At 39.0% G+C, this 124,034-nt stretch overlaps 3 protein-coding genes and 1 long non-coding RNA gene across 5 annotated transcripts; 3 read left to right on the forward strand and 1 right to left on the reverse strand.

The window, feature by feature from the left end:
• The first annotated feature begins 12,760 nt into the window (after nt 1-12,760).
• On the forward strand, nt 12,761-71,897 carry LOC111874155 (anaphase-promoting complex subunit 1). Of its 2 annotated transcripts, XM_023869401.2 has the most exons (34): nt 12,761-13,097; nt 13,450-13,587; nt 13,765-14,005; nt 17,579-17,673; nt 19,271-19,454; nt 19,944-20,074; nt 22,708-22,901; nt 25,038-25,283; nt 25,500-25,689; nt 26,403-26,566; nt 27,963-28,173; nt 30,956-31,016; nt 33,365-33,514; nt 34,133-34,443; nt 35,371-35,520; nt 36,774-36,944; nt 37,914-38,094; nt 38,745-39,088; nt 41,229-41,413; nt 41,630-41,867; nt 43,343-43,505; nt 44,592-44,771; nt 46,618-46,800; nt 47,647-47,773; nt 52,261-52,485; nt 53,360-53,561; nt 54,475-54,707; nt 54,842-55,037; nt 56,995-57,062; nt 61,333-61,471; nt 62,950-63,138; nt 65,232-65,409; nt 67,873-68,004; nt 71,034-71,897. In XM_023869401.2, the coding sequence occupies exons 1-34, from the start codon at nt 13,074-13,076 to the stop codon at nt 71,141-71,143; spliced, it is 5,934 nt and encodes a 1,977-aa protein (XP_023725169.1). In that variant the 5' UTR covers nt 12,761-13,073; the 3' UTR covers nt 71,144-71,897. The 2 variants fall into 2 exon arrangements, with proteins under 2 accessions (XP_023725169.1, XP_023725170.1); XM_023869402.1 differs by lacking the exons at nt 12,761-13,097; nt 13,450-13,587; nt 17,579-17,673 and having other exon boundaries at nt 13,826-14,005.
• A 4,498-nt stretch (nt 71,898-76,395) lies between these two features.
• LOC111874140 (protein maelstrom homolog) lies at nt 76,396-96,081 on the forward strand. The gene is made up of 13 exons (XM_023869373.2): nt 76,396-76,542; nt 79,847-80,003; nt 81,275-81,479; nt 82,365-82,511; nt 83,654-83,790; nt 85,004-85,109; nt 86,533-86,708; nt 87,210-87,389; nt 88,828-88,920; nt 92,358-92,457; nt 93,310-93,375; nt 94,864-94,956; nt 95,648-96,081. The coding sequence occupies exons 2-13, from the start codon at nt 79,860-79,862 to the stop codon at nt 95,701-95,703; spliced, it is 1,503 nt and encodes a 500-aa protein (XP_023725141.1). The 5' UTR covers nt 76,396-76,542; nt 79,847-79,859; the 3' UTR covers nt 95,704-96,081.
• On the reverse strand, nt 78,266-105,614 carry LOC117283068. Its single transcript, XR_004514070.1, has 3 exons — nt 105,560-105,614; nt 85,245-85,511; nt 78,266-78,403 (listed from the first exon to the last, which is right to left on the reverse strand). It is a non-coding gene; the product is annotated as an uncharacterized LOC117283068 (long non-coding RNA).
• A 594-nt stretch (nt 105,615-106,208) lies between these two features.
• LOC111874139 (signal recognition particle receptor subunit alpha homolog) lies at nt 106,209-121,465 on the forward strand. The gene is made up of 14 exons (XM_023869372.2): nt 106,209-106,386; nt 106,485-106,637; nt 109,144-109,377; nt 109,629-109,749; nt 110,684-110,737; nt 111,923-112,064; nt 112,774-112,921; nt 113,732-113,883; nt 114,469-114,613; nt 114,875-115,066; nt 117,393-117,564; nt 117,689-117,816; nt 118,165-118,341; nt 119,877-121,465. Exons 2-14 carry the CDS (start codon nt 106,521-106,523, stop codon nt 120,000-120,002), a joined length of 1,908 nt encoding a protein of 635 aa, XP_023725140.1. The 5' UTR covers nt 106,209-106,386; nt 106,485-106,520; the 3' UTR covers nt 120,003-121,465.
• Nucleotides 121,466-124,034: the final 2,569 nt, after the last annotated feature.

Here is a 124,034-nt window from a genome sequence, read left to right on the forward strand (position 1 = left end):
TTTTATGGAACCTCAAGTTCATTACGATGGTCCGTATCCTCAGCCAGATCAATCCAGTCCACATCACCCCATCCTGTCTACGATCCATTTTAATATTATCTACCCACCTACGTCTTGGTCTTCCTAGTGGTCTCTTTCCCTCTGTCTTTTCCACCAATATCCTACATGCATTCCTCTTCTCCTCCTTTCGTGCGACATCCCCTTTCCATCCTGGCTTAGTGAAGAGTACAAATTATGAATCTCCTCATTATGCAGTTTTCTGCAGCCTATTATTTCATCCTTCTTTGGTTCAAATATTCTCCTGAGCACCCTGTTCTCAAATATCCCCAGTCTGTGTTCTTCCCTTAATGTCAAACACCAAATTTGTCACTAATAAAAAACCACAAGCAAAATTATAGTCTTGTATATTTTACTTTTTACATTTTTAGACAGCAGACGAGAAGACAAAAAGGTCTGAACTGAACGGTAGCAAGCATTACCCGAATTCAATCTGCTCTTGATTTCCTAATGAATCGAAGTTTGATCTGTTACTGTCGTTTCCAAATAAAATGATTGACATCGCCTTTGGAGCGAGCATTAGCGTGAAAAAACCGAGAAAACCGTAGAAGACCTAAGGAAAACCAAATGAATAACGCGAATGAAAACCTCAGCAAAACTGCGACCTTCTCAACGTGACGAAAATATCAAGAGGGCGGGGAATGGGGTGAGGCGAGGTTCAGCCTTCATCCCAGTATGTACAGGCTTTCAAGGGAAACCCCAGCCCCTACTGCGTCTTCTTCATTGATTACAGACGCTACGAGACAGCGCTGAATTACCAAGCATAACATAACAAGAGGGCGGTGGCTGATCACGTGTATATATCAGAGAAAGATCTGCTACATTCGGTGGGGGAACTGTAAACAAAGTGGGAACATGAATGAGGAATTGCAGTCTTTGTTTACTCAGAAGTAGGAGGTGGAGGGATTATGAATAGGTCAGTATTTAAATGGGAGTTAGCAATCTTTTTACTTTCACGGTTGTTTTGGGAGGCAGACAGAATCAGAACTATACCTCGTAGTCATGTATGTGGTAGGATGACAGATGAACAGGAAAGGAGGGAGGAAGTGGTCTTGAAGCTAATCAAGGCACTATTATTTTTTTTATTGCTAGTGGGGTGGGACTAAGTCCCTTGTACTGCGGCCACTTCTGGCCTATTGTACCAGCCCCAGACGATAGGTGAGGGTGATTGTGGAGCAACTGGTGGAATGAAGACTGACAGGTGAAACCGAAGTACTCGGAGAAAACCTGTCCCAGCGCCACTTTGTCCACCACAAATCCCACTTGACCAGATCCGGGCTCGAACCCGGGCCGCCGCGGTGGAAAGCCAGCGACTAACCGCTTGAGCAATGGCGCGGCCTAAACAAGGCACTATCTTGGAATTTGCGTGGAGGGACAGAAAATCCAAGAAAATTAGAATAGCCCATGTACCGACCGAGATTTGAGCCGAGCACCTCCCGAATACGATATTAGGTGGTAGCGTACTTGGAGGCACTATGCTATATGCCGGAAGGTCGCGGGTTCGATTCCTGATGAGTTCATTGGATTTTTCAATTGATCTAATCTTTCCAGCCGCACTATGGCCCTGGGGTTGACTCAGCCTCTAACAGAAATGAGCACCAGGAATCTTCCTGGGGGTAAAGGGCGGCTGGCGCGTAAGGCTGACAGCCTCACCGCAATCTGTGAGCCGATTGTCTCACAACCGTATGGGCCTCCGCGGCCTGTTATAGGGATAGTTTTACCTTACCGCTACACCAGCCCCCTCCCATTGTCTTGAGAAGACGTGGAAATGGCGCCGAAGTAATATATATGTTGGATATTTTGCATCGTTTTTGTGAAAAGGCACGTTGTGGAAGCTGGCGCAGGCAGAAAGTCTGAAATCTGTCCTGTTCTGTCTTGTCCGGTAATAGGAATGTAACTGACGGATCAGAGTTACTTTCACACTTTTACCCGATGACTGACCGGGCAGTCTGGTGTGGCGGCAATGCTGTAGACTTGTATCTGGAACTTATTTTACCGTGGTTTCCCTCAGACCATGAGGCAAGTGCCGGGATAGTACCTCGATTAGGCAGCGACCGTTTCCTTCCAAATCCTTTCCAATTCATTAACCATCCTACAGTTAGAGGCTATACGTACAATCTCACGTGGCGATGTCATAAAATAAATAATAATATAGGAGTAGTAACTTCTGGGTTGTAACGCCGTGTAGTTCGGGGGAACCTTTATAAGAACATATCGCCTCCATCTTCAGTGTTGAAGACTATTATTATTTTTATTATTATTGCTAGTGGGATGGGACTAAGTCCCTTGTACTGCGGCCACTTCTGGCCTATTGTACAAGCCCCAGATGATTGGTGAGGGTGATTACGGAGTAATTGGTGGAATGAAGATTGGCAGGGGAAACCGAAGTACTCGGAGAAAACCCGCCCCAGCGCCACTTTGTCCACCACAAATCTCACTTGACCAGACCTGGGATCGAACCCGGGCCGCCGCGATGGGAAGCCAGCGACTAACCGCTTGAGCTATGGCGCTGTTGAAGAGTAAGCCAAGCAAGAAACTAGCAGAAGCAGTCGGCAAACTGAGTCAAACCACGAAAGAATCTGATGACGGAAGCGAAAGCCGTCGTACGGTAATCGATGTACCATCCCAGTATTGTCTGGAAGGAATGATACGATTTTCAATAAATATAGTGATATGTTTTCTCGAATCGATATGCTTTATTAATATTTCTAGTATGATGAATTTAAAAAATATAACCATATTCAAGGAGAATCTGCAGTTGAGAAACTCTTCCGCAAGATTCCGTTTCTGCAGTGAGAAAACAAGAACCGGTCCTGCAGGACTAGACTCGCGGGGCAATGCCTGATGTTTTGTTGGAATGCGGTTCTATTTATAGCACAGAGAAAGTACGTGATGATTCTTTGATTCAGGGGCATCTCGTTGTATAATTCACCGGAAGTGGTGCATATTTAGGTCCGTACAGGGTGTCACATGGCACTATTTGCCACTATGCAGAATAACCACATCATGCGTTCGAAAGCAGAGCATTGGTGGATGAGTGTGGATTCGGGTCACAGGAGCCATACACGATCTCTCACTGAACATGCCATTAACACATGAGACATGTAAATGCCAGTCCTTTATTTTTTTTTCAGCTGAAGCATTTTAGTTCAGAATGTACCAACGAATCCCCAAATCAGCAAAGAAGCAGACGACTAAATGAATTTAAGGGGCCGGACGTTCTTGTACACTTCATGAGAGAGAGAAAAAGAAAATTGCGAATAATGAATTATAAACGGTACAGAAGTGGTAATTTAAGATGCTATCCGGGCATTTGCCTGGGAGGGACTGGCGAAAACGGAAAAGAAAATCGCAGGATTGTGTCGGATTTAAGATTTTCACGAGGTGACTATGGAATGTGATGCCGTGTAGCCTGGTATAAATTTCTTTTTCATGCTCCTATTGGGTACTTTCTGAACTTTTCCAGACCCGTGTCTGAACCGTATTTTCAAAGCGCGGCTCATTCTGTTTGCTTCTTTTCGGTTGCTTGGCTTATTCTTCATTCCTGAAGATGTAGGTAGTATGTTTCTCCGAAACGGCACATCACAGAACATACAGTAATAGTTTTGTTTCAGGATAGCTGGTGCTCTTGTCGAGATGTGAAACTGCGTACCTTTTGAACGCAACGCTGCTGATTTGCATCCTGTTTCTGGTGTTTGCAAATAAAAGCGGACGGTGTTTTCCTGCACAACAAATAGAAGTCAGAAGTCAGAAACGATGCTGCTTCAGATCCACTTTCTCGGTGGATTTAAAATGAACACTTCTGTTCATATTTGACATTACTGGAAACAAAGGTACACAAGGATTTACTCTTAATTAGAACCGACTTTTGGACCTGCAGATTTAATATAGAATTATCCTCTTTAGGCCAGCGTCATGATTTAGGGGTGACTATAGACAGGGTTTGGATTGGTGAATGGATTTATTAACCACTTATACACACCACTCGGAATTACAAGTAATTAACAGCGCAATCGCTAATCTCCACAGCACTTGCTGAACCGTTTCTAGCATGCTGCATCTTCTGTAGCCGTTCCCTGGCAACGGCTCCTAACAGTAGAGGTTCTTCAGCTTCACGCCCTCAGGTTCTATCTTCACAGCCTCCCATGCAGAACTCAACTCTCGAGTGAAAACTACCTAAATCTCGGACTGGCAGTCATTTCACACCAACCTTCTAATCTTCCCTTTACAGGCAGACTTTCAATTACTTACTCTTAACTAACTGTCAACTGACACCTAACTGGATCGCCCCCAGTTGTCTTCAAGATCTTCAAGATAACTCCTCGGCACAGACCACATAGAAAACATCCCCGTTTTCATTGTTGTAGTCCAACTGTTGCAGCTACTTAGCAGCGGGTTGCATAAAACCGTTTCCAATAGTAACTCTCTTGTCGTAGAGGTGTGCTTACTGTGCCGTTGCATAGCAACGGCTGTTGTATCGTTTGTATCGTTGTTTGTTTCGAGGTCTTTGCCTAGCAACGGGTCTGTATGCTACAATATTTTATCCCTGAGAATTTCATAATTCTATAAAGCAGAGTTTGGGAAATAATATTTTAATTTGTATCAAATCGCAAACGTGATCAGAGATGCGTAAGATGGCTTGGGTCACTACAGAATGTTTCCGGTTCAGCCTGGACGCGATTAAACCATCCGTAATATTGGTGGCCAGCTCAGTCCGTCTAGAAACCATATTGGTAGAGGGTGAAGTCAGCGCTGTCCGCCTCGAAACAGCATCGGCCGACGTGTTTGCCGTGCGCGTTGGTGATTTAGTTTGCGAATACTGTTCCACTAGAAGAGGCATGTCCAACTTCATATAGGTTGTGATCGACTTTTTAGTGTCAAAACTGCAGGTGATCTACCACCCCCTCCTATCGTCGTACCTCGCTTTATGCAAAAATATTGGTAAAAATAACACGACACATGATGTTTGTTGTAAAAGCAACTAGTAACTGGGCTGTCTATGATGTCTGTAGGTTCATCCAGTTGGAGGGAGAAAGCAACACAATTGGAAACATCTTTCAACAACTGTTCAGTTATGTTCCCACAATCATTTCTGTTCGCCGCACAATACTGTTTCTTGATAATTAAAGATCTTGAATAGTAGCTATGATCTCTTTCTTATTTTATATTACAAATGAATTTACATGCTTTTCACTAACATTTCCTTATAAGCCTATGAGATCGACCAAAAATCGTCCCACGATCGACGCGTTGGACATGCCTGCACTAGAAAAATATCCCTGGCGGCATTCGCATGCATCGATGTTTGATCTTGAATATGTGACAAGCGCTACATTTCTCGACCCGATTTAGGAGTTTCTATTTCAAATGCAGGCGGGACCAGGGATCACTAGATAGAGGTTTAATTGTAGTAAATTTATTTCGAACATAGATGTAGAAGGATGTATACAAGGCGAGTCTGATAACATTTCTGTATGACGGTAAGTTTTTCACATTAACTTGACAAATATGGACGTAAAATGTTGTGCAAGGGCTTTGACTAATCGCAGTATTTCTAACAACTGAGCTTAACTGGACGATGTAACTGAATCTTGGATTCAGGAAAGTACAGAAACGAGCAGACGTAAGCGTGACACGATTGTTGGAAACAGGACTGGAAGATGCAATGTTCTGGACACATGGAAATTCCAACAGTTGCCAGTGTTAATTCGCAAACAGTCGTACCTTGGACTTGAGAATTAATGCGTTCCGGAAAACTGGTCGTAGGTCGACGTATATGTTGAGTTCATTATAACACGGGAAGTACAGAGTTACATCTTGGGACTCACGGCTCAAACAAAATTGCCAATATTTTAATCCATTTTGAATTGTTTGTGATTTTAATCCATTTTTACGCTTAAATACTCTTGTATTTATTATAAATCAATAAAAGAATATCAAACAGCATTAAATATTTGAACTAAGAATATCAAACAATTTTACCACAGATCGATTAGAGTTACAATTTGAGCCCGTCACAGCATTTACGGACTTTATAAACAATTAACATTTTATGAAATCTGATCTCTCAAACACCTCGTCGAGTTCATATATTTGTTTGGACAGTAACTCCTCCATTTTTATCCGACAGGAGAATTCTGGTTATGGGAGATTCTGGATGGGTCGCTTGTCAAAGGGCACCAGAAAAGTGTCGCTGGGGTCTTGCAATTTCTGAAGAAACCGCCCAAGGTCCGAAATTTAGACTTTTGAGTCATTAAGTTAAAAAAAAATTGGAGCTGAAATCTAATGAGCGTCAATTTAATGAGATCATAAGCAAGGAAATACGTAACTCGGAAATTCTTATGTTGAAATACAACTGTATTTTTCTGCCTTTGTGGATTAGGCTCTCTTGCTCTGTTCAATTTCAGAACTGTCTTCTCAAATATGTCTGAACTTTATACACAGTTGGTAGGTATCCTTGGACGGGGGATCGGCCCAACGCAGGCAAGGCCTCTGCATACAAAGGACAACAGTATATTTTTTCGATTAATTGGGGTACGGTGAGACTTCCGAGTCCGTTCGGTACGTTGGCCAAGATTGAGACTACTGTACCAGCCCCGGATGACTGTGTAGTAGTCCGTGGAACGAATATTGGCAGGGGAAACCTGGGATCGAACCCGGGCCGCCGCGGTGGGAAGCCGGTGACTAACCGCCTAGGCTATGGCACGGCCATGGATAACAGTAGCAGAAAGAACACGTACATCCAAACGCTCAACGAGATTCGAACGCAAGTGTCCAAGATGTCGGAGAGATATACGTTAGGTCGCACGACAACTGGGATCGGCTACCAGTAAAATGCGGAATATAAACTTTCATGCAGTCTGAAGTATCAAATGAATGAGTGGGCAGTTCACAAACTCATCGCAATTTCCCTATTTGCTAACCTCAGGGGGAAGTTGCATGCTATTGCGCAGTCCGGTTAGGTTTCCTACTTTCCCTGTTACAGTGGAATCACGTTACAAAATAAGTGAATGGGACAATTTTGTGTTATGGTTGCCATCTCCGTCCTCGTTTAAACCACGATAGTTGCTAATGCTGGGTCGGTAAGCGGAGTGTAATAAGTACCTATGCTTCAATCGGTATTGCAGTCTGGACCTTTGTCAGACATTGTTACATATCCTGCACGCTCATTGACTTTGCATTTTCAACTTAAATGCAATTCTTATTATTTTTTTTTTATTTCTAGGGTGTCTTCGATGAGCTGAAACTGATTCCCGTCTCTCAGTGTTCAATGCGTGATTTCTTTACTTGTAGTATATTTTGGAATATATTATTTACTTAGCAACGCTTTCAACTGCTAAGATTGTACAGCGTAGAATTGCAGACCTAATGAAACATTTTATATACGATGCAGTCAGTACAGAGTCGATGATAGGAGCATTAATGTGTATCATTTGGTAGAATGAGAACTGGAAGGGGAAACTGGAGTATCGGAAGAAAATCTGCATAAGTACCACTTTGTCCACCACAAATGCCACATCACCTGGGATCGAACCCGGGCCATCGTTGTGGGAAGCCGAGGATGAATTAATAATTACTGCAAAGGAGATGGTAGCTAGCAGCTGTGGCCTATCAAGGTATGATATAGGACATTTGTCTGGAAGGGCACACAAGTCACGACAAACCGAAGGTAGAACAGCCTATATTTTTCAGAGATCTGAACCTGGCACCAACCGGATGCGAAGCTTACTTGAACAGAAATGCCGGTTTATAACCTTACGGCCATGTAACAACTGTAGATATGGGGTAAAAAAAATACATTCATAAAAGTACGGTAAATTCTTTCGAATTTCACCAGCAGCGTCTTCCTAAACCCTCATTCAGACCACGTTGACCGCCTACTTTCGAACATGGCTAAATACAATTAATGCTCATAACTTAAAACATGTCATACTGGAGATGTTAAGGATATTCAAGGATCACATTGTACCAGTTTATCTGAGGCCGTATTTAGGGGCGTGGGTGAGGGTAAAATTAAATTCCACCTTCTTCCAAACACTGGTGTTTATATGTAATTTCTTCTACCATATTTTTTTAGCGTTTAAAAAATTAGACAAATAAGAGTACAAACACTCCAAACAATAATTTAAATAAGGAAATTTAATCCCCCTCACCAGAATATAGCTCCTACATACGGCCTTAATAATTATTGAATAACAACACTGTTTGTAAGTTGTACATTATGATGTATTGTTTTCACTGATATGATGGCCAATTTTATTACTACAAAATTAAATTTAAGAGATACTTTATGATCTAGTAATACATTAACCTGATTTGAAAGCGTCGAACTCTACCAGCTAGCTATACGAGGATCCGTATCCTCTTCAGCCAGGAGCAAGATGAAGCAGTCTCGTTCTGATATTTTCCATTTCCATACACTGTAACTTTTTAATATTATATATAATTGAGAAGCGCTTCTACATCAGAAAAGAAAGACTGATCTTGATACACAACACCATTGATGGAATGTCTCCGCTATGCTTGAAGTCTCTGGCTATTAACAGCAACAAAACCCAAGCAAAATCACAGTCTGGTTTTCAGTTTACTTCTCAATGCCTGAGAAGAACCAACACAAAAACACAGCTGTCCTTATATGCACTGAAAGAATCTAAGTACTTTAAATATATATGTATCTTATGTATAATATATACTGGTATTTATATGATGAATAATTTATCCACGGTTCTTCAGTCTCCCTCAACACAGGCCTGCATCCAGCACTGACACAACGTAAAGTAGTCTTGTAATTATTTATATATCACAGTCTCTATCTTGCTGTTGCAGTCTGGAATAGTGTCAACACTTGCTTCCACCCCACATGAAGCCGGTACCGGGGTAAGACGAAGCGGCACGCTGAGGGATCGCTGCCTCACGGCTCCCGGATCGAGTCCTGGCAGGCACCCCAATCGGAGTCGTGGTCGCCATGGTTACCCGGGAGCTGCTCCGTCTCATAGATGACGGTGGTGGTTGGAGCGACTCAGGGTCCTCTTCCGCGAGTGTGCCTCAGGAGGATGTCCGCGTCGTATCCACGGTCTCGGAACCGTCAGGAATGGCGGGATCTTTGCCTCTCAAAGAACGCTTTAACTTGTCGACCAGGCGGTTGTGGAATTTGTTGAGAGAGGACTGGGACCCCGATTTTGGTGGTGACGAGGAGGTGGACTTACTAGGCGACTGCAGACTGGATTGGGAGGCACGCGAAGACGCCCTGGAATACTGGCGAGATGACATCGCCATGGGGATGGAGCGATGTGCTGGTGACCCCACAATGAAATCACTGCCCGGAGAAGTGGACAGGCTGGGTCCCTCCGACTTCGAGCACTCGGAAACCTTACGACTCCTGCAGGACTGCGGGTTCGAACATTCCGAACTGCGACGCGATCTGTTAGACTTGTAGATGTCCCAATCATTCTTCACTACAGGCATCATAAAAGCCATGGTGCAAAATTACGACCAAAACTACACTTGCCACCAAGAAAACCTTCTGCTCACTGACGAGGCGCGCCTTCCCCGCCGTTATTTTATACATTCAACTGCCTACAACTTCCAGCTAGGTCAAATGGATCAAAACCGAGAATCTCATTGGTCGCCGGCTGAAGCGCGGCCCCCTTACTAGTCAATGACGTCACACGAGAACGTAAAACTCACTACATTCCCCCATGATCCGTTGCGCAATAGGCGACAGGCGTGTACTCTACCGACAACAGCTTACACTAAAATATTTGTAGGTGGATGTTTATAATGCAACAAAACAAACCCATGTGTTGCACATGTTGACGCAGTAATAATACAAATTAATTGAAGTGTTATGTGATTTTAATAGATTCAAGCGGCAGTGACAATATGGATCCTGAATAATACAGACCGTAGTCGTTTTCCCATGTACAGCTGTTACGTTTATACACGTTTATACCATTGCTGATAAACAGAGCAAACAAAAATGTTGATTCATAACACTTGGCGTAACATTACGACATCCTTAACTATTAATAACCAGTTGATAATGTGTTCAGCATTTTACTAGATCACGGCTAGTATAATAATTGCGCAGTGTTAAAAGTATAGACCTAGTAATGAGTGTAACACAGGTCTGGCCCCCAGTTTGCGGACTATAAATGGTTTTATTAGGACATGTCACGATTTCTGTTCGTGTTTGTATATTTATTCCTAAACCAATTTATTTATGGGGCTTTAATAATTGTATGTATTATAGAAAGACCGCCTTATTTTATGTTACGACTTTTATTTGACGCCCGAATATCATGTTTGGTGTTTTGTTGCTAAAGGGATCCGGCAATCGAAAAAGTCGGGAAAAACAAAGTCCTGGAGGATCTTTAATGGAAAGTGTCCTGAAATTGAACTACAGCTAAACATGAACCCAGGATGACTAATTGATTCTAGACGTGAAAATTAATTAAGCATTCGTACTCTAGGCCTATAGAGCAAATACTACTTTTCAGTTCTCTATCAAACTGAGTTTCACACATTAGGCAAGAGGTTATTCAGCCACGTGGCTCGATGTATCAAACATAAAATAATATATACAAATCATCCAGACTTACACATCATGATGTGGTGATTATGAAAAGCTAATTAGCTGTCTCTATTTGAAGAACTAGTCATATGTACTTAGTTCTTTTATCTTCATGTGACTAAGAACCGTCACGAGTCATATAGTATGCAACAGAAAGAGCAGCTTTAAGTAAGTAAATGACTCATTTTCTTTTTTTTCTTTGGTACTACAGCCCAGTGGGCCTAGGCCTACCTCCATGAACTTCTCCGTTCACTTCGGTTTTTCTAGATCTTACACATTCGGTAGGACTCCTTGGGCGGGTGATCAGCTCGTCGCAAGGCCTCTACCTGTACACAAATACAGAAAAACGCACGCACACAAACTAAACATCCATGCCCTGAGTGGGATTCGAACCCACGATCCCGGTTTCCAAGCGAGCGAAGACAGTACATGCCCTCATTTTCTTTGCATAATTACTTTCTGCCTTGTTTGCCGCTATGTGGTCTCGATACTGACAGCGTAATGAAGTAATAAATATTAACTTCAACTTTGTGACTTTATTGGCAAGAAAACTGATGCAGATGTACACATTTAGTGTCTTCGAAATCGAACCTATAATTTTCGGCTGTAGTCAACCTCTCCCATTAAATTGTGATTAGATTCAAGAGCTCATATAGAAGTAAGGGAGTTTCAATGCCGTCAAACTAGAAACAGCATGCTATTTATTCATTCTCGATTTATGTAACGACTCTTTCAGTGACTCTAATTGTATTGCGTCGAATTATACGATGATTAGTAAATAAATAATTGGGAAAGGATGTGGAAAAGTGATAGTTTAAGGTTTACTGCCCATGATGGATATCTTAATTGATGTTTATGTGACACTACATAAACATCAATCGAGATATCCGATTTCTGGGCCGAGATTTGAACCTGGGACTTCCCGGACACAAAGCAAAAATTCTTACCTTGGATCTGAATTAGCATTGGAAATGAGGTAATAACACTCATTTTTATTTGTGTAAGAATCTTTGACGATACTCAAGCCTATTCAGAGTTTTACGTTATTTCTGTAGTGTCTGTGCTGTATGCATAGAGAATGTGATTTTCCTGTTAAATATAAATAGGTCTCATTTTATTCTTTTGAATAATCTAATTAAAGTTACGGAAAGGCGTTTAAATACTGGATACAACTCCTACATAGCTACAAATATACGAATGTGAGCAATGGTGTAGCTCTTTAAGAATATGATAGAACTCTATTTAAGAATTTGCAGAGAATTAAATTGTGTACAGAATTGGCATCTGATTACTAACTATCAAGAAATTGCAGTATTATCAGTATTTTATTTCGCTTATATGCAGCAGAAAGACGATGCACCAAAGAAATACGATTACCGCTTAAAATCATGTACGAAAATTATCACCCGAATTCTGAAAACATGGCCGAACGTTGTATGACCTATTTATTCTTGTGCTTTGTAAGTATAAATACGTGTATATGTGACCAATCATCAATAAAATATAACAGTTCGTAATGAAGCTAGGAGAACAATAAATTATGCGTATGCTTATTATTCAGTTCAGAAGCTGCTATTCATCTGCCTATCAACTAAACGGAAACACAAACACAAGGAAGGAAAAAATTACAGGATCACTGATGTTAGGCTTTCGTAAAGGTTCCCTGCTGGTGTTGATTCAGCTCTTGGATCCTTGCATCATGCGGATGTGGGAATTGTTTCCGAAGTCGAAGCTGATGATGGAAGTAGTATGTACTTCCGAAACGTCGACAACATTGCCCACACCCACGCGGTATAAAAGGTCAACAAGCTGAATAAACATCAATTGAATGGTTTATATGGAAGATAATACGATAACAGCGCCAACAGTGACCGTTTCTGAGAACGAGGTTATGCATTATATCTTTGCCATTCGCCACAAATTGTTTGTCAAGAGGTAACTTGAAATAAATGTCCTATTGCTGAGGGAGGAAAGCTAAATACTAAATATTCCACATAAATGATGATGATGATAGCTCTAAAGAACAAATTTATACATTTTACATTTGTGTGTGTTAGTAGAGTCTGCCACTGCTTAGAGAAATTAGTTCTCATTGGTATGCCTGTTTATCGAGTTTGGTTTGGTATTTCGAATTATTCAACATGCTACTAACTTGTGATCGTTGTGATAGGGACAAAACAGCGGTAAATGCGGTTGTGAGGGTTATGAGTTTCGCGAAACTGTGTTTTGTGGAGTGATGGTTCTTAAGTACTGCGAGGTGTTAGATGATAGTAGATTGTTCGTTAAAAAGAGTTAACCATGTTTTTATTCTGTTGCTGTATGTAACTGTATTGGAAGGTAGACTTCGATGTGCTGTTACGCTGTTGGGTCATGTAAATATTGGGAGTTAGTTTGTTATTGAAAACACAATTTCTCAGCAAATCTGGATGAAAAGAAGGAAGTAATGATCGCTGCCTCCGAACTCCAGGTAATACTAATGGGAAAAATGCCGTATCATGGGTTCACTCTTGTTCCTTCTCGCCTTACCACACACTAAACATAACGTCCGAACTAACTAGGGTGCTGCAGTACAGGTTTATGCATATTTCAACCCACGAAAAAGCGTATTTTGTTTCATCCTTGGATTTTCGTAATGTAACCCATAACAGATTTTGCCAGAATTTGTTTATTGTGAGAATTATCAGGATGTGTGATTTTAATATATTGCCCAGTGTACGATTATACGAGTATTTCACAGTTTATATAGTGTGTAGTTCAAAATAGAATGTATTTGTATAGATGAGCAGATGAGTATAAATAATTTGCTAATAACCATGTAGGAGTTTGTGCCGTGTGGCCGGCAGCAAATAAAACAGCATCCCGGTGAGGTGGTGTTGCCAACTACACAACCACAGCTACATCCAGAATCATTCCTCCTTCATCGTCTAAGTCAAGTGGCCATATCAGACACTTCCAAGGTATACATTATTGAATTCCCGCATATTCTCTATATTATTCTTCACAGTGTGGAAATGAAGTATATTGACATCTCTGATGCCTGTTTTGAATTCTGTAGTTTGTAGTTCTGATTTCCTCCTGATTATAGTTTGCCCAATTATTGATATATGTGATGTTGTAGTGGAGCTTTTTTGCAGGAATCAGAGTGGTGGCATATCTGTGCTAGTAAGAAGGGTGATCTTCAGTGTGAGGAGGAGTTGTATGTAAAGGGGAAGACAGCAGTCTGGAGTCGGGGGGTTGATGGCAGTCGAGTGGTGATCTGTTGCTACACATGTGAGACACCTGTCAGAAATGCTCTATGGTGCACATTCCATACTGCTGCATCAGACAAACCTGTTCTCGAATCTCATGGGTCCATATCCACAGAGGAACCTAAAGGTACCATGGAACCGAATCCAGACAATTTGTTTCCAGAAACATCAGCTTTATTCCTTTGGAGTGCAATGTTGAGTGTCGCTTGCTGTACTAGCAGAACACTGCAGTGTGTGATGTTGAGGCCAACCTTGCTTCAGCTTCAAATTAAAATGGATGACAGTGTAGAACATTGTGTATAAATGACAGAACCAGTCAAAACATGGGTGCTTTTAGAAACTCAACAAAATAAATCTTACTGTAAAATAATTATCATTTTATCACATCTACAACTGTTTACAAGCCCAGAGAACTGTGGCATCCATCTTCAGTGTAGGCCTTTGGATGGGCACTTTGTTCAGAAACGAAGTACACTCAACTCTTGATTATCTGGGATAATGGTGGGGATGGAAATCACGATCAATTGAAAACCCGGTTAAGACAAATTTTATTAAAAGTAGTACTGTAATACTGTGCCTTCATAATACTATAGGCCTACCTGTATTTAAATTTATTCAACCTCATTTTTATGTCATCTCATGGCCTATTTAATACTTTTTTTACATTACACTGAAGTATGAATTAGTTATTTCAATCACAGTGTTCATCAACATCCAACACTTTTTACGAATATTCACACTTAACACTTAAAAAAATTTAATATTGTTGTTTGGTTTTTGTGGCATTTTCCTTTTTACGGATATCTGTATGAAGCCTATGTAATATTAGCTTGTCACTTAATAAACTGTTCTCTTCACTCTCAAGGTAGTATAGTAAGGATTCCAAATGATTAATAGCAGCACCGTGTGATATTTTCTTACTAGCAGCACTGTCCACCTCTTCCTCATTCTCACTTTCTTCCCGCTCTTCTAGCTGCACCCCCACTGAACTTACGATTTCATCACTGCTTAACATTTTGAAGCCCGGCTCACACGAGTTGCAGTCAAACCACTCTCTTATATTTTCCTCATTGACTTCTTCACCACCATGAACTTGGTTAGCCAGTTTTGTCAATTCTATGGCTATCTCATTTTCACTGAATCCAGTGAATCCATGGATTTTGTCATTTTCATTAGTGATGAAAGGCATCAGTTTCTTCCATGAATTTTTTCAATTCAGATGGCTTCACTGTATCCCATGCTGTTGAAATCTCGTATATGGCATCTAACATTGAAAAAGACTTCCAGAAACACGTCAGATCATTGCCTTCATTGATGTACTTTTGTAGCAAATTTGATATGTAGATTCTCTTCATACTTGAGATAACTCCTTGATCCATTGGTTGGATAAGTGCGGTAACATTAGGAGGAGAATATTTCAGAAAAATATTTCCATCATCTGACCTCAGGAGACTTTCATTAGGATGTGAGGATGCATTGTCAATGAGGAGCACAGCTATCTCAGGTAGGCCTTGGGATTTTAGATGGTCACAAACTTGAGGCACAAATTTAAAATCAAACCATTCTTTAAATATCACTCTATTCATCCAAGTTCCTTTCTGATTAAAATAATGGATAGGCAGACTTGAAGCTACTGTTCCTTTAAAAGAGCGTGGTCTTTTCGCTTTGCCGATAACTACTCGTGTTAGTTTGTGTTCCTGTTGCATTAGAACAGCACAAGGCTGTCAATCTCTCCTTACTGGATTTGTGACCTGGAGCCTGTCTTTCATTTTGAAATGCCAAAGTTCTGGTTGGCAAGCATTTCCAACAAAGACCTGTTTCATCGTCATTATAGATTTGTTCTGACAGCAGATTTTTCACTTTTCACGAAACTATCAAAATTGGTGCAAAATTGAACTGAAGATGACAAGTCCCCTGACAAATTCTCACCTTGAATACTAATTTCTCGTATTCCATGACACTGCCTGAAATGTGTTAGCCAACCAGAAGAAGCATCAAAACTTCCTTGTAGTTCAAGTGCTTCGGAAAAAAATTTTTGCTTGTTTAGCAAAAACTGCTCCTGTTATTGTTGTTCCCTGTGCCCTTAGTTGATTGAACCAGATCAGCATTGCTTTGTCGAGATCATCATATGTTGATTTTTTCATGGTTTTTCTCTTTTTCATTCTGCTTGAATTAGAAGACGAAGCAAAGGAAATTAATTGATTCTTTTGTTTTTTCAAATCACAAACAGTTTGTTCTCCAATACCATATCGCATTGCTAATTGTTTAACTACACCTCTTTTCCCCAGCTGATTGATAATTTCAAGTTTCTGTTGAATACTTAACACAACACACTTCCTTTTACACTCTGACATTTTGCTAACGCACTTGGTGTGGTGTATCTGTCCTTGAAACTTTCCACAAATCCTTGCATTTTTTTTTTTGCTAGTGGGGTGGGACTAAGTCCCTTGTACTGCAGCCACTTCTGGCCTATTGTACCAGCCCCAGATGATAGGTGAGGGTGATTGTGGAGCAGTTGGTGGAATGAAGATTGGCAAGGGAAACCAAAGTACTCGGAGAAAACCTGCCCCAGTGCCACTTTGTCCACCACAAAGCCCACTTGCCCAATACCGGGATCGATCCCAGGCCACCACGGTGGGAAGCCAGCAACTAACTGCTTGAGCTATGGCATGGAGCAATCCTTGCATTCTTTCACCCCTACCCTAGTACATTGTGTTAGCATAACGGGACCAAAAAATGCAGAGCTTGGTTCACACTAGTGCGAAAATAGTGTTACAACTCACCATGTGAAACAAAAGTGAATGAATATTAAACAACATATAAGCCCCAAAAAAGCACTGGTAGCCCCGGTTAAGCAGCAAACCGGTTTATACGACCCCAGATAATCAAGAGTTGAGTATTCAAGGGATTAATTCTTACACTGCCAAGCCACCATTTTGGGTCGTCAAAGCTGCTGTCTTTCATCGGCAAATATTGTGTGAAAACCCCTGAAGAAGGCAAGCTGGAAGGAAAAGATTCGCTCCATATGTTTCTTTGTAGTTCAGATAAAAGGTCATCATATTTCATATACTGTCATATATATATACATATATACATATATATATATATATATATATGTATATACTAGTTTTATAAAGGTAAAAATTTTGTACACTTGCAGGGTTAACATACAGGCTTTATATTTGACACACGGGAAACTCTGTCCCATGTGACAGTGAGTGGTCAGTGCCAAAATCAGCTAGAAATTGTGAATGTCTTGAAATATACATACACAATACAAATTTCAGTGCAGCTTCCCAGGTTATTGGTTGAATCACCATTTGGTCCACGCTTTCATCTAAATTCAGTGACATGTTTCAGCCACAGAGGGCCATAGTCATATATATATGATGATTCATGTGAAGTGTTACACTGTATTATATTATTATATAGCCCAAGAGGGCTGTAAACCTAAGAAGTTTTTTGCTTACACCAATTTTTGTGCCTGTTAAAATTTAATATATAAGATGTTTCTAAAAAGCTTTTAAAATGATGTAAAATTGTTTTGCTTTCTGTTTTTTGTAGAGATGTGTATGTATTTCATGGATGCCTGCTTATATGGTTATATGTGTTCTGCTTGTTTCTGTGTATGTCCAAACTTGTATACAATTAATGTAACACATGTGAGAAGACCATTAAGTCTGATACTTGTAATTTTCAGGCACTCCCATGTCATGTGTCTGTATAGTTGACTCACATAATCTGAAAGTATATACCAGTGAGGGTGGAGATTATGTTTCATCTTTGCAGTTCCAGGTAATCAGGGTGTTTTAGTGCTTAATATAAGATAGGAATTTCAATGACAAGACTGAAGTACATACTAAATATATTTCTGTGCAGTGTGAATGATTTTGTTGAATGATCTTTTATATGTTATAAGGGATGGATGGAATGTTATCTATAATTTATAATTGTACAACCAAATAATTGTTCAAATGTTCTCATATTCAACGAAATACAGTACAACTTAAATACTGAGTATCACTATATAGCCTGTGACAATATGTCTAATATAGTAACAGCTTCAATGCTGACTCGTATTCTCAAAACGTGATGAATGGGGTGTTTTCTCAGACAAAATTTAGGCACAAGATGAGAGCATAATTTGTGTCAGCATTATAATATTCTAGGCATTGTGAAGTGATTTGTTAAACTTCCACACATGTATGTGGTATGTCCATCAGTCACCATCTTTTTTTTTATTAATTTATGTTTATTGAAATATTACTTTGTTAAATGTTTTGGACATTTAGACCATCATAAGGCATTTCATAAACAGTAATATGTGCCACTGTTCATTATTGAAATGCTTGCACCATGGATCCATTGCTGCTGGTCTTACCATGTAAAGTACAAAACAGTACATATAAATACATATACATACAAATTATATAGAGTAAAAAGGTCATGGAGGCCCATAGTGTTGTGAGATGTTGAGGGTCCCACATTATCGAGACAGTTGGCCCACAGATGGCGGTAAGGTTGTCAGCCTTATGCACTGGCCGACCTTTACCCCCCAGGAATATTCCTGGTATTCATTTCTGTTAGAGCCTGAGTCGACCCCAGGGTTACAGTGCGGCTGGAAGAATTAGCTCAATTGAAAAAATGCACTTCACCGGGACTTGAACCTGCGACCTTCCAGCTTGTAGCATAGTGCCTTAACCAACTATTCTACCACGTGCTCCCGATACATATAGAGTACAGCGTTTAAATGTATTAAAATTATTTATCAATAATTAGTAAAATTCTTAAAGTACTATTTTTTTTTGTTAAAATTGTTTTGTTTTATATAGAATTTGGGAGGGGGATGGAAAGTATACAATAAGTTTTAAATTTTCTTTTTATTATTGTTATTAACATAGGTGTACCTTGTTGTCATGGTCACTTGTATGTTTCTACTGGATAAGAAAGGCTATTTTGTAGATAGGGGTGTTTTTGCATTGTTATGGATATGTGCCTGTTATCTTGCTGGGCAGTATTATTTTGATATTGTGTGGCTGGTTCTTTGATTATGTTCTTGTTTTGTTGGTTTTTATCATAATGTTGGTTTTTCAGTGTTGTTTATTGATTTCCTTGTTTGGGTCTGATTTTCTCCTTCTCCTGTTGTGTAGTGTTGTTGAGGATGAGTTCATCCTCCAGGCATTTGCTAGGATACTGCCTTAAATTAGTCTGTAACAACTTCCATATCATACCCAATACATTATTCGCTATCATCCAATCATTTTTGACACTCTGTAGTCTGAATTACTGACAGCACTGTTAAATAAACTACAAATAAATGCCTCATAACCCAGGAAATCACAGCATGAAGCATAACATGGTTCATCTGAGGCTTTTAAATATATCTGTGCAGGTGGGCAATGTGTGGAGCACCAAGTTTGGCATCATGTTTGAGCGAGACATGGAAAGAATGCAAAAGGTTACCAGCAGCTCTGTGTCTGAAATGCACAGTACTGTCGGAAATTTCCCACAGCTGCCCACTGTTTTTGCATTACTTCATCCATTGGATGAAGTTTCCCCAGTGCTGGCCAAGCATGGTAAGTGTGGCGTGTGAAACTGATGTTTTCTTCTTATGTGCAGGCAGTTTTCATCATAAGGCATAGAGTTAATTTGTGCCTATAGAGCTGAGTAAGAAAGCCTGGTTTATACAGCTCACCTACGAGTACATCTCAATGATCTTGAAATCAAAGAAATCTGCAGTCCTCTGTTTACCCAGGGGTAAAGCAGCTGGGGCGTGAAGCTAACCACTCCCCTCCAGATAGTGCTGAGGTCAAGACAAAATGGATCTATACATCCACTTCCCCATATGCCTTCATGGCATAGTGCTTAAGTAGTTAAGCACAGAGACAACTTCACCTTTCTTTCCTTTATAATTTTGAGAGAAGCCCATGACATAAGTAAGACACTGATAGTATTCCTACATTCTCACAATGTATCTGTCACTAGGAGATTATAATAAGTCTTGGATGTAATTTATGGTTGTTTACCTTATCACATATTGTTTTTGTTTGAAAATTAAATTTCAGGAGGATTGTCCTACATGTCAGACCCATGCCAAAAGATTGTCTTCACCAGTGAGGAACCTTCTATATGTATGCTGTATGACACCAGAACAGGCCTTCACAGTGTCTGGAAGGTTCGCAAGGCACTACCTGAGGTATGTGCATATCAAGTAACCTAAGAATGAGATTTACTGTTTGTCTTGGCAAAATATTATGACATGAGAGAGAAATAATGTTTTATTAGGCTGCTATGCATCATTATCTTCAAGGAACTAAAAAAGTGTTAATTTTCATGGTTTTTGAGGGTGTTTGAGAACAGGGTGTTGAGGAGAATAGTTAGACTGAAGAGAGATGAAGTGATGGGAGGTTGGAGAAAACTGCATAATGAGGAGCTTCATAACTTGTACATTTCACCAAGTATAATTAGAATGATCAAGTCAAGCAGAATGAGATGGGCATGTAGCATGAATGGAGCAAAGAGGTATGAATCTAGGATATCGGTGGGAAAGCCAGAAGGAAAGAGACCATTAGGAAGACCAAGATATAGGTTGCTGAACAATATTAAAATGGATCTTAGAGAGAAATAGGATGGGATGGGATGGATTGGATTGATCTAGCTCAGGATAGGGACCAGTGGAGGGCTCTTGTAAACACAGTAATTAACCTTCAGGTTCCAGAAAATGCTGGGAAGTTCTTAAGTAGCTGCACAATTGGTGGCTTCTCAAGAAGGACTCATCTTTATGAGTAAGTGAGTGAGTGAGGTTTGTATTTCTACTTTTTTACTTTGTTTGAATCATTATTTTTATTTTTTCAGAATTTTCTATTTGCAGTTCTCTTTCAAATTAGGATTCCATTTCTTTCTTGAATGTTTCCTTGCAACAGCTATATGAAACACAGACTGTTGAAAGACTGTAGATATCAGCCAAGACAGAAAACAGAAGTTGTGGAAGAATTTGCAATATTTTGGACTTGTATATGGCAGAATTTATATGGGAAGTAACTTTAATGACCAGTGCCAGTTAGACCATTTTGGAAGATACTACTAAATGCGGGCTTGTTGAAATTTTATGTCTTGTTTTGATTCTTTCACGTAGAAAATATTCCTCGTTTCATTTCTTGTAAAGAATATTTTTAAGAACCAGAAAATCAGTGGTGACAAGATAAACTTTACTATACTAAATTTCATTATGTCACTTTTTTTAAACTAATGACATATTTTCTAGTAAAGAAACTGAGGTTGAACACAGCTAATATCAGAACCGAGCATTAGGCACAATGCTAAACCAATTCTGGCCTAACTTTCCCACAGCCAGTTTTTTTAAAATCCTAATAAATGTATATCCTCTCATCTCCTTGGTCTTCCAAGTGGTCATTTTCTAAGAGAATCCCCACCAATCTCCAACATTTCTGTAATGGTCAGTTCCTTCATACTTCATAAAATTCTCTACTCTGAATTTTTAATAATGTTCTAGTGAAATTAATACTCTCCTAATATTTAACATACAGAAATTGGGTATCTATAATGCATAGAATACAAATTTTGTTCATTTGTATGCATACTTCAGTGACTGTTACCCAGCTAAACATAAACTCTGGTTATCTCACCCTGGTGACATCAACCAAAGACAACCTGAACACTGGGCTACTGCTTGACCTATGAAGGGCTATTTCTAGAGGTGTCTTACCATTTTGATCAAGAAGGTTAGTGTAGTGGTAACACTGTAGACTTGTATTCAAGGAGGTGCTTGGTTCGAATCTTGACCAAATTTTTCATGGTTTTCTTCAGTCCACCCAGGCAAATGCCAGATTAGTGCCTCTATTAGCCCTCTGCTGCTTCATTCCAAACCCTTTCCAATTCATTAGTCATCTTACCATTCACTGTTATACAGTCTAGGTACTGACACCATTGTGAAATAAGTCATGCAAATTTATGATTTTCCTTTCAGTTGGTTATAACATACCATTCACTTTGTGATTATGTGAGGTATGTTTTTATGGTTTTGGTATGTAATACATGCTGTCGGTGGCACAGTGTCTAAGTGACTGCTGAAACATAAATATGTGGACTTTCTAAAATGTTTATGAAAAATATGTTTTCGTGAATTTAGAAACTAGCACATGTAAATTGGTATTAATATCTATTTTTTAAGACAAGTTTACTTGCCACAAGTACTCAGACAGTTACTGGATCTGTTGTGCAACCCTTGTTAGAGGCTTTTACAAAGAGCCCTGACTGTAACCCCAGAACCATTCTGATTGATGACTTCCTGGCACCCACTGTCTGTAACCACACAGACCTGAAGATCATTATTCTATGCCTAGCTGAAGCTGGGCATTCACGAATTACATCTTAGAAGGATTCCTCCTCCTGCCAACTTTTCCTGCATAGGCTATTTCATTTGGTAAACTAAAGACTGCCTTTCAGTATTACTGTCTTCAGGGGCATGATACCATGCAGTGTTGTGTCTTCAAGGTAGGTCTACTCTGAAGATCAGACTGCAAAGCATTGCATCCCAGAAGACAGTAAACTTCACAGTTGCTTCTGTGAGAATCTCAGATCTCTCCATGATTGGTTTGGATAAAAGTGATAGATTTGAGCCCAATGTAAGGTGTTGATTTGTTGCAGGAAGCTTAAAACTTGGGTCATTTTCAGTTACAAGTGTGCTGAACATATGTACGAATCAAGTGATATTTAATGTTTTTTGTTATGTTTGTCAGTCACGCTCTTTAAAATGCTTTCACCAATTTTGTTTGTAAGTAATTTGAAAATGGATTAATATGTTGACAGGAGTGTCAGGCCATATGTAGCTGTGTGGAGAGTTCATTGAACCATTCATCTGCTTCAATAGTAGCAATTGGCAGTAGCAGTAGCAGCATGAAGACACATTCTGTATTTGCCGGCACAACCACAGATGGCAACAGGAGCAGCTTTACTTCATCACCCCAAATGTCCCGTTCACACAGTCCCATGGCTGCCATCAGGTAGGTGTTTCATGCAGCATGACTGCTGAATAGACAGACATCTGCCTGTGCGTGAATTGTTAACTGGCATGGATTAATTGATAGAAGTCATAGTCTCATTCAATTGTAAATTATATAGTAGGATGAGGAGCTGGAATAGCTCAGTTATCATAGTGACTAGGCTATGGACTGGACAACTGATGAATTGGAATTTGATTCGCAGCAGAGACAAGAGATTTCTCACTTCTCCACAGTGTCCAGACTAGTTCTGGGGCTTTCCAATCTTATCCCTTGGGTGCAAGGGTTTTTTTTTCCTCAAGGTAAATGGCTAGGGAATGAAAGTGGCCACTCTAAACATGTGTCCATGGCAATGAATTAACACATAATAGTAGAGGAAGTGCCTGAAGCTGTCTCTTGTATGTGGTCCATGCTGCGATTTTATAACGAATACCAGTGAGATGAGTGAGTCAACAGCCAGTCTTGAGTCATGGTGTTAGCAGTTGGTCATGGGCACAGAAGCTGAAGACTCTGTTGTTAGATGCTGCTACCTAGCAATGACTAGTTAAGAGATAAACTTTAAAAAGACTGTGTGTTCTGTAGTGATTTGTAGATTGTGTAAATTTATGAAAGTGTTACAATCATTTGTAGTTACAAGTAGTTAGTGTTCAATAAACTGGGACTAACAGAAGACCGCACTTGTGAACGCTGCCTGGAGAAAGATGAATGAGCCACACACATCCTGTGTGATTGTGAGGCTATAGCTTAGTTAAGATTTTTTCACCTGGGCCAGTTTTTTATGGAGCCAAGTGACTATTATGATGTCCCCCATAAAGAAAGTGCTACATTTCATTTTAAGTGTAGGATTGATAAAGGGTTAACCAAAAAAGGGAAGCATAATAGATCATTGAAGGTTACAGTGCAAGGGCTGGATTATTATGGCCCACCCCTAACACATTCATTCATTCAAATGTTGAATAATTCACATTATCAGTACACACCCTATGTCTAGTGACTAACACGTGATAACATGTGTGTGCGAACGTAACTGGTGTAAAACATCCAGAGTTGAGATTGTTTTGGAGACATACATGTATGTGGTAAAAACATTATTAACCTTTATCATCTAGGAATAGGGTTTTAAATATTCTGGCTCTACAGGATTGAGGTCATGTTTTAAGTTAGGGATACCAGTCTGTCATCAAGGAAAAGTGGTTTTTGAATCTCCTGTTCTACATATCTGGTAGCCATATTTTAACTCTGGGTAACTGTGTTAATAGCCTAGGTCTGGTCATATGGGATTTGTGGTGGACAAAGTGGCACTAGGGCAGGTTTTCTTTGAGTACTTTGGTTTCTCCTACCAATCTTCATTCCACCAATTGCTCCAATCACCATCATCTAACATCTACGTCTGGTGCTAGTACAATAGGCCAATAGTGGCCGCAGAACCAAGCGGACTCAGTCTCACCCTACTAAGAATAATAATTTTAAAAAACCATATTAATATTAAAAAATGCAATGCTTAGTCAGCTGGGCTGTGTGATGCACAAGGGCAAATGAAGTTTAAAATACATCTTAGAGAACTGGTATGTTAAGATGTGTACCATCTTGAATTATCTCAGAGCAGAATGTCCTGCATCCTCTAAGAACAATTTCTTAGTGAGCTGCATGTAAGGAAATCCCAATTTAATGTTCCTCAGGTTAAGGTTTTTCCCTGTTTAAAGTTCAGTTTCAGAGATCCCAAGTCATTTTCAGTGTTAAAATTGTCTCCATTTATGAATATCTACAGTTGAGCGCTAAAAGCCATTTCTCACAAAAGAAACATTAAATGAGGGTTACTAGCTGGTTCAGTGACTGTGATTGACCCATTTTGTCGGACCCAACTGAGTACATACTTGAGGATGGAAGCAGATTCAGCTTCCAAAACATTTTCTGGTTTAGAATATTGAATGATGGACAAAGTCCTGAAAGGGAGTAATTCTGAGTGTTGTTGACCATTGTCAGAACCTTCTGAGTTCTCCCATTGGTTGAGGAGGAATGGAAACATACCCACATTCATGTAGTGGTTGGCCGTACTAAGTGATACCAACCCTTACAAAAATGAGGCAACTTTTTTATTTTATTGCATGAAGTTACAATTGTGATTGTTTTATGTTTCAGCCGATGCCAGTCCTCGAGTGCATCTGCTAGCAACTTGACACGCCTCACTCTCACGCCATCTCCTCGTGGCTGGCAGTCATCGCGCCACAATCACATATCCTCATGGTCTCCAGGTTCTGGGACTCCGCCTCCTGATTCAAGGATGATGACAAGTATGACCGTGGTTGATAACGTGGCGGATGCAAAGCCTGTTTTTCCTGAGTTGTGTCTAGAACACATTTGGACTGAGAACCTTGGTGTCCCTCGGTGAGATTGGTACACTTGTATGTTTAAGGCTCCTTTTTTATGTGTTAGTAGAGTTTCTCAACTAGTGAGCCATGATATGAATTAAATGTGCTGTTTCATATCCAAGTAACCTTGCCAAATTTTGAGAAATCTGAGAAGGTTGAGCTGTAAATTGTGCTTCTATGTGTTCATCTGGCACGGAAATATTCTGTGGATGTAAAATTCTTCCTTTTGTAGGGATGTGTCTTATGGACCCAGCAATAGAGTGTTCCTGAGTTCAGATCTAGTGGGACAAACGTACTTATGTTACCTGGTTCCTTCACTTAGCCAGCTGTTCTGCACAAGACTTGAGAAAGTTAACAGTGAGCAGAAACTTGTCTTTGGAGTAGTAAACAACATCACTGCCAAGGATGCAGCCCCCCTTCCAGTTAGTGGTTGTTTTATTTATGTAGCTGTTGATCTGTTTTGACTAACATCATTACTTTCATTAACATGTACAAGTTTTATTTGAAATATTTTTCAGTATGGTGTACATCTAATGAAATACAAGGAAAAAATAATTTATGTGTCTGTGCAGTTTAATATCTGTACTGTTCATTAGCTTTGTTAGAAGTAGAATGTGTGTGCGTGGAATGTGTTATCTGTGCTGTTGATTCATTTTCAGACAGTAGACCTGTACTGTGATTAATGAACATCAATATCAGTAAGGTATGGAAAATTTCAAAGATTTCATGTGTACAATACAGTGGAGCCCATATTTAATATTCCTTGATTTAGGGTTTTCCATCATTTGATGTTCATTTTCAGTGCTCAGTCCACAGTCAACAGTCTCAGTGATAAATTACCTTAATTTAAGATTATCCTCAGTTTAATGCCCAAATCCACTGCTCTTCAAAGGAACCTTAAATATTTTGTTGTATTCTGAAGCAACTAACATTTTTCCTCCGAATTTCACACTCACCAGTAGTTAACAGTTTACAGAATTGTGAGTTTGGAACATTAATGACTCTTGAAGATGACAGACTGCAGAATAATTTTCAGCACTTTCAGAATGATTTTTTTTTAATAATAGATGTCTTTCTTTCATCTCAAAATTGATTTATCTACTCGCAACTTTTTCTCTGTGTTTACACGTTGCAGCAACTGAACATGATCGTGGCAGTGGATTTGACTGGAGGCATTGTGCTGTACTCGGGGATGAATCTGGTTGGCAAAGTTCATGTAGCTGGGATACCATCTGCTCTCACAACATCTTCATATCTGTCGCTCAACCTTGGCTCACAATTTGCTACACCATTTCCCAGGTATGTGAACATGATGACATTGCAGTTATTTTTGGCATTATCCAGTGTTTAAGGCATATTGAATACATGTGGCTTTTCAGGAGTTATCCCTGTTCTTATCATCTGATAAAAAAGGGTAAAGTTGTCCCGGTGAATACTAATTAAGCACTATGACATGATGATGTATGGGGAAGTGGATGTACAAATCCAAATTTTCTTGATCTCGGCACTAGCTGGAGGTGAGTGGTCAGCTTCACGCCCCGGCCGCTTTACCCCCGGGAAAAGAGGGTCTGGACACTCGCAGCTAAGAAGGGAACACACATCACAAGACATGGTTTACACAGAAAATAAGAAAACGACCCCATAGTGAATGAACCACATGCAAGTTTTAATTAAGACACATAAGATGAATAATCTTAACAAGTTTTAGTGAGTGTAAATTTATTATAGTTGACAAATATGCACTTTTTAAATACTTTTTAAATGGTGTTATGAAGACATATGAGGGCAAGCAGTGCAATAGATTAACGTAATTAGGGCACCTGATGATGGCACTATGTTGCCGAAACATGTTGTGAAGTAACAGGTGAAATTGAGTGCACTACAAGACGGCCACTGTGTACATATCATGGATATTTATGGGTATTTTCAAAGTTAAATCAAAATGTAAATCATGATGTGTAGTGTCATATCTCTAAAAAGATGGTGCTAGTCACACGAATGCTACAGCAACCTTGCCAAATGGCAGGACAGTCAAAATGGTGGTGAAATGGCGTGTTTACATTTTTTGGACCCTAACACTTTAGCTGTAAACAGAAATGCATATGAAGGTCTTTATGTTAAACTTACATTATTGTTCTTTGATTTTAACCAAAGTTGATGGTGCTAACAAATGGTAATAGAAGTCCACAATACAAAATTTAATGAAAATTTATTCAGTAGTTCTCGAGTGTTTACATATGGACAGACACAGTGGACAAAAGGGTAGACAAACATGGTGATGTTGATATGATCACATGTGAACATACCAAATGCTAATATCAGTTGACACAACTTTAAATAACTTGTCAGTCACATTCATGGTGGTACCCCCATTTAATATTTTCTTGACTTAAGGTTTTCTTTCATATAATTTTAATTTCAGTAAATGAGATCTAGAAGTTGGTTTGGAAATGGGGACTAGCTCTATCAATACCACCTGAAGACTGAATCCAGTCTCAACCATTATGTGTTTTAAGTAAAAACATGGGAATTGATAATGTCCAGAAACACAAAAATTGTTTAATTTCACTGATCACAAGTCAGTAATCTCAGTGTTAAAATTAGATTTTACCCCCTTTTAAGATTTTTCCCATTTAGTGTTAAATAAATGTGCTCCCCAGAAGAACCTTTGGCACTTTCACTGTACTCTGTTTAGGAGGAGCAGCCTGTTACCCACGAGTCGATCCACTTCAGCCATGGATCCCCGATTTGATGATGAAGTGTGTCTGTTGTCACCTGTTCATGCTGCCCATGGGGCTGTTAACACTATGCTGTCTGTGGATGAAGCAGAAGGTTTTCCACTGTCCATGCCTCGCCAGGGGCAGCTGTCAGGACTCAGAGATGCAGTTGGCAGCCGGGTCACTCTGGTAAGTTCTTATGTCTCCCAACGGTGACACTGAACAACTTTATGTGAGGCAAGGGTGCAGATGTTAGTCATACAGATATACCTCAACTTATGGGATAGTTGCTTTACCAAGACTGGTCGCATAACTTGCGTCACACTGCTTTCAGGTTGCTTCTATAGCAATAATTAAAAATTCGCTTAGGGGGGGGGTGGAGTCCAGCTGGGTCCACTTGCCATGGCAGCCACTGATTTGCCTATTGTACCTGCCCCGGGTGATTATGATGATGGAGAATTTGGTGGAATGAAGATTGGCAGGGGAAACCGAAGTGCCTGGAGAAAACCTGCCCCAGTGCCACTTTGTCCACCACAAATCCCACTTGACCAGACCTGGGATTGAATCTGGGCTGCTGCGGTGGGTAGCCGGTGACTAACCGCTTGAGCTATGGCGCAGCCTTGCTTCTATAGCTTACTTTTTGACCATGAAGGCGGGAGCAGTATGTTTCTCAGAAACGTTTGTGAACTTCTGCCAGACTAAAAGCGTCTCATGTCAGATGATCCCACTTGTTTTTACAGCCTTATTTCCCTGTGAATATAATGCATAAGTTTGCAGTGAATTAAATTGTGTTGTTTAATCATCATTGGTGTAGTGTTTCAAATTTGAGATTGGAAATTTAAGCCGTTACCTAAATGTTCGAGACTTGCGAAAGTGTTTTACAGTCATTACATTAGTATGACAACACCTGGACAGGCAACTAGGTTAAGAATGTTGATGATCAGCATTTATGCGTAATCACATAAGTAAGAAGCTCGCTAATGGGGCCACTGGAGTATCGTAATATTACCGCATAAGCAGCAGAGAGGACCACGGGCCCCACCCCCCAGCCACAGGGAATAGCCAATGAGAATATAACTTTGGGAATTGGGAACAAAAGGGAGGAGTTAACTACCCTCTGTCGTCAACAGCTGAATTAGCAAATCGAAACTATAAATTACGGAATTTAGGAGACATAGGGATCTGATCTTAAACAGAATATTGAGTTGTCAGCCGGAGGCTCTAGGCAATATGGGCCTTACGAGTGGAGGAGGTGGCCCTACGTCTTTTATCTCAAGTAAGTCACGTTTACGCATATCAGCCATGTTGTTTAATAGTATTGTTGATAAAAGTGTTGTTGAGTGATTTCAATATGCAACTCCAGTGTGCCCGGCGAGCCCTTAGGGGAGGATACTAGAATCATGTAACATGTAATTGCCTAGGATGTTAGTCAGGCAATAAGGGTTTTATAGTGTATGTGTCCAGGTTATGGTTAGCGTGTAGTGATAAATATAGTATGTGTGTTTCAATATGTATAACTAAGGGTAGATTATGTTAAGAGTGAAACTTTACGAAGGATAGTGTAATCGTATCTAATGAATAGTAGGGAAACAGGATCACATGGAACGATTAATATTTGCTTATAGTCAGGAGTCGAAGAGAGAGAGAGACTCCAGTTTTACACCCCCGAAGGGGAGGTTCCTAGCGTAGCTGCAAGTCAATTCACTATGTACTCCCGACTGAAAGTCGGCCTTGTAATAATGTAAATATTGTAAATACGGTAAATATCAATGTAAATAGACCAGGGTAGTTAGAGTAGGATGTACCGGGATTGTGATTTACACCTCTATAATCAACTTTCCCACGACCGATCCCGAGCAATCCTGACCAAAGCGAGGGCTGAACTGACACAGGCAGCAGTAGCAGCCGAAGGCAAAGAAAGAAACGGGGACAGAGAAGTCAGCGGTATCACCTGATAGGAGGCTACCTGCAGACTATATGGGGAGTAGTTAAGAGGGAGCTATGACAATATGTCAGGGGGTAGTTCCCACAATAGAGAGGACAAATGGTGGCAGCTTTAAGTAAGGAAGGAAGCCCCGAACAGGAGAATCCTAGCTGAGGGTAAGCTAGGATTATGGTGTTAACTCCTTACGGCATAAGCTGTGGTAGCAAGGAGGGGTACCTGCACGCCCCCCAGCACCACGGCGTTACAAGTGGCGACAGCGGTGAGACAACCAATCCACCCCCGTCGCAGGGACGTTACAAGATGGCGGCAGTGGAGGATACCTCCACGCCCCCCTGCCGCCACGGCGTTACAATTGGTAGTAATCATAGTGCTGAACTTTGACAGCAGTAGTGTGAATCTACAGGAACAGTTAGCATTACAGTGGTCTGTATAGATCAGACTTTTGTTTAATGAAGAACAGGTGTAGAGAGAAGGCTAAGTTGGTATTTCTGTCATTCTGACTGTATTTCTTTCAGTTTGTGAAGCCAGCTTTGTGGCCTTTTGTTTTCTTCCCAATATTTTGGCATGTGGTAGCATTGTTGGTTGAGGCACTATGCTACAATTCTGTATTTCAGCATCCTCTTGCAGATCTTTAATTAAATGTCTATGTATCCACAGTCCATCAGTAATGCAACGATTGACCTAATCCTTCCAGCCACACTATGGTCCCGGGAATGACTCAGCCCCTAACAGAAATGAGTACCAGGTATCTTCCTGGAGAGTAAAGGGCAGCTGGTGCTTAAGGCTGACAACCTTATTGCCAACTGTGTGCTGATTGTAGAGGGAAAATGTGGGAGCCTCGATGTCCCACAACCCTATGGGCCTTCATGGCCTGATAGCTTTTTTACCTTTTTATATCATTTTGGCTCTTTTTACTAGAAAATGTTAAGTTATAGTATTTCTTTATTAGATTTTAATAATGTATTTTTTCCATTTTTAATAGAAACATTATTTCATTTGTGGCTCATGGATTTGATTATCTTGCAGGAGTACAGTGATGGCTCTCTGTTCCGAATGTCACTCCCACAGCTCTGCTCCAGTCCGCTTGGTAAGTTCTAATATTTTTTTGTGTAATAATGTAAATTCGCCCATCACAGTGGCCACATGGTCTAAGGCATGAACTGTCTTCGCTTGTTTGAACCCTGGAATTGTGGGTTCAAATCCTACTCAAGGCATGGATGTCTATTATATGTGTTTGTGTTATTCTGTGTGGAGGTAGAGACCTTGTGACTGGCTGATCTCCCATTCAAGGAGTCCTGCTGACTGTGTATAAGATCAAGAAACTGAAGAAGTGGCCAAAGCCCAACAAAGGGCTGTAGAACAACAACAACAACAACAACAATAATTTAAATTATTTTCTGTGTGGGTTAATTGATGATGCTATCAGTACCCAGACTGTATAGCACTGAATGGAAGGCTGAAAATGAATGATGAATTGGAAAGGATTTTGAAGGAAACAGTTAGGCCCAAGAAAAATTTTGCTTGGCCATGTTGCTTTTTTTTATATTGCACAAAGAAGTTAATATACTCTTTGAAATATCTATTACCATACATAATGCAGGACCTGCATATTAAGTGACACATTCAACTCACAAATTTGCACTTTTACCATGTGGTTGTTATTGATTGCAGAAAATGAAAATGAATTACACTGTGGAAGCCTTCAGTGGCATAATGTTCAGACCAAGTTCCATGAAACCCACTCAACTGGTTGGAGGGAGACACAGACAGCATGATGTTTTAAACCTGCCACATTTTGTAAAAAAGGAAAATAAGCTGAAAACACTGTGATAGAAAGTACTATTCTCTGGTATGTGGTGCCATATAGTGTGGTGGAATTTCACCAGTGTTTTGGAGTAATGTTGTACTGCCTCCGTCTTTAGGGTCAAGTAAGCAGAATGGTTGTGCTTGTTGCTTGCATACATTTTAGCCCTGAAGGTGGAAGCACGTTAGTGAACTGCTTGATGATGTAGCATCATATTCCAGAAGGTAGTATGTAGGGAAGTCAAAAATTATCCGCACTCTTGTTTTTCCGATCCATATATACAAAAGTAGGGGTTGAACAAGTACTTCATTTTTCTACATAGTCTCCTCCCTTTTCGATGCACTGGGTCCAGCGGTGCAAAAGCTTGAGTATTCCCTCCACGAAGAAGGTTTTCAGTTTGTCGCGCAACCATTTATGCACCTCTTCCCCCACTTTTTTGTCCGTAGAAAATCAAAAACCTTGTAAAACATCTTCAAGTGGTCCAAAGAGATGGTAGTCAGAAAGGGCAAGATCTGGGCTGTAGGCAGGGTGTTCCAGCACCTCAAAACACAAATGTTTAATGGTTTCAACGGTCTGGCCATCCTTGTGTGAGTGTTTATTGACATGCAACAACAACACTTTCTTCGACAATAGGCCTCGGCGTTTGGTGCGAATTGCTGGCTTCAAATTGTTGGCCAGCAAATCACTTTATCTTGCACTGTTATCGTACACCCTTTTTCCAGGTAGTCTTCCAGTATAGGCCTTTTTGAGTCCCAAAAAAACCGTTAGCATCACCATTCCCACGAAAGATTGAGTCTTGAATTTCATCTTCGTTTGCGATCCCGGGAGTTTCCACGCCATACTCTGGCTTTTGGATTCTGGCTCATAGTGATGAACCCACATATGAATTTCAGCCCCTGACACACCTTCCAACCAGAGAAATTGGATCACTTTTCTTTATTAATCATTGGTGCACACTGCTAGCAGAGTGGCCATGTTTACACTGTCACAGCATCAAGGAAAATGATGCGATCAAGGTAAAACTTCGATCACGTGACCACAGTAGTACAAACTCTAACAATGCATGTGTAGGAGGCAGTGTGATAAACCTAAAGATGTGTTATGGAGAAAGTGCGGATAATTTCTGACTTACCCTCATACTTTCAACAGTCATCATGATGTGAACCTCAGATGCAGCAGAAAAATGTTATCCCTGTAACAGGCCGTGGAGGCCCATAGGGTTGTGAGAGGCTGAGGCTTCCACATTTTTCTAGACAGTAGGCCCACAGATGGTGGTGAGGTTTTCAGCCTTACGCACCAGCTGCCTTTTACCCCCTGGAAGATTCCTGGTGCTCATTTCTGTTAGAGGCTGAGTCGATCCCAGTGCCATAGTGTGGCTCAAAGGATGAGGTCAATTGAAAAATCCAGTGATGTCATCAGGAGTCGAACGCCCGACCTTCCAGCTTTTAGCATAGTTCTTCAACCAACTACACTACGGCGTACCCCCCNCCCCCCCCAAGATGCAACATGGTATTGAAAGTTTTATGTGGGATATGTTAGACTGGGATGTTGTGTTGCTGAAGCACAGGGAGCTGGATGGTTGCCATTTATTGTATTAGACGTTGGTCATGAAGTTCAGTGTTATGTTGCAGTGTCAGAATGTCTGAGCACTATGAAGCAAGTGCTGCAGCGAGACCTTGCTATGCATGTTCTGATCAAGTGGTATGGTGTGCGCAATGCACCAGGTACCCAGGACATCTCTCCAGCTCAAGAATGGCAGCTCTTCATTGGAGTGCTGCTTGGTAAGATATCCATTAGAAAATACAGTACACAAAAAAAAAAGAAGCTAATTTTAGGTTTCTTTGGAATCACTGAATTTGCACTATAAACTGAGGCCAACATTAAATGGAATAAATATAACAGTTTATTGAATTGGGACCATTGAAATTGAATGTTAAAATAGGGGAAATTTTAAATCGCAGAACGTTAAATGGGGGCTCTACTCTATTTTTTATGGCTGTTAAATTGATTTAATAGCACATGATTTTGGCATGATTCAGTAGAAATGAAAATTGTATTAATATCTGCAAGAGTGTACCAAGTGTGCTCACAAATACTGACACTGTTCTCATGTTTGGTTTCTCTGTAAAATCTAAATTGTGCGTGTATAAATCACCTAAGGATCTTCCCATTTCCCTTACTGTGCAATCCATCATTCCTTCTATAGTTCTCTCACTGAATACGATCATAACTTGAGTATGAGTATGAGGAGTGAGCCATAAAAACCGGCCCTCGCACTGGAACCTTCGATGATCTATTGTGCTTCCCCTTTGGATTAACCCTTTATTAATCCTACACTTTGAATGAAGTGTAGGACTTTATTATCAGAACTTGATACAGTATTATCTATCGATGCCTAGAACTTCTGGGATATGATGTGGACAAGCTGCCTGTGATCCACCAGCAGGAGTCAGATGTCACTGGAATATCAGGTGTTCTAACTAAGAAGAAGCGAGTGTCGGACAGTGGATCTGAGTCAGACTGGGATTACTTGCTGCTGTCAGCCCATCACCGTGCACTGGGCCATGGGCTTGCCTGCTTACTGGGACTGCAACCTGTTGAGGCAGTTGGCCCATCCTTTAGCCCGCCACCTGTCCCACAGATCAATACCAGTGCAATACTGTTTAACAGTATTACCCTTATTCTGTTCTCTCTGCACCTGCTGTATGAGGTATGCACTGTCATCTGACTGAGCCACTAGCAGGTCTAGTGTTGCATTGTTTTCAATGTAAATACCATTATCACCAAGTTAATCGCTTCACTGGGTATTTATTTTCTCTTCATTTTCCTTAAATAATACAAATGTAGAGTAAAAATATGAAGGGGGGAAAAAAAACAAAAATTCATTTTAGTGGACAGTGAATGAAGTCAAATGATGCCGTGATTTCTGCCAGAGGCAAGAGATTCTTCTGTTTATCATCTCATCTGGACTGTTCTGGATCCCCCCCCCCTCAATTCTCCTGTCTAGTGTGTAGTGGGAGCTCTTTCTCTAGAGGGTAAAGCAGCCAGAGTATGAAGCTGATCACTTCTGTCTAGTGCCAGAGTTCCAGGGTTAAGAATATTTTGAGCTGTACATCCACTCCTCCATGTATCTTCATGATGAGGTGCTTAATTAAGCACAGGGCAACTTTACCTTTGCTTGCCCTGACATCTCTCATCTGTCATCAGCTTTTCTTGCTGTCTATGATTCAATACCATGAAATAATGTTTGGTCTTGTAGTGTCTTATAAGTTCACATTTTTATGTGCGTAGGAACTGATGATGGCTTGAATGTCTGATTTTATTTCTTAATATTTTGGCAAAATTTATAATATTTGCATTCAAATCATTTTCTCCTATGTAAGCTGCATTATATCACAGATGAATAAAATTATTGATCTGTTTCATTATCTTATGATCAATGCAAATCTTGTTTCTAATTAGTTCCATTCTTCTAAAAGTTATGATGTTAATGTTTTCAGTATTTATCTCCATAGAAAATCCCACAGCTGTCTGCTGTGCATTATCTCTAATGTAATTAATTCAACAGAATTGAAAACTAGTCATTGGTAAAATGTTGAATGCTGCATTCTCATAAAGGCTACATTCTAATTTGCAGGAACTCAAGCTGAACATGCTGCTAGCAGAGAGCTTGCCACTCCTAGCCCAGCTCCTGCATCAGCTGGCCTCTGATCTTAAAATGCAGGAGTACATTCTTCACTACTGGAAGGACTTCCCGTTCCACTGTCCCCTGGTGAATTCCTCATTGGTGAGACATGTAGCACCATATTGACGCTTTTCTTTGATGTTTGTCATCCAGTTTCCTGCTCTTGCTTACCAATATGTTGTCTTCTGTATCATATCAGTATGAATACGCTTATAATTAAAGCATGTTTTGAATATTCTGATGGTGTGATTATGTTGTTTCATAACTTTTGATGAATGTTTAAACATTTAAATTGAAACTGAAAACAATTATGGGACTTTCTAATTTAGGTGCAATTTCTGAACAATTACATCTCCAAATTGAGTAGAAATATAAATGTGAAACAAAGTGTATTGTATAGGTAAAGAACATTTTTAGATTTGGGGTTACAGAGGTGAATATGAATGCGAAGAGTACCATCCTTTGGGATGTGGTGCCATGTTTGTCTGGTAAAAGATCAGTAGTTGTGTTGAGGAATATATTGCTTCCAATTTACGGGGTTGAAGAATATTCCATGCAAACAATTAGCAATGAGCAGGCAGTTTACTTGTTTGGCTTAGTTTTCAACCCTGAAGATGAAGACATTACATACCCCTGAAATGTCTGTGAACTTCTACCAGATGAACACGGTATTACATCGTGTAAGATAGTGCTCTTCAGCAAATATTTTTCCCAGTGCATTTTCTAGTTTCACAAATGTCCCATCATGTAACACAATATCCCATATGTCTCACCTTGACTGTAGCAACAGTTGCAACGGTTTATTTATAATTCATCATGTGTTTGAGGAAGGGGGAGCCAATACACTAAACCATAGTTGATGTACTCCATGAGAAATATCTGCTGCAGTCAAACTGGTTACCGTGGAAGCCAGACAGCTTGACCATTCCAAGGCCTATGTTGAAGTAGGCCTATGAAAATGTGGGGTGCAATCTAGCTGATAGATTACACCTTCTCGAAACAAATTAGTATCTTAGTGTGCCTGAGGCACTTCGTTACATTAAACCCTAACACACATTCAGTATGCCTGCTTCCTATGAAATCTACCATTTTTATGAATGTTGTCAGTGCTATACACAGCCAAGAGAACTAACCTTGTGAATGGGAAACTTCCATTATCTGCTAATTCAGTGCACTGTGTTTCATAGTGATAGCTGTACTAATATCAGAGGTATGACTGTTTAAAAGTATGATATAATTCAGAAAGACCATGCACTGTTTGCTTCTGTAATATGCATGCTCATCTTTTCTCATTTTCCAGTAACATTAAATTCTATTTCATATTTTAACACACATATATTTTGTAATTTGGACAGCAAGAGAGCCAGATCTCTGATCTCGACATCAAGAAGTTGTCATTGCGAAGCTTCATACCAATGGATCCCCCAAGTATCTTCCAACATGTTTACCAGTTGATACGGGGGCAAGATACAGAGCCTTTTCCTTATATTAGCAATGTCAATAAGAAGACAAAAGACATAGTGCAGGTAAGCCGTCAAGTAACCGCTGTTATAAGAGCCCATTTTTTTTATTGCTAGTGGGGTGGGACTAAGTACCTTGTACTGCGGCCACTTCTGGCCTATTGTACCAGCCCCAGATGATAGGTGAGGGTGATTGTGGAGCAATAAGAGCCTAGCTTATTCTGTTCCATAATATCTGTAACATGTTTCAGTAGAGAGTGCTGTAAAGGATGATGATGCATAAAACCAGATGACCAGGTTTCCAGGATATGCTCACTCACTTGCCATGGATGACTGATCTTTTCAAAGAAAATTAAATTATCCTTGGATATTTGTTTAATTTTGCAGTTACAAAGAGAGTCATCATGATGTTATTTACTGAATGTCCTGCTTTGTGCTTGGGAGGCCTTGCATTCAAATTTTGGCTCAGAGACCTTTTTCGTGATGTTCCTCAGCCCCACCAGAAATGCTGGATTAGTATATCAGGTTATGCCATGACCACTCTTACATATCCTTTCCAATCCATTATTCACTGATCACCTTACCACTGGATACTGTATATTTTAAGCTGTTGAAAATGTCCTTAACTGTTCACATGTCATGAGCCAATAGACCAGTTCAGGGTGCTTGCATTAAAACTGCCACGGCTGTAGAAACTGCTTCATTGTTAATCATTTAGTACAGCATTTCTTTCAGTAAATGACATACCGCTGTTTAGGTAAAGCACATGCTTTCATATGATCAATACCTATGGTCATTTGAAGGTCATTTGAGGAGTTATTGTAGGTTTTGTGCAATTTCATTTACTTTCAAGCAGTCTTGACATTTCTGGCAGGTAGTTCTGGGTCAGGGATTGGCAGTGAAAGAGTTAAATAATTCATAAATATATGAATATAAACAAACAAACAACTACATATTTTTTTTTGTACTCATATTTGAAGCTCAGATCTTCTCATTTTCTGAATTTTTATTTTGATGAAATTTGTTGTGTTTCAGTTGGTAGTGCTGCTGACGCTTGGCTACCAGTTTCCACATTTGCAGTTAGATAACTTTGTGAAACCGGTTGTTCCTGCTGGAAGCAGGGCAGAGCCCCAAGAAGTGCTGTCATCCAGCGGTACTGGAAATAGTTCGAAGTACCCAATGCCATACCGAGCTGTGCTACTCATGGCGGAAATGGGTATGTCACTTATTCTCCTTTCCTCAATAATACTGCATTATAATGAACATTTTTAGTTCCTGCATGTATGACAGTATATGTCACTTTAATGAACAACATCTTGAAGACAGTGTTAATTTTACAAAGGTTTTCAACCATGAAAATGTTGGTGAAGGTTTTAGTATTTTTTGAAATGAACACATCCACTGCCAATCCTGCCACCTTACATTTTAAGTTCATTGTGTCGCTGTTGACATTGTACAATTAAATGTTTATTTTCTCTTACAAATGTCACCCAGATACAAAGAAATTTTAAGTGTAACTGGATTAAGCTTGAAGGAGTTTATGCATTCAGCAGTTGTCAGTCATTATGAAGTTCTGTTCCATTTTGTTCTGAATGTAGTGAGTCAGATATTCAGTTTTCCTGAAAAAATGACTGGACCAGTAGGTAAAATACCACTGTTGGGGAATGAAAATGTATGTGTTAAAGTGGTTAAACCAGTATTTAGCTGCAGTGACTGTCTAGTTTGCACATAACTGAAATAAAACTCTAGATTGAAGAAAATAATAGTAATATCATTATACTCCAAGAGTAACAGCACTTCCCATTATTTGATATTTTGAATAGTGGATGATTGCTTTGTGTGGTTTGTTTGCTATTATGTTTGCAGGCATGACACGGCGAGAGTTGCAGACTTTGCCGGCAGGCATAGCTCTATTGCTGAATGACGCCATCTACAGCTGTCGTAAAGACCCACCTTCTGATTGGCCAGAGTCAGCATACAGACTGATAGTACGACAAGACCTGGCTGCACATTGCTGCCAGTCTAAGACACCTGGGCCTACCAGTGGTAGCAGCAGCAGCAGCAGTGGTAACACTCTGTATTCCCACCTCCCTCAGTCCGGCTCTCCATCTTCGAACGGTAATGATGCCAGCAGGAAAACAGCTGCGGCAGCTGTCACTCGCGTGACAGAATGTGAGCAGGATGATGGCATGGAGACCATGGACCAGGAAGTAAGCATCACTTTGTATTGTATGATTGGCGCTTCTTTACCTTGAGACTGACTGATCATCAGAAAGGATGACTTGGGAAGTTAAGATGAAATCAACAGAGTAGATTGGCAAGTGGTAATGGTTGAGGTACCTAATTTGAATCTTGGTTGAGAACCAGCATCTTAACTGAAGTTTATCATAATTTCAGTCTCTCCAGCAGAATGCTGGGATAGTACCATAAAATAGCTTCCCAATAGAGTAATTCGATCATAGCTGATTGAATGCTCAACAGCTGATAAAGTATCCCAAAATAATGAAATGACAATTCATGTACAGGAGATGGGAAACAGATGATTGTTAATTCTAGGTAGGTCCTTAGTTTGAAGTTTAGTCAGTGACTAGGCTATGAACTGGACAGTCAGAGAATTGGGCTGTGATTCCTGGTGGGGGCAGATATTTTTCTCTTTGTTATTTTGTTGCACACCAGCGTCCTATCAAGTGGGTACGATAGGCTTTTTCTCTGGGAGCAGAGTGGCTGGGGTGTGATGAAGTTAAGGAATACAGGAGCTGTACCTCCACTAGAAAGCCAAGGTTTATAAGGGGATGTAATGCCCATTCTTAACCTTCTTGATGCAGATAAACATATACAGCCATTAATGATTATTCAATATATATGAGAAACTAGTGCACATAGTTTCCTTAATAGTCCTGCTCCAGTAAACAAGATCAGTGATTTATAGATGCTGGAGTCCAAACTGCCATAGCATTGTTTGGTTGCTTGAAACTACACTTTGACAAGGTCTCCCCCCTGGCATTATTTTTGTTTTATATGGGTCAGTGGATGAAAAGTATCCAGTCACTTCTGTCTTCAGGTATTTTTATTTTTTTCACTTTCCAGCTAATTTCTTCTTGAAGTTAATATGGGTTTAGCCAGGATCATGTAGATGAGAGTGAGAACACTGCTGCTTATTATGTGACATTGAATGCTGGTTTAAAATAGGCACGTGTGTGCAAACATCAGGCAACTTACACTGCTCATACCATCTGTTATGAGGTATTATATTTGCCCAAATGTAACATACATTCAGTTTTATCTCTAAATATTCAATAAAAAATGACTTCATTACATTTTTATGAGGTGTATCGGAAAGTTCCTGGACTAGGTCAGGAGAGAAATGCTGGCTTAACTTACATAATTTTGGCTGACATCTCCAAAAAATAGTCTCCTTGGGAACATATACAGTGATCTCATTGTTTTTTTCCAAGGTTCAAAAGCACTGTGGAAGTCATTTTCCTTAATGCTGTTGTGTACTGCTTGCGATGCCCTTTGGATTTCAGACACTGTTTCAAAACATCGTCCTTTCAGTTTTGATTTTCAGTTTGGGAAACAAAGCAAAATCAAAGGTGAGTAGGGAATGATAACCGTGTTGTTGTTAGTCACAAACTCTGTGGTTTTCAGGGATGTGTAGGCGGGCACGCTGTCATGATGAAGGAGTAGTACGGTGCATGTTCAGATTTTCTGTTAAAATCTGGCAAACTCCATAACTGATCCCAATGGTGTCTGTGAGCTCATGGATTGTTCAGCTACAGTCTTTGTGGACAAGTTCTCAAATTTTTTCAACATTTTCTGTTGTTTTGCTGTGCTTGGTTTCCCTGAACATTCGTCATCTTGAACTGACAGTCCCCTGGCCTTGAAACGTGAATGCCATTCGAAAACCGCTGCCTGGCTTAAAGAATGTTCTCCAAAAGCCTCATGAAGCATTTCGAGGGTTTCGGTAGTGGATTTACTGAGCTTCACGCAGAGCTTGTTGCCATCCATCACAGACAAAACGAAACGCAAAGTCAAAAAAACACTCATCTAAAAACAGTGCGTGTTCACACAGTGCTGTGTCACAGCAGACTGATGGAATAGGCTTTCAGAAGTGTGACCGTGGCCTCCCCTCTCGCCTTCTTTCACTGAGGCAGTTGCAATGATAACAATTTGAGAACTTTCCGATACCACCTTGTACACGTTTTTGGTGGTGGTTTCTTCTAAAGTACATAACACAAACATTCATGAATATGAGGTGCAGTAAGTGTTCCAGAAGAAACTAATATCCGCTCCATGTTTGATTGGTCTTGTTATTATCGTTTGTAGTTAGATATAAATATGTTACATCAGATTCTCAAGCTACGGTTCAGCAAAGATCATCGAGTGGCTGAGGTGCGTCGCCTGCTGCAGTCCTCCCACCCCGTGCAGATTTCTATTACGCAGCGGCCTGAGGTATCAGATCACGAGTTCATAGAGGAGCAGGAGAAGCACCTGTATGCCATTTGCACCCGTACAATGGCACTGCCTGTTGGCAGGTATGGCATCAGTATATCGCTAAATGTAACTGGCTTGTGGTGATCCAGGCAGTAAACATAAATGTTCCACTTCTGAACAGTTAAAATCAAAGAACTGAAAAGAAACCCAGCAGCAGTTTTTATATAAGTTCTCTCTTTGGGTGATAGTGCTATGTTAAGTTATCCAGACAGTGCCACTGTGTATATTATGCTGATATTCATATACTTTTGTGCCAGGGGAATGTTCACCCTTCGCACTGCTGCTCCTGTGGTGACTGAGACATTACCAATTCCCCGCCTGTGTCTCACTGGCCGAGCCCCTCCAAGAGGCACCACTGTGGACTTATCACACATTGAAGTAGTTCCTAACATGAACCTATGGCCGCTGTTTCACAATGGAGTTGCTGCTGGCCTCCGGATTGCTCCTAATGCAACTAACATTGATTCAAACTGGATTGTTTTCAATAAACCTAAGGTATAGGAAACATGAGGCCTGTGATATTGTCTGAGATCCTTCTGTCCTCTAATGAGTAGGCAGAGCAGTTACCATGGCCTCCCCACATGTATTGTACAGTCTGTAAACATTGGAATGATTTTAGACAGCTCTTACCATTTTACATTGAAACTGAGCATGTCACTAAATGGACAGCAGAATAACCAGGATCAACCAGATCTGCCCAGTCCTTATGCCTTTTGTTCTCTTCATTATAGAATTTTACAGTTAAATGCTAACATTGCTTTCCTGGTTTTTTTTGTTAGTTTAGAAGAGGCAATAAACAGTGTCTTTGTCTCCAGCATCCGTAGATTGTAGGTAAACTTTTGGATACTGTACTACAGAATGAGAAGTGCAGTGTTTCTTCAGCCTCTTGTCTGAAATAGTGCAACAAAAATTGATTGTATTCAGGTTGATAATGTAAATCAGTTTGTTACTGTGGTTATGGAAATACAGTGAAATCCTAATATAGCTTTCTTGAATTTAATGAAATCCCATATTCACAGAATACTTTTTCTTGCTTATCTGAATCCTAAGATAAGCAATATATTACTTTCCTTTATTTAGAAAAAATTTGATTTTGTAAATAAGCCACATTTTGTGTAAGAATCATGAAACTTCCAGGACTAATAGCTTAACAGCCAAAAGAACAGTTCATATTCATGTGTTTCCTTTGTTTGAAATCATTGCCAGTTAACTTATTATTATGTACAGTGGAACCCCCGTTAATTATCTCTTTGATTTAAGGTTTTATCCCATTTAATACTCAGTTTCATTCATCCAAAGTCAGTAATCTCAGTGTTAAATTTCTTCCATTTAAGGTTTTCCCCAGGTTAGTGTTTAAATCCACTGGTCCCCAAAGTAACCTTTAATCGGGTTTTTACTGAGCTCCACTCAGCTTGCTACCTTCCATTGGTTTCTTGCTTTGCTTAGTCTTCAACCTTGAAGATGGAGGGGCTATGTTTCTCCTAAATTTTGGGTTTTCTGTGAACTGCATGGTGTTTCAGCCCAGAAGACCATACTCTTCAGTTTCTTTTAACCAATTGTGTAAAGAAATCATTTTATCATAATTATTTACAGTAACTCTCGTAAGAAGATAAAAGATTAACAGTTTCTTATGTGATTTTGCATAACCCCCATTTTGTAAAAAACTTGATCTACCTCATCACTCATCATTGGGAGAACTGGGTTTGTATTGTGGAATTTAATCAGGGAGACATGTTTTTAATAATACATCTCATTCATGCAGGTTCATGCCATATTTTGTGGTTCTTCAGAAGAATTTCTAAACTAAAATATTATGCCTTCAGTAGTGATACATTAATATTATAAGTCAAAATGACATGTTAAACATGATGAACATAAATGAATGCATTATGTACCATTATTTGGCTGTATTGAAGGAATGTCAGATTTGTGAAACTGATTATTTGAAGTTTTTTGGAACTCTGTTACAGGGTACAAGTGAGGTACCAACGGAGCATGCTGGCTTACTCATGGCATTAGGTCTGAATGGTCATTTGAATAACTTGGCTGAGTTGTACACCTATGAATATCTAATAAAGTGTCATGAGATGACAAGTGTGGGGCTGTTGCTAGGTGTCGCAGCTACCAAGAGAGGTGAGCCACATGTAAATTGTCCAAAATAATTGGGTCATAATAGATCAGTAATCACACATCTTTGTGGAATCACATTTCTGAGCTTCACAGCATAAAACTGTATTTACCACACTGTCATGGTGACTAACAGATAAATGAAGAGTAAAACTGCAAATTTAAATAAAGATGACTGGTGTATTAACCCTCTCCCTGTATAACTGTCTGCTAGAAATGCCAAGGCTGCTTGGAAGTAAATGCAGTGCGTCCCCCTTGAATTTCTACTGTCCCCATACCCTAGCGGTACTGGTGCATGTTCTCAGCCCCGTTCAGCCAACGAGGTCGGCCGTCGGTACCTGATATTTCCCCCATCTACCAGAGGCATTGGAAACTACTTGGGCAGGAAATTGTTGCCTAATTTGCTCAGAGGTCTCCTAAAGACATGAGGATTTTTTACGTGCCGTAAATCTACGACACGGGACCCACGGCTTAAAGTCCCTCCCAGAGGACTTGTTCCCTGAATTTTTCTGCCTTTAAAAATTCCACGACCTCCGCCGGGTTTGAACCCGCGTACCTTGAGTCATGAGGTGGGAACTTTACCCCTAGACTACGGAGGCCGCTAACAGGTATATTTAATATGAAAGCTCATTTTCTTCTCTAAACATTGGTATGTCACACTTGGTGCCATCTATTGAAAGATTTACTATATAGACTGATTATCAAAGTGCCAATCTCTTTGGCTGTGGTGATTGCATTGGAAATACCCCTAGTAGATCTAGTCAGTGTGTGGTGTGCAAAGGGTTAGAAAGGGACAGCAGTTCGTCATCTATGTATATGCATCTATAATTAAGGTCCTGAAGCAATAATATGGATAAACTGATGATTACAAGGATTTCATGAAAATAACATAAAATACTATCAGTTAAATAGATTTGTCAGTCCACACAGCAGTGTCAGTAATGTTGCAGATTGGTATTAGTCTGCTGTTCTGTGGGATGGCAACATCTAGCATGTAAAGGTTCTGAAATTGTCAGGAAGTTCAGAACTTTAAAATAGAAAATCTCTATTTTGTATGTAAGAAGTGAGACATACTGTGTTTCTGCTTTGCAGGCACAATGGACGTCGCCACCACAAAACTGATGGGCGTCCATGTTGAGGCGCTTCTCCCACCTACATCCATTGAGCTTGATGTTCCACAGAATATTCAAGTTGCAGCTCTGCTTGGTGTAGGGCTCATCTTTGAAGGCACTGCCCACAGACATATTGCAGAGGTGCTTCTGTCAGAGATAGGTAACACATACATTTTGTAAACTTCTAGAAAACATCATGTAGGGTCAGTCACAAGTGTCATCCTCAGTAGGAAGTTTGTTAGGAATATGAAACATTATCATCATCATCATTGTAATCACTGTCATCATTATTATTGCTGTCATTGTCACTGCCACTACTGTTGTTGTTGGTGCTGCTTCTATTATTGGTATTGTTTTATTATTTTCTTTTTTGGAAGACTTATTACTTAAATACGGATTTTACTATATAGAGTTTATCAGATATAACCTCAAAGTTTTACATTGTTGGTATATTTGTAATTATTGTTGTATAAACACTGTTTCATGTATAATGTGTAAGTATGTTTTTGATCTGTCTCAATACCAAATATCACATGCCTGGTAGTAATAGTTAATTAATTATCAAGGTCAAACTGAAAAGCTATATATAGATTTCATTCCTCATTTTGTCTTTTTATTCTACAAAAAATTACCTCAAAAGTTGCATTTTAACAAAGATATTACCATACTTCCTTTCAGGACCATAGGTTGGATGAAATAGGTGGGTCATACTGTATCTTGCACTGTATCAGACTTTGAGCCATTTTGTACCCACTCTCAGAATTAATCCTTGAGCTGCCCATGCTTTGGATGAAGAACAATACTTTACATACTGGGAATTTAGCCACTGGGCTTCATGAGGTGGAGTAAAAAATGACAAAACCTGAAGTTAGCAAGAATCGAATATGCTCATGGGATTTGAGAAGGTGTATTGGGTGTACTATGGCACCTTTCACAAGCAGGGCTACTTAGTAATTATAGCTTGAAAAGGTGTCCTTTTAAGTGACAATTCCCTGTGGATAGTCCTTTCATATATCTTGGCTGTTTCCTGTTTAGTCGTGATAGTTCCATAATTTCTTTTTGCAGAGGATTCATGGACAAAGCCCTTCACATGTTGATGTCATTATGGATTCCCTCTATTTTTGATGGCCTTTGTATGTACAATCCATGATGGTTCTCTTTGAAGTGCCACTTGCTACTTCAGGTCCTAGAAATGGATGTTCAGAGGCCAAGCCATGGTTTGAAAGTACCTTTACTTATGGGCCTAAAAGAATAGGTTTCCTATCGTGTCTTGTTCCCTTGAAGACAGAAGTAGAACCAATTTCTGAAATGATTTTATTAAACCTAGATGATCGAAAAAGTCCAAATTAACATTTTTAACTGTAGTATTACATACACATAGAATAATGAGAAAGAAAGTATGAACTAGAGTTGTAAAACATGATATCTGTTGTAAGACTTGAGGTTCTCACAGTGGTATCCCTGCTTACCACCTGCTTTCATGCTGGTATCTTGCTCTGCATATTCTTCCACCCTGAAGATGGAGGCAGTGTGTTTCTCTGAAATGTCCGTTGACTTTGAATGGACTACATGGACTACACTACACTGTGTTATACAGTTGTGGTGTCACTCACTAAAATTTAATGTTATTCATTCATTCATCAGTAATCTGTCAGACGACAGGTCCACAGTCTCTTCCAAAGCAGTTCCTCCACTTAATGCAATCTCAAGCTTTCTCCTTCAAATAAAAATATCCTCTTCTGTCCCTAAGGTCATCCAGCATCTTCTTATGTCTTCTTACTCGTCTTCTGGTCACTTCTATCCGCCCCTCTGGTTTGTTTGTCTCCAGAGAAAACATCTCGCATACATGGTATCTCTGTTTTTGGAAAGTTAACATATAGCTATAGTTATAGTTAACAGTTAATTTTTATGAGGAACCTCTTGAGAGTGACCTTCTCCTCTAAGGTAGTAAGTTCTTGTATAAAAATGCGCTGCATGTTCACCCTTGTGTTTGTATGTTGTCACAGGGCGCCCACCGGGACCTGAGATGGAGAACAGCTTGGATAGGGAATCGTATTCACTAGCAGCTGGACTTGCACTTGGGCTGGTGGTTCTGGGCAAAGGGTCCAAGCTCTCTGGACTGGGAGACTTGGCTGTGCCTGATACACTGCATTACTACATGGTGGGGGGTCACCGACGTCCCCTTATAGGTGAACAGGACGCTTATATGTTTTAATACTTCTAGAGCAGGTTTTGTTCATTCATGGCCATGAGCTGCCACAGAAAATATTCACATTAGAGGGACAATGGTTCACATATAGATTGTTGCGATGTCTGATGAATAAACTTCAGCCACTTCCAGAAGGACAGGAAGAAGTTTTTCTTCAAAGACAATTTGATTATGTTCTCTTGAAGCAAATATTTCTCTCTGCATAATTCTAAAGTTCCAGATTTCCATTCCGCAAAGAAAACGTACAGTGGCTCTGAAAATGACCATCACAGTTTACCTTTTCCTCCTGAAAATAAATTGTGTCCCTGGAAAGGGCTGTCCTTTTTCACTGTTCCATTTCTCACCTGTGTATGAGTATGCCCCTTGAAACGGAATAGATAGATGGGTGTTACTTAGCCTACTAGGCTGTGGTCCTTCCCTTCCCTTCCAAAGCATCACACATATCACGAATACTAATCAACACCCAGCTAACACAGGGAAGAGGGGACTGTCTCCTTAAAGCGCTTTTGACTCAGACCACATTTTTTTCTAATTTTACTTCATTGTTATGGGATCTGTCATACCTTATCTACATTATAATGTAGCAATTTTATAATTTTATATTTTATGATTTATATCAATGAATCCATCACAGATAGTAGGCAGAAACGATTGTAAACATGGATCCATGTGTTAGTTAAAATGGTTGGAAGTCAAAACACTTCTAAGTATTGCATCACCTGATGATGACCAGTTGGATGGTTGAAATGGGTGTACATTCTTAGAGTTGTGTAGATGGAACATGGCAGCCAGATTGTTAATTTGAGTCTATTGGTCTGTGTGACAGGCTCCCAGAAGGAGAAGTACAAGTCCCCGAGCTACCAGATTCGGGAGGGCGACTCAGTTAACATAGATGTCACCAGTCCGGGTGCAACACTTGCTCTTGGTATGATGTACTTCAATACTGGCAACAGGTATGGTCTCGTTTATTTGCATAATGTGGGGCGTTCCTAGCATGAGAGTGAGGTTTTCATGGCAGTGAGATTCACACGATCTTCTGGGTCAGGCTCCCTATGGATATCCTGTACAGAAAAGCCAGCTGGGGAAAGGGGTTGGAAGGATAGAGAGGGAGGAAAAATCATTGTTTTTCTTTTCAAATCTTGAACAGTGTAATTCACAGCAGCTTCATTATATGGAAACCTATTGGTTCTTTGTGTTTTTTAACTTTTTGCAGGTTCTGTATTTGCCATTTGCACCTAAATAATGTTCAAACATAAAAATCGATTAGGTAGCCTGGAATACTTTTACCTAAAACCCTAAATTTGTCACACTATAAATATGCCTGGAGCTGGGATAGTGTAGTCTGTATAGTGATTGGCTATGGGCTGGAAGACCAAGGGGTCGGAGTTCAAGTTCCGGTAGGGTCAAGAATTTTCTCTTTTCTGCGTCGTCCAGATGGGCTCTGGGGCCCACCCAGCCTCCTGGCCAATGGGTATGGGGGGCTCTTTCCCCAGGGGTAAAGTGGGTGGGGTGTGACACTGACCACTCACCTCCAACTAGTGCCAAGGTCAAGGACTTGTGGATATACATCCACTCCCCCATACATCCTCATGGCATAGTGCTTAATTAGTTAAGCACTGGGACAACTTCTTCTATGGCACAACAGCCCGATGTCAGGCCTTGGCCTCCCTTATTAAGCCCCTCCATTCCTCTCTATCCTGCGCTGCTCTCTTCCAGTTCCTTACGCCCATTAACTTCTTTGCATCTTCTTCCACCACATCAATCCATCTAGTTTTTGGTTTCCCAGCACGTCTCCTACCACCTATCGTACTGTATAATATTTTCTTTGGGATACGCTCCTTATCCATTGTCTGTACGTGCCCAGCCCATTGCAGTCTTTTAAGCTTTATCGCCACTGAGATCTCTGGCTCCTTATATAATTTGTATAACTCTTTATTATATCTTATTCTCCATATCCCATTCTCTTTTATTGGTCCATAAATTCGTCTTAGGATTTTCCTCTCGAAAGAATTGATGACTGATTCCTCTTTCTTGTTTAGCATCCAATCCTCACGTACATAATAACGCACCAGTCTTATAATTGTTTTATATATTTTTATTTTAATCGCTCAGTATATATCCTTTGATCTAAAAACTGATAGTAACGAGAAATATGCATTATTTGCTAGTTTTATTCTTCTTGTTATTTCATGATTTTCCTCTCCATCTTTGTGGAATTTCGATCCTAAATATATGAAGTCTTCAACTATTTCTATCCCGTCCCCTTCCATGTTAATTTTTCCTGTTTGCCTTGGATTCCTTCTGGACTGTATCAACATTTTAGTTTTATTTACATTCACCTCTAAGCCAGTTGTTTTTGCTATGGTTTTTATTTCTTTATATGTCTCCTTTTTTGCTCTTAGGGATCTCGATACTATAATAATATCATCCGCATACATCATTATTTGCGTTTGTTTTTACGCTATTGTGCTCCTTGTGTCTACATTAAATTTCCTCACTATATATTCCAGTACCAAATTAAATAGTGATGGTGCCAAACTATCACCCTGTTTTAATCCTTGATTTGTCTTAAAGCATTCTGTTAACTGGTTCTGGATTTTAAGTTGATTGATTGGTTTTGTCATGGTTAAGTTAATTATTCTACTTAGTTTTGTTGGAATACCAAAAGTGGACATAATCATCCTTAATTTCTTCCTTATTATTGTATCATATGCTTGTTTAAAATCTATGAAGCATAGGTAAATATCTATATTAAATTCCCAGCATTTCTCCGTTATTTGTCTCAGGGTGAATAAATTGTCTATTGTTGACCTATTGGGTCGAAATCCTGATTGATATTCCCCTATTATTTTTTCTATATATGGATCCAGTCTCTTTTTTAGTATCCTTGTTAAAATTTTATATGCTGTCGGTAGTAATGATATACCTCTATAGTTACTACATGTTAATTTATCCCCTTTTTTAAATATGGGACATATAATGCTCTTTCCCCAATCTTCTGGTATCTTTTCTTCTTCCCACACTTTATTTATAATTCTGTGGAGTGCTATTATTCCTTCTTGTCCTCCTGCCTTCAATAATTCTGCTGGTATGTTATCTCCTCCTGGTGCTTTATTTAGTTTTTGTTCCTTTAATGCTTCTTCCACTTCTTCCTTTGTTGGAGGCTCTATTATCTCTTCCTCTTCCCCTTCTCCATCATCTGTATTTTCTTCTTCATTGTCCTCGTTATCTTCCATATTCTGATTTTGATTTAATAATTGTTCAAAATATTCTTTCCATGTATTCATAATCTCTGTTTTATTATTTATTAGAAGCCCTTTTTTGTCTCGGATAAATTCTGTTTTTGGTTTGAAACCTTCTTTCATATATTTGATTTGACCAAAGGCATTTTTTGTTCTGTTATTTTTGAAGTATTCTTTCAGTTGCAGTAATTGCTCATTTAGAAAGGCCTGTTTCTTTTTCCTGCAAATCTTGTCTGCTTTCCTTCTTGCTTCTTTATACACCTCATTCCTTGCTCTTGTTGGTCTTTCCATATATTCCATATATTTCTTATTCTTGAGGTTTATACTCTCCCTACATTCCTTGTCGAACCATTCTCTATTATCCTGTTTCTCTTGATATCCCAGAGTCTTCTCAGCTTCTGTAATTATTGCGGTTTTAAAATCTACCCATATCCCTTCTACCATTACTTCTTTATTTGCTCTATTGTCATTAATTTCTTTAATTTTATTTTGAAATGCTTCTCTCTTATCACTCTCCGTAATCTTGTCAATATTAAATTCCTTACATTTCTCATACTGCTTAGATCTTTGACAACTTATTTTACATCTATATTTAACCTGTACTAAGTAATGATCACTATCACAGTTGGTCCCTCTTAATGTTCTTACGTCCAGGATATTCGTCGCAAATCGCTTCTCTATGAGGACATGATCTATTTGATTGAAGGTTACCCCATCCGGTGCTGCCCATTTCCTTTTATGTATATTTTTGTGCAGGAAGTATGTAGAGCTGATAATCAAGTTCTTACTTTCTGCAAAATCTATTAATTTTATTCCATTATGGTTGGTTGTATCATGTAAACTTTCTGACCCAATTACTCCTCTGTGTTCCTTCTCTTTACCTATTTTGGCATTAAAATCCCCTAAAATAACCTTTATGTCATTACTTGGTATTGAATCATATGTCTCTTCTATTTGTTGATAGAAATAGTCTTTGACCTCCTCCTCTTTTTCTTCTGTAGGTGTGTGCACATTCATCAACGTCATATTGAAAAATTTTGTTCTAATTCTCAAAGTGCAAATTCTTTCACTTATTGGTTTAAAGTCTATTATTGCGCTTTTAAATTCTCGTTCTATTACAAAGGCTACACCAAATTCCTTATTGCCTTCTGCTTTACCACTGTAACATATAGTATGTTTCTTTAAGTCCACGATTCCTTTACCCAGCCATCTAATTTCCTGTATGGCTGTGATTTTCATATTGTATTTATCTATCTGTTCTAGTACCGATTTCATGGCACCCGGTTTATTGAGGGTTTTCACATTCCATGTACCTAGAGAGTAGACCATATTCTTTGCCAAATGTCGTCTTCCATTCTGTTGAGGTTTCCGAGGCTTGATTCCAGGTTTTGAGACATTTATATTTTTTTACGGTGAGAGGTCGTCAGCCTCTCGCCCAACCCCCAACCTGGAGGGCCAGGGTATCACTTTTAGTCTGGGTCATCACCTTCGACCTGTTCGGCATGGGTGGCCCTACCAGTAGCTATGCTACCGCCGGCATAGCTCTCAGGGTCATTTGACCATGCAAGCTCCTCCACTATGTCAAAGTAGAGACACCATCAGGGGGACTGGGACAACTAACCTTAATAAATATGACTAACGGGACACTGGTGAAAGAAGTATAATATTTAATGGAGAGCAGCAGTGATAAACTGGGACAGAAGTCTGTGCAGGCTGCATGTGAAAATGTAATTGGAGTTCTAAAACAACAATATGAATAAAATGAGGTATGATTATGAGTATATAAAATAATGCCAGTTAACCCCTTGCATTGAGGTTTCTCTCCATAGTGTACAGACCGGCTCTAGGGCTCACTCGGCCTCCTACCAATTCAATACCAGGGGCCTATATTGACGAGGGATAAAAGTGGCAGTGGTATGAACTGTTCACTAACCTCCAAATAGTGCCAAATAGATGGAGCTGTACCTCCACTCCCCTATATGATTTCATAGTGTATTGTTTAATTACATTACCCCTTGCATGTCATGCAGTGACTAGTTCAGCTCATGGCATGCAGCAACGAACTGGTCTTTGTAATGTAAATGCATTGTGTTTCTTGTGAGCTAGGAACTGAATTTTTAAATCTTATTTAGGAGAAATTTGTGGTTCAAAGGGTTAATGCAGTTACCTGATAATGATGTATGTGAGTTGATCGGCAGGGCTGTAGCTGACTGGATGAAAGCCCCTGATACCCAGTATTTACTGGATTTTGTGCGACCAGACTTCCTATTGCTCCGCATAATTGCACGCTCTCTCATCCTTTGGGATGATATCCTGCCGACATCAGAATGGGTGGAGTCCAACCTCCCAGCCACCATCCGACCCTACTGCCTGGTGAAGCCTCGACCAGGCATGCCTGACAATGTGGATTATGAAACAATGAAGTGAGTCTTTTCTTTATATTTCTGCAGCTGGAGTTAATGGACGACTTCAACTTTCAGGAATAAGCAGCATCAGATGCAGAAGGTTTTTCAATGTTTCAGCAAACATTATGGTTAATGTCTTTGGTACTCCTCCTCTTCAAGACATTAATCCTGAAGATGGTAAATGCAGTGTTTGCAAAGTGGAAAAATGTTAACATTTGATGTAGCATGGCAGCTGCAGTGTTTTCTGAAATGTTGGAGATCCTTCAACATTCTACATGGCTTATTCCTTCTAAATGAAGCCCCTTTTCTCTAGATACATTAAGCTTGAACATGTTAACTGTAGTTTTCCCTCAAGATACTACCCCTGAAGACTGCACTTGCAGTTTTTTCTGAAACACTGGGAAACCTTCAACATTCATTGCAGCTTATTCCTGTAAGCTGAAATTATACAGTGAAGTGAATATTCCAGTTTTATTGGTGTTCTCACTTGAGGCTGATATACAGCCACCTCTGTTAACTCACAACACTGTAAAGATTTTCACTGCATCTGTTTTGAAAGGCATTCTAATATATCAAGTGGAACCTCTATCTAATGTTTAATGTAATTAATATTTTACTTCACTTAGCACCCAGTTTCATTGTTCTAGGGTCACTAATCTTGATGTTAAATTTCCTCAGTTTAATGTTCAAATTTATTGGTCTCCGAAGAAACCTTAAGTGGAGGTTTCACTGTATTGACATTCTTTATATGGTCTAGTGCAGCCTTTGATGGTTCTTAAGTACTTAATCTCTACTGATTGTATTCTGTTTATTTAAAACTGAACGTTGTAGAAAATGTTAATTGAGGCTGCTTTGCTGTTTTAAATGTTGAAATATGTTTCTTACTTTATAGTCAAGCATACTGCAATATATTGGCTGGAGCTTGCATGGCACTGGGTCTGCGGTTTGCCGGTTCTGCCAACAACGAGGCATTTGAGACGCTGTTGAAATATGCAAAGACATTTACGTTCCTTACCGGGAAATCCATTGCAGAACTTGCTGGCAAGTCGACCATAGAGACCTGTCTCAATGTGATTCTGCTGTCCCTTGCTATGGTAAATTGCCCTTGATAAGTTAATGGCCCAACTAGTTAAGAAATCTTCTGCCTTTTATGGAATTTGTAGGTTCATTGTTGTGTTCACAAGAGATTTCCAAATCTGGGGCTATTCATAACATTTGTAATGTGGTGGTTTTTATGGCGAAGAGCCGTTGATTCTTCGCCCAACTTGCAATTTAGGGACCATTCCTTATCTATTCTCTGCTACTGTATGTTCAATGTAGTTGTGCCTACCCTCTGTGTATGGAGGCTACCTCATCTATCCACACCTCATCTGCATGCCATGGTGATAAGGGAAACAGTTCTTACACATAATGTACTGACTAGATCAGCTCAGAGTACTTGCATTAAAATCACCACAGTTGAAGAGACTTGCTCATTGGTAATCAGTTAGTATAGTATTTGCCAATAGATGGTTTCAGATGTGACATAGCGATGCTTAGAGGAAAGAACACTCTCACTTGAAATTTCTGTGCAACTGCATTTATGCCCAAGTAGCCTTGGCATTTCTAACAAGTAGTTAAATGGAGGGGCTTGACTATGAAAGGCTTACTTTGGAAGTTTCGCCTGTGAAAGTCATAAATAAAGGTTTCTGTATAGTCCATGTAGTGCTATATGTGGTGTCCACACTGTGTTAACTTGAGTACATACATGTCACTTATTATGTGTGAGGATTGCATTGCAAAAATTCCTGCATATACTTGAGTAACACCTTGGCTTCCAGTATAAAATCTGTGTTACAGTATGTGTGTACATGTCAGTCAGTCTCAAAATGTTGAATATGAACTCTGTCTTCACATAGCTGATCATCTGGGGAGACTTCATTGAAAGCAGTTTCTGTGAAAGCTGCTAATTTTATGTGAATAACTAATCACTATGAACTGTTATTTGAACTAGTGTTACTTTGTTAGGTGATGGCTGGTACAGGGGAACTTGAGGTGCTACGTAAGTGTCGCTACCTGCGATCCCGAGTAGGACCAACCAATAGTGTAATAACTTATGGCTCACACCTTGCCACACATATGGCTCTGGGACTGTTGTTCCTGGGCAGTGGACACTACACCCTTGGCACTTCACCCTCTGCTGTTGCTGCTATGATCTGTGCCTTCTTTCCAAAGTTCCCTACGCACAGCAATGACAACAGGTGAATGTTTTCTGCTATTTTGGGTATAGAATTGTATGAATTGATTGTGCTTCATAGTTACAGGCTAATTCTGTTGATCTCTCCGTTTCCATAAGCTCACAGCATAGACACAATGTAATAAATTTATGCTGCAGGTATCATCTTCAGGCATTCAGGCACTTGTATGTTCTGGCTGTGGAGCCCCGACTTCTGGTACCCCGGGACATTGACACTGGTCACCTGTGTTATGTTCATCTGACAGTTGTGTACCTGGATACAGTACATTACACTGAACAGCAGGTCCGACTGCGAGCTCCGTGTATACTTCCTGAACTAAGAAAATTGCAGGAGGTACATACATTTCTGGTTAGATAGTGGATGACCAATAGCATATCTAGAATTTAAAATGGAGTGAAATGGACAAAACCTCTCATTTATACTTTCATTATGTATGTGCTTCATTGAATGCACTTTATTAACATTCATTCTGGTCCCAGATCTTTAACTGTATTTAAATTAAAGCTATATAACTATATATATTTACAAATTCATTTATATTAATGCTTAGAAATTTGTTCCTTTAAAATATTTCAAATACATTACTGTTCTTGACGCTGTAGTGTGGTAAATGCTTGCAAGTGTTTCAGAGGAATATACGTTGTGTGTTCAAGTTCTAAGGTCTCCGATTTTTTTTCTCACACAATAATCATAACAAGAAATTTGAAACTTCTGTCACTTTTCAACGTAATCTCCCTGCAGCCGTACACATTTTTCACAATGTCGACGCTATGATTCCATGGCTGCTGCGAACGCTTCTGTAGGAGTCTGTTTTGACCACTGGAAAATTGCTGATGCAATAGCGGATTGAAAAACGGCATCCATGTCTCATCCATTGTCACAGTTGATGAAACGATAGTCCCATTCATGCCTTCATCACGTGTCAACATCGCCTGGCAAATTGCCATGCGTGCAGCCTTGTGGTCATCCGCCAGAATTTGTGGCACCCACCTGGAGGACACTTTCCACATTTGCAGGTCTTCATGCAGGATTTTGTGCACAGATCCCACGGAAATGCCAACTTTGGAGGCGATGTTTTCCACACTCAATCGGCGATCCACCAAAACAACTTTCTCAACTCGCTCGACCATGTTGTCAGATCAGCTGGTGCGAGGCCGAGATTGTTTTGGTTCGTTGTCACATGACGTTCGGCCTTCTTTGAACTGTCACGCCCACGAACACACATTTTTCACATTCATGACACGATCGCCACACGTCTCACTCAACTGGCGATGAATTTCAATGGGTGTCGCACCACGCAAGTGGAGAAAACGAATGATTACTAGTTGTTCTTGTAACGAAAACGTCGCCATTTTAAGTATCAAAAGCACTCCTCACTCTCGCCGCTACCACTAGAGTTCTGTGTGCCGTAGAGTGCTGCCATCTCTGTCACGCATTCACAAACAGTGCACACGTATTTTAAACTAAACCGCATGTGTCTATCTGCTCCCAGTCCTGAGAAAAAAATCGGTGACCTTAGAACTTGAACGCCCCTCATAATTAACAGTCTGTTAGACTATACAGTGTTGCATCCTAGAAGGGAGCAACTTCATAGTCAGTGTGCTAAGAACCTCAAATATTGTGTGCCATACCATATTTTTACAGATTTCATAAGTCTGATTGCAAAACATATTTTTGCCATCATCAGGAAAATGAGTAGTCATATATTTCCAGCATTGCTTCTGTTTAGTCATAGTTTCAGTCTGTGGAAATCATGGAAGTCTAGATACAGATGTACATTTTTTATATTTTTTGTTATTGAACAGCATTTAGTTTTACCCTGTTACAGATGATTATGGTTTTATCCTTTGATCCTGTACAGTCAAGTTAGATTATTGTTGATGCACAAATGACCCTGGAAGTCAGTGCGTCAATAAATCCACATGCACGCACTCAGTCATTCACTCACTTAATGACTCAGTCACTTACTTGCTCCCTTACACATTGTTGTCGACAACAAAGCAGCCCTTTTTGAGTTATAGCCTTCCTTACAAGATTCTACCAGATTGCTCTTGAATCAGTTCTTCAGATTTTGCAGCAGTAATTTTTTTACAGAGTAAGATTGTCAGCCTTACATGCAACCCCAAACCTGGAGGACCAAGTCCCTGTATTTATGTCTTCCAGTGACAGGGTGGTCCAGTTATATGCCAAGGCACTGGGTACCCTTCATTCTATGACTCTCAGGGCTGCGATGGAGGTATTCTGACCTGCCTCTGTATTGGGAGCACTCACTACAGATGATTTGTTTCAGGTGAAGGTGGAGGATGACCGATACTGGGGCATAGTGTTCCACCGTGACCACAACTGGAACCAGTTGCAGTAAGCGCTGTATCCTAATGGAGAAATCTGCATGGTGCCATATCCCAGGAGATAGTAATCTTCATAGTCACAGCCATCAGAACCTCAAGTCTCACATAATGTCCATATGAGTTTTCTAAATGTTGGCACATTTTAAATTACTTAAAGCACTTTGGTGAAAGAAAATTAAAGTTCTTTCTGTACCTCGTCAGTAGGAAATTTGCCATATGTAGTGGAACATTCCTTGGTTTAATGTTTTCCTTCATTCAATATTCAGTTTAGTGATCCCAAGTCAATAATCCTAGTCCTAAATTACTCCCATCAAAATTTTTCTCAGTTTGATTTTCAAACCCATTGCTCCCCAGAGAAACCTTAACTGGGGGTTTCAGTCTAAAACTGGAATGAAAGTGAAGCTCTGATTTAAAGTTCAGAGATTACTGGATTTGGACTGTAAACTAAGGAAAATCTTAAGCTGAGGAAACTTAATACCAAGATTATCACTCTGGGTTCACTGAATGGCAAAACCATAAATCAAGGAGCGCTAAATGGAGGTTTCACTGTGCTGGAATGAACCAAAGTAAAGGTGTTTGAAATGTATATGAGAGGGGTCAACTGTCCCTAATGGCCGACGGGACCTAGTCCCACCAGCATTATAATGCCTTGATTTGGAGAATGTAGTTCAGGAATTTCTAATTTGTTTACATTTTATATTGCATATATGTAGTTTGATAGATTTATGATTTGTTGTCATTTTGTATGGCACAAAATGATACAGTGAAACCTTGATCTATCGTTCCTGGATATATCGTTTTCCCGGATCCATCGTTCAATTTCTGTGGTCCCTGAACAAATCCTATTTAAACTATGGAAATAAAACCTGCATCATTTGTTCTTTGATTTATCGTTTTCCCGCATCTGTCGGTCGGAATTCTTGGTCCCCATGAATGTTAATCCCGCATTGATCGTTTTTAATAAAGTGCAACACCACACAAAGGTTAGTAAGCACTGGTAGTAGTAAAAGCGGTTGATGTTTTTGAAACGTGGTGCAGCAAGTTGCAGTACCGTCAAAATGTGGTATGTGACCTTGAGCACATCTTACCTGCAAAACAATGAGCGTGGGCGATAAGGGGATGCCGAGAGCCTTCCAGCTAGGAAAACTTTCCTGTATGTTAGTGTGAATCAACTCAGTTCGCGATTTCACCTGGTTGAATATACAGTCCATCACTTGTTTGATCCTTGACGTGCTTCGTATTATTGTTAGCATCACTATTATTCAGCTTGAAAAGGAAAGGTGCTACTAAAAAAATGAAAATTAATGACTTTTTTAAATAGTAGTAACACAAATTGGACTTGACAGTGGAAATATTATCACTGGTTTCTGTTTTTTTTATTTAGTTAATAATGNTGGCAAATGTGACCATTTTCATTCATTTTATATAGGCCCCACATCTATCATTTTCCCGCAACCATCGTTTTTTTTCAGGACCCCTGACGAAAATGATGAATCAAGGTTTCACTGTATTTCAGAATCAGTTGAGAAGTTGTTTAGGTTGAAAGACATTCATGGAGGATCTTGCATCAGGCCCTAGATTTAGCTCACTTTTCCTTCCACTTATTTATGGCACTCATTAAGTGTCACACTTTCCACTTGCAACGTTCCTTTGTTGCTTGGGCAGATGGATTATGGCCCTTGAGGTTTTGAGATAGAATTTTGTATGCATGTGTAGAATTTTGTATGTATGTGTCTCCCCTACTTCTCCCCACTGCCATAGATACTTAACAGTCCCTGGTGTCGACTCAGCCTCCAACAGATATTAGTACCAGGAATTAATTAAATAATTTTCCTGGGGAGTAAAGCGCAGCCGGTGCGTAAGGCTGACAGTCTTACCACCATCTCTGAGACGATTGTCTAGATNAGTCATGATGAAGTGTCAGACTGAGTCTAGAGACAATTTCAGAATGATTCATTGGCACATGAATCTCTGTTACCATCATGATCATTAAAGTGCGCAAGAGATGAATGTGAGAAATGTAATCAGTTTCACCTGGCAAGTGTTGGAAACAGTGCATCTTCAGGCTTATACAAATCTCTGCATAGGCAGCTACAATATCAAATAATCTGTAATTGACACATGGGTGTTAGAAGCCACATATATGCCTAGAAAGTTCTGAACCTCTCTCTCCAACCCAAATATAGTAACAGTCAAATTGCTACAACTGCTGATATTAAGTTCCTTGGTCTGATGACTGATAATACCCTATCATGGAAAGGACACATTGACTGGCTCATGTTCAAACTGGGTTCAGCTTTCTATGCAGTTAGGGCTATTAGACCATATATGTCATTAGAATCAATGAGATTGGTATATTTTTCATATTTTCATTCTAGTATGACATATGGCCTGATTTTCTGGAGTAATTCGCCCCTCTATATCTGTATCTTTAGACTACAGAAGAGGGTAATAAGAGTCATCGCCAATTCTAGAAGTAGAGATTCTTGTAGGGAGATGTTTAAGAGATAAAAATTCTGCCCCTTTACTCACAGTACATTTATTCCGTTTTGTTATTTGTGGTCAAAAACAAAGATCTATTTTCATCTAATTCTGAGATTCATACAATCAACACAAGACACAGTAATAACCTCCATTATCCCTCGTGTAACTTAACTGTCTTTCAAAAGGGAACATATTATTTTGGAATTAAAATTTTTAATAAACTTCTACGTAATATAAAAGACCAAGCTTATGAGATTAAAAAATTTAGGTCTGCTGTTAAAAGATTCATATTTTTAAATTCATTTTATTCATTGGACGAATATTACAACAGTGACAACAATTAAAGTTTCGGATTTGTTATGGGTGGTAGTTGATAGCGCTTTATTGTTATAGATGATGGTTTTTCTTCATATTGTATATTGTTAATATTTTTAACTGGCATGACATTACACAATTGTGATGCAGTATGTGATGTTTACTCATGTTGACTATTTCTGTATCCATTGGTGTTTAACCATATAGGGATTTATGGAATGCTGAATAAATGAATGAATGAATGAAAAGGGGACCTTGTATTTGTACCAAGAGGAGTAAGAAGTGGTTCAGTTGCAGGTTGCTTGGGGTTGCACCATCTTGCCAATGGAAAATAAGCCTAGAGTTTCTAAGAAATAGGGTAATGGGGTGCTTTATAATGTAAAAATTAAAACATTAATATTCAAACATTTAAATGACAACAGTTTTCTTCTCTTTCTTATAGGTATTAAGGGGGGGGGTTATATTTTGTGTGGCTGTGCTTGTTCAGATGGATGTGAGCCACCGTTGTATAGTTATATCAGGTGGTACTCAGTGCTGTAGAGCTGTAAGGAATTGTAGAATTGAGACACTTGGGATCAAGAATGACAGAGCAGGATTTATTTACATTGGTTGACTAGTTAGTAACAGTATCTGCATTACCTCTGCAACCATGAGTAGCTCTGTATTGTAGTGTGTTTGGTGTGTCACGCTACAAATAAATTCACGCCGTCTTCTGATATAGCGAGTTTATTACGTTCGCTCGCCTTACACACACTTTACAAACATTTGCACCTGCAGTGTTACAATCACCGCTTACAATGTTCCGGCTGACACTGGACTCTCTTCTCTGGCGGTTATTCTAGGACTCTCTTCTAAGATGGCTCGATCACGACTGACTTCTTAGCTGGCTATTCCGAGACTGANGTTGATATTTGAACATTTAAATGACAACAGTTTTCTTCTCTTTCTTATAGATATTAAGGGGGGTTACATTTTGTATGGCTGTGCTTGTTCAGATGGATGTGAGCCACCATTGTATAGTTATATCAGGTGGTACTCAGTGCTGTAGAGCTGTAAGGAATTGTAGAATTGAGACACTTGGGATCAAGAATGACAGAGCAGGATTTATTTACATTGGTTGACTAGTTAGTAACAGTATCTGCATTACCTCTGCAACCATGACTAGCTCTGTATATTATAACTCCAGTTTTTATCAGTGTGAAATCTTTAACCCTTTAAAGACCAGTGGTTATTATATATACCACCTGCTTTAACATACCAGAACTCTGCATTGTGCCCACAGTGTGTTATATGTGTGTTTCATATGGTTCATACAATAAATAGCGATTGTTTCCCTAAGCAGCATTAACCAGTGTGTCTCTGTAGCAGAGACGTGATGTGTTGCCTGTAAGGCACGAACTGAACTTGTATATATTATTTAGAAGAAATTCTGTCTCTAAAGGGTTAATTATAACTCATAAGAAAATGTGTTACTTTAACAGGAACTTGCTGGATAACTCTGGCTGTTTGGATGTGAAGCAGCGAGCCGGCTGTCTCTCATACCTGGAAGACCCGCAGGGCTTCCGCAGTCTGCTTGCACAAACACTCACCAGTGAGACTGTCATCTCCTGGTCTGTCCCGGTATGAATTCTTCACCAACTACAATCAAATACCCAATAGGCTGGCATAGTGATGATGCTCTAGGCTTGTATTCAGGAGGTGCCTGCTTAAAATATTGTCTGGGACACTGTCTTGACTGAGGTGCTTTTCCTCAATATCTCCATGCACATGCCAGGATAATGCCTTGATTAGGCTACTTGCTTCCTTCAAAATCCTTTGTAATTTGTTGTTCATTAATCATCCTGCCATTCACTGCTATATAGTCCAGATGCTGATGTATTCATGAAATAATTCACATAATTAGTTATACACTTTAATATTTTGCATGTGTGCTGTGTTTTATTTTAGTATTTGAGATTATTTGGCATTGAATTATAGCATGATTAAAGAATGGAGAACTGGAAAAGATACGGATGGAAAGAGGTGTGACTTAATTTGAGGTATTACCCTGACATTTACCAGGAGGAACTGAAGAATAACATGGTGTCAAAATAGTTTAGGTTTGAATCCAGGAGTCACTGAATACAAAGTCGGAGTGCTACCCATTTGACCAAGGTGTTCAGTTTTGCTGTATTAATTGAAGCCATTAAATGTTTAAACAGTATGGTGCATGTAAATTAGTGACTATTTAAATTTGTTACATTCCATGAAAGCATGTTTCAGACCATCTGGAGATCGTATGTAGGCTTTTTGCATTACACTAAGATGTCTAAACATTGTATATCTATTATTACAGCTTCTCGACTAGATGTCTTTGACCCTGATGAAGCGGCAGATAAAAACAGCAAAATGAAGTGATAAAACAAGGATTAAGGAAACAGTATACAGGAGCATTTTAAAGATGTAAACGTTACAGTATATAAGAAAATGTGTGTTGTTTTAATCAGAGAGCATGGTAGTGAATGCTGTTGTTGAGAGGTTAACATTCCTGCTTCATATTTAGGAGGACCCAGATTCAGATATTAGTTTGGAGGTTGGTTCGCCATGGTTTGTCCATGGTTTTCCTCAATCCTTCCAGGCAAATACCAGGACAGCACATCAAGTCAGGCCACATCTATCCTCTTTCACATCTTTGTAATTCATTATTCACTATCAACTTGTCATGCAGCGCTGTATAACTGGAGCTGCTTACAGTGTTGTTAAATAAACCACACACAGATAAACTGACAGTAAGAATAGAACTTTCTGGGATGTATTATTATATAGTCTGGTAGACTGATATCAGTGTTTCAGAGAAATCTGGTACTTCAGTCTTCAGAGTAGAATTTTTTTACCCAGAATAGAAAATGGAAGCATTCTTCTACCAAGAAAGTCGAGACATTTGTGTCCAGCAAAACGTTCATACCTATGTATCAGACTAACAGTATCACATCACAGAAGACAGTAATTTTAGTATTTACTTGTGTGAGAACTTCAAATCACAAGTGTCAGCACTTGTTCTCACTATCATCCCATTGTCATGTTAGTGAGATGTACAAAATCTTATGTTTGTTTTGTAGGCAGAGTCTATCTGTGCGTTCTCATCAGACCCGACAATGGTGAATTTTGCCCATCACTTCCTTGAAACAGAAGGCTGTAATGGCAGCAGTGATGAACTGGAGGTGATGCAGATGCTAACAAGACTAGTGTATGAGTGTGTCACTCAGGATAAGCTGGGCATCGTCCCTATTTGGATTACTCTGCTTAAGGTAAAATAATGACATATTGTCATATGTTACTGACTAGGCACAGGGTTTGGACTGGTAATTCAATTCATTGAACTCTTGTAACTTGTAACTACAAGTAATTATAATGCTTTCACTAATTCACACATTCTACTTCTGACTACAGCACATGTTAAGTCTTCTCTGTTTGTTATGTCTTAACTAGTTGTTGCTTGGCAGCGTATCTCAACAGTGGGCGTTCTTTTGTTTCCATGCTCGCATTCTCACTCGATGACTGCTGGCTTGTGATTAACTGATTATTCCAAACTGTCTGCTCTCCACTGCAATTAATTAGTCAAAGTCAAAGTTATGTTATGACTGATAGTCAGTCAGTCAGGCCCCCATCTGGGCTCCAAGACCAGGTTTGTATTACTACCAGACATTTGTGAGTTTGTTGATATGGGATGCCCTCTCTAAAGAGAGGATGGGTCCATCATTAACAGTTGCTGCTGGTCCTTGCCAGCACAGTCATTCTTATGTCTGAGTCCTCTGGCACTCAGATTTGAGACTCCCCCAACCTGGAGGACCAAGTCCCTTATTTATATCCCCCAGGAACAGGGTGGCCCAGTTATACCCCCAGGCACTGGGTCATAATCAACTGTCTTAAGTTCTTATGTAACTTCCACATGGAGCACATAGAAAACACTGTTTCAGAGGTTCTTATATTGTTGTGTGCATATCTGTTGTTTAGCAATGGACCAGGTATTGTAAATGTGTCTGTTGGCTGTTTCCTAACGATGTCATGTGAAAATACTTCTCATGTGCTCTAAGACCATGGTGCATAAATGAATGTAAAGTGGGGAGATTCTATATGTCTTTGTTTCTGCATTCCTCATTCATATAACCCTGGATTTTGATTAAATTTGTTGCTGCTGCTGCTGCTGTTGATGATGATGCTAATGATGATGTTTTTGTTGCAGGGGCATCTTCTGGTAAACATTGTCTAGGAAACTTAATTTTGGTTATCACTTTAGTGTAATTTCTACTTGTTACGTGGTATAAATAAGTTCACCTCATTTACAGCTAATGTTTAAAACATTCAACCTTACTGGCCATGCACTGTGTTATCGCAACATTACATGCATATGGTTCAGCTGAATGAGTGTTGCATATTTCATACCATTATGCACTGAATTAATAGCTGGTTCCTAGCCCAGTGCTACCAAGGGATTTGAAATCCCCTCTTCCCAAACAATAATTTGTTACCTCTAGTTGCCTTCCCCGTAGTGCCAGGAGATTTGAGTGTCTTATACCCAGATAAGGTAAAAGGTGAAGCTGTCCCTGTGCTTCATTGATTAAGCAGTATGCCATGAAGACACATGGGAGAATGGAGGTATAGCTCCACAACTCTTGACCTCAGCACTAGATATAGGTGAGTGGCCAGATTCATGCCTCAGTCACTTTACCACCTGGGAAAATCGCACCCTGTACCCATTGAATAGGAGGCTGAGTGGGTCGCAGAGCCAATCTGGATGTTGTGAAGAAGAGAAGAATCTTCTCCATACCAGGAACTGAACCCTGGCTGTCCAGCCCTAAGCCTATTGCTACACCAACTGAGCTATTCCTACTTCTCCTTATACCCAGATGATGACGGTTAATGAAGTACAAGAAATATTAATATCTGACACAGTGTGGTGTGTATAGTTCTTTTAGCTTTTCAACAATGTGTTTGTATCTTAAATAATGAGCTTCAAAGCCAGAGAGCCATATGGCCTGAGGTTCAAGCTTCTCACTGATGTGACAATGGGGGTTACTGTGTTTTGGAATGTGATGTCTCATAGTCTAATGGAACAGAATCAGCATTTCAAAGGAACATGCTGCCATCTCTCTTCAGGCTAGAAGAGTGGATGTGATGACTAATTGTGTATAAAATCAGTAATGTTTCAGAAGAATCTGGTTACCTTCCTGTTCAGAGTAGAAGGGACTTCTACCAGCTTCCTCTGAAATGTTGGTAATATTCTACAGACTGATGGCCATCACATTATAGAAAACAGTAATCATTGATCTTGGTTCTGTATGAAGTGTAACAGTGTAGTAGTTTATGAGTATTTGGTTAGTATAATATTTACTGTGTGCAGGCTTTGATGAATCTGCGCCCAAGGCAGGCACATGTGTTCCTCACCTGGCAACTGAAGTTGCTAGCTGCACAAGTGCTGACACACAGGACACCTATTAGCTCACAGCACTTGGTGGCCCCCAGTTTGGCACTTTCAGTACAGCAGTACGTCAACAAAGTTCTGGATTCATGGCAGACAGGTAACACACACTTTGTAAACAAATCAAGTAGGTGATTTCTTTCACGGTGAGATTGGAGGTTCTGGTGGGGATTACTAAAGGATTGTAAGATTTGAGGCTTTCACGGCGGTGACTATGAAGAAAGCAGTCNAAGGATTGTTTTGCTTGGAAAACAGCTCTTTTAAAAGCCTTACATTATTTCACATTTCTCTTTATTCCTATTGGTTTGCTCAGAGCTCAGTTCTCATACACATCCTCCCTGTACCTGTACCACCTTCTCCATGTTTGTTTCACTCCAGTCCAGAACATGGAAGCAGCTTTTTCCTCTAAAACATTGGTAAATATCTACCACACCACATTCCAGAAGACAGTGAGCTTCACTTATTCTCTTGTTCCTCATTTTCTATAGGAACAGTTTAACATTTTACAATAGCTAACTCTGTAGTAATATTATTCAAAGTTTCAACCCTACCGTCTTAAAAGCTCCACATTCAAATGCAGTCTTGAACCAAGTTGATCTCATTCACATCCTTACAGAATTTTTCAGAGAACTTACTAACTCCATGGAGCTTAGTCTTCTTGAGAAGCCGCCAGTTGCTCAGCTACTTAAGAATTTCCCAACATTCTGTGGAACACAAAGATTTATTACTGTGTTCACAAGAGCCCCTGGTCCCTGTCCTATGGCAGCACTATCCAAAAAATCGGTCCAAGTCCGAACCCATTTATAACATTTTGTAGCAAACTTAATGTTTGTGGTGAGGAATTGTTAACCCCATGCTCAACCCCAAGCTGAAAGACCACTACTTGCTGGCTTTCTGTGACTGCTTATTCAGTATATTTGCAGTTGCCTTACATATCTGGAGGACATCTCCATCTGCAATCTGAGGGCGCTCCGTGCCTGCCGTGGTGACATGAAGCTGACCACTCATCTCCATCTAAAGTGAAGGATAAGAATGATGGGGTTATACCTCTATTTCCCCATATATCTTAATGGTGTGGTGCTTAATGAAAGCCCAGGGGCAATTTTACCTCTACCTTGCCTTGCATCTCCTTCCACTTTACTCAGAATTGTGAAAACTGAAGATGTTGAAAGTGGCCCTAATGCTCTTCTCTTCATGTCATATTTGGATGAAGCAGGTACAACAGTGTAGAAATGTTTAAAGAATAATCACACCTTCTTTCATAGATGTATGTAAAGGATGAATTTGGAAAGTGAAGAAAAGAACCTTATTTACGTGTGCATTGTTTTAGCTAAGTCCTTTGAATTGAAGCTCTCACAGTGGCAACTATGAAGAGTATAGTCTTCTGGGATGTGATGCTTTGTACAGATGTATCAGAGAAATGTAGTACCTACATCTTCAGGGTTAAAGAGTAAGACAAAGCAAGCAACCAGCAAGAGGCAGGCAGAGCGAAGAACCCTGATCAGGAGTTGATCATGAGAATGGTGGTTGACACAGAGGACCTGCACCTTGACATGGCCTCCAAAATATTGTGTTAGGGCCGATATTCTTCAAATTCTCAGTTTTATCTTTGATATAAATAAGTATTTCAATCTGTAAGCAGAAAAAATTTGACCGGAGATTGAACTCATAAATGTCTGAAATAATGTCGATTGTTATGTCTGTTGGGAACTTCCCACAGTCCAACAGACTACTCCTTTGGTCACAAACAGACAGCTCCTTTCCTTTCAGTCAACCAGACAATCCTTTCTCCCAGGTCATATCAAGTCACATTGCGACCAACAGTTAGTCAGTCTCATATTTATGCAGCACTTGCTGTCCTGCCTCCTGAAGATCAACACGAGCACTGACCAATCAGCGCTCACAATCGCTAGCTCTGCCCAGCAAGCATGGTATAAAAGGCGGAGCTAAAAACTGGTTGTCATCAGTCTTCTCCAGTCCACTGATCGACCGCCATTGTAGCTATGCTGACGCCATGAAACAGCAGCTGCTGTAACTCTCCAGCAACTGCGCCGAGACAATGGACTGTGCCAGCAGACGCAACATAGGCCACTGATACTAGTGGTGCATGCATCACCGGCCAGCCAGACCATCTGAATGGCCATAAACAAGACCTGGGCTGCTACAAAGCAGCAAACTACTAGTGCACGCACAGTTGAACAAATGGCCCCTTTCAGGGCCAGCAAATCTTGTGAATAACGCACGGTGGAACAAACGGCCCTTTTCAGGACCAGAAAACTTGTGAACAACATACAGTTGAACAAACGCCCTTTTTCAGGGCCAGCAAATTTGTGAACAACATATATATATATATCTAAACGGCTTCCCAGCCATCCTGTACATTTGCAAATAATTTATACACCTGTTATAGATTTACGTGGTTGTCTGTTGGAACATCGACTCCCACATGTCTAAAGGTCCCGTACATCCGTGTACTATTAGATATTTGTAGACATTATAAATTTTACAGATCTTTGCTATTGCTAATCCTTTTGTAGCTTTATAGTTGCAATCTCTGTTTCAGAACTTGCGCCATTGCTGCGCCAATATATGACTGGTAACCTGCATCAGAAAAGTGAACATTTGCGCCAGCTGGTGACATATCTCACATATTGTGACATTCCTTCACCTAGCAAGATTGCTCCACTGTTAGAAGGTGTGTGCTTTACATGCAGTGAAATGTCTCACCCGTCAAAATGAACAAATTTTTTATGGCCAGAGAATGTATTTTCATTCTTAGCTTCCTGTGGAGACCACATCTTGCAGTAATGTTTTTTCAGCCATGTTGATAGATTGATTTTTGAGTTATTTTATGGTATCTTTCACTGAGGAAGTTACCATCTATCTTAACATGACTATTATTTGGGAATTGTCTGTTGTGAATCTTGGTGAGGACAGTGGCTGTACGTATGGGGTGTCTATAGTTTTCCTCACTCCCTCCAGGTGAATGCTGGGATAGTGCCTTGAAATATGTCATAACTGATCCCTTCTACATGCTTTCCGATTAATCATTCACTAATCACCCTGCTATTTGGTACTATAAAGTCAGAGCTACTAAGATAAATAAATAAATAAATAAATAAAAAAAAAACTATATTTTTTAACTTCATAGATTATGTAGTGTTAAATTGTAAGATGACTGTGTGAATGATGAACTGGAAAGGATGTGGAAGGATGTGGTCACAATCTACTTTAACCCATTCAGTGCCAACTTATAAAGGCTCAATGTATGCAGCCATTGCTATCAACTTTTCATAAATTTTTATTTAATTTGAATTAACTGTTTGCCTGTAACACTGGGGAGCAGTTATGTGTAATGATACAAAATAGTATGTAGTAGTGTGTAGATGCATTACTAGATAGCGATTACAAATGAATAGGTTCTCAAGGCAACAAATCAACACACAACAGAGGAACTGTTGTAGGCGGTGTTTTCTGTGGCCTGTGTTAATTTCTTAATTTCTTTTATTTACATCCATAACTGTAAAATATACAATCGGATAAAGTCAAGGAGAATATATAGATTTAATAACAATCACGCCTAACATAATCAAAGAATACATAAATACTTAAATAAATTATATAAAAAAACCACCAGCACATGCATTAACAGACAATTACAGTCATTTAGTTCAACATCTTACATATAAAAAAACTCCTGAAGAGAGTAGAAGGCACTATGCAACAAATAACACTTCAATTTCCTCCTAAACACTTTAAAATCAGATACATTCTCTAACTCCATAGGAAGATTATTGTATAGTTTTATGCCCATGTTTATCACACTTCTCTTACAACGATTTGTATTACAATGTTGAGCATACAGATTATGTTTATGCTTTGTATTGTAATTATGCACATCAGAGTTCAGAGTTGTATAGATTCTATTTTTTATGATAAAACACAAAATCTCCAGTATATACAAAGAAGTAACAGTTAAAATTTCTAACTCACCAAACAGCCTTCTGCAGTGTTGTGACTGTTGCTGTGCAATGGTGTGGTAAACAGATCTCTGCAGCAACAATTGAACTACAACAACAGAAGAGCTGTGTTTTCTACATGGCCTGTGCTGAGGGATTATAAGCAGGATGAAGTTTAGAGCCAGATTAACAGTACAGGGCAAAGCAAAGCCAGACATATAAAATATAAGAGGCTTAAACTTGGTGGTGCTTAAGCTTACGACTGTTCAAGTGAATAAGCTGCCATTGTAGCATGAGATACATAAAAGAGGCATGTAGTTATATGTGCGATATTTATACTTGACAAAAGGCCAAGCATATTTGTAAAAGACAAATCCATCTTCTTGTTGGAGAGAGTGTTACTCAATAACTGTGACTGCAAGGGTTCAGTTGAAAAAAAATCTCTTATACTGAGCCTTGAGCACCTTAGCACGAAGATGAACTGATTGGTGATAAACCACCAGTCAGAAAGTGACTTTGACTTTGACTTTGAGCTAAGTTAGTTGGAAGTCTCTGAAGATAAGACTAGGAGGTTGTGTGAAATGGCCACTAGCCTTGGAGTTAGTCAGTTGAAGCACTGAGAGAATTGTAAGGGAAATATAAGACTTAGTTGGTGCAGTATGGCCATTCCATAGCTCAAATGGTTAGTCGCTGGCTTCCCATCGCGGCGGCCCGGGTTCGATTTCGGGTCTGGTCAAGTGGGATTTGTGGTGGACAAAGTGGTGCTAGGGCAGGTTTTCTCCGAGTACTTTGGTTTCCCCTGCCAATCTTCATTCCACCAATTGCTCCACAATCACCCTCACCTATTATCTGGGGCAGGTACAATAGGTCAGAAGTGGCCGTAGTACAAGGGACCTAGTCCCACCCCACTAGCAATAAAAAAATAGTTGGTGCAGTTACTTCTGTTGTGGGATATGTGCCAGATGGTAAGGATGTAAGCAGACAGTGTTAAAATTCATTAATAGGAAATGACTAGTGAAGACAGAAGTCTTTATGTGTGCTGTAGTTACAGTGATATTTGGAGTGTGTAATTCAGTGATACTGGTGTAGTTACTTGTAGTTATGTTCTGTAAGAGGTCAATAAATCCAAAACCCCATCGAGAGTCACACATACATGTGACAATATATTGAATACAGGGGATTAATCTAATTGGCTGTGGTATTTTGTACATTTTTTAAACTGTTAATGTGACCAGTGTTGGCACATAGGGATTTAAGCCACTATCTCAGCATTCTTCAGGAGAAACTGAAGAAAGCACTGAGAAACCTCAGTCAGGATAACTGGTTTTTCCAAATGAGATTGAAACCCAGGACCTCTTGAACACAAAGCAAGCAAGCCACTAAACGCAGTATTTAGTAATTTTGCTGCAGTTTGAATACAAGCTGAACTTCAACAGAATGATAAATGAAACATCATTGAAAAATGCAGCCTGATCCAGGAGTGAAAAATCAAAGATTGCTGTCATCTGAGATATGATGCCTTGTAGTCTGATAGAACTGCTGTAGAAACAGTGGGTGGAGTCAGGTGGTCAGCAGTGTCTGGTCTGGGTTTGTGCAGCCAAAAGAATGTTTTGTGGTTATAAATACAATGTGTGTTTGTGTCATTCATTATATCAGCCGTTATTTGTGAAGACAGTCTCCGAAACGTTAGGTGGTAACTCCATCTGCATATGGGCGATCACCCAAGAAGACTTCATTGTGTTCATATATGTCTTGATTTTTGCAGGGAACATGGATCTGGTGTCTCTGTATGCTCGACTGCAACCACTAGGTCTTCCAATGGACACATTTTGCAGAATACAGGATGTCATGTCCAGTACTTCACAGATCACATGATTGAACATAAAACTAGTGTAAAGCTTGTGTGGATGGGTGCAAATTGATGAATATATTCAATGTGAACACATAGGGGTCAACTTTTGTTATGTTTGCTGTAAGCATTAAAATCAGTTACACGAACCCACAGACTTGACTCACGAGCATGATGGTATAGTGACTTTTCTGAAATGTGCATTATGCACATATAAACATACCATAATACATACCTGAAAAACTTTTTTCTGTATTCATAGCTTCACATGCTATAATTTAAGTTACTTTTTCATCTTATATAAACCATTAATTACATTTGTCAAAGTTGTGTTAATATAAAAGAAAATTAACTGTTTAATGTATCTATGATATGCTGAATTCGAATCTGGACACAAAAATGTTTGCATTAAAACTGTATAGATATGCTATATGTTGCAGGTTTACAACATGTTTCAGCCTTTGAGCCATCATCAGGTATTATACATTCACCTTTGACTTACCAGCTTGTAATATATAATATAATATCTTTATTGCTTCAAGAAAAACGTACAGGCGACACAATCACCACAGTTGTAAAAGCAGTCCCAAATAGTAACATATACTGTAATAAAACAGTTGCAATAATACAACTTAGTCAATGCTTAGTATAATAGATCAATAATAACTAAAACATGGACATTATAAGCAATTGATAATAAAAGTATACATACATTTATACAAAGTCTACAAAAACTACTACACACAAGTGTATCTAAATAAAAAAAAATATTCACCTGTATTCTATTTCCTTTCTTTTGACCACTCCAAGTATTCATTTAGCGAATAAAATGATTGATTTAAGAGAAAATTATTTATAGCTAACTTAAATTTTTTAAAATCACTTGATAATTTTCTTAAATTAGGTGGCAGATTATTAAATATTATAATACCCATACAACACACACTATTCTTATATTTGGCCAAATTTATCAATGGCACGTTTAAGCTGGTACTTTGTCATGTATTTATGACATGTATTTCAGCATTTAGTGCAAAGAAATGCATATTTTTCACCACCAGAAGCAAAAGCGAAAGTATATATTGAGAATAAAAAGGCAATATGTTTAAATATTTAAAAAATCCCCGGCAAGAGGCTCTAGAATTTACATTCATAATACTCCTTATAATTCTTTTTTGCACTATGAAGACATCCTTGCTATTAGTGGCATTTCCCCAAAAGGCAATTCCATATACAATTATAGAGTGAGCATAGGCAAAATATATCATTTTTAGATCATTAATAGATAGTAACGATTTCAGAGACCTAATGGCAAAGCAAGCAGAATTTAATTTCTTTATTGTTTTAGATATATGTCCTTGCCAAGATAAGGATGGATCCAAAGACACCCCCAGAAAGTCCATAACTTGTGTACTATTAATGTGAGAATGTAAATACTTTATAGGGGAGTTTACAATATGTTTCCTTATCGTAAAATACATACAATATGTTTTATTAAAATTTAATGTCAAGGAATTTGCCTGAAACCATCTCATCAATTTCTCAACAACTAAATTAAAACATTCTTTAAGCTGATTAGGATCTGAAGTAGATACTATTAAACTAATGTCATCTGCAAATAGGATGGGTTTTGACATATTATTTATTGCTGCTGGCAAATCATTTATATATAATAAAAAAAGTAATGGCCTAAGAATTGATCCTTGTGATACTCCCAATCTGATCTGTTTCCACTCAGATCCCTATATTGGCTAATGTTTATGTATGAGTGTACTTTTGTGTCAGCCATTTACATATTAATGCAATGCCCTTGTACTGATGACCCAAATGTTTACAGGGGAATATCATGAAAAATGCACTCTCTTCAGAGTGTTATGAAGGGCTGTTCTTAACTATAAAGCTGGCAGAATACGCAGTGCAATGATGGGCGAACAGTGTAATTTTATACAAGGAAAATCAGCCCTCCAATTTGTAAGATTAGTTGTAGCCAAAATACATGACAGTCACAGCCAACTGAAGAGCTGCATGTTTGGGTTGTTCATCAAGTATCCAGAAGTTTTTGATAGCATTAACAAAAGGAACTGATGTAGAAATTGGAATCACCGATGGGTAAATACAATCCCATAATAGCCCTCATTGTGGGGATTTTGGACTATAACTACTTGAGAGAAGGCAATGGCCAGGTAAAGCAATGATGTAACAAAAAAATGGGGCCCTAGAAGGGGACCCATCAAGTTCCCAACATTTCAACCCAATGACCGTGCACATGGATTAGATTTTGTTAGTTCCTGTGATAACTAACTTCATCGAGCTGAGTCCTTCTTGAGAAGCTGCCAATTCTGCAGCTACTCAAGAACTTCTCAGCATTTTATGGAACCAAAAGGTTCATTACCATGTCCACAAGAACTATCCATGGGTCCCTGTCCTGAGTCAGATCGATCCAGTCCATACCACCCCATCCTATTTCTTTAAGATCCATTTTAATATTGTCCACCCACCTATGTCTTGGTATTCCTAGTGGTCTCTTTCCTTCTGGCTTTCCCACCAATATCCCATATGCATTCCTCTTCTCCCCCATTCATGCCACATGCCTTGTCCATCTCATCCTCCTCTGCTTGATCATTCTAATTATATTTGGTGAAGAGTACAAGTTATGAAGTTCCTCATTATGCAGTTTTCTCCAGTCTACCATAATTTAATTTCTCAAACACCCTCAGTCTGTTTTCCTCCCTTAATGTCAATGACCAAGTTTCACACCCATAGGCAAAATTATAGTTTGTATATTTTAATTTTTAGGTTTTTAGACCGCAGATGAGAAGATGGTTCTGGACTGAATGGTAGTAAGCATTACCTGAATTCAGTCTCCTCTTAATTTCCTCCTGGACCAAGTTTTTATTTCTGTCATTCCCAAATACCTGAACTGTGCCCCATTTTCAGAGCATGTTAGCTATCCTTATATCATGATTCTTCAATTCGTAATATACACTCTGGCTAAAATTGTGATATTCCAATAATTTGCCAAGCACAATTAATATACACAGTGTCTTTTTCCAAAGCTGCGAACTTATTTGAGATTTCAACATAATACTGCTTGTTACCCTCAATCTCGTTTAATTTCTTGAGATCATACCTGTCCATACGAACTCAGTGCGTTGAGTTCTTCTGATAATTTCATTAATTTAAAATGTTTAACATATAGTTTTATTAATAAAAGTAGTTGTGCACAATGTGTATATAGGACATCTGCAACATATGCAGTCAATGACTGATTACTTTGAAAGGAGAGAAGGATGTGTACTTTTCGTATATCATATGCTGTACAAATACAGGGGAAGTTTTCTTTTGGTGCGAAAGCACACTGTAGTGGAATCCAAGTACTGTAATATTCGTTACGTGTCCACGTTTCCGGCCATGGCATATACATATATATATATATTCGGACAGGGCCGGCGCGAAAGCACAACAGTATGCTGAAGCTTTGGGAGGTACATTTTTCGAGAAAGTCATACATTGACGTTGACTCTGCGAGATAAGAAGAGTTAAAAAACTTTTGCGGTAGGTTATCGTGCAGCGGTCACATATGTGGAGTAAAATCTGCTCCGTATGTCCTCTATTTGTTGCATCTTTGTTTAATAATTTTTCTTGCTAATGCAGTACAATATGTAAAGCTTCATCTCAGATTCCATGTGAGGAATGCTTCTTTTCCCAGGCGTGAAGGTGTGGATGTTTATATTTTCACTCATTTCATTAAATATAGAGACTTTATGCTTTATATTGTATATAGTTGATTATTCCCATGAGGATCCCATAAAATTGTGCCAGATGTTATGTTAGCCACTGTTTTAAGAACGAAAATTTCATTACCATGTCAAATTTCTGTGTTGCGGATATTGCTTTCTCGTGTATGTGGATGGTGAAATCTTTACTGGGTCTTTGTAGGATGATTGCAAGATATTTGTGTCAACTGATAAATCGAGCCCTGTTCTGTCTGTAGTGAATATTGTTTCTCTCGTCCAGGGGCGGCCCGTGTATAGGCACTGCGGAACTGCAGCACCCCCAATTTCCACTTGATATTATCGATAACATTTATATAATGAGTCCTTTTTTCTTTAATTCTTTCTTTATACTTGTACAATACAATATATAATCCTTAAGCTTAATGTCAGTAACCAAATCTTTGTATGGAACTGTGAGTTTCACAGTTCCAGCGGCAAGGTGTTCGTTGACTGTGCGCATGCGCACATAGGAAGCTACACGCGAGGCTGCAAGGGAGAGTGAGCACTGCAGGAACGACAGTGCCGACCGGTGCCGACCCTGGCGTGCTGGTGGAAGGTAGTTTTTTTTTTACTCCGCGTGTGTTGTGCTTAAGAACTATGAGTTAATTGTAGAATTAGATTATTATCCTGCTTCCAGCTATTCTATTTGATTAATTTTTTTTCGGTTCTTTTATTTAACAGAAAACTTTAACCATGGCCTTGCATCCCCGAGAAATAAGTTCTGTGACTGTAAGTGAACTTCAACAGCTTAAGTTTTCACAACTGTCTCTCCATGAGAAAGTTGCAGTTAAGAAAAGAGGTCGTTTAACACCTGATATTCTAATATCTCAGCCAGGCATAAGCAAGAACAAGAAATATATTCGTAGCTTTAATTCTGAATGGTACAAACAGAAAAGTTGGCTTTGCGGCTGTGAAGTAAAAAATGCACTGTTTTGCTTCCCGTGTTTGCTGTTTGGGGGTGATGTAACGTGGACAAAAGATTTTTTTAGAAATATAAACAAAATGAAAGAAAAAACTGAAAAGCATGAGAAGTCAAAGAAGCACGTTGATAATGTAGTTTCACTCTCACTTTTAGGAACCGTAAGTATTAAGGAGAAACTTAGTGAGGCATGCAGACTTTCAATCAATGAGCATAATATAAAGGTTAAAATGAATGGATTTCATTTTTATATGAATAGATTAAGCTTGGAACTGTAACAATTGAGGTTAAAGTAAGTAAAAAATGTTTGATTTTATCAAGTTTCTGAATAAAATTTCTTTTTATACATGTTTGTTTCCTTTTATACAATTTTAAAACAAAGGCTACAAATTTTCTGGAGCAGCACCGCCACTAATTTTAGCTACGAGCCGCCACTGGTCTCGTTCTTTCCAAGAAAGTTACACCATTAGTGGCCATTTCCCATTACTCTCGGCTCTAGGCCCTCTAGCTCTAGGCTGTTGACACGCATTCTCGTGGCAGAAATATAGAACTTGCCAATTGAGAGCGCGAAGAAGAGTTTGATGAGTTTGATGTTGGTAGTAATGGTCTTGCCAACTATAGTATGAATTGGTACGACTAATCAGAGAATGCGTTTGAAATCATTCGAAAACTTGTGAAATAGACGTATAAGAGTGAAAGATTATTGTATACACGTTGTGATTTGTGAAAGGTGAGTTATTGGATGTTTTACAGTTTATTTATGATTATAACACGTGACACCAAACGCTTTTTCTCAGAATATACGTAGTCTTTTACGATTAATCGTGTGCTGAAAGCGTAAGAAAGTAAGCAAGAGACTCTTTAAGATTTGAGGCTATTAGGTCGGTGACCATGAAGATCACTCATTGTCGTTTGGAGTTACATGTTTAATCGTGTGTTGAAAGCGTGTAAAGGCAAAGAAGCAGCAGAATGTAAGAATGGAGGTTCCATGGCCGTGATTTTGGTTCCTGCTTTTGGGGTGAAATTTTTACCATAAGGTGGACGTGGCAGGTTGCCCGAAACGGTGGTGATGATCTACCAAGCTACACAACATTATATCTGAGAAAGCAGTAGTCTCCAAGCAGACTACTGTTGAGAGAGTTGTATAAGTAAAACTACTAACCCTATAGTCCCTAATACCAAAGAGAAAAGATACATATAAATGGAAGGGTTGGGTGTATAATAGGCGATACGTATATGTATGATATAATAGCAAGCTATGTCTACTGTTAATAAATGCTTAAGAATGATTTTTGTAATATGCCGATTACCACTGGTCTTAACAGAATCCAGTCTCCGAAACATTGTGTGTTTTAAATAAAAACAGGAGGATGGATAATGGCCAGAAGCACAATTAATGTATTGATTGATTGATTGATTGATTGATTGATTTATTATTAATGGTATTAATATACCATTGCCAAGGACTTTGAAATAATTTTATGATTAGCTTCTCCTTCAATTCATAATTCTTAATACAGTATTCATAATATTAATATCATTTTATTTAACTTAGATATGTAATGTTATTTCTGTAATATGTCATTCTTCACATGGATGTCTATCTAGAGGATGAATAAAGAATGACTGTAGGATGCTTCAAAATATGATAAATTAGAAGCTACCTGCGTGCCTTATACTACATTCTGACTTCCTTCTGCGGTATAAAGACACTCATAACTTGTTACTTGTACTTTTGTCAGACCTTTGTCTTCTAATGGTATACACAGCACTCCCATTTTTTTGAATTTTGTATTGAAAGTATTACTATAATCCTTTCTGAGATTTCACTGCTGCTTTTATCTCTCTTCTCTGTGGTGTCAAATTTTTTCTGCAGGAACAATGTAGCTTTCTCAGTAGATTTAAAAATAGAGGGAGAGGGATAGTGTAAAGGGAGTTGCTAATTTGTTGCATGATTTGTGGAAATGATGGCTATTATTATACTTATGAATTCTTGAAAATTGTGTACAATATTATATTTAAGCATCCTGTTGCACTCTACACGATAAATGATACAAACTCCGTCCCAAGTGCAAACAATATATATTATATGTCTTTGATCTTGCTCTTTTCTACACTACATGTTTCGGCCTCTAACGGCCATCATCAGGTGTATACTCTTACGTTGCTGCCACACTGAACCCAGTCTAAAATTTATAGTTATAGTTTAGTTATAGAGACACACGTAGTAAAGACAAGCAGCGGCACGCACACAGGAAGACTACACAGAATAACACCTGTACAGTGTGGAAACAAGAACTAGCCGCTGCAGCACTTTAGACATAGGGAGAGTAACCCTAACAATTTTAAATTTTAAATTTTAAGAAAATTTTGAAGGATTTTAAAATTATAACTAAAGATTTTATAGTGCTACTACAGGANAATACTAATGTAATAAATAATATAATGGTATAATAATAATACTAAGATAATAAAATGATGATTCTAATAATAGAACTGATATAATCGTTTAACACACGACACTGATGTACACCTCAAGACCCAATCCTTCTATCCCGGCACAAAATACCCTGGTATCCTCGATCTCGTTCCTGTAAGAAAAAATACAGAAAAGGGCAGTAGACATTCCTATAACATGTACTAATATTAAAATCTACAAGTTAATTATTCTTGAAATATATGTTTACAAGTGATTAGAACTAGGATTTGTCCCCAAACAAGAGAAACTTGGCTATACTATAGAAACAATGATCAAGTAGGAATGATTTCAAAGTCTTTTTAAACTTGTATAGTACTGGTACCTCTTTAATATATTGTGCCAACTGATTTAACATACGAAGTCCGATATTATTGAAATTGTTTTTGTATAGACTCGTATTACATGGCACTATGAACAAGTCTTCTTTTCTCCTTGTATTGTACGCGTGTATTCCTGAATTGGTTATGAAAACATTCGAATTGGTTTTTATGTAAACTAGAATTTCATATATATACAGACATGGTAAATGTAATATATGTAACAATTTAAAATATTGTTTACAACTAATAGTTTTCAGGATTTGTATCATAGCTCTAATAGCTCTCTTTTGCAACCTAAAGATCAATTTTGCATTTCCTGAATTGCCCCAAAATATCAGTCCATATAATAACAAGGATTGGAAATAAGTATAATATAAAGTGCGAACAGTCTCTAACCCTGATACTCTTTTGACTACTCGTAAGGCAAAACATATTTTACATAATTTATTTGCTAGTTGTTGAGTATGTGCAGACCACCTTAGATTCTTATCCAGCCAAACTGCCAAAAATTTTGTATGTTCTGTATAATTGATGACTGTATCATAGAGCATTATTGATGGGCATTCGACTTGCACTTTTTGAGGTTGATGAAAGGATATTGCTATTTGTTTTTTCTTTATTAGTAATTAATGTATTCCTTTCAAACCACTCTGCAAGTGCATTTATTGTTTTATTTAGTTTCCTTTGTACATCATTAACACTATTTCCTGCTATAAGGATACTAGTATTGTCGGTAAAAAATGTCTTCCATGTTCAATGCCAGCTTCTAGATCATTGATATATAGCAAAAACAACACTGGTCCGAGAACAGAACCTTGTGGGACTCCATGTCTTATGGGTCTCTTTCGCGATAGACAACTAGTGATTTCATTAGTTTCTTTAGATCTATATGTAATTTCCACTTTTTGTTCCCTGTTTTCTAGATATGATTGAAACCACTTTAGTGCAACCCCTCTTATTTCCATTCTTGTCATCTTCCTTAGCAGTATATCATAATCAACTAAGTCAAATGCCTTTGACAGATCCAGAAATATCCCTATACTTATTTCCCTCTCATCCAATGATTTGTAGACAGACATGTAACATGGAAAAGGAATAACAAGCATTTCTGTGGCACTGTATGTGGGGTTTACCAGCCTTCAGTATAAATCCATAGACCTCAGAAGTGTTATGTATTGTGTGAACTTGCATAGTGATATTGTGAAATAGACTCTGTTTTTAATTTTATTTTGTAGATTTTCAGGAGTGATGCTACAGAGTAAGAAAAAGAAGCAGCCAAAGAATGCATTTTATTTTTTCATGGTGCACTTCAGAAATCTAGAGGAGGCAAAAGGTGTCAAGTTTCATGATGGTTGGAAAGATGTTTCTGAGAAGGCAGGTCCAATATGGAAGGTAAGACAGGATTGGAGAGAGTGTACTCTGTGATGTTGTGTACAAAATTCCTGGTGGGTCCTGTTTAGTAGTGGTCTCTATAATATTTGACTAAGAGTTTGTGATTAACTTGAAAAAGTTCATCTATGACCTTAAGTTAAATGGACTTTGTTGTGGTTCAGTATGGCTAAAAATTGAAGTTGCTTGATGCCTTTAAGTGAAAGTCATAGCAGGCATGACTTTCATATGAGATATTCTCTATTACAGTAAATCCTCATTATAATGGGCTAGAAAGGGGGCAGGGTGTCTGTTATCCCCAATGTCCACTACAACCGAGCAGTACAATGGAAGTACACCACAGGATACATAGCCAGTACACGTGATAAACACAGAAACATGTAATGTGATTACATAAAGGTTTTCGTATTGGGGTTCTTTTTTATTTTAAACAGTCTTCCAACTACAAAACCTTAATAGTTCTTTAACACCTCTAAAAATTCACAATTGAACAGAACCAGATTTTGTCCTTATATCTGAAATCTGTTATGTCTGGGTCCGTTATAACGAGGGTTTACTCTACTTCATAAAGTATGCCTGAAAATGGCAGACCTGTAAAGAAAGAGTGAAAAGATAGGAAAGGGGAAAACAGTGCTGAGTGCAGTACCCTCAGATGCCAAAGTTCCATTGTTGGGAGATGTATTTGGATTTATATTTGCACTGTGTCCACAGTTACTCTGTGCTCCAACATTGCATACACTGTATTAACACCACACGCTCACTCAGACTGTAGAATAATGATAATGATATGCAACTTGGCAGAGCAGGGATTTTTAATTTTAATTCTATTCCAATAAAGATTTGAAGATATTCGTATATACAAAGACTGGGGATTAAAGTGATGTAATTCCATTGCTTTAGTTCAGAACATTTCTGAGATTAAAGAATGCTATCTTCTGGCATGTAACACTGTGTAGGTCCATAGAAGGCTACTAACATATCATAAGAATGTATATCTTACATTTTAAGGGTTGAAGAGTAAGCCAGGTTTATCTCTTGCATGGCTGACTCTTTTACCCTGAAGATGGAAGCAGAATGTTCATTGCAGATATTAGTGGACTTGTACTAGACTACGCAGCATTAAATCCCAGAAGATAGTACTCTTCATTATTGTCACTGTGGGAACCTCAAATCTGAGATTGTTAAATTTCTATCAGGATTAACATGGAACAGTGAGATGGCTGTACAAGCAAATGAAGCATTATACAAATTTTTAAGTAAGTTTCCTTTTTCAGAATATGCATCCAGATGAGAAGTGGATTTATGAGGAAGAAGCTCGCAAGGCAAGAGGACGAGACAAAAATAATCTTGAATGCAAGTTTACATCACAAGGAAAGAGCTTTGCACAAGTTGAGCGTGAGAAGAATGAGGCTTATGAACAAAATATCAGGATGACTCAAGAAATAGAGGGCACAGTGCGCTCACTTGACATCTCGACATGTGAGTTCAGCTGATAACAGTTGTGGCATGCTAGAAGTTCTGGCATGAAATTTTTATTGTGGATCATATTCATATCTTTTATAAATAAGGCAGTGAAGAATTTTATTATCCATACCTCCACCCTTTCTTTGCGAGATCTGTTCATCAGGCCTTATAATTGTTCAGTCCAATTTGTCTTGAAGATAACAAATAGTGTATGCTGAGATGTTGGAGCAGTTTCAACATAGATGTGGCTAAACTCTGAAGGCCAAAATTGTGCATTATTCTCATATAGGTATGAGAGACTTTATTTTATGTTCATTATCTGGAATAAATGTATATATAATATGTCCAAGTATGGAATTGTCTTTGATTTCAAGTAGAAGGAAAGGAAACTTTCTCCTTAGGACCCAAAAAATAAATTGATAAGGAAGAGCTTCATCTAACAGGCCTCAGAGACTAGGGGGTCTTTTCATTCTACCTGAACTTAGGGACAGATCCAGCTTTCAAAACACTGAATACAATTTTTAACTATGCTGTGTATGACAACAAAGAAAACTCTCCAGTGTCTTTCTTTTTTGTGGTTTATTGATATACTGTCAGTAACCAAACTGTATGGCATTGAGTGGTAGCATGGTTGATGAAATGGAAAGGTTGGACCATACAAATCAATGTCAGATCGCAGATTCTGCCTGCCATTTAGAAACAAAATGAAAAACAACTGAAAATCAGTGTTTAGTTATTGCAATCTTATAAGCCCCTCAAATTATGTTTTCATAAGATATGAAACTAACTCATAGTAGGATTCGTCTTTCCTAACCTTGTGATTAATGTTATAAATACCTGGATTCAGATAAAAATGCAAAATGTAGTTTGTTACCTTCATTGTTTTCTTTATGTTTACAGCTTTGCCCACCTACCCATTTCACTTGATCCATGTGAACTATTACTGTCGCCAGGAGAATGGAATGTACACACCTTGTGAAGTTGCACTTTCAGAGTTCACTCTTATGGATGGTGTTAGGAAGGTCTACCACACATTGATCAACCCTGGTGAGTACACCACTAAGCTCTTTCTTCGATTCTGTGTATGGCTGGTTGATTTGAGCATGCAGAGCATTTATAAAACTTCTAGCAAGGTCTATATCAGTTTCACATTTTGATTTAATTTATATACTAATGTTCTGCAATTCAGTACTGGAATATATGTCTTGAAAATAAGCAGTTCTTAAACACAATTCTTCGCCTCCTAACTGAACACCTATAACAGCCTTTGTTTCAGATACATGTATGTGAATTCCCACTGACTGGTATCACTGAATGAAGTGGTGCCATCTGCTCTTTGATTCTTCTCCTGATAAATTTTTCTGTGAGGATGAAAATTCTCTCCCATTTAGTCTACATTCCATCCTTAAGGAAAATAAATTAGGCTAACAAACTCGCCATGTTGTCTGTGATACTCCTGTGGAACTTTTGCTTGAATTTTGTGTCATTGAAGGCCACCACAACCTCATTTTAATTTTCTTAACTCAGTAGAACTTAGACATATCACTTGATGCATGTTTGCTGCTATAATGACTACCTGAAGAGGGCTTTACATGAACAAGTTCTCTTTTCCTGCCATTATTTCTGTTTTATGCAAACCTTTTCTTCCCACAGCCCCTCCTTTTCAATTCCTTGCCAGTTCTTTCCGCCCTTCTTGCTGTCTTCCTGTGCATGTCAGAACTGTATTGTGGGTTTTACTTTCTTACTCCTTGGCTGCATGGTCCTCTAAGAACTTGACTTCCTTTGTGACAGATGCAAATTCTTATTTATTCTTTGACTTTTGTCTACATCTCTTCACTTTTGGCTGCCATTAAATCATGCTGTATGTCTTCCACTCATCTCACTTTGAGCCTTCCCACTTCCCTTCTCCCTTCTGACATCTCACAGGTCTCTTTCTTTTGAACTTTAACTTCTGTGACAGGTCCAGGAAACAGACTATGGATTCAATAATTCTTTCAAAGTGATGAAAAGCTGCAGAGAGAAGGATGGATCTATAGAAAGGCATGACCAAGTACTAAAATGAATTCTTATTCTTTCTTTATTTCTACCAGCCTTTCTGTTTGTAAGTCCATTTGTAGAAATGGATGGCAGCAAACTAAATATTGTGGCAGTCTGCAGTGTATATGACCAGCAGTTTGTTTCTGTACCAGGTAACATTCCTCTTGGGTATAAGTATGAAGCTGAAAGGCAGTCAGCCGAGACTCATCAGATTCCAGTTCCTCCTGAAGAATTTGGAGGTGAAACAGATTACGTGAAAATCCTGCTCACCATTAAGCAGTTCTTAACGGTGAGTGTAGAACGGAACATTATGGACTTTCTGTTGCAGAGTTTCAAGATTTGTAGTTAATTCCATTGGAGTGTAATATATAATGATGCATGAGAAATGTCTGTCGTTACACATTTGATGCTAACACATCCATATCCTTCGGTTTGAAAATCCACATATCTGCTTCACATGATAGCAGGCTGTAAATTGTGGGGTTTGAGCTTTAGTTAGACTAGAGGTGAGTAAGTGGTGGCTTGATTTCTGCATTGGAGTGCTTCAAGTATAAAGTTGTATGAACTCTTAGATGCTATCCAGTGTGCTGAGTATGGCAGGCCTGCATGTCATGTTACCATCCCAAGGGTGTTCTTTATATGATCAATTCCAAGAGCATTTCTTATGCTCTGAAAAGTATGGAACTGTCATGAGAAATTTAACATTTTTTTAAAATAAAGTTTTATTATCTTTCACTTTTTCTGTATTGTATAGTGAATTGTACAAGTGTTCCTCTCACCTCACATGTCAGCCTTGTTTAGATTTTCATAGTTAGGAATTTAGACAATGTAAGAGGAACCTCCAGTGTTCGGCCATGCCATAGCTCAGGCAAATTGATCACTGGTGTTTTACCATGGAGGCCTGGATAAAGCCCATGTTAGTCCCTTTGGAATTTATGGTGGACAGTGGCACAAGGGCGGATTTCTCTATGAGCACTTCAGTTTTCTCTTGACAGTTTTTATTTTACCAGGGCTCCATATTCATCTGCCATCAGGGGATTGTTCATTTGAGGTTGCAGTTCCAAGGAACTTAGTCTAACCCCACTCCTGCAACTAAGGACAATTTGATACTTACATGCTGTCAGGCAACCCGACTAACTTTAGAAGTTACCACCATGTTTTCTGTTGTAGTACTGCCAGTCTCAGGTTTATTTGTAAAAACAGACTCAAAGCCTTGCCTCCAACAGCAAGACCCACAGGGTTAAGCTTTGATTTTGTTTTTAAAAGGTTAGGCCTTTGGTTTCATTTTGAAAAGGTTCGGGTTTTAGTTAAGTTTTAGAAATAAATATCTAAAAGTATTCTACATTTCACAGTTCTGATTTGGCAGACAAACATGTCAGTAAAGTTATAAAGTTATTTGGGTCATCTGTTAAGTATCAAAAGACCTCCAGTGTCTTGTCCAGCCTCTCACTGTGTATGAAAATGGTCATTTCTTTTAAAGTAATTTATTTTATCTTGAACAGGGACCTGGTGGTAGTAAATACCCCATGCCACCATTGTACACACAGCCAAACTGTGAAGATGTTGTGAAGAATGTTCTGTATAGGCTTGAGGATTGCATTCGGACAGGTAATCTAACCTCTCTAACTTTCATGCAATATTGAGTGATTTAGGTGGGAATAATTGAGTGCAAGATTTTGTGAGGTAGGTTTCCGAATAGTGCTCTTGTTTCCTGTGCCATTTCTTTCCTAAAACTATACTTACAATTACTAATTCTGGACCAAGGCAGGTGGAAAGTACTGAACAGACTTGTCTGAAGGTACTGATACATAATGTTCCAAATTTACTTGTGATCACTGCCATATGATTCTTCACTGAGCAAGTTGGTGAAAGTGGTGGTGCTTCTGAGGTGCCCATTTTGAATCTTGGCCAGGATGCTAGCTATCCTGAGTTTTTTTTTTGTGATTTTTCCTCAATCCCTCCAGTGAAATGCCAAAATAGTACCTTCAATTAGACCATGATTGCTCCCTTCTGCAACAACAAAAAGTACATGGTTGTTTAATTATTGCTCTGGATCATTGATCAGTTAGATGAAGTGTATTGTATGTATGATTTGTCACTAGTTAATGGGGGTAAATACTTGGGAGTGTACAAACTCTTCTTGTCATATGTAATTTGACCAGCTGAATGACAAAATTGTAAGCATCTTGGTTGAACCTGTTATTACCATAGATCACTCTACATATTTACTTCAGTCTTTAATGCATCTCTCTTCACAGTCTCTCCTTAATTTGAAATATTAAAATCACAATCAACTGCTACATGTTTCAGCCTTACTTGACCATCCTCAGGAAACTGTTCACTTTTCAAAAACACCACATTTCACTAGTTCTTAAGTCAAAATATTTAAATGCTATTGCATTTTTGTCATTCATACTAAAATACATTTATGTGAGAACACAACTCTTTATCCTTTCCCTCGTTATTTTCCTCTTGCAGTGTCCGTGTTTTTGTGTTGTTATATTTATCCCTGTGAACGTTGGTATGGTGTTGATATGCCACATTAGTATGTATGTTTCCACTAGTCAAATGTATATCATTAAATAAAATGACACAAAAAAAAATGGATGCAGCAGGAAAGGATAGAGAGTTATGTTCTAAAACAAACGTAGTTTAGTATGAACAACGAAAATGCAGTAGCATTGAAATATTTTGGTTTAAGAACTAGGGTAGTGTGGCACTTTCAAAAAGTGAACAGTTGCTTGACGATCGCCAAGTAAAGCTGAAACATGTAGCAGTTGATTGTGATTTTAAATGTTATTTTAAATTAAGGAGAGATTGTGAACAGAGTTGCATAAAAGATGGAAGTGAATGGTAGAGTGATACATCAGTGCAGCAGGATGCTGAAATACAATATTATAAGCATAGAGGTCCAATATGTTCAAATAATGATACTGGCAGAAGAGTGTGTTCAAATGAAATATGCAAGTTAGAAACTTTTAACTTACATACCAGTTACATTTACTTATGGTAATGCCCTGTTCTGTTTTAGACTACTCAAGTGAATCTGACACATTTAGAGTGTATCCTCTTCCTAAGCTATTTTATGAACTGCGCAATGCATGTATCAGTGACAAGCCAGGAGCACCAGGTTTTCCAGTATACAGCCTAGCAGAACGGGAACTTGAGAGAGATGTATTCAGCTTCACCCAAGGAATCTCTTGCAAGGTGAGTGTGTTTATATATTGATGTTTAGTAACTGAATCCAATGACTGTGAGACATAAAACTGCTAAATCATATAATCACACAATTCAACACATGCCAGCATACCAGTATCACTACTTACTGCACAAAAATGCTAGTCTTTGGTGTAAGTCTATTATTTTTGTTACATTTCTCACATTGCAAGATTTGAGGTTGGCATAATGCTGATGAAAAGTACTATCTTCCAGGACAGGACACTGTATAGTGCAATAGGAATTACATTTGGAGGAATATACTGTCTCTGCCTTCAGGGCTAAAGAATGAGCTCAGCAAGCAGAATATATAGTCTAAATGCTGCTTGCTCCTGACTGTTTGGTCTACTCTTCAACCCTGATGATGTAGGTTGTGTATTCCCTCAAAACTTCAGTAAACTTTTACCAGACTACACAGTGTCACATCCCAGATGAGAGAGTTCTTCATGTTTATATTTATTCTTGATTCAGTTATGATGTTTATGTTGCCAGTTTCATGACGGGACTGACGCTGTGCAGCACTGTAGCCTCTCATATGTTCGTCGCTGGGGCTTTATCATCTTGGATCATTGTTGTAAAGATCTAGGTATTGAGCTAATTCCAGGAGAGCATTGCCCCAGGCATGCAGACACAGCACGCTACAAGAGAGTGACATCTCGACCTTCTAGTGTGGTGAGTACATCTAATGGGACTGTGCAGATGCATATGACATGTAAGAGGAGACACCCAGCACTACAAACGTACAACACATAGGTGCATAAAACGGTAAAATTTGGAATTGTATTCAGTGATGGAAGTGCAGCAGTTTCCAGCATCAACTTTGAATTGCTTGATGATGACCATATCAGTCAAAATGTGTAGTACACCAGTGATTTAAAATTCAGAGTGAGTTTTAAGATTTTAACACAAGTTGCATTTGGGATGGAAGAATAAAAAGTGTGAAAAATTAACGGTTTCTGCAGAGATTTGTCTGTAAAGAGTAGTTTATTCATGTGTGATGACAAGATTGAAACTTCTTTTTAAGATCTGGTAGCCAAACAAATATACTGGCCATCAGAAAAAGGTGGATCTTAATTTTCTGACAAATCACTGTGGCTGTTGCCTGCAGTCAGTGTGCAAGATTAATTTCTTCTTCCTGTGCTGTTTGTCAAACATTCACATGCCAGGCAAAATATAACAAAAAAAGAAAGAATGAGATTTAAAGAATGGATTAATTGTTACAAATCCTTAATTGTGTTGATCTTAACTTTATGGACAAGGTTTGCAATTTCTTCTGTGCCACATATGATTGATTAAGGTTGACAGGACTCCAGACTCCTGAATGCTGAGTGGGAAATTTTTCTGGTTGCTCCTGGCAACTAGACTGTATTTTTTGACCCCTGATGATGAAGCATGATCGTTATTCCTATGACCCCTAAGAGGTTCACGAGGCATCTACAAAGTTCTGCCATTCGACCCTATTCTCGGCCAGTTTTTAACCTCATTCCATGTTTCACCTTTCAGAGCTTCCATGTCAGTTTTTTTTTTTCCGAATTTCTTCTTGGTCTTCCTCCTCTGAGAATTCCAGTCCATTGTGTCTTGTTCTACCAATCCTTTTTCTTTGCTCTGACAGTGTCTGAAACATGTTCACTATAAATTCTTTCTGACCTGTTTTTTTCTCCCCAGTGGTCTTGGTTGGAAATCACTTTTGACTTTCTTATGTTTAGAATTCTTCTCAGGTGACAAATATCTGCAAATTATGGTTAGGAACTTGACTTATCTTCAGTGTTTCACAGTTTTATGAAAGGGCAGTCTGTGTTAACTCTTCACACTGGGTATAATTGGGCAAAGGTTGCAGTTGCTTTTGTTATGTGACTTCATTGTGATGAGAATAGAGCTCAATATGTCATGTACCCTGACTTCAGTTTGGTAAGTTTTGGACTGGGGATTGTGAGGTCTTACTGGTAACCAATTAGGATAACAGCAAAAAGAGTTCAGGGTCAGTGATATATGTACACAGACACTGCTTCACAGCAGAATGCAATGGCACTGTGGCAGTCCCTCCTGATGATTTTTTATTGTATTTAATTGCTGCATCCCTCTTGTGAGTTTGGATATGTTCTATTAACAGGCTACAGATGTTTCTTCACCTTCACCAAACCTAGTGAAGAAGCCAGACTTTGTGGACTGTGGCAGGCTTTCACATGATCCCTCCTCTGTTCAGGTATGAATGCACAAATCACATTATGAAATATAATCTGTGTGTAACCCAAGAAGTGGCACTTGTAGAAAAATTCATATAGCTGAATTTAGAGAATCCTCGGGCTTTTGTGTCTAGTTTATTCTGGGCCATTCTGTGGCATGCTGTCCTTAAGGAAACAATGTAGACTGACATAATGCTGTTTGTGGTCATGCTTATGTGTCTGCCTGTTTACCCATTTTGGCTTTTGAACTAGTTGACTGTCCCCCAGTTGCACATACTGTTATTTTCCTGAAGGTACTATCTATGCAGTTTTAGTTAGTGGTATGGTGTCTGTCAATTAATGATATTTAATAGAAATTGTTTGAGCCCTTTGAGAAAATCATGTTGTGTTTTTGGGGGCCCATCTGAAAGGCCCCTATGTTTTGAGCTGGATTGTTCATATTTCCATGATTTATTTAAACCGTCTTGCAGTGCATACACTCATTTATCTCCTTATCTCCCTCGCACTACATGTTTCGGCATAACAATGCCATCTTCAGGTGCTTACTTATCCACGCCAAACCAGTTCATTGCATGCCTTGTTCTCATATTAAAATAATCAAAATATGTATCTATCATATACTCACTATAACTCACTCAAAACGAAGACAGAACACACACACATACCCAGGAGGCCCAACAGTATAACACACGCAGTCACAGGAGCAAGACATAACAAAAGCACAACACACACAAGACAGTGAAGGAGTGCTCCAACAGAGGAGAATGAGCGTGACTGGCGTAGTGAGGGGCGACATAGCGATGTGGTATCCTGAACAATTTTAATATTTTTAACGTTTGACAATGTATATGATAGATACATATTTTGATTATTTTAATATGAGAACAAGGCATGCAATGAACTGGTTTGGCGTGGATAAGTAAGCACCTGAAGATGGCATTGTTATGCCGAAACATGTAGTGCGAGGGAGATAAGGAGATAAATGAGTGTATGCACTGCAAGACGGTTTAAATAAATCATGGACTTAAATCAGTGCAACAGGACGCTAAAATATAACATTATAACATGTTCATATTTGCCAGGCACTGACTGATGGTGGGTGAACTCTTGAATGCTGAATAAAATCTGTCCAACTCTTTAGGTACACGTCCATACATACATACAGACAGATGGAATTCTGAGAAGTACTTTTTCATAATCAGGGGCTGAAAACATGTAAATCCATCAAAATCTTCTGAGCAGTATTTTTCATGAACACATTATTTCTAATATATAATACATGTATGAGGAAGTAAGAACATTAGTATGAAAGGTACTACTGAATTGTAGTCTTCTTGGATATGACAATATATGGTCCGTCTTATATCATTATGATAGAGAAAGAAGATTCCTCTGAAACAATGATAATCACCTACCAGATTATATGGTGTCATAGCCCAGAAAATTATAATTTCATTTTAATGCTGTGTAAACCTCAAATCTGCTAGTCTACAGATGACTGAATTTTGTTAAGTCATTTGTGTAATATGTCATGCAAGTCTGAAACCATAAACAAAATTGGATTTCTTACAAAACATGCTCAAGATACAGATCTCTCCCATCTGGACCCCATTATCACAGCAGAAGTCAAGAAACTACAACTCTTGTCGATTGTAGTTTGAATGGGGAAATTTGTTTTTCTTTTGTTCATACCATAAGGAGTATTGCTTCTCTCGATGATATCAGTCTAGATACTTCTCTGGTGCAAGGCCTCATACGTGTGGAGTTTTAATAATTTAATATACATACATACATACATACATACATACATAGCATTCCATAGATCCATGAGTTAGTCAGATGACCTGCCGGATGTGGAATTTGTCAAAACTCATACAATACATATATACATCCACAATTAAATTTCACACAAATAGTAAGGATTTCACAAAAGTAGTAAAATATCCATCATAAATCCATACATTAACATATACTAGATTTTTTTTTTTTCCTGTGTTCCAAACAAGAGAAAACATTACATACACTTTATGTTGTTAGGAAGCATAAATTCCTCAACAGAGTAAAAGGAGTGTGTAATTAAGTATCTCTTTAGTGCTACTTTAAATTGTCCCTGTTTATCTATAAGAGTTGTGATATTTGGTGGTAGATTGTTGAAGATTTTAATGCCAGTATAATATGCACTCTTCTGGAAACAAGAGAGGCTGGCAACTGGTCTGTGAAGCTGATTTTTATTCCTTGTGTTGACATTGTGTATTGTAGAATTGGTTGGAAAAAATTCTTGGTTTTTTACAATGAAGATCATTAAGGAGAATATGTATTCACATGGGAGAGTTAAGATCTCTAGCCTCTTGAAGATATTTTTACATGATTCTCTTGGTTTAACACCAGCCATTATTCTAACAATTTTCTTTTGTAAGATGAATATCTTCTGGCTGTAAGATGAGTTACCCCCAAAAATTATTCTGTACTTCATTAATATTTTCTTAGCTCTTGCAGATAGTTTGTTATGTGTTTCATTTATGTGCCCTATCTTGGAGGTTGCACAGGTGTCCAGAGATAGGGACTAGATTTGTCAATTTGGTCCAGCTGAGTAGGTTTTACCTGAAGACAGACAGAATCCAGTCAAAGTAAAGGTTGTTTTTAGATAAAGACAGGACAGATAATGTCTAGAAACAAAATATTTGTACTAATGTACCATCGTCACACACTTTTAGATCTTATATACAGGCTCAAGATGCTCACCATTTATGTCAGTGAAAATGTGCAACCATTTTTATCAGTCAAAGAAAACAGAATAAATTGCTTGTGATATGATCTCACTACATGCATTAACAATTTGCTGCAGAAGATCCTTTACATTATATACTTCCACAGCATATACTGAGATTTTGAGATCCGCCCCCCCACACACACACACACACAGGTAAGAAATGAGAGGCATAAGGTCATGGGATCATGATAGCCATTTCACTGGTCCCCCATCTTCCAGTCTGATGTTGAGGGAACCAATCATCTAGCCATCGTCTGACTGCATGGCTCTAGTGTATATTGCCTTTGTTTCCAGACTTGTTGAACATTCTGTAGGTCTTAAGGTTTTAGTTTTGTATTTTTGTATCTCTGGTTATTAATGTTCTGATAATGACAAACTTCAGATTTAGATGAAAGTAAGCTTTATCTAGAATGTCTCTCAGGGCACTTCATACTTTGGGTAAATAATGTTATGGAAGAAAAGTCCTGTGTGTTCAGCGAGAGCTTGATTATGGTGAGTTTGCTTCTCATCATTTGTATGTTGAAAATACGTAGACTCATAATAACTTTCTAATGATATAATATCCTGTATCACTGTCTGATGATTGTACACCCTCAGAGATATTTTAGAGATAGTATACTGTAAGTTTAATTTTTGTGGAGGAGCATTTGCTTTGATTCTTTTGCTAATAGTAATGTGTCTTTGTAGGACTTCATGTTTGGAGACAGACCTGAAATTGTCAGTTCCAGCAAGCAACCTGACTTGAGGGAACAGGAATTAGTGCCACTCCGCCAGCCAAACACTGACTGTGAGTTGATGCTTGCAGTTAGAGGCCCAGCAAGACCCTTCAATTTTACCATTAATGATTGCTGCATGAATTAACATTTAATGTTCCTACTGTCACGTGACAGTATTTGAAATACTAGGCTGAATTGAATTTTGGAGTGCGTTGGAATCTCTTTTCAGTGTTTCGTGATTTAAGGTTTTCCCCTCATTTAATATCCAATCTCAGTTATCTGAAGTGAGGAGTCTCAGTATGAAATCTTCTCCGTTCAAGAGTTCTCTCAGTTTTGTGCTTAAATTTACTACATCCTAAAGAAACCTCAGATAAGTCTCAGTATATACAGGGAGTTAATAGAAATTAAGAATATTAGGCATGTTAAGAATTTTTTCAGTCTGAGACGATTAAGATGAGAATTCAGAAAAATTGGATTTATGATAGAATGAGAATTTTTTTCTGCACTTGTTTTCCCATGTAATCACAACTTATAACACCAGCTGCTCCTTCCCCACTGCATTGCCTTGTACTGTTTATTATTTCTGATGTGAGATCTATTTTCAGTGGCATATTTACATAGACCATTGTATTTGGAAGAAATCAGAGAGAGAGAGAGAGACAGATTTTATTAGCTGCAAACTGTTGTGATTGTAATGGATTGGATTGTTTATGTGTTTTAATGCAGAGCAAAAACAGTTATATATAATTCTTGAAGTCTGAGATTGAAAAATCAGTGTTTGAATTTAGATATTTTTCATTTCATTTGTTATACAGAAACGTTTGATTGAATTCATAATGCTGGACTTCATTATGAAAGATGGATAAAGTTTTGCTGCATAATTGTATTCCACTCTGCTTAATTGTTGTGACATTTTGTTCCAGCTATTGCTCTAAGTCTCTTGAGGACACAGAAAGACATCCCTTCACCAGGTTCCTCAAGACAGAATGGTAAGGGATGGAGAATATTCTACTCTATGTCACTTAAGTTAATGGCAAAGTTACCCACGTACATAATTAATTAAGCACTATGCAATGAAGACGGGAGTGGAAGCATAGCTCCACTATCCTTAATATTGGTACTAGATGGAGGTAAGTGGTCAGCTTCGTGCCCCTGTTGCTTTATCCCTGGGGAAATAGCCGACGGTACCTACTATGTAGGAGTATGGGTGGGTCCTAGAGCCAATGTAATGGACTCAGTGAAGAAGAGAGAATGATCTTTTCCCTACTGGGAATCAGACCCTGATTTCTCAATCATCCTGATCATAGCCTAATCATATGACTAACCTAGTAGTGTGATGCAATCTTGAATTTCATCTTCTGCTCCAAAAATTTCATTTATAATTCTGTTCCTTCTTGTTTTTCACTCAGAACTTCTCAAAAATGTCATGTTCATGTCATAGCTTGCCATAAGTACCTATATTATAAAGAAAGATGTCAGTAAAAATTTTAGGTTGTTGGGGTTTTATTATAAGTAGGTTTTATTCAAGATTTTAAGTTCTCATGTTGGAGACATTAAAGATTACTATATTCTGGGTGGGAGCACTATGCTACAAGCTGGAAGGTTGCAGGCTCGAGTCCCAATGCGGTAAATTTTTTCAGTTGGCCTAATCCTTCCAGCTGCACTATGGCCCTGGGGTCAGCTTTGCTTCTAATAGAAATTTGTACCAGGAATCTTCCTGGGAGCTAAAGGGTGGCCAGCGTGTAAGGCTGACAACCTTACTGCCATCTGTGAGCTGATTGTCTAGAAAATGTGAGACCTTCAATGTCTCAGCCCTGTGGGCTTCCATGGCCTGTTACAGGGATAGCTTTGTCTTTTTAGCTTACTATTTTCTGGGATGTGATACTATGTAGTTACTCTTCTACTCTGAAGATGGAGGCAGTTGGTTCCTTCAATACTTGGTAGCTTTTAACCACACTACCAGGAGTATCAATCATCCTGGAAGGCATTAATCTTCAAGTTCCCAATTTCACTTGCCATACAAAAATATGTGTATCTGAGATTCTGAATTAGAACAGACACAGTTGTAAATGAATGAATTATTACTGTAGGATCATTAATCCTAAAAAATTTTGTAATTCAGGGCTGGGCAAGTCTTGATCATGGTCTTCCAGTGGACTGCTGAAGCATGGGGAAAAACGTGTATTGTTTATGTTATTTATAATTTATATAAGTTTACAGTGGCAAATGTTAATAGTATAACATGATATTATTAATATATAAAACTTGTGTTTCTGTACATTCTTATTGCCTAATAAGAGAACCTGTATTAAATTAAACGAATGAATCTCGGAGCTATGAACAGTTTGGAAGTGACATTTTTCCATACGGGATTCTTACAAGCCATGCTGTGATGCAGACCATGAAATGTTGCATCCTTGAGAAAACGTAACAGTTATTAGCGTTTCATTTTATTGTGTTCTATGTTAATATTGCAGAAATGGCTGGAGTGAAGACTGAGGAGCCGGTTGCTGTAGTAGGCCGAGGAAAGTTACGTACTGAGTTTACAAGGCCCATCAGTCTTGGGCGAGGTAAGCAGCACTCTTGTTTGCTTACTGTCTTGTAGCTGTCAGGCTTAATTTTCTTTAATTCGCTTAGTTGGGGGTGGAGTCCAACTGGGTCCGCTCGGCACGGAAGCCACTGATTGGCCTATTGTAGCCTGCCCCATGTGATTGTGATGATGGAGAATTTGGTGGAATGAAGATTGGCAGGGGAAACCGAAGTACTCAGAGAAAACCTGCCCCAGCGCCACTTTGTCCACCACAAATCCCACTTAACCAGACCCGGAATCGAACCTGGGCTGCCGCGGTGGGAAGCCAGCGACTAACCGCTTCAGCTATGGTGCGGCCAGCTCTCAGGCTTAGAATAGCATTTCAAGGATTGCAGTATGTTCTGATTATCCTCCACTCAGAGGTAAAATGGCTAGGTATTACTGTAGATTATATCATAATCATATTAATGAATGAGTGGCAAGGTGCTATGCATTCAACTGAGTTGTTTGACTAAAGATGTAATGCATGTCAGAGGTGACCAGTATGATTCTTGGCAGGGACACTCTGATTTTTTTTTTTCAGTTTTACTCAGTCTCTCCAGGCATATGTTGAGGTAATACTTTGAAATAGGCTGTGGCCACTTCCTTTCACATATTAACTATTCATAAATCACTAATCCTGTCATTCAGCACTTTGTAATCTGAGATATTGATGTCCTTGTTTATTGCAGGTCAAGGGCTTCTTGCTAACTTGGAGATGAACTTCGAAAATATGAAGGTGGAATAGTAGTGTTACCACAATTTATTACAATGCAATCTTGTAGTAAGTGCTGTGAATTTACACAGAAATCCTTGAGGTAACATATTAGGCTCTGGAATTTATGTTTTTATGTGTACATTTTAGATTTGGACAGGAACACAGATAAATTGTAGGGATGTGCAAGTCTCAAATTTTCAAGGTCAAATTAAGATAGTAAATCTTTATTGCACTTCTGCTTTGCAGTTTCACTCCTGAACTTAAAGAATTTTTACGCAACTCTTTTTGCTTAGCTCAGTAGCACACAAAACACCTGATCCAACAGAATTATAATCCAGAATTACTGTGTTTTTGGGCTTTTTCCATCATCCGGAATTCTAGGTAATAGAGGACACGATGTTTCGGAAACTGGATCTGTTTCTGTCTTCAGGTGAAAAAGGAAGACACCTACTCAGTTGGGCCCCTTAGAAAGCTACTCTCAATCCTTTCTCACCTGAAGATGGAAACAGATCGAGTTTCTGAAATGTCGTGTCCTGTATTACCTAGAATTCCAGACGATGGAAAAAGTCCGAAAACCTAGTAATTCTGTGTGTCATCCACCATCATCAGAACTCTTTAGAATTGTAATAGTTGGCACAACTAGCTGGGATCAGTTGGTGAGCTAAGTCTGGCTGTATTTGATACCTAAATGATATGTAGTATACTCGTGTGCATAGTGAAAGGGTGGTTAGTGTTATCAGTTGTGGTTCCAGTGAAAAACTGATCTGGGAGAGGAAATTATTCTTCTCTTATCAGTTCTTGAAATGTTTCCAAATTCCTGATATGAAAAATTCGTTCTTGCACATGCCTAGTATATTACTGCTGTATTGTTTATGGTTATGGCACAAAAATAAACTATGTTTATGTTGTGTATACCTAAGCTACTCAGATGGTTGTATTGGTCTCCCTGCTTCATTGTTGAGTGCCCTGGAAAATTGTTAGTATGATCTTCATAAGTTACACTAAGGCTTATGCTCTTTTTCTGTTGTTCCTATATGTACAAAATTTACATTGTGAGCAGCATGTGTAAGATAGTACTTTAATTTGTTCTTTACGTGAAGTTTCACTCGATTTGAACTTTCCTTATCATTCCATAAGCTCAATTTGTTGCGGAACTTGTTCAGAATGTTTTACTTCTTTGAAAAATAATGATGGTTTAGTAAAATTATTGTGTTTATGGGGATTATCCATTGTCTTGCTTTTATTTAAAACACACAACGTTTCAGAGACTGGATTCAGTCTCCTTCGTCAGGTGGGACCTATACAGTTGGGCCTCATCAATAGAGCCGGATACCTACTAGCTCTGTCAATTGGGCCCACCTGAGTAGGTTCCACCTGAAGATGGAGACGTAATCCAGTGTCCGAAACGTGTGCTTTAAATAAAAGCAAGACAATGGATAATGTGCAGAAACACAGTTATTATACAGTAGAACTTGGTTATAACGTCATCAAAGGGACCTAAAAATAGTGTCGTTATAAACGAATGTCATTGTAACCGAAATGGGCACTTCCACAGTAGCCTTATGTTAGTCAAGTAAAAATCTACCAAAAACCGAGTTAAAATGTTGCATTTTTTAGTGAAATACGTAGTTAAGTACAGACTAACGTAACTTTAAGGTGGAATTGCCCAAATGTGTAATATCAAAGACATATTACAGCGCTTTTCACTGACAATACACACAATATTTCACGAATCACTTTAACTTTCTCTTCAATGCTTAAAACTTTCCTTTTCATTGCCATGTTTTCGCTACTGCACTTCTCTGGGTTTAGGCAGGAACACTATAGGGTAAGTAGACAATGTGAGGTCCTGTTAGACGAGATTCTAGGAAAGGAATGCAGTTAACAACCTGCCGCGTCCTCTTGCACTATTCACGCAGTCCCACCCCACACCCTTGTTTTCGCATAAAACCCACGCTCCTCTTGCAGCCCGCGGTCGTATTCTTCCAGGACAGTCACGTCAGCAAGTAGAGAAAGTGAGGGTGGGCAGACACATCGAACTTTCCCATGATATCAGAGAAATTCAGGAATGAAAATGACGTTACATACGAGGTTGATGCATTTGTGCATGTCGTACTAAGCAAGGTATAAAAACAGTTGCTTTATGAGGAATTAGTGCATACCATTGAATATTTGACGCAATAGACAAGGTGTCGCAGAAACCGATGTTGCTATAACCAAGTTTTACTGTATTAATATACCATCGTGACAAACTTTCAGATCTTATTAATGATGGTTTAGATTTGTAAATTTCTCTTTTTAACTAACTAAAACTAACTCCATGGAATGTAGTACTCCCTTTGAAAGATAATAGTTGTTCAGGTAATGAAGAAATTCCACACGTCTCTTACTCTTTATTTAGTTGATGTACACATGGATATTTTCAATTTTAAGAAAAAAATGTAGTCAACTTTTTAAGAAGTTGCTTCTACTTAGTAGCTGAGTAAAAGTAAACAGATGAAATGTTGTCAGAGTGTGAGCTTCACACTGCAGTGACTGTGAGGAGTATTATATTGTGGGATTCAATGCCATGTACCCTTCTTGGCTCATTCTTCAGCCTTGAAGATGGAGGCAGTATTCCTCCAAAATTTCTGTAACCTTCTACCATGCTACAAGGTGTCACATAATGGAAAGTAATACTCTTTACTATTGGAATTGTTTAATGTGTTCAGTAATTGTAAATTAATTTTTTCATAAGTGTTGACACTAAACTTCTTGTTTTAAGACTCTAGTGGCAAAGCTCTTAGAATCATTACTAGTCTGAACTGACTTGGATTTGTAATTGGTTTATGAATTCATCACCAGATGTCTGAGTGAGTGGGGAGGCAGCAGTTTCGACACTAAAGTAATCATGTTTCTTACATCTGTGCCCTTTTGTAATAAACTAGTTGAGTGTTTCACAATCGATATAATTGACCATTTTGTTTGTTTTCAGTAACTTGTTACTGCTTCCATTATAGATTATTTGGAATATAACACTAGTCAATATACAGCGTTTACACAGTACTGTTGTTTTGTCCTTAGAAAAAGACTGTAGAATGATATAGTTTTACACGCTGTTTACATTTATGCCACTTGTCATGTATATAATTATGTTTTTTTTTGTATTATCTAATAGTTCCTCTGTGTTCCTGCGCTTATGTCATGTATGCTTTGTAAGAGATTATTTCCTACTCACTTGATACTGACAAATAAAGGTTTGTTTTTTACTTCATTTGTATGTTTTGTACATTTTAGTGTATATTTGAGTAATGCACATATAACAACTGAATTATTCACTTGATAGCAAATAATGAATTGGAAAGGCTGTGGAAGTTACCATGGTTTGATTTAAGATACTGTCATAGCATTTGCCTGCAGGAACTGCGGAATACTGTGAGAAACATCAGGAGAGTCGAGTGTCTCTGCTGAGACTCCTTGTGAACACTTCCTGAATACAAGTCAGAATAGCTGCTGATTGAGTCAACAGACTGCCACAATAATGCTTGAGACATACTATGTTTTCTTTTTTCTCTCTAGATGGGATGTAATCCCAGAGATATGTGCAAGCTAAGTGGTGGGTAACATGTGTAGGAATGTTTTAGATTAGGTGAAAGATTGTTTAAGTTCAGAGAATGTCTGAATTTTAAATAAACCCAATGTGGGAACTGCCCATTGTTAGGCAGAGCCTACAACAATATGGACAGCGACATGTTCTCTATGTGGTCCGACACAATATTATATAAGAGGAAGATGTGGCTATATATAATGGTGCCACAAGGTTCAGTCCTTTCCCCTACTCTTTTCAACTTGTACATAAATGATGCCCCGCAAACACATGGTGTTCACCTGGCCCTCTTTGCAGACGACACCTGTCTGTATGCGACAGATCACAAGGAGGGTTTTACTGTTAGAAAACTCCAGCGTGGTCTCAGCTCAATGGAGATCTGGTGTGAGCGCTGGAATATTAAAATTAATGAAGATAAGACTCATGGGGTCTACTTCTCTCGTGGTCATCGACCGCCTGAGTCTTGTCTCACTCTAAATGGACAAAATATTCCATTTATAAATAGTACAAAAATATCTAGGTGTAATCATCGATAAGAGAGTTACATGGAGATTGCACGTAGAAATGATCGAAGCCAAGGCCTTCAGAACATTCATTAGAATATATTCCCTATTCAAAACTGAGCGATTGAGTGCTAACATTAAAATGACCCTCCACAAAGCTCTTATTAGATCCGTAATGACTTATGCTAGTCCCGCCTGAGAATTCGCGGCAGACACTCATCTCATGAAATTGCAGCGCCTGCAAAACAAGGTTCTCTGCACCACTGACTATTTTCCAAGGCACACACTGGTCCGCGATTTGCACATGGAATTCAATATCCCATATGTATATGACTATATAACAGAATTATGCAGGAAACAAGCAGAAGTCATACAAAATCACGAAAATGAGAATGTTCGCAACGTCGGACAAGGCGAAGCCCGACACAGAAAGTATAAGAGGCTTAAACTTGGCGGCGGTCAGGCATACGACCGCTCAATTGACTAGACTGCCGTGGTAGCAAATACTACTACAAATAGGGCATAAGCTGCTCTACTGAGCCTGGATTGACAGAGGTCTTGTATATATTGTACAAAGAAATAGGAATTAAGATTAAATTTGTAAATACGTGTATATGTAAATACTGACAATGTACTTACTAATACGGACTATGACTGACAAATGACAGACCCGACCTCTCGTTAGAGAGGGCGCCCCAAATGGACAGGACAGTAAGTTTCATATAAGGGGGGGGCAATCTGGTCATGAAACCCAGCTGTGGCTTGACACCAAGATAGACAGACTGACTGACCATCAGTCACAATGTCACTTGGACTTGGACTATAATGGTGTGACCCCAAAATATAAGAGGCTTAAACTTGGCGGTGGTGAAGCTTATGACTGTTCAAATGACTAAGTTTTCGTTATAGCATAAGACATGTAAGTTAGGCATGATCTGCTCTGTAAAGCCTGTACTGACAGAGGACTTGTGTGTAAAGCAAAAGGAAGAGTTTTCGATATATTATACAGGGTGTTTCACGACTTTAGGGCATAACTGCAGGAGGTGATTTCCTAGGTCTTTGTGATCAAAAGAGTTCATATAAATATGTGTCCGATTTTGGACGGTTACGGAGTTATGACCCTTTTCTCATTCCTGTACACGCCCTCGTATGAACCGCGTCTGTCAGCTGGCAGGTCGCTATTTTTAGCCAGCTACAGACAGAGCGTTCTCGTTATCTCGACACTTGAGAGCTACCTAAGGCGGGGGTGGTTTGGTATGTCCGGCACGGTTAACAACCGAGCGGCAGCCTGTGTTGCGGCCGGCGGTGACATTTTCGAAAATCAGCTTTAAGCACCAGTCAATTCAAATTAAAGGTAATTTCACCAAGTTAACTTTGCATTCATACTTTAAATGTATCATGTATTATGCTGGTTTATTATTTTGTTCCGTTTGTTGTCAGTAATCGTTACCTTCTATTCTGAGTTTAAAACGGTCATAACTCTGTAACCGTCCAAAATCGGATGCATGTTTATATGAACTTTTTTGATCACGACCTAGGAAATGACCTGCAGTTATGCCCTAAAGTCGTGAAACACCCTGTAACACTTGTTGAAAGGTCGATGGTATTCATAAGAAACATACCCATCTTCTCATCAGAGAGGATGCTACATAAGGACTATTATCACAAGAGTTCAGTTGAAAAAAAAATCTGGTTGTGGGCCTTAAGGGGCCTGACGCCAAGACGAACTGACTGGTGGTAAACCGCCAGTCATAAAGTAACTCTGACTCTCTTACTCTGACTATAATGGTGCGACTCCCGTGTGGAGGCAGGGTTGAATTACCTCCACCGTGACCCTGTGAGTCATAGGAGGCGACAAAAAGTGAAGTCTCAAATCTGAGACAGTAAAATATGGTTGCGAGTACCAAGTGACTCAGACCTGAAAAAGACTGCACTGGTAAGGGTCAGCAGCATATACAAAAGGCAGACCCGTCCTCTTGTCAGAGAGGGCACCCCACAAAAACAAGACCGTAAATGCCAAATAGTAATAAATATCCGGTCATGAGCCCCAATGACTTGCTGACTGACTGACTGACCATCGGTCGCAATGTGACTTGGACTTGGACTTTAATGGTGCCTCAGCTGGAATAAGGTGTAGAAAGTGAACACCATTTAAAAAAAAGACCAAACCCTCCTTTTTATCATTAAGGAGGACCAATGAAGAGGTGGGGGGGGGGGCGAAAGGTCTAGACACTAAACCAAAATATGGCCATGGGTTCCAGCGGGGCCAGATGCCAGGAGTGATTGTGCCAGCTGATTGCTGGCAGTAAGCTTCTGCTCTGCTCTGTATAATGGTGTGGTATGGGTGTTGCAAGCAGTAATATTGTTGGTACTATACTATTAGTCTTCAATTCTTCAAACCGAAGTGTATCTACGTACTGTGCAACTATAATAATATTTACAGAACAATTCAACAAGTGGTTGTCTCTTCATATCACTACATCCCATATTGGTGACCATGACAATACAACACGAGTAATAGCGGTTGACTAGAAGACCTCCTGCAGCAGCACATAACACAGATGCAGAATTTACAAGGCGAACCTCATACCAGACGCAAACAGCAAGGTAACAGGAGACAAACCAACATGACGCCGGTATTACAAACAGCCCAGTACCAACAGAGATATCAAGAATCGCTGTGCAGCTTCCGCCATTCTGGGCCGAGAGACCAGCAGTTTGGTTCGCTCAAGCCGGCATCAATAGCGAGCAGACCAAGTTCTGCTACGTGATCTTGAATTTGGACCAATGTTACGCCTCGGAAGGACAGGACATCATCACCTCTATGGCGAAACGCGACACATACACGACGCTGGAGACCGAACTGGTGACTCGTCTGGCCCCCTCAAGAGAGCAACCCATCCATTAGTTCCTTACACTCGAGATGGGAGACCGCAAACCATCCCAGTCTGTAAGACAACTCAGAAGCCTCATTCCAGTCGTGACAAACGACTTCCTCCGCAGCATGTGGTCCAGCCGACTATCTCCTAACATAAGGGTGACTTGGACGCCGCGGGCCGCTGTGCAGACCGCATCGTCGAGGCCCCAACCCAGCCAGTGTTCACAAGCTCACAAGCGTCACGCCACTCCCCGACAGCAATGCACTTATGCAGCGGATCGGGCCTCTCTCGCCAGGTGGCAGCACTCAGCACCGAGCTGACCCACTGTCTCTCCAACTACAGGGATCCCCGCCCCAGCTTCAGGAACCGCCGCTCGGGTAGCAGATCCCCTTTCTGAGATAACGTTACACCCACCCTCTGCTGGTACCATCGCCGCTACGGAGCCTGGGCACAAATGTGTACGCAGCCCTCCTCCTACCGCCAACAAGAAAAATTATCAAAGCGGAAATCAACGGCGGCACATATCCCGGTCTCTAGAGGAACACGAACGGTATCTACGGTCTTTCCTCGACCGACTTTGGAGGTACCAAATCCTCATCAATCCGGCGAAAGGAATCATCTGAGCACCCAAGATCACCTCTCTCGGTTACAAAACCTCCGCCGAGGGTTCCCAACCGCTGGGAGAACAAATACGCTGTCTACAGAACTGCCAGCCTCCCAAAACCTCCAGTCAACTCCGCCGTTTCGTGGGCAGCTGAACTATTACAGGCAATTTCTGCCCCACGCAGCACTACACCAGACACCACTTCACGACGTCCTCTCCGGACCCAAAGTCAAGAGCTCCCGCCCCACCATTTGGACACCGGAGCTACATAAGGCCTTCGAAAAGTGCAAGGCGAGTTTGTCACTCGCCACTCTACAGGCACACCTCGACACATTCAGGCCACTTACACTCGACCCAGACTCCTCCACGTTCGCCATAGGTGCCGTGCTGCAGCAACGCGTCAAGAACGGCTGGCAGTCCCTCACCTTCTACCCCAAGAAAATCAACCCCGAGGTGAAATCAGCAGCTGCACCGCCTCCACCTTCAACCGCGCAGCCGACGTAGAACCGGCCGCGGCACCACATGCCTCACCACCACCGCCCGTCGCACCAACTACACGCTCCGGACGTAATGTACGTTTCCCTGCTCGCTTCAACAGCCGAGCAACCATCTCCTAGAGGTGGGGGGTGATGTGGAAACTGCCCACATTCAAGCAAACGTTACAGTGACAACGCAAGTATCAGTGCTTAGCAACGGCGAGTAAACAGCCGTTGCTAGGCAAAGCCTACAACAATACGGACAGCGGCGTGTTTTCTATGCAGTCTGACGCAATATTATATAAGAGGAAGATATAGTGAGTAAAGTAACTCTGACTCTGACTGTTAAGAGGAGACAGTGGTATTGGTGTTGCAAGTTGTAATATTGTAGGTACTATAATTAGTCTTCAATTCTTGAAACCGAAGTGAATCTGTGTACTGCGCGGTGATTCATATAGAACAGGCCCGACGAAATGAGCTGTAATATAAAATATACCATACAGATATTATATTAAAGTAATTTACACATATCTTATCTTGGATTGTGCCATGATCAGAGGTGTTGAAAATGCCCACCGTTTTCAAGTAGGCGCGCCTCCACCCGCGTTTGCATATTTGCCGTGTCTCGCTGCAGTGTTTCTTCAGTGACGTTCCTGATTTCAGCCGAAATGTTGTCCTTTAAATCCTGTAACGTACGCGGTTTGTTTGCATACACCCTGTATTTCAGTAAACCCCAGAGAAAAAAATCCGGGCTGGTAAGGTGGGGGGATTTTGGGGGCCACATCTGTCACTTGCCGGATCATACGCACACCATTCGACTCAGCACGGCCCACGGATTATGTCGTAATTGTGATCGATTATATGCATCACCTGCGGAATTATTAGGAAATTCAACGGGCCGGTTCTATACGATTCACCCTGTATAATAATATTTACGGAACAAATCAACAAATGGTTCTCTCTTCATACGACGACATCTCATACCAATTACTTGCAATGAAATGAATTTAACTTGTTGAATATTAAAGTAATTTGCTTATTTTAAAAAGTTCTAAGTATAGTAGTTTGGCATACCAGACTTACGAGAAAATTTTTCAAGAATTTGTACCATTTTGTAAAATAAATTGCACGAATTTTGTGCAAATGTTGCAATCTCGGAGTACTGAAAAGCTCTGTAAATTAAACATTTTAAAAACGTTATGAAGTTTGAAACGTTTTAAAATCTTAACAAATTTTGAGAGTATCAATTAGTAGATATAAGATTGCTTATATCTGCAAAGGCCATTGATCTCTACGTGTATTATGCACCATAAAGAGGTTTTGATCTATTCATGAGCACAGTGTTGCATGGACAGTGTAGATACTTCAGCAGTGTAAATAGCTCTAAACTCCATAAAGGAAGCAACATATGTTTTGGGATGAGGAAAGAGATGGAGGGGTTGTGATNTAACTAGTTCTTATTGCAGTTTTTAATAGACAGTTACAGCCGAGCACAACAAATGAGCTCGATGCATGTAACTTTCAGGAATTATAAGATGCTTTTGCAATTGGTGAATACTCGTAAATGCTAAAATGTTGACTTTCCCGAGACATTAAGAAATCATGCGATCTGCGGTTATTGAAAAAGTGAAGCAGCAACTGCATTATAGTCTCAGGAAAAACGTCACGAAGCTTCCACAAGTTACTCTTAAGAAAGACAACTTGTAAAATAACAAAGAATGGAGTCATGCTGCAAACGGAAGTATACTGTAAGAAATATTACTTCTAAGCAAATCAACACTACTATTATTCCCAACAAAATACGTCATATTGATAAAACTAGATAATACTGTACGCACATAGCACATTTACGTATTTCAGTTCCGTGACTTAATTCCACCAATTGCTCCAAAATCACTCTCACCTATCGTCTGGGGCTGGTACAATAGGCCAGAAGTGGCCGCAGTACAGGGGACTTAGTCCCACCCCACTAGCAATAATACATCAGGCACATGTACTCAGTGGCATCTACTGGGAACAGTTGCATTTTACACCTAAGTATGGACACAAGAGGCAGGATGAAAATAAAGTGTAGGGTCATAATCGCGATAATGATGATGTAACGCTAAACGCGTGTGACTGGCCTGATGCTACTAGGTCCTTCCCCTGGTACGACTTTTCGATACGTTGCGCCTTTCCTACCATAGTTTAACTAATCCGGACGAAGCTCTGCCGGTTGCAAGGGAGTATACACAGGCACTCGGAGATTTAGGTGTTGAGCGATAAAATATTTTCACCTCCTTTCTTACTCAAATGTCCACGAAACATAATATTTTCATCACCTCTTCTAACCAAGTGCTTTCCAAAAACAATTTCAGGGCTTTTTTGCTCAGACACACGATGTCGTGGGAACGTTTCTTCACAAACACTTGTTCTCCAAAGATCATTTTTCATCACCTGAATTCACGGAGCAAGCGGTGCCATTTTTTGGGTAGCAACACGTTAGTCTTTCGTCCTGTCAAGCGTTCAAACTTCTTTGGCTCTTTGGTAACTAACAGTAAGAAGTTCCAACTGCCTCTCCCACGTGAACCACGTGAAAGATTTTAACCCGGGAGATGGCAAATGTATCGTCTGTCGATTCGTTGTGAAACTTAAAATAATCGAAGCTATTTCCGAAGGCCGTTAGGTACTTACATAATCGTTCGTCAGTCAGGTATGACGTATTTCCTACAACCAAAACTGCTTTAATAGTTTTAATTTTGTGTTTCCGTTTGCAATTGACAGGCTGGGAGCTGTTAAGGAAGCGAAGCAGTTGTCAGTATGTTGGATTTATTTACCATATTTAGTAAAGGTGGCATCGTTCTATGGTGCTTCCAGAGCACTAGCCAGATATTTACTCCATCAGTTAATGCGTTAATACGAAGTGTTATACTGCAAGTAAGTAACAATATGGTGAAGTGAGAGGTTATGGTTAGACTTCTATTTAGTACATTCATTCTTTTATTAATCCTGTAGATCATTTTCTTTCTATTTCTTTTATGTTGTTAGGCAATTTGTTGTAAAGGATACAGCCAGCTACTGAAGGATTACTATTATAAAGTTCTAAGTTGTGCCCATATATATGATAGTCTTTATTATTTCTTGTGTTATATGTATGTATTTGTTCATTCACTGCAGTTACAATTTTTCTTCACATATAGGATTGTTTCTTGTATATATAGCGAGTGTACTGTTAGTATCTTTAGATTTCTAAAGCTATCCCTGCATGATTCCAGATGTTTTAGCCCTGCAATGTATCTTACTGCCCTTTTTTGGAGTACAAAAATTCTTCTAGTGAGGGTCTTAACACTATGTCCCCATACTATTATTCCATAAGATAGATGAGGATAGATCAAACCGTAATACAACATTCTTCTTTCATTTAAATCGAGTATTTTAGATAGCCTCTTAATTATAAACAGGTTACGGCTAATTCTGCTGCAGGATTTTTCAGTATGTAATTCCCAGCTCAAGGTACTATCTATTACTACCCCCAGGAAATTTGTGCTTTTTACATTTGATATTTCCCTGTTCTTTATTAGGATTTTTAGATTACTTTCCTGCCTGTATTGTTTTGTCTGGAAGAGAATATAGTGAGTTTTAGATGGATTTATAAATAAATTATTTGTCTCAAAGTATTGCTCTACCACTCCTGTATTATTTGAAGTCGTGTTTTGGAGCTCATTCATATCTTGCCCTACATTCAGTACTGATGTATCATCTGCATACATTATTGATCTGCCTTGTGTTAGATGTGGGATATCATTTATATACAAGATGAAGAGTAATGGGCCAAGGACTGATCCGTGGGGGACTCTGTATCTCACTGGGAGGCTACTTGACAGATATTCTTTCATACAATTGCCTTCTGTGTGTGTTACTTTTACGTGCTGAGTTCTGTTTCTGAGATAGGATTTGATTAGCTTATGTGGTATACCACGGACTCTATATTTGTATAATTTATCCATGAGAATGTTATGTTGAATACAGTCAAAGGCTTTTGATGAGTCTAATAGTACACAGTTGCATTTTATTTTAACATTCAAACTTTCTGTTATGTTTTCAATAATTGTGGCAATTGCATCGTTAGTAGATTTATTTTTCCTAAATCCAAACTGAGATTTATTAAGTATATTGTGTTTTTCTAAAAATGCTATTAATTGGTTAGCTATTACTGTTTCCAGAACTTTTGAAAGGGCAGGTACAAGAGTAATTGGACGATAGTTATTTGCATCTTCTTTTATCCCGTTTTTTGTAGATTGGTTTGACTACTGATTTTTTTTTAGTTTAGAAGGGAAGGTGCCTTCTCTGATTGATGCATTGACCAATTTTAAGAGTGGCTTTATTATGTAAGGTGTACATTTTTTTAGCAGATATGGTGAGATGTCATCAAGACCTGCTGATTTTTTATTCTTCATGCCCTCAATTACTTTAATCAATTCAGTCTCTGTTATTTTAATAGGACAAGTGAATCTTTTATGCTTATATTTTTATTACAAGTCGTGGATGTAATAAATTTTTGTCAAGTATAAGTTTATTTACAGTTTCTATGAAGGTTTTATTAAATATGTTACATGTTCCACTCGGACTTGAGACTATTTCATTTCCATCTTGTAAGTGTATATTACTAATCAGAGTATTTTTTGGTGAACCTCTTTCTCTATTAAATTCCCACAATATTTTTGGAATGTTATTTGATCTGGTTATAATATTCTGAATGTAGTTTGCTTTTGCATTTTTTAATATTACACTATATTCCTTTTTATATGCTTTATAGATGTCTCTCTGTTCCTGAGTCTTACTTTGCATATAAAGGTTGTACAAATCCTTTAGTTTTGTTCTTGCTATTATAGTATCTTTTTTTATCCAGGGGCTTTTTGAAGTACTTATGGTATTTCTCTTCAGTTTGGGACAGGCTACATTAAAATAGTAGTTAAAAATGCTATAAAAAGAGTCCCATTTTTTCTACCTCATTTTCCTGGACACTTCAATCCAAGTTTCAGTTTGTATTGAAGAGCATAGATGTATTATATTGGCTTCTGATATATTCCTGACCTCTTTGTAACATCTTGTTTCTTGTGGTACAGACCTATTAATAGTTATACATTGTGCAAAATGATCTGAAAGTAGGCTGTTTATTACTTCAATATGATAGTATTTAGCCGGTATATTAGTTATGATTTGGTCTATAGTTGTAGCCATACTTTCAGTTACTCGTGTAGGTGTATTTATTGTCGCAGTCAGATTATAAGCTTTTGTAACATCTAATAATTTTTTGTGACTACTTCCACCTTACATGTTCTTGTCAAACACGTACTTACATATGGTTACTGTGTGTGAGTGATTATATATATACCCATTGTATCTGATAGCATATCACAAATTTAAATTTACATTGTTTCAGGAAAGAACTGGAAATAACAGTTTTGAGCACAATGCATTGACATTAAAATACAAGCTTGATAATGAATTCGAGCTTGTATTTGTTGTTGCCTATCAAAAAATTCTACAGTTGTCGTACGTTGACAAATTCCTGAATGATATCCATCTGGAATTCAGAGACAAGTACAAAACAGATTTGCATGAAGGACTCTATTTTCAGGTAAGTGGTGTTACAATTTATAGTGCAGTAATCTGGTTCGTATAAAGACCCATTTTTACCCAGTGCAAAGTGACCAGAGTATGACGCTGAAGGTGGAGGTAATACCTTCTCTCACCATTGTTGTCATAGTGTGATGCTTTATTAGGCCCTAAGACAAATTTATTTTGACTCAGTAAAGAAGTAGAACTAGAATTTATTTAAATTCTATAAATGCTGTATTGGAGAAAGCTAAGAGTGTAGTTTAATACAATTGCAGTAATTAATATTATTATATTTAATATTTATAAAATAATAANCAGGCAAGGATTCCCAAACAGATGAGAACCTTTGAGGAATCATCAAAATCAAAGAAAACTGTGGCATCTATGATTGAGAGAAAGAATGATGAGAAAGAAAATAAGAAAACAGGTGAGTCAAGATAATTGAATTTTATTTTGAGGTTTGCTTGAGATCAGTAGAATCCTACAAGTGTTTATCTGATTAGTAAACAAAAAATATGGTAAGGTTCGTACATTACAGGTTGTCAGGAGTAGGTGTATAGGGATTAATTAGGATTTGAGGTTGTTTTGGCAGTGGTTGTAACGAGTTTTGTCTTCTGGGGAGTGACATTGTTTAGTCTGTTGAAGAGTCATCTGAGCTCTGCTTGCTGCCTCTTTCATGCCGGTTTCTTGCTTGGATTACTCATCAACCATAAAGATGGAGGCAACATGATCCACTGAAATGCCACTTGCAAATCACGAGACTACACATTGTTATGTCCCAGAAAATTCAGCTTTTACTGTGGCACAACATACCTTTAGTTGTGGCAGCAATATTTTTATGGTATTTGAGAAATTCAGGCTTTGTCATAGTTAAGGCTGATCGATTCTCAGAGCTCACTTCTATCTTGAAAAGTTACATGTTTTCCAATTTTCTAATTTCAGTGGACAATTTATTGTTTAATTTAGTTACTCTGTTCACTTCACTTTTCTTATTAACATTGGTTTCTGAAAAACTAAACATGAAGAATCCTATCTTGGGTATGTACACACATTTTGATTACAAATATCTTTCTTTGTCTCAACTTGTTTATATTTATTTTTATATAACATACCATTCCACTTGAATAAATACAAGCCATTGGAACTGCATTAGATCCTTAAAAAGTTTCTTGTCTGAAGTACAAGTACGTCTCCCTTTGTCACTGATTATTTGAGGAACTTGAGAGTCTCATTCTTGCACATCACAGTGATCATTCTGGGCATACTAGACTTGTTGATTCGTGAGACTTATGTTTGGAGACATCCATAAATCCGTAAATCCTCATTTTGTTTACTAATTTAATAATTCTCATGGTTTACAGGGAAAAATAAGAAGAAGGGTGTTGGTTTTGTTAACGGTGATGGCATCACTACCAGTAAGTACTAACTAATTGGGAAGGGCTCTGATGATGTATTACAGTTAGTATACTAGTTTTCTGGACTCTGTCCTTCTGATACTCTAAATTAGAACAAAGTATTTCTGAAGCAGGATATTCAGTTGGAGGGCATGTACTGTCAAGTCCATTAGAAAGACCTACAAGAAGAGACTGTGATTAGCTCTGTGTAGTGGATCGAACTGAGCAGGGACTCTGCATTTGCGAATAGGAGCAGATGCAGCTTCAGAAGTGTTGTGCTCTATTGTATTTTAGAATATTAGACAATGATCAGACTCTAGAAAGCGAGTAACACTGAGTAATTACTAACTATACTGATATTGTTAACAGTTTTCAGGAGATCTGTTTCAATGGGAAAGTGGTAGAGGTGCTTACACATATCAGTGTGACTTCTCACATTCCCCTTCCTTTAATTTTCATCATTTCAGCATTCAGTACTGAACATCATGATTAAATGTGTAGCACTCCTGTTTCATATATGAGATGTACGTCAAGAGTAAACAACTGCCTTAAGCTAACTAAATGATACAGAAAGGCAGCCTCCCTTACTTGCTGGCTGTGTGTATTTCACATTGCCCTGGGAAGTACAGTACAGAACCAGTTATGCAACTAAGGCTAAAAAGTAAAATCTATCCCTGTAACAGGCAATGGAGGTCTGTACGGTTGTGAAATATTGAGGTCCCCACGTTTTCTAGCTAATTGGCTCACAGATGGTGATGAGTTTATCAGTCTTGCGCACCAGCTGTCCTTTACCCAAGGAAGATCCCTGGTACTCATTTCTGTTGGAGGTTGAGTCAACCCCAGGGCAATAGTGTGGCTTGAGGATTGATTCAGTTTAGATCAAAGACCTCATCAGGAATTGGACCCATGACCCTTGGGCTTGTGGCATAGTGCTTCAACCAACTACTCTATGGTGTGCCCCTAAGAGAAAAAAGTATTTCTTTGATAGTGTCATGGCTTTTACAGCTTACTGGAAAATAGGTGCCAAAAAGGTAACGGACTATTTTAAGAAATAATGTGACTTGCTTTACAGGTATTTTATGTCAAAACTTTTTTTTATTTGAATTGCCACATACTTTTACAGAGGAGTCTAGGATCAGCCAGGGGGTTAAACAAATTGTTAATATGTTCTCTTCTAACTCTGTTCTTTATGTGATTTTTTTGTAGTGAAGAATGCAGAACCTCCAAAGATTGAGACGCAACCATCCTCTAATGGAGAACTGGATGAGGAGACTTTACAACAGAATCGTCTCCGCCTTGCTCAGAGGATGGCAGCTGGTGGGAAAAGTCCCAAGTCCAGAGCAGAGAAGTAAGTCTAGTCATGGGAAGTACACACAGTTCTATGTGTCTTTATATTTTGAATTTTGTTTGATTTGAAGCTGATAATTGAATTACCCAAATTGTTGTCACTTTGTCAGAAGTCTTGCTTTGAGTAACTTAATATCTGGTTTCTTCAAACTAAAGTGTAGCTTCTGTGAAGATAATTTGGAATAAAATTTGTTATCCAATGTATTAACACCAGTAAACATGCCAACATATCTGGGCTGTAAACATGGGCTGTGGTAGTAGTGGTGTTTAGCTTTGTATTTATACTACTGGAGGGTTAGTGATTTTGTTTGTATTAATATAATAGTTTGTTTTACATGAAGTGTGTGAAGGGGTAGATGCCGTTAAATTAGCCCTATTTACTTTGGGGCACTCATGGCATTGGCACACCAGCAGATGGATCCATGCCACAGATAAGCCCCTGTCACTGCTTGTGGAACCATTGCAATGCCGCTGCCACCACCACCACCACCACCACCACCACCACCACCACCACTTTCATGGGGAGGCCAAAGGGTTTCATTTGAACAGCCCTCATAAAGACAGACAGTTTTATAGGCTACACTGAAAGCCATAGTTCAGTTGTGGGCCAGTTTTTCCCTGTCCTGAGGTCATGTTTTATAAGCTTCAGAGGGTCAGTGATTGTTGCCAGTGTGATGCTTGCATTGGCTATCACAGTGTTTCTGTTACAGAAAGAGCCCAAAGCCCTTGAAGGAAGGAAAGAAACCACGTGTATGGGATCTGGGTGGCAACACAAAGGATCTTGCCAATCTGGAGTACACCAAGGACAAGCCCACAGATGGAATTCCTGGGCGAGATGAGGTACAACCTGACACCAAGGTAAGTCACTGGCATGTGATCAGTATGATGCTTACTAGGTACACTTTCATGGTACTTAGTTAAAAAGCTCATCTTTGATCAGCCTTTCAGCTGTTTCCATATTATTATTTGTAGTGTTTCACTGCATAATTCACATTTTCTGACATTCTGGAATCAAAACTTTCTTGCATAATTCCGTGAGGATGTATGTAAATGACCTTTCATGGAAAATGTTACTATCTTCTTGATTGTTGCATAATTCACACATTTTCTAACATTTTGGTATCAAAAACTTCTTGAATAATTTGCATGAGAATGTATGTAAATGACCTTTCATGGAAAATGTATACAACCTTCTTGATATCTATGTAAAAGAAACACATTCTCTGAAAAAGTGATCCTACCTTAAGATGATAATTTCTGAATATGGTTTTGTTAATATGTTAAATAGGGATTTCACTGCGTCTAGGTACAGATTCTTCTGTGCACATATCAAAGCCCTTGTCTGTGCCAAAATTTAAGCATCAGAATATGTAAAACATCAGGCTGTAACTTCCATGTGATCATCGTCATATTTTCCAGTATTAGGCTCAAGCCTGGAAATGGGTGTCATGAAACAGAATCCTTCTGTCATTTCAGAGATCTCCTAAAACTACTTTTTCATTTTGCCTGATATTTTAAGACCTATTTCTGGAATCTGTCAGAACTCGTGTGTCAGCATGCTCTTTCCAGTATTCTGTATTCTCTGGATTATAGTTTTGCAATTTTGTAGTGCATACAGTTCATCAGTAGGTCCATTTTGCAGACTTTTGTTTGTTCTGTTGGTTGTAGATTATTGGCACAATGGCAGGTGGAATTCGCGACCTGGAGGTGGAGAGTGACACTGAAGATGAAATGGAATATGAGGAAGAAGTACTTGCAGAACCACGCAAGCAGGGCACAGTGACTGCTGGAAAGTCAAAGGGTGTATTCTCCTTGTTGAGGTAATATAATTATGTGGTGATAACTCTGCCCAGTTCTAGAGTAAAATGGTAAAGCTATCCCTGTAACAGGCTGTGGAAGCCCATGGGGTTGTGAGACATCAGGGCTGTCATATTTTCTAGACAACCAGCTCACAGATGCACGCCTAGAGTAGCAGTTCTTAAAAGAACATATGAAGTGGCCAGATATATAAACAGAAAATACTGCTGCGACATTCGTGAAACATTGTCATGTTAAAGTGCTACTCAAGAGAGGGCAAAGAAGGAAATGTTGAAGTCCAATCATTGCTTATAAAAGTCATTGCTTACACAATTCATTGTGTGTTTCAGATTCCACTGGAATATTTTGTATAATATGGTTTTTGCAGTGGCAACAACACATAGTGTTTAGTGACTTGGCATTCCTCTACAGATTTTGAAGACTGACTTAGTTAGTCAAAGCCTGTCCTATTTCTTCAGATTAAGGATGAAGCACATATGTTTTTATTTTCTTTGCAAATCAGAATCTAGTTACATGTCTTTTATGCAGTTATTTGCCATGGACAGACATTTGTCATTAAATTGGTATGTGTGTGTATGTGTGTGCAGGGGTCTGGTTGGCAGCAAGAATCTGACACATGAGGACATGCAACCTGTGCTTGAGAAGCTGAAAGACCATCTGATTGCCAAGAATGTGGCAGCAGACATTGCTCATAAGCTCTGTGACTCTGTGGCAACCAAATTGGAGGGAAAAGTGAGTACATTGCTGCAGAGGTATACTGCCAGTGTTTAAATTATAGAAGCTCTCCTTGTGATAGGCTGTGGAGGCCTAGTAAATAGGAGAATAGTAAAATGGAAAGGATGTTAAAGAAGTGATTGTTGCATATGCAGGGTGCAAAGACTGAGGTACACACAGGAAAACATCAGGATGGCTGGTGCCTCACCCGTGCCACTACCTTTTAATACTCTGACATGCTTTAGGGAATTATATTTCTTAAGTGGTACCTTTCCACAGGTGCTGGGAACATTCGACACTGTGGCAAAAACGGTCAAAACCACTTTGACAGAGGCTCTAGTGCAGATTCTTTCACCAAAGAGACGTGTAGATATCTTGCGAGATGCCATGGAAGCCAAGAAACAGGGCCGACCTTATGTCATGACTTTCTGTGGGGTAAATGGTGTGGGAAAATCTACCAATCTTGCAAAGGTAAGCCGGATATTTTATTTCATTTAATAATTTCTGTTGGATTGAGAATTTTTGGTTCTAAAATTGTACAGTGATCTAAATAAGTAAAGACTTGATTAAGATTGAAATATGTAGTAACTCAAGAAGAAATGATATCTGAAGATGTGTAATGTTTTAGTAAGAAAGGCAGTTGGACGCAAGAGGTAATATTCCTTAGAAGAGCTAGTGGACTCCAAAGCTGTTTTAGAGGGCATGGAGGAGAAACTCTCCTTAATGAAGGATGAATCCCAGCTGCTGTAATTGTTGCAATAGGAATTTCCTTTTTAGACAGGCAGATGTTGGTGTTTTGGCAAATAAATATCATGAGACTGGAATCCATATATCATTGGTTTTCAAACATCTTATACCACCACTCACTGCATCCTCAGAATATAGGTGTAATATGTTTTTCTTTATTACTAGTGGGGTGGGACTAAGTCCTTTGTACTGTGGCCACTTCTGGCCTATTGTACCAGCCCCAGATGGTAGGTGAAGGTGATTGTGGAGCAATTGGTGGAATGAAGATTGGCAGGGGAAACTGAAGTACTTGGAGAAAACCTGCCCCAGTGCCACTTTGTCCACCACTGTGGCGTGGCCCTAGGTATAATATGTTAGATTACGTTGTAATCATTAAGAAAAAATTGAAATGTTCAGCTAAATTGTTATTTACTTTTATATTGGGTTCTTCCTTTCTTTTTTATGGAATTTCCTACACCATTCCTATTTGACCCATTATAATTTTTTTGTGTATAGTCCTGAATAGGCCAAATGAATGGAGATTACTCTCTTCTGGGATGTGACACTGTATAGTCTGGTAGGTCATTGGCTGTGTTTCAAAGGAACATGTTTCTTCTGCGATGAAGATGGAAGTAGCGCATTCCTGTGAAATGTTAGTGATGATCTACGAGACTACATGGCATCACATCCCAGAAGACTGTGATCTTTATAATCAGTGCTATACTCATAAGATTGTGAAATCTGGCAAAAGAAAAATGTAGATCCCACATAACACTGGTGCTTGTGAGAAATGTGCATACTGTGATATCTCATTGCTGACATCAGCTTGCTGGTTATGTAATGATTGATGTAAAAGGAGTATGTGTTATGGAATCACACAAACTTTATTTTCTCAATCATAGTCTGTTCTGCTGTTAAATTACATCTTGAAATTTGCTATTTTCTGGTGCAAATAATGCACAAAGGTTAATCATTGTTAAACTGTAGATAAAATGTAGTATAGTGTTTGGTTTTCAAGTGGATCCACTTTCCAACTGAATTTATTAAAATTTATTATATGTGTGTGTGTGTGTGTGTGTGAGTCCTGATAGTGCAGTCAGTATAGCGACTGGCTACGGGCAGGACAACTGAGGAGTTGGAGTTCGAGTCCCAGTACAGTCAAGAATTTATTTTCTCCATGTTGTCCAGACTGACTGGGGTCCACCCAACCTCCTATCCAATGGGTACCAGTCACCCTTTCCCCGGGAAGGGTAAAGTGGCCGGGGCGTGAATGTGACCACTCATGTCCAGCTAGTGCCGAGATGAAGAAAAAGTGGATCTATACTTCCACTCCCACATATGCCTTAATGGTCTAGTGCTTAATTAGTTCCACCGGGACAACTTTACCTTTTACCTATATGTATAAATTAAATCATATGTTAAAATGAAATAATAATGAAGGCTGCACCATAGCTCAAGCGGTTAGTCTCTGGTTTCCCACCATGGCGGCCTGGGTTCGATCCTGGGTCTGGTCAAGTGGGATTTGTGGTTGTCAGAGTGGCGCTGGAGCGGGTTTTCTCCGAGTACTTCGGTTTCCCCTGCCAATCTTAATTCCACCAAATTCTCCATCATCATAATCATCTGAGGCAGGCTACAATAGGCCATTCAATGGCCGCCGTGCCGAGTGGACCCAGTTCTACTCCACCCCCCACTCAGCGAATTAAAAAGGAAAAATAATAATGATATGTTTCTCAGCACATTTCATTTTAAGCTCAGTAAATCCCATGTAAGTCTTGATTTAGTGTTGTTCTGTAATTATGTTGAGTGTAGATATACTTGATTTTTAGATGGGGAATTGAGATAGTAGAATTTAGTATTTTTGGTTATTACCTTTGTTATTTATTTTGTTGAACTTTAGACTTAGTTCTTTTGCAGTTATATACCTGTTGCTTACTTTCAGGCATTATAGAACATGACTCCACATGCCATGAGTCATGCCTTACTGGTATAATCATTGTTTCTGAAATCACATTGAATAATCCGAATAATGCATATTAATGTAATACATCATGCACTAAATTATAAATTGCAGATCTGTTTCTGGCTCATCGAAAACAACTTGCGTGTGCTCATCGCAGCGTGTGACACATTTCGAGCTGGGGCTGTGGAACAGCTGCGTACACACACACGTCATCTAAACGCCCTTCACCCTTCAGACAAACATGGTGGTCAGCAGATGGTACAGCTGTATGAGAAGGGATATGGTAAGTTAGAGAATTGCATGAGATTTGTGGTTGTCATGGCAGTGAATATGAAGATTACTGATGCAGGTAGAGGCACAGTTTTGCCATATATTTTACATAATCAAGAATTCAAAACTGTTTTTAGGTAAGGATGCAGCTGGGATTGCTATGGAAGCCATCAACTTTGCACGTGACCTCAAGATTAATGTGGTGCTGGTCGACACAGCTGGGCGCATGCAGGACAATGAGCCCCTCATGAGGGCCCTTGCAAAGGTGAAATATTTCTCTGAATAGTACTGTCAAACATCCCCCTATAATATTCCTTGACTTACTATGTTCTGTTATTTAATGTTTAACATAATAGAATATCTCTGTGTTATGATTTTGCTGTTTAAGAGTTTCCTCAGTTTAGTGTTGTAGCAGTAGTTGCAACAAACAACACTGTTTACTTGTTTTACAGCGCACAGTGGGCGCTTCAGCTGTGTATTCACAGGACATGGTTGCTTTTACATATTTTTTTGTTAAATGTTTATTTTTTTCAGGTTGTAATGAGCAAAAGAAAGTACATCCAACTCGCATAAATGCATATTAACAAAGTATTGTGTGATTGTGATGTTGCAGTTGATCATAGTGAATGAGCCTGATTTGGTGCTGTTTGTTGGGGAAGCACTTGTAGGCAATGAGGCTGTGGATCAGCTTGTTAAATTCAACCAGGCCATGGCTGATTATTCCTTGTCTGCCAACCCTCATCTCATTGATGGCATAGTTCTTACCAAGTTTGACACCATTGATGATAAGGTGTGTGAGAGTGCATTAATTTTGAGAGATATATCTTGCAAGGAGACCAGTAAATTTCATCTGTCAACGTTACTCCATGGCTGATAGTTATGAGGGAGATTCAGCAAATAGGACACAAATGGAATTAAAACAGCTGTAATGGATGTAACAAGTTTTCTGCTAGTATCAGCAGGTAGCAGCACGGTGTGGGTTCATGACAGTATGGGTAGCAGGCATGCATGCACATGCTCAGAGGCTGGTATCAATAGGAAACTGTGCTTGAGGGTGTACTACAGAAGAGCAGCGTTTTGTTGTGCATTTTTTTTGGTCGGAAGGACTTGATGCAATGGATATTCATAAAGAAATGTTCCTGTTTATAGTGGGCAGTGTTTATTGCATAAAGCGGTTCACAGCTGCTTTGAGAAATTCTCTTAAGGACATTCAAAAGTAACAGATGCTGCTCGACCAGGTGCAGAAGTGGCTGAGACAACAATCAAAAGACTTCTGTGCTGTGGGTTTCGACATACTGGTAAAGCAGCAGGACAAGTGTATCAATGTTGGAGGTTATGTTAAGATAAAAATGTTTTTTTTCCACGTTTGAATATCACGTTTTACATTTTATATCCATTTGTGACCTATTTACTGACTTCCTTGTAGGAAAGGCAGCAAGCCATGCAGAGTGCATTTGTAGAGGAAAGTCTGTGCCCTGGTACAGCTACCAAATATGCTCCCTGTATGCTGTAAATGTTCTAAGATAAAGCTGACAATGTAGTTAATCAGTTACTATACTATGAGGACATATGAGAGAGTGGAGTTATAGGTCCACACATTCTTCATCATTGTACTATATGGAGGAGGGTGGTCAGCTTCATCCTGCTCCCCCTCCCTCCCCTGAAAAGAGTCCTTTGTATTTGCTGGAGAGAAGGCTGGTATGAGGCAGGGTCAATCCAGACGTTGGTGAGAATAATCTCTGCTCCTGTTAGAATCAAACTTTTGATTCTTTGGTCATCCAGCTCGTGGCCTTATGCCCTATGCTGACTGTGTTATCCGTGTTCATGCCTTTACCATACAAGAATGGTAACTTAATTCATCAGTTTTCTCTTTTCATTTATAAGTTTCTGATTGTATGGATATCATCCAGTCATCTGTTTGGTTTTTGGTAGATCTTTGGTAATGGTGTTCTTTTGTGTTTGAGGTTCTCATGGTGGTGAGTATGGAGAGTACTGTCTTCTGTAATCTGGTAGATTGTTACCAAAGTTTTAGAGCAACCACTTCTAACTTGAAGCAGGTTCCTGTGTTAATGATCTACCAGAATACATGGTGTCACTCTCCAGATGACAATAATCTTCATAATGTTTAGACTTGAAAGCATGTTCAGGAGTATGAATACATGAAATCGTTATTGCATAAATGATGTTTGAAGTGGGATCAAATAGTGTGTTGACAAATACTAGCCTGAAGTGAAGATTACTAGCACAAAGAAGTTGTTTGTTATCTTATACCTCTCTAAGCTCTTTGCTTCCAAACACTTTTGAATTCACTGATGTTCCCAACAGGTTGGAGCTGCCATCTCTATGACATACATCACAGGCCAGCCTATTGTGTTCGTGGGTACAGGGCAGACCTACACAGATCTCAAGTCTCTAAATGCCAAGGCTGTGGTTCATGCACTGATGAAGTGAAGAGGCAGTTCAGTCATTCAAGCAGGATGATGGTACAAAATTCTAAATTTATTAGCTGGTCATTTTATTAGTATGGCATAAAATCACAATATTTTAATTCTTTCTTTGTGAATGTATTTTAACTGTGTATACAGAGTATTCCAGCATGTTACTGATTGTGACAGTACAAATTTATTCCTATCCAACTAATCTGAAGCAGTGTATTTTTTTAGCAGAAATGTTTCTTCTGTTCATAATCTCTTTGATTTAAAAATATCATACTCGTCAAACTTTCTAAGATCTGATTACTTTTTACCTAAATTGAAATATATCACATATCATGTAAATTACTGTATCTTCTAGAGTCCAAGATGCAGTTTCTCTCATGGAAAATGCTACCAAAAGTCTGAGTGCATGTTATAGTCCACAAATGTAGAAGGCAGTGGAAATGACAAAATATATTCTGAAAGGAGATACTCGTAGGAATGTTACTCCACTCCACCATGGCAGCATGTTTTCATTGAATTATAATTTGCAAGAACTGAAATGTTGCAGACCATGTCATTGCTATGGGTGGGTTTGGATTTCATTAGTGCTGTACTGTAACCATTATTGGTAACATTATTTCATGTTTTTAATGCAATGGGCTCAAGGCACGAATGGATTTCATGTGTTATAGGGTTTAAATTGTGGCAAACAACATGGAAAGAATGCAAAAGGAAGATATTTTAGTAACATTATACAGATGCATCTTAGAGTCCAAAAATAAGGCAATTTAATACGAACATCTAAACAGTAGAAATGCTTTCTTTCTCAATATCATTCAGAATGTGAGATCTGCTTTTTACATTTGCTGCTAATGATACTAGGAAGGCATATTCACTCTAGTCTGTCCCTGAAAGACAGTTTCTAATACAGTTTTAATATCTTGAATTATTGATATGTGAGATGATAATCTTAATTATTTCCATGTGAGTCATATGTGACTAATAGCCCAACTCTCTTGATTGCCACGCTTCTTGCTTGATCACTTCATTTGGATGTTGTTGACCCTGTCCATGGATAGCCAACCATCCATCATTATAATCATCATTATGGTGGAGGTATTTGAGATTTCAGGTTCCTACAGCAGTTACTGTGAAGATTACTGTCTTCTGAGATGTAGTGTCATAGATGTTTACAGTTATTTCAGAGGAATATGCTGCCCCATCTGCAGATATGGGACTGGATGCTGATTGATCATGAAGATGGAGGTAGCATAATCCTCTGAAATGTTAGTACACACTGAACAGTTTTCCAGAAGACAACAGTCTTCATGGTGGAAGTTTTTTGTGGGTTAGTGAAGTATCTACTACTTTAACAGCATTGATCATTGTTTATATTACTTCATATGGTGTACATATTGTATCCCTGAATTGAATAAAAAATCTCCCAGTTTATTCATTTCCTTGTTACTGTATGGCAGTTTTATTAAACATGGAGAACACTACATAATGAGGAACTTCAAGATTCCTTCAATTCCTTCTACAGTCACCAAGGCATTTAAATATAAGACAAAGTTATAAGGTCTTAGGAATGTATCTGGATGGGGCAAAAAGAGGATTCTGGTAGTCAAATGTGTTCCTTTGGAATTCTATGTAGGACCCCTTTGGGACAGCTTGTTGAATAGTGTTGTTGTTAACACATTTGTGCAATTCATTTCTCTAGTCTTTTATTTAAATATTTTGTAGAAATTAGTTCTAGCAGATATATAAGGTACCAGGGTTTCATGGTGGTGAAGATTTATAATCGTTGATTATGATACCAAGTAGTCCACTTGGTGGGTACCAGCATTTCAGAACAACACTGGATCCATCTTCAGGGTAGAAGCACAGAGTTCTAAAATCATGTTTGTGGCCAGATGTAAATGAATTTGTATGTATTCTTAATGGATAAACAGTGGCTATTCATATATAATTAGTATTATGGAAACACAAAAGAGATGATCTCTTTTGGTGGAAGGCAGCAGTAAGCCATACAGGAACATTTTAATAATATGCATAAACTAATCTGTTCATAGATGCATTAGTTCTTATTATATTGGTGTACTGTTATTCAGTAAGACAATATATTGGTTTCAGTATATAAAAAAAATTATTTTTTGTGAAGAATGTATTATGTTTCCACAGTGATAGCCTTATAATAGCAAGTTTCAAGAAGGATTGTAAAGTGATTATAGAAGCATCAGTCTAGAAGTATAACTTCCATATGTTTCTAATTAAGCTGGGGTTTTGAGTCCTCATTTTTCTTGAACTGAGCAAATTCTGTCTGAGGTGTCTTGCAAATTTTTGAAACAAGCTTATTTTTATGGAGTTGTTAGCCCCACGCCCAATCCCCAAGCTGGAGGCCCACCCATTGTCGGCTGTCCGCGACTGCTTATTCAATATATTTGCAGCTACCCTGCATATCTGGAAGGTGTCTCCTCCATCTGCAACCTGAGGATGTGCCATGCCATGGTGACAAGGGACCCACCTAACTTGTACTCTTCTCCAAGTATAATTAGAATGATCAAGTCAAGGAGGATGAGATGGGCTGGGCATGTAGCACAAGTAGGGAGAGGAGGAATGTATTGTGGGTTTTTTTTGTCATTACTTCAATGAGAACCCACTTCTTCGGAACAGTTTTGTAGGTCCTGAAAAGGACCGTTGGTTGCTGAGATGCTTGACCGGTGAGGTAGCGCGGTGCACGCCGGTAGGAAGGGATGTTGGTTGCGGTGGATGTTGACTGGCCGCGGTGTGGCCATTGCTGGAGGTTGCTTGATCGCTGTGTGGCAGCTGCTGGTGGAAGTCTGGTCATCGAGCGCGGTCGCTGGAGTGGAGAGGCAGTAGCTACGCCAGGTGCCCAGTGAGTCGGGCATCACCACCGGCTAGCCGAGGCAGCTCAGTGAGTCGGGCATGCTGTCAGAGTGGCGAGGCGGCCATTCCTGGCGCAGCGCAGTGCCGAAGACTCCGAAGACTGAGCGCTGAGGACGAAGTGTGCTGGCTGATGTTGACTGATCATAGACTGATCGTTGACTGATGCTGCTGGGTTGGAGCTGCTCCTTTTTATACCAAGTGTGATGGCGGAGCGAAAATTTGCTGAGCGGTGATTGGCTAGCACGCGTAATGATGTGGATGCGGGCTAGCACAAGCGCTGTATAAATGCGAACATTGGAGGCAATTTGATTGGTTAGCATGCGTGATGGTGAAAAGTGAGTTGAATAGTGAGCGTTGTAGAAATAGCGTGGTATGTGGGATGTTCCCGCAGTATGTAGGATATTGGTGGGAAAGCCAGAAGGAAGGAGACCACTGGGAAGATCAAGACATAGGTGGGTGGACAAAATTAAAATGGATCTTAGTCAGGATGGGATGGTATAAATTGGATTGATCTGGGTCATGATTGAGGTCAGTGGAGGGCTCTTGTGAACATGGTAATGAACCTTCGGGTTCCATAAAATGCTGGAAAGTTTTGGAGTAGCTGCACAATTGGCAGCTTCTCAAGAAGGGCTCAGTTCCAAGAGTGAGTGAGCAACTCTGTTGGTTCTGATTGTGTCATTCTTAAATCTGCAGCCCAGTAGACTTCTAATTTTGCATTATGACTGGCCACATATGACCCTAATCTCTGTCAGAATGGTCAAAACAGTAGATCAACTGTTACACTTCAAAGTAGTAGTGTTCTCAGCATTTAAACCAACAATTCAACTACGAGCCAAAGTCAATTTTATGCATATCCAGACTAGTTCCTTCCCATCATATTAAGAATTGAATTGAATTGAATTTATTTACATTCTATAAATCCTAAGTAGGTTAGTACCTTTGGATACAGAACAAGTCAAAAGGTTACATACATAAGTACAGACAATTTTAGCTTAAAAATTAATATAACTTAATTTTACATCATTCTCTATTTACATTGAAGTATTCATCTAAAGAGTAGAAGGAATGAGCATGTAGATAATTCTTTAACTCTGATTTAAACTTTTTAATATCATTGCCCAAGTTTTTAATACTTTGTGGCAGATTGTTGAACACTTTT

This window comes from Cryptotermes secundus, unplaced genomic scaffold, assembly GCF_002891405.2.
Source record: "Cryptotermes secundus unplaced genomic scaffold, Csec_1.0 scaffold26, whole genome shotgun sequence".
NCBI classification, from domain to species: domain Eukaryota; kingdom Metazoa; phylum Arthropoda; class Insecta; order Blattodea; family Kalotermitidae; genus Cryptotermes; species Cryptotermes secundus.

Excerpts from the sequence above, each read along its gene's own strand:
- LOC111874155 (XM_023869401.2), top strand. The coding sequence starts at position 13,074 with ATGATCGCTGCCTCCGAACTCCAG. Across the intron at positions 41,414-41,629 it reads ATGGCACTGCCTGTTGGCAG|GGGAATGTTCACCCTTCGCA; the intron begins GTATGGCATCAG and ends CTTTTGTGCCAG. Across the intron at positions 47,774-52,260 it reads TACTTCAATACTGGCAACAG|GGCTGTAGCTGACTGGATGA; the intron begins GTATGGTCTCGT and ends GTTGATCGGCAG.
- LOC111874140 (XM_023869373.2), top strand. The coding sequence starts at position 79,860 with ATGCTACAGAGTAAGAAAAAGAAGCAGCCAAAGAATGCATTTTATTTT. Across the intron at positions 81,480-82,364 it reads CTCACTTGACATCTCGACAT|CTTTGCCCACCTACCCATTT; the intron begins GTGAGTTCAGCT and ends TTATGTTTACAG. Across the intron at positions 82,512-83,653 it reads CCACACATTGATCAACCCTG|GTAACATTCCTCTTGGGTAT; the intron begins GTGAGTACACCA and ends TTTCTGTACCAG.